Here is a 144,179-nt window from a genome sequence, read left to right as displayed (position 1 = left end):
AAAGATTAATCTTAAGATATGATTTTAAAAGTAATATTTTCTGCACATCTGCAGTTCTGTGGTAGATTATTCGACAAAAGTTTTATCCTGAGATATATGCTGCCTAGGAAGGTTATATTCAATGGTTTGTACACGTAATGGCAACACTGGCAGTAGGAAGGTGACTGTCATTTTGAGGTAGACAAGGTATCTTACATATATCAAGGGGTTTTACATGCATGAACAATTTTCTCTTCGGGGTTGTACATCATTCTCAGATTTGTCTTGTCTGATAACTAATATAGTTTACATGAATGTTTACGAAAGAAAAATATGTACAAGAGCCTTAACAATTTTTCAGAACTAACATTTCAAGCAGAAAAGAGATAAGCCACCTCACAGTTTAGACTTCTAAAGAGAATCCTATTATTTGCTCACCGGGGATGCTCAATGGGCAAGAAAATCTCAATAATGAGCTGCAGACGTTAGTGGTACAGAACATTTTACACAATGCATGATAGTTTATCATGCATGCAGCACGATGGTAAACTACATTTGGTGCACCGTATGATGAGTTTCTCTGAAATAAATCAATTTCTGTTTAAATTTTAAAGAGCACATGATAATGGCTGATTCACTACATAGTGTCCTCAGACTACTGGGTTTGGTCAGAGTATCAAACTGTGTGAAACGACCCGAAGTATCCAAGTTGCAACCATGATAACAGCTGATCAAATTCTCTAAATCTTTAAGAAAGGATTTTCAGTTCCTTTTTTATTATTTTCTTTAGCAGAGGAAATGCTTCAACATCTCTTATGAAAGCAACTAGAATAAATCCGTCTCTCAGTTCCTCGCAGCTGCAACTTTCAAAGCAATGCTGAGTTATTTTTATACAGCTATACTAACTGATGTTCATGTAAATAATTATGAGGAGAGCAGGGTGAGTGTGAGCAGTTTGTAACATCTTTCATTTATCTTAGATCAGCTGTTATAATGATTTCATTTTTGACATAATAAAATATTACACCAACATGATGTAATAATATAGTCATCCATGAAACGATCTGATAATCATATCCACATCACAGCTTGGTGGATTTATGGTTGGATTATCGTTGCACTCCTCTTATTTCCCTTCTTTCTTTCCAACACGTCATGTCATTTTGTAAAAAGGTAAAGGAAAATTGCTTTAGATCAGTTATTTGACTTTTTTTTTTTATCTGTTTTGGTGCAGCCTTTAGCATTTTGCAAGTACTGACCATGAAGCCTGCTGCTGTTTGAAATTTGTGGGGGCAGTGCTCAGCAGAATAGCTGATATGCAGCTGATATAAAGAAGAAGAGGATCAGGATGGTAACAAAAAAGCAGAAGAAGAATGAAGATGATAACAACTATAGAAACTGCGCGAGCTGTTGAAGAAAGACTATATAGGTAATCATGCTGGACCTAACCGGAGGGGACAAAAAATAAAAATAAATATAGGACAGTAAGTAAAAGGGAAAGTGGAAAAAAGGAAGAGAAGACAAAGATACAGTAGATAGAGGCAACGACCTTCAGTCCAACCTAACACCAGACAACCAACTAATGCACCTGTACAGAAACACAGAGAATTTCTTATAGTTAAACTGAGCTGTAACACAGTCTGTAACAATCATTAGAAGTTTAAAAACAACAACAACAAAAAAAAAACAAACAAAAAAAACAAACAAAAAAAAGACAACAACAAGATGTATCACAACAACAACCAAAGTACCAAAGACACACACATAAAAAGAAAAAAGAAAAAGAAAAATAGCTTGTGTATAAACCCACTGGACAACATAGTAACTGTGTCAGCTTGCATAGATCCGGTGTTAAGGCAGATTTATGCTCGCGCGGCATCTGCGTGTGGTCAGTTACGGCGTAGCTGACGCTTGTAAATTTGCTCTCGCACTCGAGCGAAGGGGGTACATGACGTTTTGATGTCGTGTTGCAGTTTTTCCTCCAAATCTGAAGGTGGCAGCAGGGGGGGTATCGGCCAGTTGGCATTCTTTTGATGGTTCACTTCAGTTCCAGTAAGTATTTTCGTTTTTTTTAAAAAAACAATGGCGTCCAGTTTGGTTCAGTGTCTTTATTAGCTTGTGGATTAAAAAAAAAAGGAAGAAATAATTTGATCAGCCTTTCATTAACTAGATCCATTGGGTGTTTTTTGAAAAAAATGGCCTTTACTACACAAATTCAGCGAGAAGATTCAGAAATCCAGAAACCCAAAATCCCAAACTGACCAATCACGAGAGAGTACTTCCTCATACACCATCATGGTGCACGTCAGGTCTGGAAGAGGTGTGTGTCGGGCCTCCGTGGAGCTATGTAGTGCCTACAGTGCTGACGCCGTGCAAGTATAAATCCGCCTTTACGCCGATAGCATCACGGTCATCACGAGAACGTGCACAGCTGAACAAGCTGAATCTATGTCATTCTAGGAACTCTGAGTTGTATTACGGCTTAAAAGGAAATAAAAAAATAATTTGTATACATCAACACATTATCTGAACTTTGAGAATATTCAGAGTGACTCCACTGAATGAAACAGTTTCATCAGGACATTTAACTTTGTTTTCTGTCCTGATTTTGTTTTTTTTTAATCACAGCATTTCTGGCTCTGAATCGGGGAAAACACTGTATTGTTATGGTATTTCAGAAATGCATGTAGATGCGTCAGATGAGATTATTACAGTAATCTGACCACTCCCAGAAAACTGATTTTGATTGTCACACAAATGGAGTCAGTGTTTTATAAAAACAGTTATCTAAGAATGTCTAATATTCAAGATAAATAGGTGGTATTACACAATTAGCTGCAAATCAATATCGAATTAGATTTAATCAACACTGAATTGAAATAGGCTGTTGTGAATTGAATCGATTCAGGAAATTAGTGACAATACCCAGCCCTAGAGAATAATTAGAGATATTTTAAAATAATCTCATGTACTGTACATGTGATATATAATTGTATCATTATATCCCCTTGCCTCTACAAGGATTGGAAATGTCATAGTGAGGTGCTGTAAATCAAAGCCATGTCACACTGTCACATGTAAGTAATGTCTTCTTGACAAATAGAAATGCAGCAGTATTGTCGTCCTGGAGATGACCCAAAGAGACAAGGGAACGCTGGCTTAGTGGTGATTAACAACACCCATTTGACCAAAGACAAAAGTGAACACTCCCTCCAAAGGGGCGCATGGTAGAAAAGGTTTGAGAGCCACTGCTCAAGTGAAAGTATAGGCGAATCTTTTGTGACGTCAGTGTTTACCTTTTGCCGCATTGCATCACGGTATTGGGTGGCAAGAAGCTGCATCTGTTAGCTGGATTTCTTTGCGTTTGGAGTTTGAGGGCGATCTACTACATGGTTCACTCGTGTTGTGTGATTGGCTGTACGGCTCGTTGGGGGCCCAACAAAAAGTTTTTCCGCATTCCCACCGAAAAAGACCCCGAAAAAAGAAGGAAATGGTTACGTGCTATGATACGTGCTTTGATACCTGCAAGCCTCACTGGTACACGCAGCTGTTGTGAGTCCTATCCTGACCGCTGTTTCTACTTTAAACATTAAAGCTGCTACATGACTGCATGTTTCTCCTAGACTGGATTTGAAAGAAAAATTTTGTAAGATGTTATTATCGTTTTTCACGATAGACCAAACGCCATTTAAATTATAGTTAACAGGACCAATAAAATTGAAAAACAGTCATTAGATTTAAAATGAAAAATTCAAAGGCACTGATAAATAAAGCCTTACCCGGCTTTGCAGTCGCAGTGACATGTGATTATTTCACCGTTTTCTTGGGCGATCACCCACGGAAGATGCGAATCACGCTGTGACTCTGCTTGGCCGGGTCTGACCTCCGCTTTGAGCACGACCACTGATTTTTGTTTCACCGAAAAGATTGGCCCAACCTTTCTTGAAACAAAATAGTTATAAGCTTCGAGGCTTTTAAAAGCTTTTAACCTCTCGTGGGTGAAGGGTCCAGGGCTTTCAACTAAATAAGAATAAATATCTCCCCAGCACATCTGTGGCCAAGATGCAGGTGAGTCAGACCAGTATTTTTCGTCATCCCAGACTTCATATGGGCTTTGTATTTGTTCGATTTTGTCTGCAACACAAATTTTTAGTTTCTCTCTAAACCTCCTCTGGTCTTCGGAGCTTAGCGTACTTATATAATTTGGATTTCGCCCGCTTACTTTCTTGTTTATGCTAGCAGGTTCCGCCATCTCAACAGGTCTTCTTGCCACCCAACCACACGCGCATGCGCAAAAAGATGTAAACAAAGATTCGCCTATTGGCTATGCACAAATTTTGTGGCTGATGGTGGGTTTCTTTTCCTGTACCATCCTTTTCATTCATAGTGCCAAGTATAAAATTCAAAGAGGGCGGAACTTTATAACATTGTCTAATTGTTAACATAACACTGGAATTAAAGCACAGCAATAAAAAACAGATTAAATTTCAGCTGAATCTGCATCTCCCAGATGTTGAGTTTTGAAAATAACCCCGCCCCTTTGACAGAAATGTTGAGTTTTCTTGGCTAATCATTATTATACAGCACAATGTAGAAAACTATTAGAAACACCTTATTTGTTTTATTAATGAGACACTGTTTATACAAAACATAAAATGATAATTAGTCACTACTAAAAAGTTTATGTTCAAACAAAATCTGAGCTAAGAGTGTGGAGTCACTGTGTCAAGTAAAACAAGCGCACCCTGAAGAAGGTGAGGACTATTTGCTTGAATTATCTCGTATTCTATTGGCTGGAGGAGGTTTGACAGACAGCTCTTTTAGCAACCCAAGAGAGAGGAAAAAATATCCAAGAGCAGAAGTTTTGAGAGAGCAGAGAATGTGTCTGAGTTTGAAGGAAAGAGACCAAGTCTGAGTGCAGAGTTTTAAAAGGAAGAGGGGACTTTCTGAGTGTAAGCTCAGAGTTTTGAGAGAGAGCAAGATTATATTTGAGCATGAAAACCAGAAAGAGCATAATTGTTTGCTTTGAGAGCAAACATTTACGCTCTTGATTAAAGACAGAAAAATACTCCCATACACGTCTGCTGTGGTGCTGCATGGAGTCTCTAGTCTCACCCTCTTCAGCAGCACCACAGACCCACCTGGAACACCCAGGAACTATAAAGAAACCTTTTTTAACTCTAAATAAACTGCTACCAATCTCACATGTATCTATATTTATTTTATACATTAAACAAAAGACTACATTACCGGCATCATTACTGTCATTTAGCAGACGCTTTTCTCCAAAATGATTTACTGTGGGCTGTAGCGTCTTGTCTAAGGTCCCAGCTGGAAGCTGATACTGTTCACCCCTTGTGGGATTCGAACTTCGATCTCCTGCATGGTAGACTGATGTGCTTAGTATATACTCATAATCTCATAATTTGCTTGGTATTTGCATTGTATTATCGTCCTGGATTGCCTTCATAGCTTCATGGTCATTTTTTCTTCTTTTTTTTTTTTTGTATTTTCTTGTTCTTAATATTTATTAATTTCTATGCAAGTTTTATGATATGGATTTTTTTTTTACACCTTTGGTGGTCTCTTACTTTTTTGTTTGCTTCATTCCCTGTTGTCCTGTGCTTGACACGTGCCTACTTATTAATTTAAATCAAAGTAAAGCTTTTTAAATCACCTCTTGCGTCCTGCAGTCCCTTCTTTAGATAGCTGCCTTGTCTTCTGTGTAAGAGTCACCTTCTTTAACCCTCTGGTGTTTTTGTGGGGGAAACAAGTCTTGAATGAAATAGCACAGAGTTAGAAATAAAAGTTACAAAAACATTGCCTCACTCACCAAGAAAATGACTCATTGTATAAGTGCAACCCAATTTCTGGCCATTTAAATCCTCACTATCAGTCAAATACAGCCTGCAGGCAAACAAAGTAAAAATAAGAATGTGTGTGTGTCTGTGTGCTTGTTTTAAAAGAATGTTTTGCTGGAGTTCAGAGGAAAAATACCTCAGCTTTTTATTCTCAGTGTTTGAGTTCATTATCAGAAATACCAGCTGTTGCATCTGTAAGTTTCCTGAGAGTGAGATGACAAATCAACAAATGCCATGAAATGCAGTACCACAGATGGCCACTAAAGACAGTTTCCCCACGAGTCAAATAGAAAGATACAGTAAAACCTTAAAGTCAAAATGATAGTTTCATTGGTTTCTTATCAGTGTGGTCCTTTTGAAAATGAAACAATATAATTTAAAATAATAATACAATAAACTGATATAAGGCCTAAATGACACACATTTCAATTATCATTATTATTATTTTAAGAAACCAATATGAATAACAATTTTGAATTTGATGAAAACCCATCAAAATATTACAAATATATAGGCATAAACAAATTAAAAAAATTATCATATTGATACAGATGTCAACATCATAGCATCTGATAACTTACAAATATAACTAAATCACTGTTAGCTCAGTGTGTTTTAGTTTTTTCCCCCTTAAAATAGATGGATATTGGATGATAATGGATAAGCAGGTAAGCAGTTACTTGCCTGGGTAAGGATGGTCTGGGTAATGTCTTCTTAATGATAATGAGAGGCTGTACGCGTTCTCAAATCATCCCTTTTTTTGCAAGGTAATGCAAAAGTATTGAATGCAAACACAAAAGAAAAAAAAATCTCTGTCCCCTGGGGGGCTCTGTAAACATGTCAAAAAAAAGAAAAAAGAAAAGAGGGTGTAGCTTTGCAGAAGATGCTCCAGTCAGTGTCTTCAGAAACTGTGTGTTGTGTTCAGTTTCATTGTGTAACAACTCACATATGTTGTTATATAATGACCACAATTTGTTTTATTGTTGTGTGTGGCTCATGTCTGGGTAACAAATACTGTGTGGCCTTGTGCTGGTCTGTCAGTCAGTGGTGGGAGATCCTGACAAAGAAGATGATTATGATATCTTAAAGTTATTTGCAATTTTATGTTGTTCTTAAACCCTTGAGCCATGCACCCCATTATAGTAATTTCTGAAAGACTCGGGCTTTCCAGAGTTCTTGTTTTAATACCCTTTATTCCATTTTTTTAACAGTGAACAACCTTTGCATGAAAAATCTGGCGAAATCACATGACAACATGCAAAGCAACACATGTTTTATGTTGCAAATGTCAAATCAGACCAAATAAATCAAAAAGAACTTTTCATCCATAATCTGAGTCAGGAGCTGCCAAACACATGCCACTGACCACACAATTCACTCTTTATATCTCATTATTATGATAAGTACTTTTGATTTTTGTAGAAAGACAAAACAGAAACAAAATGGCCTTTGAAACACAGAAGATATGTACAGTATTATTAATATTAACTGGACTAAAGAAGTGAAGGGAAGTTTGCATTGATGGAGAATTACAGTTTGATCATGTTGAAGGAAAAAGTGGCAAATAGTAAAATAAGCACATTATTAAGATTTATTTTGACGCACAGTTGCTCTGAAGTTGCTGCAGAGCTGAAGAGATTCCTAGCACCATGGGCTAAGACAGCACATCTTTTCTGTAAGCTCCCCTCCTAAGTTCAACCACTTGACACTGAAAACTTAGCTAGAATATTAAGCAGCAGTTTCCCTACTTTCACAGCCTCTGTACACAGAGAAAAAGTTAAAGTTAGAACACAAGAGATCTATTCTGATTGAAGTTAGGTGTCGCAGGGCTGCGATGATGCCTGAGCCTCGGCTGGCTGTGAAGTGACAAGGAATAAACCGAATAAACACATATGGATTCCCACTGTTTTCCTCACCTCACAAGAGTTTATTGGCAGGTTGCTTTATTTAGAAACAAACAGCAACATCTACCCTCCCGGAAACCACATCTTCCCACGTGAAGCACAGGAGTGCCATGCTAATGAGATCATGTGCTTCCGCCGGTTCTCTTAAAAAGTAGTTTTGCCCTAAAGTCTCTCTGAGCCATTTAAATTTTTCCATCTGTATAAGTCTTACCATTTTTTTTTTTACATTTGCAAACACTACTCTCTCATTTCTCATTCTCTTTTAAAATTATAACCACTTTGAACCCAATATTTACATTCACATTAGTCCGCTTTAACAGTATGCAAAATGCTACAAAGCTGTTATGTGAGCTTCAGTGAGCTGGGACATACAGAGATCCCACTGGTGCTGATCTGCAGCAGATACAACAAATATGAATCATTAAAACATAGGTTTGCTTTGATGTTCGGGAGCGACAGTCTGATGAGTCTCTGCACATTTCCCACGGGAATGGAGAACTTCTTCGTATGCTGATGCAGCTATAACCTGGAACAACCCTGACACCTGGAGCAAAAAATAAAGATGTCATCACGATTTGAGTCTTAGTCCCTGTGACAGTAGATATCTCATTTACAAAAAAATGATAGAAAGTATAATAAAACCATTTGTAAATGCAGAAATTTATCTTTAAATTGTTATTGTAAGAGAAATTTTGAACCAAGTAGCCTAGAAACACTAGCAGTATTGTTAGAACATACAACATTATTCCTCAGTTAATGTTACATATATTGCTTCAATGTCTTAAGAATGTACAAGGCTATAGATACATCTAGCTTTAAAAATAAGTAAAAAAAAAAACAAAACAAAACAAAACACAAAAAAAACAACAACTAGAAAGTAAGATGTGTTTATTTGTGAAATAAAAAAGAATATAGGTAAATTCTAACAATTAGAAATCATTTTATAAGAGGTGTATCTTTGGAGGTTTAAAGAAAGCATAAAAAGACTAACAACATAACAAAGTTACACAAATTCTAAAAGCTCTGAATGAATGAGTGAATGAATGAACGTTTTGATTTATTATGTTTATGTTTATGTTTATGACCATTACCAAAACTATAACCAAGTGCTTCTCTGTTTAGCTTCACCAGCTAATATTAAAACAATAAGAACAAGTAAAAAGATAAAATAAATTAAGTGAAAAGATAAAATAAAAACACACAGAGGACCAAACAACTCACGTGTGTGAAAAGCCAGAGAATACAAGTGGGTCTTTAGACGAGACTTAAGGCACTCCACTGTGGGGGCAGATCGGCGTTCCAGAGTCTGGCGCCACCATGTCTAGGCACTACGAGCTGGGACTGGCCCTTAGAGCGCACGCTGGATTGTAAATTTGGAGGCAATCGTAATGTATTGGGGGGCCAGTTAATTTAAAACTTTAAATACAAACAAAATATTAAAATCAATTCTGAAACATACAGGCAGCTAGTGCAAAGAAGCTAAAATAGGGGTGATATGTTGCATTTCCTGGCCCCAGTTAAAAGTTGTGTTGGAGTTGTGTTGGAGAGGGGAAATATCTAAAACCTGCAGGACCACAGCCTTGAAGGACCAGAGCTGCCCATCCCTGAGTTAAGATAAGAACATTACTTGGTTAGGATTAGAGCAAGAGCACTGATTTTTACCAGTGCATCTATCACCCTGGTGTGCACAGTTTTGCTCATTTCCATGGTTACATGTAAACACAACACAACGCCTGGACAGGCCACCACTTAATCTAAGGAGGGAAAACAACCATTCACGATCTCTCACTCCAAGGGAGAGCTTAGAAACAACAATTAAACACCAATTAATGCATTCATGTTGTATTGTAGGATGAAGCTAGGGAACCCACACATGCATGGACAAAACATGCAAAATCCACACAGAAAGGCCCCAACTAAGGTTCAAACCAGGAACTTTCTTGCTGTGAGGTGATGATGCTTTCCACATCACCTTGCAGATAATTCTGTCCATTTAAACCCAATTCATTAAAAAAAAAAAAAAAAAAAAAAATTGTGAAGAATCTTCTCTCTGATTCAGACACCCATCCTGATCATATCTTATCCCTTTAAGGCCTGACCCATTATCAAATTATAAGAAAAGTCCCATTTTTTTTAATATGAGGCCTTTATTTGGCCCTTGGTTTTCTGCTTCTGGGTATCTATTAGAGGATAGAAAAAGGTATCAGATTTTGTTCAATAGAAATTTGAGCAAAGGTTTTTTACCATAGAGTGATGCAAAATGTCTCAGAAACTGTAGAGTATGTATCGAATATGTCACGTCGGGCTCTTATGGGTTAAAAAAGCTTTGTTGTTAGTGTTAATTTTCTTAAATACAACTTTTGGGATGTTCTTTAGCATAGCTTTCACTAATCTTCTATTTAGTCATTCATCGTTTACAATTTTTATTTAGTGCAAAAAGTCATTTTAAAGGCAATGAACATCTTTTATTCAAACAAAATTAATTCGCACTGTTGACTTATATAAATGTTTTAAGATTGCTGCCTAATGGTTAACTTTGACTCCAAAAAAGGTGGTAGAGCTATTTTCCTCCACTGCATTCTTTATCCTGGAACTAAGCCTCTGAAGCCACAGCTAAATAAAGACAGTTAAATGCCATTTTGAAGGACTATTCTTTCAGCACCACTTGGCTGAAGTAAGCAAGCTACAATAGGCTTGTCTCACACACACCAATCCACACCCACACAGATGTGCATTTTCCTATGCTGTTGTATTTTCAAGTGGAATTAATCTGCATTTTTCTTTTGGTGCTAAAATAAAGGCATTGACCCATCGTTTTCCATTTCTGCTTTCACTGCACTTTCTCTAAGCTTCTTGTGGATGATACTGATGCATAGCAAGACTTGTCAGGTACAGTTTACAGTCAAGAAACAATGGTGGACATAAACTGCAAGTAGAAGTCAGTGCTGCTGACCCTATAAAAAGAGATCAATAATCCCCCGGGTAATATGATTGATAAATAAGAGGGCGCTGATCCAAACTAGAATTCTCTTTAAATCGTACGTACCCACACCTTGTGAATGTGGAGCCTTACAGGGGACTAAATGTTCAACAAATGAAATTATTTGTACTCTTTTTCAAAAAGAAAAAGAAAAATTACTACTGCATCACACCATAACTTCAATATATTGTCATGTAAGAAATCCCAATAAATACCTTAAGAAATGGAAATGATTATTCAACTAATCTCTAAATTAACAATGCAGATTTACTCTTTCCACCATCCTCCAGATAAACCATGGTTGTGGCATGGAAAAATGGCCATAATCACACCTGAACAATTGTTGCAAAGTGTCAACATTTCTGACATATTTAAATTTTTTAGCAATGTCTTGCACTGTGATGCAGGTTTTATATATGTCATCGATTGCGGAATATTTACACAGTGGAACAGATTCAAGTGATTTAACTTAGCATTGCCTAAGATTAAACTTTATATGGGTTAGGTTTCTGTTTCCAAACCAGATAAACTGCAAAAGCAATAATTTGTTGCATACAATTGTTTTATCATTAGATATACAGTACCAGTTTAATGTAATGGCACTGTACATTTCAGATGTTCCCTGATGGACTCCACACAAATATGTCATATTTTTATCTTTTTTTAAACTAATTTGTTACAGCTGAGTAACTCTTCAATATTGATCACTGTAAAAAAAAAAGATGGGTTCAATTGGAGTACATTTCTGTCCCATCAGATACAATCTGGACATATGTACCCACTACGACTCATAAGAGATCCTCAACGTAACCTGAGGCACTGTAATGTACATTTATGTTCTCAAGTAAACAGTTTAGGCTTTAGTGCTGTTTCTTCTATTTTAAGAGTACAATATTAGGAGAAGGGGCCATCCTAGTGACAAGCTTTTGTTCCCCCTAAAGGTACAATTACGCACATTTTTTTATGACATTGATTTCCAAAAGCCATTCATCAATGGAAAAGACATTTCCATTCTTTTTTCAGCTTTTTACTGAATGACTCAGATGCTGGTGGCAGCTTGGACCTTCATCCTGTTATGAGACACAGAGGTGTATCACTTCTCCTCAGTCACTGGCTTCCCATTTAAGAACAGTTTGCCAGAAAAATGTGGCAGCAGAGGGAGATGGAAGACTGTCAGAAAAGAAATGAATGAGGTTTATTGTGGCACTGTGACAGTTCAATCGGAGCACACTGTTGGAACAAGCCTCTGAAGGTCTGCGCAGACTCAGTGTTCAGCTGTCCCTTTGTAAATGTCACAGACAAAGCAGAAATGCCAGGCTTTTGTGTTTTTCTGGCCGTCTCATGTCCTGCAGCAGAACAGAGCGGAGACATTTACATAAACAGTGCAGATGGCCGTCTCACGTATGACTTGACAGCATCAAGCCTCATGCAGAGGAAAACAACTGCAGATTATACTTCTTAGCTAAAATCTCTGCTCAGTCAGTGGTTTCACTTGAAGTAGATTATTTTCTCTGATTTATGCAAAAGCCTAAATATGACACCAAGTTCTTAAATGTTATGCTCTCTTAGCTAGAAAGTCAAAAGTTCAAATGTTTAAGCGAAAGCCTTGATGCCTTTCATCTTCTTTGTCATTCAGCTTTGTCCTTGAAGTGTATATGGTGGACTATTTCTCTTAGAATGTCCAGAAGGAGGCCAGACTTGTGTCTTTGATGTGTTTTTTCTGTCTCATATCTGAGAGACTTCAAGTTCAGAGAAAATGGATGGAGAGTTAACAGGGCTTTTTGGTGTGTCTCAGCTGTCAAGAGTCCAGTCAATGGGATAAAACTGGATTTAAAAGATGAATTGAAACCTTGATAGAAATGTTATGACACACCTAGATAGCTTCGAGAAATTTAGCTGATTCAAGCCAGTTTAATAAGCAATTTAGACTAACAAATGCAGGCCTCCTGTTAGACATATTTTGACTTATACCGAAAGAAACTAATTTAGGTATTTTTGAAAAATGGTCTGCAGGTCTGAAAAACAAACATTACACAGCTTTCCATGGTGGAATTTTAGCTCACCACGACACTGACAAGCTTCTTGCTGCTTGGTAATTATGTAGAAATTGAGGTCTAAATGAAAATATACGAAAATTGATTGAAGTTATTTGAATTTAATTTAATCAGAAATAACTAGTTGGACTGAATTTGAATAGACTAAATTGTCCCAAGAGCATACAGAGCATACTGGTACTATTTTTTAAAAGAGGTTGTTGAGTCTGATCCTGATACAATATTATATAGATTCAGTGGATGATAAATCAATATTTGTTGATATCACACATTATACCACAATATAATTTCAAATCAATTCAATTCAGGAGTCAACAATTTCTATGAAATTTTATTAAATTTGGAAATTCTAGTTATACCAAATGTAAATAATTTGGCATGTTCTTTCTAAAGCACGTGATTCTAATGATGCTGTATCATTAACATGGTCGATATTTTAATTTTGGATTGATGCTATTAGATCATTGATTATTAAACTAGGTATTGATGTGAAACCACAATTCCAAAAAAGTTGGAACGTTGTGCAAAATGTACATAAAATCAGAATATAAGAATATAATGATTTGTCTATCTCATAAACACATATTTTATTCCCAATAGAACGTAAACAACATATGAGACTATGAAACTGAGACATTTTATCATTTCATGGAAAATATAGGCACACTTTGGCAGTAAAACATCCCCAAAAAACTTGGAACTAGCGCAACAAAAGGCTGGAAAAGTAAATGACACAATTAAAAAAACAACTGGAGGAGCATTTATAACAAATTGGGATAATTGCCATAGTGGCATGATTTGGTATAAAAGGAGCATTTTAGAGATGCAGAGCTGCTCAGAAAGAGCTCATGAAATCTGAAATTAAGGTCTTCAAAAATTACGCAACAATTTAGGAGAAGATGTTTTTCAGTGTTGCAATGTACTGGTGACCTGTCCAGGGTTTACCCTGCCTCTTTCCTGCTAATTGCTGAGATAAGCTCCAGCTCCTTCTACGACCTTGTATTGACATAAGCAGCACAAAAAAATAAATAAATGAATGAATGTTCTTCATTGTAAAATTGTGAAGACTATAAAGATACCACCATCTATAGTGTATAATATCATCAAAAGTTTCAGAGAATTAGGAGGAATCTTTGTGTGCATGTGACAAAGCCAAAGGTTAAAACACAAAATGCATTTTTAACTGTCACACACACCTCTGAAATCATGCATATATAATTAAAATACTCTCATATGCACACATGAGCGACATATCATATATATACTAGTGAAAATTCATGCTGGCACAGAACTGCAGCTTGTTGCCACCTTAGAGACTTTGTTGCTAAATTTATCGAGTTTTCAGACCCCTGTAGCAAATCTTGTGACTTTTTCTGGTGTTATTGGAGCCTTTTGGAGAATGACGTGAAAGAAAGTATAGTTTACTCTTCTCAATGAGCAGTGGATGCTCCCCAGGCCCCTTCCCCATCCAAAAGCACTCAGAAGAGGCTTGGTCCTCACCAAGCGGCAACCTCCGTCTGCAAAATGTTAAGCCTATGCGGAATCCGCTAGGGCCTGGCTCCAAAACAGAGCAAATCCCCATAGACTGCCATGTTAAAAAGGCCAACTTCACAGCAGATATAAACAGGTTTAAAGCCTGGTACAAAAATCCATTTTAGGATTAATAGATCAATTTTACCTTTATGACAACTGTGAGGGGGTTGAAATTTTTTCTAACTCATCAATTTGGATGTTATTTAATCTTGAAATTCAGCATAATTAGGGGCGTGTCTTTTTGACTGACAGTATCCAATATCCGCAGAAAGAAGGGAGAGTGCAGCACAACCATGGTTTTTAGCCGGCTAACAGCGCGCCTTAGCTTTAGCCCAGCTGCCTCCATTAGCTGGTTAGCTACCGTTGCTCAGAGTTAGCTCAGTTAGCTCTTAGCTGCAGGAAGATCGGAGTTTGATGGGTGTTTAGCATCCACCCCCACCTTCACAGTCCCCCCTCTCAGCTCCACTTTGCCCATTTTTGCATTGTCCAGGACTAACGACATGCATGACACTACCAAGATGGCGATGGTAGGTACCGCCGAATGAGCTTCACTTTAGCTCTTTAGAAAACTACGGGTGATGTCACAAAGGCTCCCTCCATCTTTTAAATACAGTCGATAGTCCTCACGCACTCAGCAGTCCCAGCTTCTGAGCAGGGATGCCCACAGAGATCTTTTTAGGGGTGGCCATATGGTGGCCAGAGAAAATAGCAGGGTGGCCAAAGGTTATTAAGTCAATGATGCATAACTACAAACATCCATGTAGTCTGTGGATAAAAACATGAATTGGGTCAGTTTGAGCTTATGGCACAGAAGAACTCCTGATCAGAAGTGTTCCTAGAAAAAAGACTAAATGAAATTATCTGCCATTATCTAGGGAAAGCTATATTTATGATTACAGCCTTGGTTGTGTGGGTGGGGTACCAAATTAAGCTAGGGCCCCCCCCCCCCCCCTCTCCAGAAAAAAAAAAAACGTAAACATTGTAGATTAAAATGCATTAATGTGGTGCATTCAAAGCAAAATCTCAATACTTTGCCCCTCATTCTACAAAACCAAAAACAGAAATGTAACTTAAGGGGTCTTAAAAATTGGATTGTTGGATTTAGACTAAGCCGTCCTGGATCGCAAAAATAATTCAAGTATTGTGGATATTGTTTGCTTCCAAAATAGACATGTTTCCAGCAAATATATTGGGAGGGACATTTTGGGCGTATCTGAACATTAAGTAGGACTTGTTCCTCTCAATGTATATGGCGACTACAGCGTTGAACTACTCAAACAACCATAATTGTTACGACCCAGGGTCAGGGGTATGAGGAGGGGCGCAACAAAAGAAACGTGGGCCCGGTATTAAAAGGAAAGCAGGTACGTTTATTGTTGAAAACGGAACAGGAAGAACAAAAGCAGCTGGTGGCAATTAACAAATGCTGGGGTTAACGAAGCTGCTCAAACAAATGAACAAAACAAAACCACTCTTAAATCAAAACCAGCCAGTTGAAAACAAAATCAAAGTTATCTATTACAGGTGAAAATAAACTGGCTTACTAAGCTAATAACCGTGAGGAGGCAGCTCCAATAAACTAAAAAGGAAATACGTGTAACGGGAGTATCTAGCCCAGCATACACTAGTTTTAACACTGACTAACTGAAACTCTTGCCTTAATCAAAATGTGGTGTAACAACAACAGAAAGCGAAGCCAAAAGGGCTTGAGGCTTATATACATATATCCAAGGGTATCACAACAGTCAAAACTCTTACTCAATCAAAATAAATAATCCAAGACAAACACAAGCCTACAGCCTAGCTATACAACACTAGCCACCAACTCAAAGACACAGATTCACTAGGACACCAACACCGTAATTCCGAAGGCCGGGAGCAGACTGCCTATGTCAACAGTTGCTCCTCGAATGAACTGGGACTTCAGGCTTTATTCCCTGGAGGGCGCCTTCAGGAGCTGTGATTGGTCCAACGGGTTCCAATAGGAACGGAGAAGGCGGCGGTGTGTCCCAATCCAACCAATCCCATGCAGGCACCAAGAGCGGAGGTTTGCACCAAGGATTGGAGTCAGGTGGCGGTTGGGATCCAGCTGTTCTGAGCCCTCTACTATAAAAGATGTTGATCATCATATGCAAATAAACAGAGCCTGCTGTTACTACAAGATGATTTAGTCTCTGAATGTTACTGCAGCCCCCAGATTACAACATCAGGATATAATTTTTAACTATTACTATTCATCCCCAGAGGAGAAATTCTTGTCAGCACAGCACTACACTCTCAACATAACAAGCTAAAGCTGGAGTAATAGACAAATAACAGTTATGGAAGAAGCACAAGGACAGCAATATTATACTCCAAGAAATGGTCTAGGATTCGATCAACTCTGTGATATTGCTCTGAGAAATAAATCTAGAACACTGACGTCCGTAGAAGTCAGGGAAACATTTTTGGTTGGCTTAAGTTGCCTTCAGGTGTAGCCACAATGTCATTCTCTGTCTCTGATTCTTTCTCTGGCTGCCTAGCATTTGCCCTGTGCTCCTATCCTGTAACTGTCTCTTAGAGAAGAAGAAGGCAATATCTTTGGAAGACCTTCTCTTCATTGTCTTCAAAATGACTTAACGTTAGCACACAGTGACTAATTAATTCATGATGCTATGATTGCACCTTCTGTATATTGTTAGCTGCCTGGGCAGTGGCATTCAGCCATCTAACGTTAACTGTCATTTAAGACAAGTTCACAAGGTTGTTAGAAATGTTCTCCATCTAATGTAGATAAGGTTAATAATGCTATTACCTAGCTAACCTGTACAAACGTTAACTGTACGCTAAAACGTTAAAATGGCTTGATTTTATGAACATTGGCTAACGTTAGCTTCGCAGCATTAGCACATGTAACGGGAACTATATTGCCATTCATTCCAGGTCATCTACATCCAGATGTTAGCACTAGCCATCATCCCTGTAATTAAATAAACCCCACCAACAGTTGGCAGAAAACCATGAAACTTAAGTACTTGTTGGTTTTATCATATACTTACTGACGAGCCTGTTGTAGAGCTGATTGTGTCCTTTCTATTACCAGTGGCAACATCGCTCTTTGATATCCCGCTTCAGTGGCCTCGCTCTAAGGCCCTTTCAGTAGGACCCTAGATGTGACCTGCTCTCTGTGTGACTGAATAAAATACTTTTTATTTATCTTTTTTTTATTAGCTTTTGAAATATTTTGAGTGTGCTGTGCCATGTTAATAGTAAAAAATAAAAATAAAAAATACAATAATTTCTGGGGTGGCCAGCTTTTTGTTCAGGGTGGCACTGGCCACCCCTGGCCACCACTTGGGGGTGTCCCTGCTTCTGAGCAGTGGATGATCACCTCCGCTCCAGGCTGAAATGATGCTGCTGACTGATTTTGCCCTGCCTTACCATCACTTAGTAATGTCTATTAATGAAGAGTGTGAAGAAAAAGCATTAAAGAAAGTGTTATAACATGTTGTAGACTCCGAATTAAAAACCAAACCACACTAAAGTGTCACCGGCAAAACGTGTTGCTGGCACACATGCTACTTCGATTGTGGCCTCGCCTCTTCTGTGACAAAATTACCTCTCACACGCACATACTACAAGTTCTCATTCAAACTAGTGTCAGCTCACACTTAAAAATCATGTATAACCTGTCATTTAAACTACTACAAGCTCACGCATACACATATATAACTTTCATTTGTAATACTTTGTGCTCACACATACACATATATAACCTCTCTCACAGAGTACTGATATCACTGATTCAAATGTTTATAGGGTCTTGTATATATGTGCCTGAGGTTTTAGAAGTATGTACGGTGTGTTGCTTGTGTGTGTGTATATGAGAGTTGATTTTATTGTGTATGTGCAAGTGGTTATTATGCATGATTTCAGTGGTATGTGTGAGAGTTAAAAATGCATTTTGTCCTATATGGCCCCTCATATTTTCAGACTCTTAGGCAGTACTGGATTGAAAACAGGGATGATTCTCTACTGGAAATTACTGCATAGGCTCAGGAACACTTCCAGAAATCACTGTCTGTGACCAATTAAAGCTCTGCCATGCAAAAGAGTAGCCATATGTGAACAAACATTAAAAACACTCTCTCTTAACCTAAGCTTATTTTAAAAAGTCTAAAAGTAAAAAAAAAAAAAGTGCAGTGTTGAGATAAATCAACATTTGAAATTCCTATTGGAAACCATAAACATCAACTTTTGAGACTTGGGATTATATATTAATGAATTGTTACACTCCTATCTATGAGTTCAGGCTATTACCAGCACCAGCATTTGGCAACACTGTGAAAGATGTTTAAAACTCATTTCAACCAAACTGTCCTATCTTTACAAAACATTCAATTTTATAGAGTTAGATAAACCCTGGCAATCTAACTTTTTTCCCTCCTGGATGCTAAGGTTGTCTGTGTGCTTTGTAAAATAAAATAAATAAATAAAAAAATTGTCTGACATTCTCTCTTTCTGGAGGACAATGTGTTTAGATCCATTATTTATGGTCACGCTTAGGACAAAGGTGAAAAAAACCACTGTATCCTCATCCTGGAGACATCATCAAGAAATCTCTTTTCTGAATCTTATTTAATGTTTCTAACCAGACTAACTGTTTAAACTTGCAGAACATAATATTAAGGGATTTTATATCTGCGTCTTTAAACATTCAATACAGTCCACATGTATGCAGCACTGCAAATCAAACCTCAAACTATCATCTTGGCATATCTGCAGATTCAACACTTAGCTGCTCACCTCCTTCCTCAGGGGCCACTTGGACATGTTCAGGGTGGGGAGGGGGTAAAACTCCCACAATGTGACAGTAGAAACACTTTATAATCCATACAATGTGATAAATAAATCAAACATACATATAAACACACTCACAAACTCACAATTTTTCACAAGTGCTGTTTTTCAGTGAATTCACGTCCAATCTACTATGCGTCTCCATCTACCTCCGTGCAGTCTCTGGAGAAATTTGCAGCTTTGCTGTCAATCCCTCAACTTAAAGCAGATTTATCCTCTGTGTGTGTGTTATTAAACTGGTTAGGAAATAAAGCAACATGTGCAAAACAAGTGTGTTAGGTTTATAGATGAAAGTATTTGTTTAGTGTGTAAAATGACATTATCCCCAGTCTGTCAGTGATAATGAGCTGTTTTGTTCTCAGTATTTCTGTCATCATTCATCCATCAGCCCTGTCTCTAACCTAATTATTCATATTGACAGTAGGGTTGTTTTCATCAAACAACAGCCAGTGGTGCCTGTTGACATGTAAGCATGCAATTAAATCACTATGTCTGGAAACGTAATATCAAACTCACTTTTCAGGAAGAGTCTTGATGGTTTTACTGGACTGGTTGTAACTAATATTTAACTCTCTTAAATCAGGCGTGCAAGATCAAGAGAAAATTTACTCTAAATTTCCCATAACTTATTGCTGCACAATAACGAAATCAGATTAAATTCTGAAAAATAAACCTAACCATTTTGACTCTGTAAGTCCATAATTTTGTGGTCGTTCCTTCAAATCAAAGCATTGTATTCGTGAAAACTGGCTGCTGTGAGCAGAAGCAGGCAGCCCTGCAGTGAAGAACACTCTGAGCGTGGAGGTGGCAGAAAAACGGTGCTGTTTGGCAAGAACATAACGTCTCTGGTCGAGATTCAATTTCCTCTGTTTCCTACAGCTTTTACATCACTGGAACAAATCAAAAGATTTTAGTTGAGATTTTTTTCGTCCAACAAATTGGATGCCAAAGGTTTGTTCTATATCACCATCCAACAACAAGTCAACTTAAATTAATGATAATGAATTGCAAAAAGGCATTATTGTAAAGGTCCATGTACCTCCTGAAAATATTTTTTGAATTGATATGTTGGGTGTAATGTGATTTCAAATAACATAGTACTCAGATTAGGGCTGGGTGATATGGTGAACAGTAATTGTATTATTTTATATTTTGGATTATGTGGATTTTTTTTCCAACATGTTTTTATTTTATTTTTTCATATTTTTTGACAGTAGTTAGAGACACATTTGGTTACAGAATTACATATCTCTCAACAATGTAAGCGAGGTAATCTATGCATTATTTCTATGTAAGCTTTTTATACAAAAAAAAAAAAAAAAAATGAAAGAGATAAATAGTCATATACAGGAAAACTACAGGAACACCCTTTCACTTTTATTAGGTTGTGTTTTTCTGGATACCAACCCATCTGAAAAAGCAGATGATTCAATGCATCCCGTTTTTTTTGATAATTTTTCCAATTGTTGCACCCACCTCCTACCAGAACAATTGGATCTTTTCGCATTGCCATAAACAATGAAATAATGTTCCTTTACTTTCCGTACATTTTATACATGTGTCTGCTATGTTTTTATTATATTTATTTAATTCCACTGGTGTAACATATATTCACATATATATATATATATATATATATATATATATATATTCACATAATATATTCACATTAACCATTTATATTGTATAAGACGAGTATTTATTGATTTGGTTTGGGAATTAACACAAATCATTTTCCAGTGTTCTTCCGAAACTTCTGTTTGTAGATCTTCTTTCCAGGCATTCAACTGTTTTGGTAAGTTTTCAGATGAATGATTGGTCAAAAAGTTACAGAACTCAGAGACGATCCCTTTTCTCAGACTGTCCTTTGTCAGGGTTTTTTCCAAAGCCGAGAGAGAGGGTCGAGTGATAGCAATGTTCTGATTTATTCTAAGGAAACTTCGAAGTTGAAGGTATTTGAAAAAGTTTTTTTTCAAATGTTTTCATTAAGATTATCTGGATCTTGATCACAATATAGTTTGCAATTGTTAATTTAAAAACTATTGCTGTCAATGGCTGCAAGCATCATCATGTGTTTTGCTATATTGCACTGCTGTTGTAATCTCTCTGCTTTGATTTAAATGCTTTTCATAAGGGGTGGCAGCCAGAGGTGATGAGATTACACTTCTCTGCTGGACACTTCCACTGCAAGGACTGGACTCTTATTGTCCTGCATTTTCACCCCATTTATTTGAAAATGTAATAGTTACGAAGGCATTGCAGTACATTTATCATTCCTGTTATTTTCTTGCAGAAGGGTGTTTATATTTGGCAGCACAAAAAATAATCCTACAATCTAATTTGTAATTTTTAAACCAGCAATATTGAAAATTAAAATTCACGATGCCCCAAAACTGAAACTAGCTGTGAATATCAAAAGAATTAAATATTGATATGTTTATCAAAAAGATTTATTGAATTGATTTCTTTTTTTCTTAACCCTTAGACATATGAGTGGGGTTAAAAATAACCCAGTCAGGTCATTTTCTTGTGTCTTTATAATGAGAAACTGACATAATTTCACTTTGCAGCTATTCCACAAAATCATGTTATTTGTCATGGTTTCTGGGTGTTGGTGTGTGTTATGTTCATGTTCTTGGTTTTCTGGTTATATTTAGTTAGTTTTTCCCAGATGTTCTGTGGTTTTCTGTTCCTGCCTTGTTAGTTCACCTGGTCTGATTAGTCATCCACTTCACCTGTGTCTTGTTATTCCCTCTGTGTATAAGTACTCCTGGTTTTCTGTTATTCCTTGTCAGATCCTTACATGTGGTTCATTCCCCTGTCGTGTGTGGTTCTGTGTCCTGAGAAATAAACCTTGTCACCAGCACAGTTCTGCCTCCTGCCTTGACTGCCTGCATTTGGGTCCTCACCTTCTCCGCCGCCCGCCATTCATGACAGTTATTAGTGTCATACCATTTCAAATGTTAGCTTATCTTTCATACATTTTACAAAATTGTAGACTTTAGCTTACTACCCCGAGCTTCTATAGTTGGGTCCAAAATGACCCATGTTCAATAGTTTCAAATTTCAAGTTGTTCATTTGTCAACATGGCAGTCAAATGCAGTTTTACATGCATCCATGGCTGTGCACACCCATTTACCCCTAATAAAAACTAAAAGAACAATGTTGAAATAAACTAATTATATATATATATATATATATATATATATATATATATATATATTAGTTAGTTTTTGTGTATGGTTTTGATGTTTTATCTACGCAAATGTGTATTTTTTTCATTTTTACTGGGTCCTAAAGTGAATCTAAAAGCAAACTATATTTAATTTCCATGTTTACAACCATACACATCTTTCCTGAAGCGATGATGCCATAGCCCCACTTCCTCCATCTGCAAACCCCGCTGACAGCTGTAATGATGGTAGATCACAGTGTTGGGTTTGTGCTGCAGAAACTAAAAGTCCTTTTGTAGAAATGAATCAGATAAATCTGAGAAGAGGCCATAAACACATTACAGTTCTGGTCTAAAATCCAAAGAGGGTAGAAACCCATGTAATTTTCTCTATAAATTTAATGTGATTAAAATTTAAGGCATTACCTCAACATTATAATTATAAATACAAATATAGAACTAAAGGCTATCACACTCACTAAATTAGGAACCTAACGGTGTGAATTAATTCAACAGCATTACAGGTTTTGAGATTAATGTGGTCTGTGTGTGTCAAGGCTTGGTTTTATCCTCTGAATCTTCTCAACTCTCTTTTCTTTCTTTTTTGTGATTTTTTTTCATTCACTGTTGCTTCATGAATATATTCTCACTAAAAGAAAAAAAAAAAAATCACTTTTATCTCTACCAAGCACAAGCAGCACACCCAACTCAGTACATTCTCTACTTTTAGTTAATCTTTCATTTTCAGCACAGTTAAAGGCTGTAGGACTTTCAAACAAGACATTCATACTCAGGAAGGAAAAGGAGCCTAATTAAACTCAAATATAACGTTTTTTCATCAGGAAAATAAAACAAGACTAAAGCTTGTTTTCTGTCTTTTTTTTAATCCTGCAAAATGGCTGACTTTCCTTTTGGTTATAAACAGTTGTTATAGAACAACTATGAAAAAAAAATTTAAGATTAAAAAAAAATTCTTTTCATCTGCTGTATTCAATGACCCAAATACTATGAACCCAAAAATGAAATAAAGTGGTGAATAGAGATGCTTTGCAGGTCTATTGAGGTTTGGCATGAACTTACAAACATACATTCATGCTCAAACACCAAGACACCATGCACAAGTGCTGCTAAATGGCCAGGGTATATCACAATAACATCATTTGACATGCCGGAGGGCTCGGTTGGTCGATGGAGGGTAATGGGTTCAGCAGCAGAAAGCGGAGGTACCATTGTTAATCCCACCGGGTATTGGAGCCATTATGGAGAGGTGGCCAGCAGTGCTATTGGCCAGTTCTGCAATGTGGTGAGTGACCTCTAAGTGCAGGCGAGGCAATTAACAGCGAATGAAAACCATGAAAAAGAGCTGATTGGATTATTTCGACTGCTTGTGCTCTATGTTTATTTTTTCCTGGTAGTGTGAAATGAGGAGGGATGCATGGCTTAGGGAGCTGTAGTGCGCATTAAGGGAAACCCATTTTTACCTCAATTACTGCTCTGTTGCTGTCTGTCTTTTGCAAAAACTCATGAGAGGGAGTGCACCATGATAAAGCTGACAGGGTTAGCACAGCTTCATTTTCCTGGCTTGGTTTGCTTTGGACAATGAAAACATCAAACCATCATTAGACTTCAAAGGTCTTTGTCTTCATCGGAGAAAATCCAGCCCCCAGGTGCGACAACCAAATAAAATTAACAAAAATTTTACACATACAGTATGTTCCACCATTTCTTCTGAGAAAAAAGCCCACCCCTGCAGCTGAGGTGAAACCAGCAGAGAAACCAGGGTCAACACCTACAGCTTTCTTCGTGTTTTCTCTGGCTAACATCTTCCCTTTACATAAGAGTTCACACATAAAATATGCATGTGTTTTCAGTCAGAAGGGCATCTTAGAAGGTTTAGTCAAAGTCATCATACTTCAATAATCCATTCTTCAATTCAACAAACCAGTTTGTATTGGTTTCTATGTATTTATATTATCTTAGATCTTTTATATAGAAACATGTTTGTATTACACTGGTTTGGAGGAGGGCTAAACTTAGCTGGAAGGTCAAATGTACAGGCAGTGAATAATTTAACACTTGAATGCTCATGCAAATGTGCCGTGTTTGTCTTTTCTCAATAAGATCAAACCCAAACACATCTGTTCAAATTTGCAGCAGCAGGATGACGTGCAGAGAGTTACACCAGGTACCTTGACTGTCACATTAAGTTAATTCTGAATTATGACCACCATGTTTAATGTCTGTGCTGGTGTCTGTGTATTGCTCTGTCATGTGTTAAATACATGTTTAGAATGGACTCAGCAAGTGCGTTTTAATTCACAGTAGTGGGGGAATATTTTTAAAACAAATGCCACAAGCAAATATTCAGTTTGAGAATGAACATCCAGAATATTTAACATTCAGTATTTACAGTAGCTGAGGAGCAGATGACTTACTGCAACTGTATACATCTTACCGGCTGCTCCAGCAATTCAAACAGGCCATTTTGTGTTACCCTCAGGGTGCAGCTGAAGTTTGAATCTATCACAAGTTTATTAGTGCCATAAAAATAACTGAGTCATCAGCAGCAGGTGATATAATTAAGAAGCACAGATTCATTCCAAAGGAGGAAAACTGTTGAAAAATACATATATTTTTTTTACTGTAACACACTAGCAACCAACTGTTTGCTAAGTAAAGACATAGAAGGGTAATGTTTAATTTACCAAAGAAGAGTCTGTGTCTATGTAAATGTCTCTCACATTTACTCCACTTTGCAGAGATTTTCCACTCAGCACTCAGGTTAACGCTCAGGAACTTTAGCTAATGAGATAACGTGCAAATGTAGCAGCAAACATTGCTGCATGTTTTCTGCTGCTGACTGCGAATCCTCACCACTGATGCTCCTTCGATACTCATCTCGATACGCTGCAAGCGATACGATACATTAAAAATACAGTAACGCTTACTGCTGACACGATGTGAAAGGCTTCACCCTGTTCATAATGTGATGTAATTCATTAATGATTTGTTAATTCATGGTTCAAACATTTATTTTGAATTTTTTGATTGATCACCTTGTTAAAGAACATTATGCTGTACAATAAAGACTTAAACTTTGAACAGCTGACACATTCATTCAAACGCTTGATGCATTTTGACATCATACGGAATATCCCTAACTTTTTGTGAGTAGTGTATATCATTATGTCTTAATCTTATTTAAAGATTAAAGAAATTTTTATGCACAGGATCGGGCTGAAATCTAAAGACTCTCAATCAGTGCTGATTGCAGTACAGAAATAATTTTGGAAATCATTGAATGGGCTCAGGATGACTACAGTGATTTTGAATCAAAATTTACCATTTACCATGTCTAAATGCAAGCTAAAACTTTACAGTAAACAAAACAAACAAAAAAACAACAAACCTTCTGACCACTGCACAGTTCAAAAGCCAACATCATCAGGGAAGTGGTGACCTAGTGGTTACAGAGGCATGCCAACAGAGGTGGACCACTGTGTGCCATTAAGCAAGGCCCTTAATCCCTCCCAATTGCTCCCTAGACACCGAAACATGGCAGTCCACTACTGTCTAGTTAGTATATCAAGAGATGGGTGAAATGTGCAGCTGAATTTACCAATTGGCATTAATAGAGTAAAAATTATTATTAATACTATTATATGTGATAGTAATGTATGTGTCATCGTCTAGCTGTTATGAAATAATATATATTAAATTTCTAAAGTGTCAGCAGAACTCTACAAAAAGGCTGTGCAAATGAAAAAAACAGGGGAATACATGGTTAAATTCTTGATAGCCGGGAATCCAATTTGAGATATTGTGATTTTTGTCTTGAGGAAAATGAACATTTATCTGTGTGTCCAATGCGTATACAGCACATCCCTAACCATCAGTCAGAGGGAGAGGTGACAGGCACCAGTTGCATATATGCATACCTTCCACAGTGGCTAGGGGAGAAAATGAGGAAGAAATATGCACAGAAAGTTGCACAAATAATGAGTCACCCCATTGGATTTAGCTAGTCTTGAAAGGCTGAACTTGTTAAGTCAAAGGAGGAGAGTTTAAGCACATGCATGAGGACTGTAATTATGTTTCTACAACCCATCAGCACTCTGCATATTACTTTGGGAAGTAGATGTGAGGAAGTGATGAAGGACAGTCTCCCCACAGTCACTTGTACACTGCATATATTTGCATATTGAACCTCAACGGTTCTTTCTAACTCTAATCTGTTTAGATTCAGGGTTTTATCTCTTAAAGTTATTACAATAGCGGCAGCAGATAATTGTCTATTATTTAAGAATCTGAATTTAGTACTTAAGGATCTCTTTCCAAACTAAAATACAAATAAATTCTTAACTCTTCTACTCAACAGAATGAGTTAGAAAGATTTGTCCAGCTCTTTGGCTCAACCAAGTACTGAAGAAGCTGTGTGCACTTATGCCCAAGATGATATTGTGTAATGAAATTGTGATGTTTGTATTAAAACAAATGACTTGCAAAAACTACAAAAAAACTTAAAAAAAAAAAAAAACTTAAAAAAAAAAAAAAAAATGATATGCACTGCCTCTAGCACTACATGACAGCACCTGGGTCCAACTGGACTCAAAGCAGTCTGACTATCACTTAATTATAATGTCCCATCTTGTTTGAATTCATTCTTGTGTTGTTACTCTCAAATGTAAGTCGCTTTGGATAAAAGCGTCTGCTAAATGACTGAAGAATAGACTGTGGAATAAAATCACCAGTGAGGCTGACTTAGTACTGAGGCTACAAGACAGGCATATAAGCTATCTTTATTAAGAGACATCAAGGTTTTATTAGGGATTCTGTAATTCTTGAGATCAGGGACAAAATTGGTAAACCCCCCCTGCTAAAAAAAAAAAAAAAAAAAAAAAGGTTTTGAAAAGGTAAACATGTTTGGGTACAGACTCCCAGTTGCAACATTGTTTTAAAAATTACACATTTGCAGATTAATCATACCACCTTTTAAAAGTTGGTTTAGTCTAGTTCAGTTTATATAGAATAGTCAATTTTGTATTTCATCAACACAATGAACAGGAATTTAGAAGTGAAAAAAATATATGCACTAAATTGGGAAATGCAACAGTTTTAAAGACAAATGATTCTCAAGAAACAAAACAAATATTATTAAAAACAAAAAAACAATATAAAGTCCATCTGACAGAGATGACCAAGCATGACGATGGTGACGCACAACTGACGTTGGTAACTTGTAAATAAAAGAAAATACTTCACTCAAAATGACAACTAAACTGACAAATACTGAAATGTTGTACACCATGCAGATGAGTAAATAACTATACTTTACTTGGAATTAGATATTAGGCAAGTCAAGGCAAGTTTATTTGTATAGCACATTTTATGTACAAGACTACGGTGGCTGACAGGTGCAAACGCGCTGCAAATACAGAACGCACTGCAAATACAGTCAAGCGCTCCATAAACGAAAACAACTGCAAGAAGAAAATGATGCAAATTCACTGACACAATGAAAGTGCTCTGGGTTTCTAGGGTCCGTGGTGCGTTTTCATCTGAGAGACAGACAACGGTGAGAAGAACAGAACTGGTGGAAAGTTTGAGCAGAGCACAGGGAGAGAAACTACATTACCAAAAATTTTCTGCTAAGCTTACGTCAGCAACTTAAAACAGCTGATCTTTTTCTAATATTGTACAAGATTAAGGCCAAATGTAATAATAAATAAATAGATAAAAATACGTACCTTGATGTAGCTATACCACCGTAAATCATGGGGGTGGAGCTGAGCAAAATAGCCAGTGAAAGAAACCAACCAGAGAAGAAGAGGAACAGGTAGGGAACAAAAAAGCAGAAGAAGAATGAAGATGAGGACAGCAACCCTAAAAATTGTGCAAGCTTTTGAAGGAAGACTATATGCGATTGTTTAGGGTGTGTTGGGCAGTTGGAAACAACTTCCACCACATTACCACTGCCAAACAGTGAAACTCATCACTGCCTACTAGTGGAAGAATTGACTTGACAACCATGACAACACAACTACTTGTGCGAACTGCTGATGATGGTTCCTTCAGCCTAACTAGAATATCTCAAAATGGCACAAAGCAGCTATCCTGACTTCCTTGTTTTCACTGGAAACAAACATTGGGTCCATGAGGATGAAAAAATTCAACTTGAACACCCTGATTCTTTAGGTCAGTTGTTGATGCTTTAGCCAGTCACCAGTTCTGGTCATACATGCAAACAAGCTGGTCTTCACATCACCAGGGCCTATCTCAGTTGTTGTTCTTTCAGGTCTACTCCTGGCCTCCTTCTCTATTTCTTTCATCTACATTTCCAGTGGCCTCTGTACTTCAGCAGTACTTGAACCTTAATGGACATCTGGGTTCTATGTTATGTCAACCAAAGAATAACTAGACTGAAACACTTGCAAAGCTGTGGCTCTGCAAGAACATGAAAGTGACATTATCAGAGGGAGAGTAAAAAGAAAGAGAGAAAGAGACAGAGCAAAAGATCAGACAGGAGTCAACATTAGACTGTCTTTTACTGTTTTGAGGGAGCTCACAGTACATGCAGGGTGAAAGATGGATGCTGAATTAACAGTCGATAGGGCGTGTTACTGAGAAATCTGCCAAGGTTTTGTGGTGGGTCTTTAAAATATGTTTCTGATAGCACAGTGAATTTATTAAGAACATTCCTTATGCCTTTTTTGCCCTGTAGCACCTAGACAGTACAACTGTACTTCACAACTTTTTTTTTTCAGGCTGCATGTTGCTTTATGCCACTGCCTCACACACCAGGTACTAGATATAAAAACACTGGCCGTTTATGAATACACACCGTTGCAGATTCAGTAAAGAAATGCAAGAGCGGATAATCAGATCAAAGGAGGGAAAGGAAAGAGAGAAAGTGACAGAGCAAGAGATAAAACAAGAGTCAACTTCAGAGTGACTTACTAGAGAGAGCTCAGAGTACAGGTAGGATGCAAGATGGATGTTGACGTGAGGGACCGCCTCTTTGAGAAAACTTCCAAAGTTCAGTACTGTGACTTTAGATGTAGTCTTGTTCAGATTAATACACAACTACAATAATTTATAATCTTTAAATCATTAGTGGAAATTTTGCTAATGAGCACATTACATTAAACTGCAAGTCTAAGAAGTCAGAGGAAGTCACGTAACTTTATTGGAATATATCAAATAGAAAAGTCAGTTTTATCCTGACTCCGACTGCACTCCATCAAACTGATTAAAGTGTTGTTTGCCAAGCTTCATGCTGGTTTACTAATGACAGAGATTAAAGTTATGTGATTTAGAGACCAGACTAATTAGTTACCAGCAAACATTCATCAGGAAGCTAGTTTAATACTACCATCCATCATACTGTAGGATAACTCACATCATAAACACATACAGACAATTAATTGTTTGCCTCAACTTATGATGTTATTTTATGATGTGAAATACCATCCTGACTGTAAATTAAATTTCGACAGCACATAATACAGACTGAACCCTTGTTACTGAATGACGTCTCCATATTAATCAGCTCCACTCTGCTGTGTGGCCTTGCCAGTGTTGTGCCAGCATATCCTCCTCTAGGCAACAACAAGAAATGTGTAAAACATTGTAAAAAGAAAAAAATAGGACAAGCTGCTGTTTCTCATTTCATGGTCTGTAGTTGACCCTCTTATGACCTGCTTGCTTCTTCAGGGTGGAAATTACTTCTGAAAGACACTGAGTGATATAAAGAAAAGCTAATTTCCATCATTGACTGTAATTTCTGTTTCATTCTTATGGTTGGATGAGAAGTGAAAGGCAGAGGTCCATGAATCAATCCACCGGGGACTGTGCCTCAAGACAATACTTTCATGGTGCACTGCAGTCACAGTGCTAAATTGGTTGGATAAGGACAAAAGCATGAGAGAGAACCAATACTTTTCACATTGCCTGGAGTCGTTTAACAATGACAATGACATTAGCTTGCACTGAATAAAACATCGTCATCGTCTCAGTGTTCAATAAGAGAACAGGCCTTCACAAAGCCATGCAGGCACCCAAACACGTAAAAGCAACAGCAGCTGATTGATGTGAAATTACAATTAGAACATTTGCATAATACCTGTAGAAAGAGACTAAAATTACCTTAAATCATATTTCAGACTGACACACCATGATGATGCGGTTGGTTTTTGAATTACTTTTGCATGTGGGGGTTCAGTGTAACTCAAACTGGTCTACGTGTTTTCTGCATGCTCCACAAATCTAATCACTGAGTTTTGACCCACAACAAACAAAAGAAGGACGGAGCCCCCGTGGCGTCACCCGTAGGTTTCTGAAGAGCTAAACTGAAGCTCACTGGGCGGTTCCCACCATCTTGACAGCGTCACCCATGTCGTCATTCCAGGAAAATCCAAAAATGGGAAAGACGTGGAGCTGAGAGGGGGACTGTGAAGGTGGGGGTGGATGATTGACATCCATCAAACCCAAGTTGCCTGTAGCTAAGAGCTAACTGAGCTTACCCGGAGCTAACGGTAGCTAACCAGCTAACGGAGGTAGGCGGGCTAAAGTTAAGATGAACTAAAAGACATGGTTGTGCTGCACTCCCCATTCTTGCCATGGATACTGGATACCTGTCAATCAAAATCTGTGGGGATTGACTCTGTTTTGGAGCTAGCCCCTAGTGGATGAGGGGTGAACTGAAATTTTTTGCGATTCCGCATAGACTTCTCATTTTACCGGTGGAGATTGCAGCTTGGTATGTACATATTTATATACTGCGTATACTCACCCTTTCAGACCATATACTGTACATATTATTATTTATTTGCGTGTGTTCTTGTTTGATATCACCTGTTTGCTTACTGTACCTGTACTGATGCAACTAAGCAATTCCCCCATTGAGGGACTGATAAAGGTTTTCTCATTCTTATTATTCTTATTCAAAATTATGACACTACCATTTTTTTTCCGACATTTCCAACAATTTCTGTTCAGAGATGGTATTCTGTTTTCTTGGTTGTAACTAGTGGCTATTTCAGTTCCTGTTGCCTTTCTGTAACTTCCAACCAGTCTGCCCATTCTGGTCTGATGTCTGACATCAACAAGGGATTTTGGTCCAGAGAACTGTTGCTCACTAGATATTTTCTCTTTTTCAGACCATTCTCTGTAAACCTTTGAGATGGTTGTGTGTGAAAATCCCAGTAAGTCAGCATTTTGGGAAATACTTAAATCAGCCGATCTGCCACCAACAACCATACCACATTCAAAGTCACTTAAATCACCTTTTCTACCTCATTCTGATTTCAGTTTGAGTTTCAGCAAGTCATGTTGACCATGCCTACATGACTAAATGCATTCAGTTGCTGCAATGTGATTTTCTGATTAGATATTTGTGTTGAGCAACTGAACAGGTGGACCAAATGAAATGGCTGGTTAGTGTATGTATATTATGTAAATATGTGTCTTTAGCTTTTGATGTATAGTTAAGTATTTGATATTTAGGGGGCTGCACGGTGGCGTGGTGGTTAGCACTGCAGCTTTGCTGCAAGGTCACTGGTTTGAGCCTTGGCTAGGGGGAGAGGTTCAAACAATGGCCTCTCTGTGCTGAATTTACATGTTCTCCTCCTGTATGTGTAGGTTCTTGCTGGGCTTCCTCCCACTGTCGAAAGACATGCATGTTAAAAGCTAAAAGCTGCCCTAAACAAAAGAGCAGGAAATGAAAAATAGCACCATAACTCACAATCTTTGAGGCTTGTATTGTGACAATACTGTGTTTATGTTGAGTAAACAACCATATCAGATATATGTTGTTAAGACTGGTCTGCAAATAATAGGAACAGTGCTAAAACAGCTAATTTAGCTTCTTCATATAATAGTAGTAGTTTCATCAATTTCTTAGTTGCACTTTTCAGTAAAAAAATGTCTCAGTGAAGCTGAATAGTTGTCCAGATCTTGATTTTGAGTTTTATATTTTGTATTTTGTACATCCAGAGATCACTAGAAAAATATTTTTGAGCTGTGCAAAGACAAACTAAAAGTCTCTGAAAGCCAAACTAAAACTGAAACATCTCTTCAAAAGCTGGTGGGTGATTGCAGGCTCTTTCATGTCGATCTTTTTCTACAGGCTGTGATTATATTCAAAAGATAAGTGTTGCATTAGCAAGAAAAGATGCCGGCTGTAAAAGCTATAGACCAGTGCAGTGTGCACTAGACCAAAAAATGTTTCTAGGCATGCCTAGTCATAAAAAGTTATGCGTTTCTTATCTTTGCAACTGTACCTGAGGGCAAAAGACTACAATTCCCATCTAAGTCCCAAGTTAGAAAGGTTGAGGAGCCTTTGCCTCAGGGTCCAAATCAGCTTGGTGTGCTTTAAGAGAAGCTGCTTCCCCAAAGCTCTGGCACAGCTAGTGGAAATGTGCTGCTGGACTGAACTTTCAGATGTCAGTGCAGCTGCTAACAGGACTGTTGTGCATTGTGCTCCCAAATGTGGCTTTATTAGTGATGCTGACTCATCCAATAAACTGTCCATATTCACTGTTTACAAAGATTTCAACAAGGGAAATAAGCAGATTGGTTTTCCTATATATCTATAAACATTTGGTTTGTCATCCTCCAGCTCACATTACTCCCAAAAGCACTTCTTTATAAAAGCCTTTATGAAAATGTGCTTTTCATTGACAGTAAGCAGTAAGCTGCCATCATTGCTGTTGGTAAGAGAACCAATGCAACAGATCAGTTATTCCGTGTCATAGAGCACAGGAGCCAGTGTGCCTTGTTGAGGTAAAATAATTTCAGACAGCAATATGCCTTTTTTTAAAGGCTGTATTAAATAAACACTGAAGCATTTACAGATTGACTTTAGCAATGACTGATCCGCTTAATTTAACACAGATTGTAAAAATGTGCAGAAGCAATAGTGTTATTAAACAGTTTTCTATTCAACTTATGTAACTTTGTTCCCAAAGTAACTTGAGGTTTATGAAAGAATTTGGAAGAATTTGTGGCTGACCGATCAGGCAAATCTCAACATTTTAGTTTAAACCCAAAGCAGCTAATTCTGATTTTTATAACTCATTGCCTTTTTTTTCCCATTTTGTTTTGGTTTCTTTGTTTAGTCATTTGTGTTTTTTTAGGGCAAAGTGTTTCTTTTCCCTACCTTTTCACATTTGTTTTTTAAGCAAGACAAACATATTGATGCAAAGTCCAGCTTATCCTGCAGGCTATGTCACGGATTCAAGAGGCTGTCAAAAGTTTCTCTGATATCTTAGGAGGTGACGCCCTCCGATTTTAGCAGTTTTACAACAGAGATGCCCCCTGAAGACGTGTGTTCACATTACCCATGAAGCTCAGATTTCAAGATGTGCAGTATACAGTATGATCCAAAGCATGTTTCTACAGATAACTGTAAAGTTAAATTATAAAGGTCAAATTTTAGGATTGTCTCTTGAAGTTCTAGCTGTACAGATGTTGCATAATTAATTAGGTATCTTAAAGGTACTGAAAGGACTATGTAAACTGAAGGCTAAATATGCATAATTAGAACTGGAAGAAGAACTGCAGGAGAGCAGTCTCCACATGAGTACCTCCCTGGTATATTTATTAACCTTTATCACATCATCAGATGATGAACATGAACTTCTTGGGTGATCTTTCAGTGTCATTTGTTAGCTATGCAGGAGGACGTTGGGGGCTAAAGAGTATACCAACAGCTTAGAGAAAATAAAGTAAGAAGGTCAAGAGATGAATGTCAGAAAGTTAGTGTTTATATCTGCCTGGTTGTGAGGTGTGGAGAATAGCATTTCAAATATCTTTTTGCACATCATCCCATCAGTTTAGTGCATGACTGAAATAGATGAGCTTCTGTTAGTTCCACTGTGTGCAGGGAGGGAGGGTAAGATTAATACGCTGCTGTCCAACAGGTATCACTGCCTCACACAGCTGAATGATAATCCTGCCCAACAAAAGCAGAACTGGACCCGAGAGCAGCTGCATGTGTTTTTACTTTTTTTTTTTTTTTTTTTTTTTAAAATAAGCACTGGGGCTCTCTTGCTAAGTCTTTGATGCCTGAACAGCTTCTCTGCCAGTCTGATGAAACACAGCTCAGTGAACGGAAATTCCCTCTATGCTACTAAGAGGGCATCTTTTAGTGATCCGAAGGAAGGTATTCTTTTTAAAATGGCATTAAACTTGATGTGATGCATGTATATAGAATGCCTCCGTAGTATTTTTTAGAACTAGCAAACAATAAAGTATATGAGCAGCAGGATTTAGATTGCAGAAACACAATACCAGCAACCTGTTGGGAAAATCCACTGAGAACTTTCCCTTTTACAGCAGCTGTCAGGATTCAGTGCCAGGGCTAAGACATCACTGATCACAACAACTCGTCACAAAGACTTGGATATAATACCAGGACTGAAGGTACTGATGTCTGATGGTTTGAGTCTTATTTACTAGTAAACTCTACATTGAATATGTAACTAATGTGCCCTCCACATATACCAAAATTGGTTATTTTGTTCAAGAGGACTGTGGACTGGGACCAGTTGTGTCTACCTAATAAAAGCTATCTTTGGACAACTTCATTGAACATGTATTTCTATTGTTATCCTAATGACACTGATCTTTGTTTGTCTCTGAAGATTAAAGAACTAATCATTTACTGAAATCATAGGCTTGTTTGGGAGACATTAAGACTTGAGTAACCTGTTATTTTTTGCCTTTTAATTCAGGCAAAACTGGAGTTATTATCTTTGTAGCAAAAAACTGTAGAAGAATCACAATGCACTTTTTACTCTGGGTGGAATTGCCTTGGCCTTCAGTTCTGATGTGAAAGAACTAAGTCAGAGACCCTTTTAATTCACACATTTAACAAGTTGCCTGTTTAGTCAGCTGTGAAACATTAATAAAATAAGAAACACCTTATTCCAAATTGATGTTATAAAATCTCTACCATATGTTTATTATCTCCGGGCTGCACGGCACCAAAGGTCTTAATAGCCAAGCTTCACATTATAAAGCAACAGCAACTCTTTGTTCTCACAGTGCATGCTTGCTTAGGTTTTGCTAATAGAGGAATGGACAAAAATTCTCTAATTATTATTTCTGAAGACTGATAGTATTTCCAAATTAAAATAAAGTAATATCTGATTCAGGTTTTAGGATTTAGAGATTATTTTGTAATGGAAATGTATCAGACAAAATAGAATATTCCTGCACTTGTAACTTCCATACAGTTGTTTTGGTAATGTCATTATTTAGAGTTTTCATGCTTCAAACCCTTTCTGATCTCATACGATTCACGACTTGCTGCAGCAGTGCACAGATAAGTCCTATCATCTTATCACTGCATCAGTTTTGACATTTTTGAAGTACAAATGGCACTGATTCTCTGGAGCATGAGCTTCAATTTTCAATGTGAGTAGTAAAGAAGGTGTTATGTTTAATAATCTGCAACGTTATTACTGTTAATTTAAGGTGTCATCTTCAATGTTGGGATGTCAATAAACACTAAGCCAGTGTATAATTTTAACCATCTTATTTGGGACGCCTGAAGCCCATGAATGATGGTTTTACTCTATCTCTTATCTTGTTTGTTTGAGGGTCACTTTCATATAAAAAAAACAGGCAAAATATCACACAACAGCTTCAGGGACCTTGCACAATGAAACAATATTTTAAGAGGACTGTTACATTAATGTCATGTTTTTCTCTCAATCATATCTCTGTCTGTGTTTGGAGTGAGCGTGCTCCATGGGGAATCGATTAAATTATGCAGGGGAACAAACTGATACTCTGAGCTAAAGGTGGTCCTTATCATTAATTTCTCTCCTCTTCATTAGCTTGTAATGATTTAAATGAATAATTGAAGATTCAGTATCTTTCATGTTTTAGTGTTGTGGGATCTTATAGGTGAAACAGGCTGAACAGAATGAGGGGTTTTGAGGTGTAGATATGCAGTTTTATTTGTATCATAAGCAATAATTCAGTGTTTTTTCAGTAAATACCATGGCCATTAAGAGTGTTGTAGAGATGCTGATTCAGTGATAAAATCTTGATTAAAAACATGTTCCAGTGATTTTATCTTTCTGTTGTTTCCCCCTTTATCCTACTATAATGAATAAAGTGCTTCCATAATGTAATGAATGAAAGGGCATTGCATTTAATATTCTGTTTGATTGATGGGAACAATAATATTTAATTAATTTTTTAAGCATAATTAACACCGTTAAACAATGTGTGATTAGTAAAGTACTTTAAAGGTCATGCCTTCACCAAAATGGAAAACAAAAACAAAGCAGGACTGCAAAACAGCAGCATGAAGTTGGACTTGAATGCAAGCAACATGTTTATGGGATTCAAGTGTCTTAGAGTTAGGGTCTTCATACAGCTGGTATTACTTAATCATAAATCAACACTTTGATGTTTTTCCCTTGCATTTTACTATAGACCCAGGAAGTGGTGACTTGAAGGGGCAATAAGTGGAAATTCATTTCTGGATTGGAGGAATTAAAAAATGGCTATGTGAAGAACTAGAGGTGTAATTTCATCTGGAGTATAGCATGACGTCACACACAGTCTCCGTGTTGATCTCCAGCCCTGTGTTTACCAGCTGTGTTCATGCACGTTCATGTGATTCGTCCTATAAAAAGCTTCAGCCAGCGAGCAATGGCAGGGCATATTTTCGAAAGTGGCAAGTGGCAAGCGGAACAAAACATTGACCAGAAGACGACCAGGAACCAACATTACCTTGAAAAAATAAAAAATAAAACAAAATCAACAGTTGTTAGTGAAGCAGTTCTTGGGTAGAGAAAGGGACCAACCCGAACTAACGCTGGCCTTGTATTTTCAAAGAGGAAAGCACTGCGAGAGCTAAAGAAGCTACAATTTGACTGGAAGCTAGCTCTTCGCCTGGACAGTAAATAACAACATAAATGTCATAAGTTATTTTGCCATGTTTCACATAATGATGATATTGTTTTCCTCAGTGTGTTTGCTCTTTTGGCTAGAGGGGGGAAGAGGTAGAGGGAGGTGTGGCTCATTACACACTTTGTTTTGGTCCACAGGCAGTGCACAACAGCAAACCTTGTGGTGAAACGATTTAGCTAATTGCCCTTTTAAATTTGAAGAATGATGCAGTTCTTGACATGAGGAGGACCAAAAACTGCGTATCTGTGCCTATGCATGACTTCTAGATTTGAGGTCACAGGTGTCAAACTCAAGTCCTTGAGAGCTTCTGTCCTGCAGGTTTTTGTTGTTTCCCTGCTCCAACACACCGGACTGAAATGAACGGGTCACTGTAAAGAAATTGATGAGAAGCTGTTGGGTTCATTAGATTTGAAGAGTTTGAGTTTGACACCACTGGTCTAGGGGATTTAGATGATGAAGATGAAGGTTTTTTATGTTGCTGGCAATGTAGAGCACTCTGTACTGCAATTTTATTTTGTATGAAAATTGATTGATTCATTGATTGATTGATTGATTGATTGATTGACTTATTGATTGATTGATTGATTTCTTTGGGTTTCTCATATTTTCTGTTGCTCTGTTAGGTGAAGCCATCAGATCTACTTGGTTAGGGTTTGCTGACGTAGGTTTGGGTACTACAACCATTGATGGTCAGAAAAAGATCTTGATGTCTCTAAAGACAGAGTTCATGTCACCTAATAAAATATTAGAAGTTGCTTTGGTGGTTCATCAGATGATCTCATGCGCCCTTCCTCATGTGACCAGTGGATATCACAAGAAAGGGTTTCAACATTGATCTTTATAGGCAGTTAATAAACCTGGCACAGTGTTAATTATATTAGTAAGGATAATATTCTGCTTCATGTTCATCCTTACTGCTGCATTATCTATTATTTCTGTTCCTACCAATGTTCATCTTTCTTTCTTCTATGCATCCTAAAATGCATCAAACATTTTGAAGCAGCATAGTTACAAGTCTATATAGTGTTTATTATCTTTTTCAGAACAGAACAGAAGTGTTAAGCTGCGATCTGGAAGATTTTGTGATTTAGAAAGTATTTATTTATTCCCACTTTAAATCCTAAATATTATCGCCTGCAAAAGAAATACATCTTGATCAAATCAAGTAGTGAGAGAGAGCATTGTGAAGCGAAGGCTTACAGGCTGCTGAAAGGAGCCAATCGATGCGAGAGGAGCAGTGGGCGTTGGTCAGGCAGGGAATTACAAGCTATGCACAACACCAATCCATCATTTTGGGTTTCCAAATCTTTCCCACACCCACGACTTATCGACACACTGGATGATACATGATCATGGACATGCTGGATGTTTGATTTTAGAGCAATGTGTATAGATTTTACTTTCACAGAAAGCAACACACATGTTCTTTGAAACACTCCAGTGGTCTGGTAAATAATTTATTTAGCATCTCCCTTGCATGAGCTCAAGTATATGTAGGCCAACATGTCTGCCAACATCATGAACGCGCTCCTGATTGCCTGCTGTGATGCTGTGCATTAAGCTTCATAGAAAGAGGAAATAACCATCTTGCTCTTAATTCAGACAGTCGATGCTTTGATATGAAGTTTTTGATCTCAGAAAACAGGGCCCTTAAAAGGTAGCAAACCACCTTTTAAGGGCCTTTTATGATGATCCATAAAAAATATTCTCATCACAAGAAAGAAGGCACTTTGTCACATAACAGCCACTTCACTACATTTCTGTGCTCTTGTAGTTTGAATAGAAATTGTTTTCTTACAGTTATTGATCAAAAACCATCATATTCTTCATTTGTGAAACATATAGTCTGCTTTTTTCCCAAAAATGTGTGGGCTTTTTTCATTAAGAGTAATATGAGGATTATACTAATGCTGTTAAATGTTTAGCACCCACTAATACCATTATGCTCGTTCTGCCCTCATGATCATATTTTAGAAATATCCAGAAGGGTGTGTAGTAAAATTACAAATCCACTAATCAACATAACAATCTTTCCAGTGATGCATTTAAAAGGAGCCGGATTAATCTGTTCAAACAAGTTGTCTACAAGGCGATCAGGTATTATTCTGAATGTGTTTTCTGGCTAAATAAAGCATCACGTTAATTAACAACATCCAAGGTTGTTGGGATGAAACCCAGCTGTACTGCCACTAAGCTCATAATAGAGACATTCAGTCTCTGTCCAATTTGTGGTTCAGGCAACATAAAAAGAAGACTGGTAATGATAACATTTTAATTAAGTTACTGTGTTTGAAAGTAATATTATATATTCATTTATATAACACTTGTCAAAATCAATTTCCAATGTACTTGACTTCCAAAACTTGTAAAAAGTGATATTAGTGGGGAAATGTGAGCAAATACATGTGGGCCCCTCCCCTTTCCTCTCTGCTGTGCTTTAGTTTTACCCCCAAACCCCTCCCTCTTAAAGGGTTTTTAAAAACTAGACAAATAAGATGTCAACAAAGACTGCATCCTCCTGAAGGCAGCTACTGATATGATCAAATATAGGCAAGCGCTAGATGGGAAATGGGAAGGACTCCAATGATGTATCCAAACCAGCCTTATAGATACTGGTTAGTGAAGTCATTAGTACCTCTAAGCTGGTCTCTCTGAAGCTCTGAATTAGTCTGCCTATGCAAGTTATGCTAAAGACCACAATGCCCAAAAAGTGCACAAGAAACATGCACTCCTAATTGAAATGATCAATCTAAAACCCACTTTTCTACTGCTGGTAGCAGTAACACATCATATGTGACTCCAGTCTGTAAAAGAATTACAAAAGAGTAAGCCAGTTTCTTGGGAAAGTCTTTCCAAAAATATCACATGACAGCAATAATCCCTTGTTATTAGAAGTGTTAATAATGAAGCCACATGGAGGAAGAGCTGTCTTCTACCAACTGGAAAGTCGGTGGATCAAGATCCTCCAAGCTGAAGTGTCCTTGGGCTTGACACTAAACCCCATGTTGCCTCCTGATGAATTAATGAATGAGTGGTATGAATGAGTGTGATAAGTTAAAAGCACTTAGTATTACAGAGAATAGAAGTGCTGTATGAGTGTGTGTGTGTGTGTGTGTGAGAGAGACGTGGTGTAAAAGTGCTTTGAATGATCAATATATGACTAGAAAAGTGCTATATAAGTACAGTCCATTTCACAATGTTGTCTGATTATGTCATTCTATCTTTACAGTTTAAAAAACTAAACATATTATGAGATTATTAAGTATAAGAATAGATTATAAGACTAGTCTTATAATCTATGCCAGTTTAAGAATTTATATATTATAGCCTTGAGATTCCATGTTATTCTATGTAGATGTAGCATTTATTTATTATTGAATAAAGGGAAAAGGTATGAGGAACAAAGCTGTGACAAATGTTAAGCTATAAAATTTGATTTTCATATCCTTCAATAGAAATCAGCCAATGAAATGTCTTTCAAAGTTAAAAGATCTAAAAATCTATTCTGTGGACAAGGTTAATGGCAAATGAAAGCCAACTTCTGAATAAAATTAACTTGCGGTGAAGTGATGATCAGTCATCTAACAAAACCAAAGACTGACTGTTATCTGTGCAGATTTAGTTAGTTTTCACCAAACTTGGATCATACCAAACAGGACCAAAGAGTACATCTGCTTTCCTGTTAGGATCAATGTCCCAGTCTCCTCTTTGTCACACATTGATTATTTTTCTATCTGTGTGTGACAAGATAAAAACACACTTGGCAGCTGTCACACATCATCAGGGACAGAGAACGAGATATCTTATGGGTGCATGATAGAAAATTAATGAGATCTCCCCAGTATGCCGTCACAGTTTTGTTACAGCTGGAATTGGAGTGGTTCAGTGCCCTCACTGGAGATCCGTCAGTATGAATCTTGTTATTTGTGCATTTATAGATAACTATGACACACCATGTGTCTACAGTTTGCCATATGCTTTAGTTAGGTGAGATAAATTCAAGCAGAATCTTTGTGAAACAGTGCTCTGAAAGATGAGCTGCTGCTTTAATTTTTATTCCAGATTGTCCTCCTCTGCTAACTGGAAATGCTGTCAGTGCATTGCTAAATATAAGATATGACTTGTTCAGCATCGTGTGGGGAATTCTGCCAAATGTGCTTGCTGGAGGTGCCTCCAGTGGTAGCTTGGGGACAAGAACATGTGTGTGCTCTACATCAATGTTTCAGGATCTGTTCACTCCACTAGTCAACAGAGACAAGTGCACTTAGCTACCGGCCCCCACCACGTGACTCCAAACAGTCCCTGCTCCACTTACTGTATTTTCTCTTAAACTCCTTTCTAAAGCAAAAGATTAAATTCAAAACTGACCTCTTAAAAGATTCTCATTTGTAAATTAACATGAAAAATTCAACAATGTATCAACAGAATTGCTAAAAGCAATGCCATGTGATGCAGTGTCTAGTTTGCTTATAGGTGCAAACAAAAGAAGAGGAAGCAGTAGTCACAAGAACAGAACCCCCCTACACACACACCATAATACCAATGATTATTTATTTTTTTATTTCAGATAAGGCGATCTGTAAAAGCTGCACTACTGAACTTTTGGCATATTTTCTCAATGAGGTGCCCACTAACGGTGGCTGATTCAGCATCCATCTTGCATCCTACATTTACTCTGAGCTCTGTCCAGGCAGTAGAAGTCAGTCTAAAGTTGACTCTTGCCTTATCTCTTGCTCTATCAATTCTCTCTTTATTTTCCTCCCTTCCATCAATTGTCTCATGCAACAATAACTGCTGGAATATAAATAATTGATCTCTGTGCCATTAAAAGGTCGGAAAGCTACATAGTGCTACTTTAAAGTACTTGGGTCGAGACGTATTAGCCAGTCCAGCTTACCCAAATCAGAGATCTGTCTGGATAGCATTACTTTGTAAAGCCAATAGCTCAGTGGTTCCCAAACTTTTTCTGCAGGGCCCTCTTTTCATCGACGACAATAATGTCAAGCCATTACCTGGCCAAGCCTAGGAGAAGATTTGTCTCATCATATTTTCCTGTCTTTTTTATGGAAATCTCTGTTGCTGATTCATCATTGTTTGCCCACCTATTGGTACTTTCACAAATTTGTCTATGATTTTGCTAGCAGTGCAAAAACTATAAGTTTTATTTAGCCTTGCTGCCCTAAATGTTAATGTTTTTATTATCTTATATTAGTGTCAAGTGGTATGTAAAAGGATCAATCCCACAGCCATAGACTGGGTGAAGCCAGAGGGGTGGTCGAGGGGGCATGGGTCACTCCTAAAATCTTACTGACCCCCTTCGGTGCTACCCCAAAAATTGACAATCAAATTCTAACAAATATTTAATGTAAACTGACCTTTACTTGGGTGAACATCAGATGTCTAAATCCAAGGAAATACAGCATTTACTTCTAGAGTAATGTTATAAACACTGCCATGTTCTTGATCATAATGCAATGCAATGCTCCTAAAACATCATCTTTCCAACTGCCTATGTACATAGGATCTGTCTGTCCAAACAATGTATGAAGATGATATATAAGTTATTAAAGCACCGGATGTGAGTATAAACCTGCAATTAAATTGCAGTGATTAAAGCCATATAATACTGGTTCATCCTAAGTAAAACATTGTTGATGAGTAATATCATTGGCTGTTCGCTATGACAGATTTTGCTTTACTTTTAACATTAGATGACCTCTTTAAATAAAATAATGACTTCATTTTTTCCAAAATTCTAAAACTTCCATAAAAGGGAGCTGCAGAATACTTGAAATCATTTATTTAAAACTAAGTGAAAACACAAATTGAACTTTTACAGCTACAAACACTTTTTAGCCTCAACAAATACAAATAAAAATACCAGACACTCTGCACACCTCCACAAGCTACTGCAATAAAAAAGAATGAAATTTATTACCCCGTATCACTTGATTACATTTCAAATTTTAAATCACTGATTATACTCGAGATAATTATGAGGAAACTGAATATTTATAAGACCAATAAGAGCTCATAGAAAGATAATGGAATTAAGCAAGCACCAAATGAAATGGAAATGAGAAGGCTAATTATATACAAGGACCTTCTTTATAGGGAAACAGAGTGCTTTAAGAACTCACACTTACTTCTCTATGTATCATGCTCTACTACTAAACTAAACTAAACTAAACTAAACTAATTTAGTCTACATGAAGTGTTTGTTTTTTGCATTAACTTTTGGGAGCATGCTCAGTGCATGATGACGCACATTTATATCCAGATCTTGGGACAAATCCCCTGTGACTCCACAACATTTCTGGTTTGTTTAACAAGAGTCGATCAAAAGCAAGTCAAGACATGATGAATAGCAGCTCCCAGAGACAGGATGTGATCTAATAAGCCTCTCAGAGAAGCGGGTTAAAGCTGGATGTCAGAGCAGAACCAGAGGCTGAGGCCCCCTGGAGGTTAATCTGAACTTTCAAAGAAATCCAATTAAAATGCCAACACTAAAGGGACAAACAAGAAACAAGCATCTTTGTTGTAACACTGCTTCAGTACAATAAAAATAAAGGTATTTTCTCACTATGGCACCCAGGGAAATAAGAGCCAGTTGCCTCTGCTATTATCAAAGTCAGGGTTCTCTATTGTGCACTGGAAATGTGGAGTTGGTACCGACACAAAGACTCTTTGTTTATCTGCTCGGTTTGTTTCCCTGGGTCATATTGCCGTTTTGAGGCAGGAGAGAAAAGGTAAGACCAGAGTGGTATCTCCAATTATGGTGTAACACAACAGGAGAGGCTCTGTAGTCACAGCATTCCAGTTTTTACCGCCTCTTATTTTAACGGAGGACATTTCCAACCCTCAATGTTTCCTTTTACAACTTGAAATGTGGGTAATCATTGTGTGCCCGTTGAGCCGTGTCATTACAAAATGACACTAAAACGTGTTGAAAATAGCAGCCTTGTTTTACGGTCACATTTTTCAGCACTTCAAGAGAAACAACACATGCACATGGATGTTAGTGTTAATATTAGTGTTATTACAGAGTTGTACCCATTTTCTGTTCTTTACCACAGAGATATTATCGGCATCAATAGTTTTGATTTAAAATTATAAGTTGCTTCCTGAGGGAACACGCTCTCCTAACCAGCTCCTCGTAATTATAGTTTAAATAATAAAACATAAATTAGCAGCATTAATATACTCACAGGCTCTGCTGAGACACACTGAAGGGTATTTTCTCATCTACATTTGCATTTGCATACTTTGCAATACTCTTTGTCCCCTAAACCAATTTAAACATGGTATTTTTCAACTATTCACTGCAGGTGGTACTGCACAGATTAAATAAAAATGTAAATGATGTTATACTTGATATGATGCAAACTTTTTATCTTTTTTTAATTTTCAACAATTCAACAATACACTTTTTAAAATTTATATACTCAACCCTTACAAGGAATTTCTTTTTGTAGCTTCATCCGGTCTCAGATTGCGCCAGTGGCTCAAAGCGCTGAGTGAACCATTTCCTTTACTTATAAGGGTTAGGCTTAAGTGCTGCAGTCACAGATACCAAATTCAATAAATAAATAAAATGACTTAATACAGCTCAAACATAAAATTCAACTGATTCATATTCAAGCTGCTTTCTCATCTCTTCCTGACAAACTTAACTGGGTCTTAACTGTAAATAGTCACTGTTTTAGAGTGTATCCCGTGCTATCACCACTTGATCTGTTATGTGATTTCTAGGTCAGATAATCCACCCCCACTTAAAAAATTCCCCATAATGGTCCAGATTATCAGAGCTAAATATCCATATGGTGTAATAGATAAAAAAAATCCTCTTGTCCTATTTTCATTTTCAGCTGGATCAAGTAAAGTGTTTGCTAATTATAAGTGAACTGTCACAGTTTATAATTAGGTATAAAGTAGCACATTATTAAACTCAAATAAAATGAAGCTTTAGGTTATAATAAAACTTCTCTATGTCTAAACTTTTAATGATCAGCACATAGGGAACCCTCTTACAAGTACAAACATGGAATGACCATTTTTTTAAAGATCTGTTTGAATGTTTAAATTAGTTTGAGTTAAAGGCAGACCTACAACATGGCATGAAGTGCAGTATATATGTTTACTTGGGAGTAGTTTAACACAAAGCTCAGAGATTATATACCTCTGTTTATTTCCCCAGTGGTTCTCCTGGCACAGGATTCTGGCATTTCAATTTCAAAGCAACCCATTTGACTCATTTGCATAAATCTTGGTCGAGCTCTTGATGATGGAACAATGGATGTCTTAAGTTGAATTTTAGACAATTAGGCCACCTGCTTTATGTAATTAGTTTTCGATGGATCAAACAGTCGTAGCTGAGGTCTGGATAAGAGAAGGTGTGGGCGTACTCAGAGGTGCAACAACAGAGATTGGGCTGAGGAGTCCCAGATGCTTTATCAACAGGTTCATAATAAGAACCGGTGCAATCTTTATCAGACTCTTTGCATTTCTTCCCTCTCTCCTCTCTCTTCTTTGCTTCATGGTCAACCCCTTGATAGGGTGATTTACTCTGCACCACTCACTGCTGCAGCCACTCCAGAGTTAAAATTCAGATGTTAAGCTCAGAGTATTACCGTCTGTTATCAAATTTCTATAAAAGACTGGCAGTTCAATTTTGCAGCTCAGCAGAGCTTAATCCAAAAGAACACTTTTGGGGGAGTAAGGTTTCAGATTGAGCTGAGCAAAATGTGCATCATGTCTGAAAGTATACATAGGGTGCATCAAGCCTGTAATACCATGTTTATGTTATGAGGTGAGTCATGATTATTTAGTTTGACCTTCATCTGTATTCGTGGAGGTGTTCAAGTAATGAAGCGATTTACTAAATTTTGGTTAAAAACTGACAGGTACTATGTTTGTCATGTTTGAATGTATATCTACTAGAAAAAAAAATCAAAACAGTGTTAAGCTGCTAAGGATGCCTACAAATAAACAAAAACAACAGGTGTCCACAGTACAGGTTAGTTTTCTTGCTTTCCTCCTAATGTACTTTATGTTTTAGATGTATTTATGTCTTGCTTTTATCATATTAGGCTTAAATTCTGAAAAAGAGAAAGTGTATGCTTCAAGTACACACTGGTGGTTGACTGCAAATAATTTCTATCTGAGTAGTAGGTGTGTAAAAATATGTCAATATACATTGATTAAATGGTCAATAATCCAATAGGATCAATTCAAACTGAAAACATCAAACGACACAGTAATCAATTTATAAGACACACTTAATAAGGAACCTGTGGAACTGTTTCTATTTGATTTGTTCCAACAACCAAAATGTTTTATTTATTTTAAAGTAAATGTGGATATCCAAAGCCATGAAAATGTCAGATACCTACCTTGGTTATTAAATGTTGTTTAGTCTGTATAAAACAGGTCTCTCTTTTAAATAAGACTGTGTCTCAATAGGATTGCCTGTATAAATAAAGGTTAAAAAAAAATTAATAATAATAAAAGTTCTGTTATTTGGTTTGTTAGTCAAAACAGTCATGATGTGCACAATATCCTTCTTTACAAATATAAATGTATTCTTTCAGTTTTTATATATAATGTGGTTATTTTTCATTAAAATGTATGAACTCAGTAAGATAATTTTATGTTGGTATTTTAGTTTATTTATGCGGATTGTTATAAATGGACGTAATTGTGTTAAATTCATCAATATTATCTCATATCAATTGCTGGATCCTTCATGAAAGATTTAGTGAAATTTGCAATCTTGGACTTGTTATGCATTGAACCCCTGCTGTTTCATGATCAAAGCTGTGATATACACTCCTACCAAATAGCAGTCTGTATACTGGACATTGCATGCTTATTGTATGTGTGTATCTCAGAGACATACTGGCTTTAAAAAAAACAGCATTTGTCTCCCATAGTGCTTTTAGACAGACGCTACTCTGGCTCTGGCGCCATCTCTGTTCTAGAGTCTCATGACCTTGGCGCTTTATGGTGAACTGGAGCATGTTTGCAACAGAACCACAGTAGGAGGGCTACTCAGTGGAAGTAAACATAAACACCTTGGAAAATTGGTCCTGAAAGCTGATGGCTAAGTAATCAGGCTATTTTATAACTTATGGTTTCCCAAAATAAACAATATAATCAGACCATGCAAATCGATCCCACCGGAACTTAAACTAGTTGACAGGCAACATTCAGATCCTTCACCAAATAAAATATTCCAACAATCGATAGAACTAAGTTAGCCTATCTGAACTTTATTTTCAATGAGTGGTATGTAGTCATCCTACCATCTTTATTTGTGGAAGACCCAGGGGTTAAAGGAGGTACTCAGCTGGTTTCTTCTTCTGTGGTGGGTGAGTTCTATGCCCTTGTTACCTGGTTTGCTGGTCGATGACCCATCATCCAGTCCAACAGCTTGAAACATTACTTCTAGCTCCACTTTTGCCCGAGTTGTTTTTATTATCACAGTATTACTTCCACACTTTATGCCCTTTCAGGATTTATTTAAGAGCTTGTTTTTTAATTTAAATTTTTATTCTTTTCTTTTTATTTTAAATTAAAACATAGTGTGTAACACAGCACTTTGTTGGCCAGCTCATTGATCTGGTGAATCCAGCTTTTACCCAATGATAATGTCACAGTTTGCGAAGAAGAATCACTATTTTGTGGGGGTTCCTGTTGAGAACCCACTTTTCAGGTTCCAACACAATTTTTTTTCCATTTGAACATCCTGGCTAGTTAAAAATTAGGTGTAAGAGCCAGCACTGGCACAGAACCATGCCAGTGTGAAAGGGCTACCTGCGATGATAGTCTTGTTTGTATCTCCGTCTCCTGATGTTCCCTGAATTATGATGGCTGACGGTGATGTTGATGTTGCAAGTACCATCTCTCTTGTAGCGTGTGTTTATCGTGAAGGTGAGAAGGAGGAATCTAGCTCTTCATGGTTCATACCAGTGCATATTTACCCCAAAGTATCTCAAACACGGTAGCTGACAGGTGGTAGAAAGGATTTATACTTCAGCTATGCAGGGGTGTGTCTACAAAAGTTTAGATGGTGGGCCAGGCAGAAACACTGGGCAGGAAAAGGCGGGACACAACTGAGACCTTTGTGTTTTAAGCCAGATCATCATTTTTATCAGAGTTTCTTCATCAATATCAGGCGTTTAACTTCATTTGTCAACATCTGGTGGTTTTATAACAGATATTAACACCATGTGATAATGTGTAGATGGTTAATGAGATGATGCTGAATGAATTCAGCATTATGATCTAGAACATGGCAGAGATGATGCAGAACAACATATAGACGTACATTACATGCTGCATTTCCTGACCCTTGGACATCTAATGTTTACCCAAGGGTATCGGCTTGCAGTAAAATCGGGCCAGTTTCAGTTATAGTCTCTAATGGTGATTCATCGCAATTGAGGAATCTGTAGGCTGTGATTAATCTGATTAAAAATTGTAATTTGATAACCCTAAAATATACAGTATCTCACAGAAGTAAATACACCCCTTGCATTTTTGCAAATATTTCATTTTATCTGTTCATGGGACAACACTATAGAAATTAAACTTTGATATACAGGACACCAAACTATTAAAACTAAACTTTGATATTCTGTATGTCAAAGTTTAATTTCTATAGTGTTGTCCCAGTAAAAGATATAATGAAATATTAGCAAAATGTGAAGTGTGTACTCACTTCTGTGAGGTACTGTGTATATATATATATGCAAGGCTCAGCAGCAGGAAGGTGCGGATGAGTGGCATATTACTTAGCAATATCATAAACCAGCTCACACATCAGGCCCAGAGGAGACATGTTCACTAATTGAGGTCAGAAGTGCCCCTTACCAGACTTTTTAAATCCTTTTTTTGCTCTTTTTAACACAATGAAATGAAGGATTGTCCCCTTGGTGTGCCATTCTTAAATTAAACGTCTTATAATACGTCAGACCTCTTGTCACCAAGGTGCAAATGGAAAGTCTCTGGACTGCTTTATTCATTAAATAGACCAATAACAGCTTCATCTGTACAGCTGTGGCTGCAGAGATCTCAAGTCAATAGACATGTCAATCAGTGTCCCCTGGATGTGGTGGTTGTTATCAGGTCCCCTGAATTTAGGACTGACTGGTGGAGAAACAGGCTTTCTGTGTGTGATGTCAGTTAAGAAGCAGTGTGAGCTGAAATAATTCACATTTACCTCATCAAAGGTAAAATGAATATACTATTGGTCTAATTTTTCAGTACAAATACTTAAGAAATTTTAGTATTTCCCACCAATAAATAAATAAACAAATAAATAAATAAATATAGCTGTAATGATATCTGCTTTTAATACATGGTCATTGTATTCAAAAGCATTAACGGTCATAATATAAACACTTTATTTAGTACAACCATTTTATTAATATTTGTTTATTCTTCTGTCTCTGCCTTTTTTGGCACTTTTATTGCACACAAGATAAGAGGTAAGTAACTTCAAAATTCAGTGATGCTGGAGTTGAGACTGAGTCATAGTCATCATATTATATCCTGTCAACTGTGGACACAAGGCCCTTAACCTCCAAATACCTGACTTCTTCCTGGGAGCCTAAACCTAGAAACCCAGAGATCTTTAGTAAATCTAGAGATGGGTCAAATGCAGAGGATCATTTCTCAATTGAGATTTATAAAGCACATAATAATAATAATAATAATAATAATAATAATAATAATAATAATAATAATAATAGTTTAATCATAGCATCTATGCAACAGGTCACATTTACACAGTTAGAAAGCAGAGCAATTTACTTCAGGTCAGTCGTTCACTTTGTCTTAAAGTTAAAGCTAACATTACTGATTATTTCAAATGAAATAAAAACAGCTATTTGTCTATTGTTTATTGCACATTTTGTACCTTTTGCATTGTAATGCAATGTTTAATAGAGTTGCTCTGAATATGCTCGGTAATGTTGTTTTCACTGATTTCACAATATTTTCTTAAAGGTAGACAAAAACCATGTTGGCTATTTGAGACTGACTTTATAAAACATGTGTGTACACAAAAAGCAAAATTTGTCAGTAGCAAAGATTGTTTATGCTTGGAGTAAAAAAAAAAAAAAGAAAACCTAATTTGTCCTATATAATAATAAAAAAAAAATCTAATTCATTTCCTTTTTTTTGGTCTGTATTATGGCGTGTGGGTTTTGTTTATTGTTTCTTTTTTTTTCCATGTTAAGCTTGTTTATGGATTCACATGCTGCACAATCTACATTCTTTCTGTTTTATTACCTTCTGTATCTTAAATAACTTTACGCCTGGTTTTACAGAGCTAACTACTTTTTTGCGTTCTGTTCAGTTCTGCTTCCTGGTTTTGTTCCAAATACAACACCAGGTTATCACACATCTATCATACCATTAAATAACCCAACGGCATTTCCAGGTATTAAACATGTTTTTGTATTTTCATGTTTCTCACAGTCCCCTAGGAAGAATACAGTAGTCATTACTGTTTGTAATTTAATGTTGAGTCTATGTGTAAACATGCTGGCAATAGGAAAGAAATGAACTGGCTTACATTAGTGGATGCACCATCCTTTAAAAACATGTATCTATATGCTAATTCTGGTCTAATGATGGTGTGTGAGATACATTTCCTGTTTTATTTGAAAGTATTTCAACAACCATCCTTGCTAACTCAGTTTCAAGAGGACACTGGAAATAAAAGGGAATGGGTGGCATTTAAAAATGGGACAGGGTCTTAATGTGGCATCAGATCAATTAAAGGAATGTCTAATTAACACTACAGTCAGTATGTCAGCAAGAATCTTGTTATGTGCCTTAATGATCATTTATTACATATGTGAGTTATTAAGATTCACACTGACAGTGGCTCTGTCAGTGTTCCCATGACAGCTGTCATCTTTTTCTGCACTTAGATAAATTGATAAATGAAGTTAAAAAGGAAAATAAAGATCAGGAACCAAACTGTCAATAATGGCTGATGTACAGAATCGAGAGCCAGTGCCCAGTAGAGTATTTAATTGACAGTGACTGTAGCGTGCCTGCAGTGGAGCTACGACTCTCCTGCAGTCTGTGTGCTGTTCAGAGAGCACAAAGGCAGCTTGGTTTGAAAAGGCTTCCTCAGCCCATGAATACTAATGGAATTGATTAATACCTCCATTTCCTGCTGGGAGACTTGAGGAGCCAAGAGTGTTGTGTGTGCTCAATAGCCTGAAGTGGTGAAAAAGCTGCGGCACAGTGAAGCCGTCAGAGATTATTGCAGGCCTGCCGCAAAAAGAGCAGCCAGATCTGGAGCTGTTGATGACGTCCACAGACAACATGGCTGTGTGATTATAATGGTGCACATAAAAGCTCTGGACATATATCAGTGTGGGCATATATCAGTAAATACATGAGTCAAGGATGACAAGCTTTTCACCATTCCACATGTCAGGAATGTGGAAGTAGTAAAATTATTCAAGTAGTCCTTAAAGTGTGCAACTATCCCAATCCTCTGTGTTTTTAACTGAAAGTAACACACTTTATATAATTTCCATGTTTTTCTTTTTTTTTTTTTTTTTTACATTTTTTCTTATAAATAGTAAATTTGGCCCAAAAAATATCAATATCTTATTTTCTTGAAAAGCTGTTGTTTCAGACCAACTGCTGTCATACAGGAAGAATATCAAACATTTTCTTAATCAGAATCAATGACTAGAAGACTGATTATGAATAATATCTAGTATTTCGTTTGTAATCCTATTTTATCTCAATATTAGTGGCCCTTACTTGAATACAGATATTTTTATGGCATTATGTTTATGATAAACTTTGCTGAATATAAGCAGAACGTGTTGTTGCTGCCTAAAATGGTCTATGAAGCACAGTCATTGGCTTTAGCAATTACAATGCTTCATCATCCCATTTATAATGCACAGTAATTTTAAATGTATAACTGTCACAATAAATTAAATCCAAACATAACTGACTTTGCTGTAGTTGGGTTGAATACATTATATGGCACAGGAAGTAATAAGTACAGTAATAATAGATTATTATAATATATTATACATGTGAGCTGAAAAAAATCTACAATATATTTACATTCCTTAAGGGGCCTTAAGATCCAGAAAAACACAAATAAGATTAAATGAAGTTATAAATAATTGTAAAGCAGGCCTGAAAATGTGTAGAGCTGTGTTGGCCTCAAACTGCTTGCTTCTCTTTCTGTTTGAATTTTTTTTGGTGAAAAATGTCTTGGATGTGCATCAGGTTGGCTGACTTAGATGTGATGCAGCCAAGTCTACCTTCACCCAAGTTGCAGTGAGAGGCTGCTCTGATTCAGTGAACACCCTGCAACCAGTAATTAATGAATATGCAGCAAGACCATGGCAGACATTGTTGGTGTGGTATTAGGGTTTGGGCTTGTCTGTGTCTATGTGAGGTAGAAGTTGTCTCGCAGCATGAGTACCCACTTTAATCATCAGGTGTATTCTTCATGCATGCATAAGTATCCTCCAAAAACATTAATTCTAGATTATTTTATCATTCTAAAATGACTCTGAATATTTGTGTGATCACCCTGTGATGGACTGGTGACCTATCCATGGTGTATGCTGCCCCTAGTCCAGTGTTAGCCATCAAAGGCTTCACCCTGAGCACTGACACAGAATGAATATGTACAATTTAGGTTTTACTTGTAAAAAGAAAGCTGGGAATCAGTGAGCTCAGTTGACCAAAGAGTGAATTCGTAGAAGAATCCAACAGTCATTTAGAAACTACTTATCAAGTTGTTATCTTCTAGGTAAATGGTGTTCAGAGAACACACAGGTCAACCCCATCCCAGGAAAGAACATTATGGTATAAGCTTGTTTGTGCATAAACCTAAAAACAGGAGGAAGATATGTCAAATGTTCATATCTGTGATCTTTTAATTAAAAATGGAAAAAATGGAAAAAAAAAGACACAGCTACTCATAAAAAGTATACAGCATCAGTTGAAATTTTAGATTTTCGTACTAAAGTCCAGTTTACTAAACTGTTGACTCTTCTTGTGGTTTTTGTGCTACTCCGTTCCAACATGGACTAGACAATATGCAGCTTATCAGTCTATGTAAAGCCAAGACTTTTTTCCCAGATTACAACTGTGGTGCACGTAGTACAGGTTTGTCTGAGTCACTGGTGAAATAAAACTAAATTGTGTCCATATCCACACATATAATGGGTATTTGGTTGGACATTTAAGGATGTAACTGGCCTCCAGATGCACAGATTTTGATAATTTTTTATTGATGTCTAAAAATTTTTCCTCACAGTTATTTAAATATATGGACAAGAAATTAGGGGTGGTGAACAACTTCAATGCGTTTGACACATTCGATTGTTGGAAAAGGTTACTTCATGTTTCACAAATTCTGTATTAAGAAATAACCCTTTTGGCCTTCATCCCTTAATCATACCTCAATCACACATCCAATGCATATTTCTGGAGTGAATTATAACTTTAAGAAATGCTGCCTTCAAATGTGTGTGTGTGTGTTGTCAATTTTAGTAAGACAAAATTCCCATGAGTTTATTCGTGGACTGTTGTGGATACCTTGTGTAGATTAATTTGTTTTGCATTTCCACAAATCTTGGAAACTATATTCAATTTCAGTACTGGTGTTGATGACTTCTTATGTATTTATAACAACCTGCCTGTTCATGGGCACATTTGTGAAGAGGAATTTGCAGAGCTAAAATCACAGCATGTTGTGAACAGACAGATGGATTTTGTACACCCAGTCCTCAGCAAACCACATGTGCTTTTTGAAGTCCAACAGCATGCCGCCAAGCTCTTTGATGCATCAGGTGAGTGAAAATAATTATATATTTGGAATAAAATGAGATACTAATGGATTGATAAACCAAGTTTACACCATTCTTTAAAACAAAATGTGTAATTTTGCAATAGGACAGCTGCACTGCAGAAAATGACATTGCAGCTCACCTTCATAAGTGAAATTTAGAGTTGTCTAAGAAGGAGATAAATACTGTACAAGTTGTTGCATGTTGTATGGGGAAAATAAGGCTCTCAACCTTCTGGAGGAGCCTCATTTAAAATCCAAACTTAACCTTTAATATGCTTTAAAATGGAAAATGTCACAGCATGATAATTGATTAATTTCATATCAATGTCAGCCCCTTTTCTGTGCTACAGTTAAACCAAATTCAGAAGTTGCTGCCATCCCTAATCCTTGCTTGGCGCTTCTCCGTGATCTACTCAGTGGATTTGTTAAATGTAAAATGTTTGCAGATACCCATATCACAGACCCACTTATGACAAACACACTTCTATGAAGAGAGATGCTATTTGCATCGCTTTGATGTCTTTGCACTCACTGTGACATGATTACAAGTCAGGTCGCCCTCCAATCATGATTTGAACAACACAGTGCATTCTGTTTACAGCCCTTTTTGTTTTTATTGAAGAGATGTTGATGCGCTTTTTGAGAAAAAAAAATTTATGTGGCAAAAATGCACAACAGTCATGTTAGGATGAAAACAGGATTGACTAACAAAAAACAGTAACATGTAATACACATTAAAGGTCTTTGCACATAGTCTGTCATGCAACGGGGTGATCCATAAGTGCAGGTTCATGTCTCAGTCTAACAAATTAGGGGAGATTCTTCCTGCTGAAGCAGATATACATGCCTCTACCACTGCTCCCATATTTTTACATAGAGGTAGCAGAAGCCAAAGTACTGCTTCAGAACTGTTTAAATGCAGAAACACAAGACAATGAAAAAATTATAGGAAATCACTTTATTCTCAGTGTGCGGTGATTCCATTTTTGCAGGAAAGTTACAGACTGAAATATTTGTCTAAAATGGCATGCAGTGAGGCTAACAGGTGGAGCTTTGAAACACAGAGAGGACACAAAACGATTATATCAACAACCTTGCCTACATCGCACACCATAAGCATGCATACATTTTTGTCAACAGTTACGGAGATTTAGAGAGAGAGGGGGGAGGGAGAAGGGTGAGATTTTGCAGTACAAAATAATGCACCAAATGAACATGTTTAATTTTTTTTCCCTCAAAATATCAACCACCAAAGGACAGAAACAGGACCAACTACAGACAAGAAGGAAAAAATAGTGCACCAGAGTAAGTATCTTCTCAACACATACAGAACAAAGACAGATGCAAGAGGAGATAAACGTCAGACAGTTACATTCAAGTCACAGAAAAGGATTATTTTTCTACAAGCCACATTTCTCAGGCAGTTTTTAAAATCTTATTAATGGCTCTATGAATGGCACAAATGAGCGACTTCAGACTCTAATGGGTTTCTGACACAGCGTTTACAGGACTACAAAATATTGATCACGCATGACTTGGGCAGTTTGTTTGGGCAGTGGTCTAAAAGCCATTAGGAGCACAATCAGCTGGCATTTACATAATGTTGTTGAATGAGCTTATATTTGTTGGTAAATGTTCTGATTTCAGAGCACATCAGTTTGTAAAAGACTCGTTGATAGTCTGAACACACTAGTGATGTTTGCTAAGGTGTTGTTTCTTGGAATCCTTTACAGGGGCAGTACTTGTAGCTGTCTAGAAATATTCTTGGGCCAAACAAAAGATAATGCATTTAGAAATAACTCTAGGCTCATTATAGCTAGGTAGCTAGCAATAAAACTTAATTCTTTAGCGATGATGCTAAGTCCCTACTATCAAAAACAAAAAGTTATAATACCTGAGAATTTGAAAATAAATTATAAAATGCAGATTATTGAGAATGGAAACTAATGTTTGTCTACTTCTACAAGCACTATTCTTTGGTTTAATTTACTATTTGCTCTGATAATGGAGGTGTTATGCATGGTGCCATAACTGATCGTTTGCTAACTATCTGCTAACACATTGTTGAAGCAGAAGCTGTTCAAGGCAGTTTACAAATAGGCTATGTTATCACAAGAAGTTCAATAAATGTGCTCTACATGTGGCCTAATCACATTCTGACTTTTGGTGCTTTTTTCATACACTCAGCATGATTACAGAGCTCACAAAGCACAGAGAAAAGCTAACTTTTTTTTTATCAATGGCACAAAAATACACAGGTTTAGAATTAGTATTATTTAAGGTTTCGCTAGCCTAATCAGAACAGTAACATGTGGCAGAATTGTTGATTTTAAAACCTCCCTTGCAACTACTGAATAACAAATTTTTTATCCAAACATAATGTATCACAGTCGTTAACTTATCACTGTTAGCAACACAATAATGATCTTGTACTTCATGTGGGACTTCTGTATGGCAGGGAAAATCACGCTCTGCAACATACCCACTCTAGTCTTCAGTCTCACTGTATATTAAGCATATGATTTATTTTTGTTTGTTATAATAGCTTAAAAAATTTAAGTATTTCACTGTGAGACAAGAAGATATTGATTGAGGTTTGTAATCTTCTGTAATTAAGTCAGTGTGATACCAGCTCAAGTCTGGTGGAATGTCTGAAATATCTGGAATGTTCAACAAGACACTGGAATGAAAGAGAAATAAAAAACAAGGCATATGGAGATTAATCTGATTTTGACCTTATCTTTAAGTGTGTGCCTTTGCAGTTATGTACCTGCTAACCCATCCAGACCCTGTGGAGATAGAAATGTTTTGAAAGGTCATGGAACTTGAATGAAAGGTTGTTAAAAAGACTATTTCACCCTATTCCTTAGCACGATTTGTTAATATCAGTCTATGAAAACCTGCAGTTTAATTAGCCTCTTTAATTTACAGTATTAAACACAAACTGTGGTTTTGCTCATCATATGAATAAACATTTTTACGACATGAAACAAATTATCCTACCTTCCTTCTTTTTTCAGTCAATTTAATATGTCTGACCTGCACAGGTCTCCATATACAGTAATCTATGTAGACACGTCTGTGTCTTTAACCTCAACTACCACATTAAGGAGTAACTTAACACACAACAATGAAGATTGTCTGTTATTGCTGATTTGGGACTTCACTCCCATCAGTAAAACCAACGGACACAGGACAACTTCATTTTGAACAATATATTGCACTATTGTCACTGTCTGTTCACAAAGTGTGTACACAACAAAGCTGTGTTTGTGAAGTTTCTTTTTTTTTCTTTTAGATGAAAAAAAAATGAAAATGTTCAATATTAACTGGCCAGGTCAACCTTTACATGTACTAATACAAAAACAGCAACACCTGCCACAGGACGGTAACTGAATTTTAAAACCGCAAACATGTATAGCCAGTGGATTTATAGAATAAATAATTTCATTTTACTGCTTTAAGGGCAACATGTATGTATGTATGTTTGTATGGAGAAAGTGGACAGGTTTCTCCATGGAAGAACATTTTAGACACAAAGTCAATTATCGCTTTCTGTACATGTTGGATGAAACCTCAGTCAAATAAAATGGAGAAACAATTATTGCCTCATATCAATGTATTCTGCTTCATCATAACAAATAAAATGTTATCCATATAAGCACATCACTTCACAGCCATTAACTGCATGCTTAAAAAAAACAAAAAGTAAACCAAAAAAATACATTTTAAATGAACTCCTCTACTTTCAGGTTTACAGAGGACTTGAATGTAGAACTCATTCACTGTAAATCAATGAAATTGAGACGGGCAGTTTCGTGAATCCTCACAACGGTCAACCAATAGAAATGCAAGTATTTATATACAGTATATGTATCAAATATCATCATAAACATAAAAGGAAATTTTAATCAAATTTTGATATGACTTGGATAATTTCTTAAAAGTTAAAAATATGGCTTATACTCATTTTCATCTTGTTATATTTCTATGTCATATTTCAGTCATATAGTACTTTTTTCTTCTATATATATGTATATATATGTATATATATATATATAACTGAAGCTATTTACAAATAAAAGGGTGGATGATGGTAATATCTGGTCTTATTCTGAATTTTGGATATTTTGACAACATGGAATCACGTTATACGAGTACAGATTATCAGGGCAGATACTCTGTTCAAGAAGTTAAAAGGTATTAATCACTGTCTGAGATCAGATGGTTTAGCTTAAACACAAAATCATGGCACTCAGTTTAATTTCAGGACACTTAGAAGTTGGGTTGGATTGCGAAGAGAGGTGTGACTGCAGGTTTGGGTGGGGCAGGCTGGTACAGTGTTAATTAGAAGTACAATGTAAGAAGTTAACCATATTTCATTCAAAACAATGTTACTTTTTATTGAACATATCCATGAGAGGTGTCGGGATAAATTTCATGACCGTATCCACGATGCTCTCTTCTTCCTCCTCGTCACCACAGCCGGTGGGAACAGCCTTTTTCGGGCGGGTAAGGCTGCCCTCTGAGGCCTGCTCCATAGCAGCTGCTGCCTCAGCTTCCTTTTCCTCCTTCTTCTTGATGCCATACTGCAAGAAAATTACAACACTGCATCATAGCTTTTTGTGAAACTTACTAAACAAGATTTAAAAGCTGAAAACATTTGGTCCTGGTTGCTTGGAGGTGCCGAAACTGTCATGTAGCTGTTTGTGCTCTTGAATACAAGTTGTGAATCAACAGCATTTTCCAAAACATCTTCTTCTGATTGGGTTTAGACAAACGTCACCAGTAGAATTAGAACACAGTGATTTGTCACCATCCTTGGTGCCATTTTACTAGATTTAAGTATGACAAAAGTTTATTTTCTGGCTGAATTTGAACTGTAGCTTCACTTAGTCAGAGATATAAATACAAACTATTTTGCAAGAGTTAAAAATGGATCTTGGATGATGCTAAAATTGTTATTTTTACAAGAAAATAATGTACATGGAAACCTTTTTCAACCGTCACCTGAAGTGGCCCTAACAACTAATACTGGTCACATGCACGCACATGTTAGTTCATTCATAACTATCAGCCATGAAATAATGGGTTTGTTTGTTTGCTTTTTTTTTTTTTTTTTGCCAAAAAGCCTGATTGGCTCAACATAAATGGTTTGTTTTTATCCACCTGCCTTTAGTGGTTGTGTGGTATTGATCCATTTCATCCGAATGTAATAACAAAGCAATGTTTGAGAGACAGAAAATCGGAGGTTGCTGTGAGTCGACAGAGCACTGGATTTCAGCACGCCCAGTTCCAGCAATCTCTTGTATTAACATTATAATCCACAAAGGGTTTATTCATACCTGAATAGTCTGCTAAACTCGGTCTGTTTGGGGACTCTGTTGAGTTGGGGGGTGTAATAGTCTTCTGGACTGAGACTGTGTTCATGCTGCACTACTCAAATTAATTGGACCTTTTAAATAACATGTTTCATTCTCTGGGTTTGTAGACAGGTTGAGTCTGCTTCTTTGATTCAAATCTGAATTTGTTTGCGCATTGGCTATTCCCCAAAATGAAGCAGACTTTCCGAGCAAATGGACTAGGATTCAAATAAAAAAGGGTGGTGGGAAGACACCCAAATTCCCCTTTCACAGCATTTCTAAATAGACTGAGTAGTTTTTTAATAGGGCATTTTGTAATCTAAGCCATGATCTGTTTCCAATCCAAATAAAAGACTTTTCGTTTGGATTTGTTTGTGGTGTCCACCTTCATTGTACCATGGTAAATATATCAAAGGAGTGTAGTACAGTGTGGTGTTTGACATTATTGTTGTGAAAATGGGTTGTGCTTAAGGTTAAATAAAACTTTTCCTTTCCCTGAGAGAAATAGATCTAGCTGCTCCAAAGGCTCCATGTTTCATAATGTTCCCTGCTTAACAAAGGAAGCTATATGTCATTTCCTTTACCCTGTCTTGATTATTGTAACCAAGATGTTGAAGGTCTTCTTAAGGTTTTTTTTAAAAGCACATTTAAAGTGTTTTCTTATTTATTAGAAATGTGTAAAACAAGTCATGTTAAGAAATAATGAGTATTCTTCAAGAAACATTGCAGATTTCTTTAGTTACATGGAGACAGCTTTAGGCAGCATCCACCTACACGTAAAGCTGAGCACGCTGCATAATGTAGCCTTTTGACATTAGCATGAACAGCAGCTGCATCCAGTTTCTATAATTAGATGCAGATCTGAAGCTTGAAATAAAACTTGAATTATTGACTGTTTATGTGTGTTTGTGGATTATATGGAAGCTTTAACTGCAGGTGCCTCTAAACGGACTTCACTGGATATTTTATATTCCGGACATAATTATCTCACAAACCCAGGTCCACAGCAGATTTCTAACACAAGGGGTGTTTTGAAACGTTAAAGATGTCAAAATTAGGTTTTTAATAGTATTTTCATGCAAATTCTATATAGTAAATGAATTATACACAAATTAAGTTAATAACAATCCAATAAGAGAGAGGAATGTGCTCTCAAATTATTATGTCAGCACCACAGCTGTAAGTCCACAAAAAGGCAAAAATCTTCCAATGCATAAAAGTAATTTTTGTATTAAAGTTGACAACAGTGTGAAACAAACATGTTTGGACAGTCTGAAATATAATTACACACATTAGTTTAAACATGACATCCAAAAATGGAAGCTGACGGTTTTATTAATTTGTCATTAATTCTTCTGTTTGTTTTTGCTGTTACCAGAAGTATTTATTTATTTATTTACAATTTTGGCTTTTGGATTAAAGTTAAATGAGTCCAGCTGACCTGCAGTGAAAAGGGTTACAGAGCAGAGGAAGGCTGGCCGGCTGAGTGATGGCTGGTCATGAGGCAGAGTAGTGGAAAATTATCCAGACTCCTCCATGACCTCTTTGCTGCTTTGCCAGGCACACGTTAATGGGATTCTGAAGCAATAAATATTTTAAAAGAGGGCTACCATAGTCTATTTTTGCTACATAGGGGGCTGTGGGAGCATCTATGTGTCTGGACGTGAAGCAGATAGGGTGTGCAGCGAGACAACTAAGCCAGAGGGTAAGTTGCCTCTCACTGAAGCCTACATACAGCTTCATTATTTTGAGCTACAATTCCTAAACCATCCTTTAGTCAAGTGATGCTTCGAAAAGTGCCTTGAAGGAAAAGTTGATTTTTATATTTGATAGTTTATTTTTATAACACACATCTTATATTAATTTCAAATGTGCCACAAAACACTAATGAAACATCACTTGTTTTACATTTTTCTTTATTTTTGTAGTATGTTTTGGTCTTTATTTTTCATTCATATGGAAAAATAAATAGATTTTAGTTATTTTATAATTTTTGTCAACTGAAATCAAATCTAGATATTATTTCTATAGAATTAATATTAATATTTAGATATCTGGCATACTGCAGCACTTCTATTTTAAAAGTTAATGACAGACTTTGCTCTTCGATACAGATCAGAAAGTTTCAAAGGATTTAATTAACACAAGTCACACAAGAAAAATTTTTACTTGGAACAACAAAAACTGTTGTTTTATTTGAAGCAGGATGCTTTTAAGAAAAGTATTTAAATGGATATGAAATTAGATTAAAAAGATCAACACATACAGAAAATATTTTGGATACTGGTATAAAGGAAACATACATCTAACATAATGCTATCACAAACAGCCTGATATTGTGTAGGTCCTCCTGATGGTTTTAGGTGACTGGATAGGCAGTATCTAATATTCGTCCCCTGGGAGAATCACATGGAAGGCGGATGTTCTGCCAACTGAGCTATCAAGCTGCAAACATCATGGTAAATGGTCTGTACTTAGCACTCTCATCCAAAGAGCTTTACATGTACGTTACATTCACCCATTTACACACTGATAGCAGAAGCTGCCATGCAAGGCGCTCAACCACAACCCATCAGGAGCAATTTGGTTTGGTGTCTTGCTCAGGGACACCTCGACATGAGCTCTCCAGGCCGGGATCGAACCAGCAACTGTTGGGCTACAGGACAACCACTGAGCCATGCTGCCCCTAACATTGTATTATCTTATCTTTTTGCTTATCTACATAGCTTGAATAATGGCAAATTTCCAGAAACAAAGGGACTGAATAAGTCATCAGTGTCCAAACTGATTGCCGTGAGTGTGGATGTTCCTCATATTTTGCTTAGTTAAACATCATGGACTGGTCACCAAACCTTCCAGACACCAAGAAATAGCATTTATCTGCAGCTATATCATGTCTTAGAAGTTATATTAAATTTGTTTTTATTAGTACATTAACTACTACCCAGCTTCAGCAGATGGATAGTAAAATAAAGCATATGCATTGGTGTAATGGAAAGTTTTGAGATGTGGAATCAGCAGTCTGATTTAAAAGCCTGTGACATGTTTTTGCTGACTCTTTTTTGCTAAAGTAAAAATCATTGAGGTGATTGGTTGTGCATTTCCTCCCTGGACCTCCCTTCATGTTCATTGTTTGTTCTCTGTTTCATGCCACTTTGTCTCGCTCTACTGCTGGCTGTCTCTGGCTTGCGTCAGTTCAGTTTGACTGTTACGCTTAGTCAGCCCTGCTCCACTTTCTATAATCAAACACTTTCCATAGAAATGCTGTCATATTGCACTTTCCCCCCCTCTTTCTTCCTCTATTGTTGCTCCAACTTCTGAATTCAGCTCTGATTTCCAAAGTTTAAAGTTAATCTCACAAGGGCTACACATGGAAAACTTTCAAGCTCATCCTGGAAGCCCTCAAACAGTATTCATGTCAAATATTAAGTTGTTAGCAGTGACAAGGGTAATGTTTCACATGGAGACATTTTGACAACTTACATTTCATTAAAGTTTAATTAAATATTAATCATGACTTTATCAAATAGAATATACTGTTGGCTAAATGTAAAAGAGAAGAAAAAACACCATATGAAGCATTAAAATTGTGACTTTAGTACAGAAGTTACAGTATTTTTTAGCCATCTTGATCCAGAGTTATTGTCTTTGAATGTGATCAGACTGCAATGGTTTAAATCCAACTGAGAAAAAAAGTAAAACCATTGTAAAGTACTTCAGGTGTGCTACAGATGTCGCCTGTATTGGAACCTCCTTCTGTTGGCTGACTAGTTTTGGGTGGAGCTGCTTGGATTTCAATAAAGTAATTTATTTCTGCTATGCGGAACAAGCTTTAATGTGCCATCTCTAATGTTTTTGAAATGTAGCCAACATTTTATATTTAAAATAATAACAACATGGACTAAAAGTTACAAACATTTAGGTATTTTTACCTTATCCCTTATGCCCTGTCGGATGTTTTCTCTTTCCGCTTCCATCTTTGCATATTTGGCCTTCCTCTCCTCTTCTTGTTGCCTCAGAGCTTCTTGCCTCTCCTCCTCTTTTTTCTGAGCATCAGGATCCTTCTCCTCCTCTCCACCAAGCATCTTGCCCATGTCTTTGGTGGCCCCTGATGATTATGGTTACAAAGAAAGAGATGGATATTGTGTTTAATAGAAAAGAAAAGTGGCAATTCACATATAATTGCTCTTAACTGCTCAGTTCTGGCTGTTGCTCAGCATTTGATGTGCACACTGGCACATCTAAGATATGGATTATTCAATAGATATTGCTTTGTATTTTAATCCTCCTTCAGGCCAGTGAAAGAGCAGCACAATCTGCCCTTGACTGCACCAGACACAAAAGTGTGCGACAACAGAGGGAACAAGAGGTGAGCAGCATGAACAAAAGCTCGAGATAAAAAAGACTGCAATTAATTATTATCAATTGTCTTGATTGCCTTTTTGATGTTCACTTTGGCTTTGTTATCTCCAAAAGGAATTTACATCCTCTTGCAAAGTGTCCACTTGGACCATGGGTCAAGACCTGAGAACAAAAGAACTATAATGTTGTTGAAAGGACCGTAATAAATTGAGACCGGGGCTCGTTCTGCTGTTGATCCCATCCCTTGCCTTTACTTGTTAGATATGCTAAACAAGAAATCAGAGCCATACACTGCAAATATGTTCTGTGCCTCTTGTCTTCCTCATCTGTTCATTTATAATTCTTATTTTCTTCTGAATCAAATATTCTATCACTTCACCACATTCGATTTTAATATCAAGTTCTTTGTTGATGATGCCCTTGTGTCATTCACAAATCTTAGATTCTGAATTGTTTTGGAAGTGGTTAAAATAGGTGCCAAAATATCATTTTGAATAACTTATTACTAAACGAGGTTTGACTCATAAAAGGTTTGTAACCACTGGCTTCTTACTCTGTATCCTCTCCAAGCCTGTGCCTGTGTAGAGCATCTGCTCTGTGCTGCAGGCATCAATTGTCATTCTTCATATGTCACTACTTAGCTGATGTGTTTTGTATTATCCCACAACTCTTGGGAGTTCTGTTCATATTGGATGACTCTGCAATTTATATCAAATTGTGTGACCTCTTGAAAAATGCACAGAATCAAGGACTGGAGCAACTATGAACAGATGTTATAGAAAGAACATAAAAAAATAAAGGAAAATGTTTTCTTGTTTGTGCACAATTAAATCCCTGTCTGAGCTGTCAAAACCTAGATAAAGCCATATGTGGTGCTTCAGCATTCATTCTTAGAATTTGTCACTTTATTCAGGAAAGCACATCAAAAGAAAGATTACCTTACTTTAAGTGCTGATGTTCTATTTAAATAATGACATCACACCAACAATTTAAAAGTCTAAATGATGAAGGTGGAAAATTAATGCTGAAGGTCAACCAGTATTTTCATTGTCTGCCTTTACATTGCTCTGCCTGTGTGTTCTCATTCCTAAGGCATTGGATCTTCTTTCCAGCTCAATGGCTGGAAATGAGCCAGTGCTTTAACAGTGGTCCAATGAATCCTGAACCCTTGACTCTATGTTCACTTCTGACTGGCAAAAAAAAAATAGATTATAATGAGAAGTGGACCTCGCAGACCACAACGGGCAAATTTAAAATGTGCCTTGCTCTCTCCCTGCCCTCTGTCCAGCACACTCCCTGTCTCTATTAGGGCTTTTGTCTTCGTCTTGGTCCGTGCTTGGCTGCAGCGCTGAGCCTCAAAGGCTCTCTGGAGAGAAAACTCAAAGACAGAACCATTTGCTTTTGCAGGGAAATGGATGAGACAGTTGTGACCTTGAGGTTTCTTGGAGTAATCTGAGCTTGCAGTGTTGATGTACCAAGAAAAACCCTGGGAATAAATAGAAACAAGTCCTACATTTATTAACAAGGGAAAACCCTACAAGATGTGTGTCTAAGTCAAACACAAGTTGTAAAAGGAATATCTGAAAAAATGTTTTGCTTTGATTAGGCTTGATGTGCTTACTGTCAGAAACCTTAACTGCATAGAAATCCCCTACACTTCTTTCTTTTCCTCTTTGATAATAGAAGATATTTAGACCTCTATTTGTGGCTCTGCAAAGGCTTCATGATTAAAAAATGCAACTTGTGAAAATTAAATGGTCATTGTGGGAGATATGTGATGCCCTGCTGGTCTCCTATAACAACAATCTATGAAAATGGCCAAGTTTAAATTTTTAGATTGTTTTGCGGACATCAATTTTGCAGGAATCAAACTGACAATGTCTAAATTGTTGATAGTTTTTGTGTGAAGAAAATATTTCTCCTGAGTATTATATTTAACTCTCCATATAAACAATAAGGTCATAAAGGCATGAGCCTGGGATAACCATTACAAAGTAAAAGCACATGTAAACATGTAAATTTATGGGGTTGAACAGCTCGATCAGATTATATTTGCATGTTTGATTTCAGTGTAACATCTTCCTCTGAAGTAAAAGAAGTACCACACACTAAGATCTAATTAGATTTTCAGTGTTATTGCAAGACTTTTTGATTTTCATATTTTAAAGAACCATTTTTTCCTCATAGTCAATCTTTTAGTGTATGGTAAAGTTGTTTGGGACAATTATGTATTTTGGGATTTTTCAGACCCTTTTTTTATCAGCTCTATTTTGATTCCGCCAAGTCTTCCACTATATGTTCTATTCTATTCTATTCTATTCTATTCTATTCTACAGTCATTTATCAGACGCTTTTATCCAAAGTGACTTATATGTAACTTATGTAACTGTATTCAAGAAACTTCTTTGGGAAAACAAACAACGCAATACAAGTCATAATGTAAAATGTGGGATTGCGTTACGTTGACGAATGACTGACAAAACAAGCATGGACAATAAGAATAATTAAGGACCAACATCGGGAATGTGGGTTTTGATGTGAGCTGATTGATTAGCAGCATAACCCACCTTTCTTGATTGGAATATAGTCGTAATCCAAACAAGTGTAATCACATCAGGTCTATAAATGTCTGTTGACACCAAGAACATACACACAAGCCTTGTTTCTTTGGAACAAATCTTCGTTTACTTTGGGCATGTTTCTTTAGTTGGGTATATTTCCTGAAAATATGACCAGAGGTTAACAGATTAATGTGTAAAACATCTGGTTTTCTTTTAAACAACCAGTACAATAATGTATTGCATCAAGATATCCTGTTTCCTGGACTGACTATCTTTATTCTCAACTTAACACAGAAAACACAAACCAGATAACCACATCATTATCATACTTTGAAATTTGTGCTGATTTAAACACAGATTTTGTTTTGATCAGCGTGCACACTGTGTTTTGTCTATACTTTTGCAATGTTTGGGACAAATCAGTTGATCTGTTCCTCTTTACAAGCCAAAGTCTACAATATATCTATCTGCCTTATTTATGAACATTAACAAATGAAGAATCAGCTGTACCTGATTAGCTACTGAAAACATCTTAATATCAACTATGTTTGGATCTTCCTCAGTAATAATGTTGACTTCAGCTGAAGTTGTTGCCTCAGCTTGACCTTGCCTAACACACATTATCAGCTGACAGGAGAATATAAGGTGATATAGTGAAGTTGTAAATTCAATGTTTTGTTAAAAACACAACAGTGGCCATCGAGGAATAAGTTGCTGTCTCAGTTTTTCTCATGCTACTGTGATCTCATTACTCTCCAGGCAATCACATCCTCTCCACGCGGGCACGAAGGCACACCAAGGTTTCATTATTAATGTTTCTATGCACTCTCGCTGTAATGCTCATAAGAAGTCTTAAACATCCTGCTTCTCTGTGCTTTGCTGGAGGATAAAATAGAACTGCTGATTGGGACTCTAAACTTTCTCTGACTTTGTTGCTGGCAGCTTGAGGAGATTTTGAAAAGCTTGTGTGAGCGTAGCATTCTTCAGTGGAGAAAACTCCAAGGAAGAATATCCTTCATCACCTCAGGGATAATATTTTCTTCTTTGGTCTGGCAGAACAGAGAAACTTTTGAAATTAAAACTTGTCAAGTCTGAACCTACAAATTAAAATATAGCATGACACACATTGTTCCCTTGTTAGAGCTCATACTTTCACACATATCCTCCTACATTCCTGTCATCATGAGCTATTTTCAACTTCTCATTCCTGCAGCAAAAGATAGTGAATTATTAATAAATGCTGTCTATAAAATTTGATTGCACTGTGGTATTATAAAATATCTTTACTTTTTAATATAGAGAGGAGTGAAGAATGCTGTATTGAATTGTTTTGCATAGATTTATTTACACTCTGAACACCAGAGTGCTTTTATTAAAAATGTTTTCACTAAAACTCATATTCAGTTTTGCTTTACTTGAATGTTGAAAACAGTCCGATGTTATTTTTCCTCTACATGCTCCCCCTTTGTTCTATCCAAGCGGCAACCTCTGGCGGTGAAATGTGAAGCCTATGCGGTAGTGCAAAAAATTGCAGTTCATCCCACATCCGCTAGGGGCTGGCTCCAAAACAGAGCAAATCCCCATAGACTCTCATGTTAAAAAGACCAACTTCACAGCAGAAATAAGCATGTTTAAAACCTGGCTCAAAAATCCATTTTAGGATTATTAGGTCAAGTTTACCTTCATGACAACTGTGAAAGGGGTGAATTTTTTTCTAATTTATCTGTTTGGATGTTATTTAATCTTAAACTTCGGCTTAATTAGGGGTATCTCCTTGTGATTGACAGGTATCCAGTACAGATTGAAGCACAAGGTGCACTGTAAGCCGGTTTTTAGCCAGTTAACAGCATGCCTTAGCTTTAGCCCACCTACCTTCATTAAACAGTTAACTCACAGTAGATCTGAGTTGGCTCAGTTAGCTCTTAGCTACAGGCAGCTCGGAGTTTGATAGATGTCAATCATCCACCCCCACGCTCACAGCCCCCCTTATCAGCTCCGCCACTTTGCCAATTTTGTATTTTCCGGGAGCCACAATAGGCGTGACGCTGCCAAGATGGCGATGGTAGGAACCGCCAAACAAACTTCACTTTTCCTCTTCAGAAACCTACGGGTGACGTCACAGAGGCTCTGTCCATCTTTCATATACAGTCTATGGTTCTATCCTTAAGAAATGTGGTATTTTAATGAATAGTTATGTTGACAACACTTTGGTTTACCTGCCTCTACAACATGGCTGTTTTATTTAATTAAAACCACTGTTAAAGTGTCTCTCACTGATAAAAACTTGGAAGACCCTGAACCTTTTGAAAGATAAAATGAGGATGGAACTTAGTGATATTTGGACCTAGTGGTACTTGTAGTGTTTTATATTTGGATCTGTGTGGTATTTGAGAAACAGATTAACTCAGTAGTCAAAAACTGATGCAATTCCTTTTGTTGCACAGAATCCTTTTCATGGCTGCAGATGCATCTTATAACATGAACATATAAGAACAAGCACACAACGTTTTAGGATTTATTTAAAGATTTTTATTTATTTATAAAGCATTTAATGGGCTAGCCTCTTTGTAAGTCTTGTGCCTCTTGTGACAAAGCATGGTAAAGTTATTCATATAGCACATTTCAAACCCAGCAACCCGATCAGTTGTACATAATAACAAGAATGTTTCCATGATCCGAGCTAAAGGAAGAATGTAGAAGCCGAACGATAGGGGGCCTAAAATGAAGCCTTGGGGAACTCTGTATCTCACCTTTGTTCTAAGAGGTCTATAGTTACCAACTGGTGCAAACGTGTACCTGTTTTTCCACAATGATTCAAACTAATTCAGAACTGGACCAGAGATCCCCAACAGAATTTTCCTGGTCTTTTCCTGGTCTAATAGGTTGACTGTGTCAAAAGTGCCGCAGAGATCCAGCATAACAAAAAACACACTTCTTCCATTTGTATTTCATGGATGCCATTGAAGATTTTTTAAAAGGCAGTTTCAGTTTTGTGTTCGAAATCCTGACTGAAAGACAGCAAAGCAATTGTTAAGTGCCAAGAATTTGAAAAGCTGTTGAAGAACAACCTTTTAGTTAATTTACATATGAATGGGAGGTTTAAAATAGTCCTGTAGTACGACCATACATGCCCTCTGAGGCACATATTGAGGCAGTTACATTGAAGAAACCAGGTCTTTGCTGTTGTTGACCCAGAATTATGGAACCAACTGCCTCTGAATGTTTGGCTGGCCTCACTTCTTGTTTTTAGGTCTCATCTTAAAAAGACACATGTATCTGTTGACTTTTAATCCTTATGATAGGTCATTCTTTTCTTTTAGTTTTACTTATTTCATTGTTTGTATTTGTCTATTTATTTAGTTGAAGTGTCATTTATGTCAACATCTGTGATACCCAAAATGCTTTTAAATGTACTTTCTAAATAAACTTAATAAACTATGTGCAAACCATGTCCCTGCCCTAAAATCTTTTTTTAATAAATCAAGTAGTTTAAACTCAGTATTAATGTTTCAGCACTGTTTTATCTCTGTGTCATTGATCCTCTCTATCTTCCCATGATCCTTGCTGTCATTCCCATATGTTGCTGTTTATCTTTGTTTGCTTCTCCCAAACCTCCTCATGACTGATCTCCATGCTCAAGGCTAATTAGCTCGTCTGATTGTGACAAAGTTGCTGTGCAGAAGTCTGTGACAGTTGTCGTTCCCAAAAGCCGTGGTATCATCTAAAGCTCCTGCTGTGGAGTCATGAAGCTGTGCAACAAGAAGGCTCCAGAGGAAGAGATCAGAGCAAAAAATAGATAAATAAAAAGAAGAAAACACAAGAACTGCGTTTAAAGTACCTAATTAGAAGACACTGAATAACTTATTCCTCACCAAAGTTTAAGTGTTTAATAGATATAATTTTTTGCTTGTTTGCTTTAAATGGTAGGAAGCAACCAGAAACATTACTTGTAATTAATTTAATTTTATTAATCCCACATGCAGCTGTAATCTGTGATGTTGGGTGAAACTCACATAAATATTGCTGTATATTTATTCTCTAGTACTAAAATCTAACAAAGAGTAACATTAGAGTTTTATATATATATATATATATATATATATATATATATATATATATATATATATATATTTGTATATATATATATATTTGTATGTATATATACTAGTGGGAAACAATAAACCATACAAAAAATTATACTGATGGAGAGAAGATGTGAACTTTATTTTGTTCAATAAAAAACTAAATATAGATTAAAGAAACTGCTTTTATCAATGAGCCTTCATTTTGCTTGCAGGTCTAACATTGTGTTTTTTTTAAATTGCAATAATCCATGCAGCCAGCCATTTTCTATATCCATTTTATTCAGTTCAGAGTTGCAGGGTGGCTGAAGTCTATCTCAGCTGTCATTGAGCAAAAGGCTTTAATGTGATTGTCCTTTATTATAACAACAATATTTCCTCAAGAGCAAAAGTGGAAGTCAAAGAACATGATCCTCATTTAATTAGAAATCTTGCCTTCATTTCTGTTCTTTCCCCAAAACTAGTGTACCATAAAATCCCCTTTTCTGCCTAATGAAATGTTTTAATGTGTTTGACCACAGAAAAAGTCTGCGGTCGTCCCTGCAGCAGTGAAAAAGACCAACCAAAGCATTGTGTAAACTGAAAAGCTAACTCAACGGTCATTTTTCCCTTATGTCTAAAATATGAAAGTGTCACAATACATAGAGATTAGGAAACCGCAGTGACTTACTTTATGAACCATTTACTATGTTTCATATCTAAACCAATGGCTTCTGTGTTTTTATCCCAGTCCTTCACAAAATGTGGCCAAAAGCAAAGCTGTCCTTGAACAATACTGGGGTAAAGCTTGGTTCTATGCCATGGTCATATATGGTGTTATTTTACCTTCCACCCCTTTATAATCTAATTATAATCTAATTATAATAATTATATTAATCTAAAATATTGTTGTAGTTGTGCAATAAGACTTTCACATGAAACAAAACATAAAGATGTCATGATTTAGCAAAGAAGATGTGACTTGAATAAGAGGGTAGTTTGAGAAAATGGCATCAATTTCTCAGCATTGTGCATTTATTCAATTGAATTTCCAAACATATTTCCATACTCTTTGAGACAGTTTTTCTGCTGTGATGTTTTTTAATTTGTTAATTAGCCTACCATATTTAACACTGGTGTATGATGATCCGAGTTTGTATCTAAACTAAGACGCAGGGGTTAGTTCGGTTTCAGTGAGACTCACTGCATGAGCTGTTGTTTCAGCACCAAGGACAGCAGAATATTTTGTTTGTGCTGTAAGCTGCTCGACTGCTGACCACTTGATCTGCTTCAGCCATTAAAATAACTTTCCACTCCATACTTAATTTTCAATTTTTGCTGCATTCCACTGGTAAAATGAAATATCAGGAAAATTAAGGGACAAAGACATCAAACAGCAAAAGGACAGTGATAAATAGAGAAGGTGCAGACCGCTGCTTTATTTGACTGCATGGTTTATAAAAGTTATTAATTATTCAGCTTTATTATTTAAGTGATTTTTTTTTTTTTTTTAAAGAGCTATATATGATAAGGCAGAAAATGTAGGACTATGTGCGTATATAGCAGCTGCCAGTTACCACCAGGACCAGGCTCAGAACCTACAGCAGCAGCACCCAGCCTCCACCAAGCCAGGCTCAAGACCTGCAGGAGAAGCAGCCAGCTACTAACAAGCCCAGGCTCCTCCAGCAGCCAGCAGGACTAGCCATCAGATTTCCTGACTAGCCACCCAGCTAGTCCCACCCACTCCCCAGTCTCTCTGCTACTGGTGAGCTTGAATTTGTTTGCAAGATGCATTGACAACAGAATGCTGTCAATGATGCGGAAATGGAATAAATAAAAAAGTCACTTAACTTAATGTCTGAAGAAATAACTATTTCTAAACAACAAAGAATAATTATGGATCTAATGGGACAGATTAAAGACTTCAGAAGGCAAAATGAGGAAAAGGATAAGAGAATTGCTCACTTGGAATGTCGGGTGTTTGAACTGGAGCAATACTCTTTACTAAGTGATGTCATAGTCAGCGGGCTGGAACCTCCATTCATGTGCAAGGCTTACAGCCAGAGAAACAAGAACTACTCTCCTTAGAGCAACAAGTAACCGCCTTCTTTTACAGCAGAGGTATAAATGGGGGGAGTTAGCGCATCCCAACCTATGAAATAAAAGAGCTGTGGTGCATTAGGGAATGCATACATGCAGTTTTGTTTGGACTTTCTGAAATGTAGTCATTGTGTGAGTTGTAATCAAATGTGACGGTTTCATTTCATTCCTAATTTAGACATGTTACGATTTTTAGAAAAGCAGATCTAGGCATGCAACATTGGAGGCCAGGAACTTTAATCCTTTTACAGTTTTTGGGGTTTACATTGTGAAACTGGCACATCTTGGGATGTGGACCAGCCAATCACAAATAATGAGTAGCTGCATTCTAATTTCTGATAAAAGGTCAATGCCTCACTAACTCTGCACATGCTAAAGCCTACTTGTGTTAAATTACATGCTAATTTATGCATTGGAGAAGATATATTTTACTCAAATGTGAACCTTCTGGAAACACTGCAGAGGGATCATCCAGGGCATCATCTTCCTCACTCATATCTACAAGTTCAAAGCGATCTATTCAATGCTTGTCAAATAATAATAAAAAAAATAATGACTAATATTTTATAAACATTTTTTAAAATATTTTTACAGTCTCAAAAAAAGCTTGGTGACACCACTAAAGTAAAAATTCAGAGCCACAAATGCCAAATAAAGGGATTTTTAGGTCAGCTGAGGCCTGGTGGCTAATTTTAAAGTCTGAAAAGGCTTAGTGGGAAAAAGAGTGGAAATTGAAAAGGGATTAGGGAGAAGTTTTGGAAGTTTTAGATGACTGGGTCAAGAGGTGGATTTGATTCTGAGCAGTTACATAAGGTCGGGTATTAAATTTAGAGAGCGTTTGAAAACATGAGAAAAGAGCATGGAAGTATCAGCGATGCCCTGTGTGTGTGTGTGTGTGTGTGTGCAGAATGAGAACAAAATGTAAGGCTTCCAATTCCTTGTGTGGGGTGTTTGAACAGATCAATCCTTGTTCCTGTGTGCTATTAAAGTTAGATCAGGTGCATTTGGGCTCTAAGAGCATTTTCACCATGTGTAGGAATTATGATGGCATGTTTTGGGTTGAAGCCACACAGAAGAGCCCCCTGTGGAGCGACAAGGCATCTGGAGAAAGACAGTAGGAAAACATGAAAAATTATAAATAAAATGAAAACAGAAAAAATAATAAGAAAAGACAGGTAGGAATACATACAAGACCACAAATGAAAGAGAATAGGAGAGTCTATATATGAAGGAAAGAAAAAAATCAAAATAATGGCAACACCGATAAAAGAAATCGAGAGTGGCAATTGACTGATAAATTGAAAAAACTATACCAGGAAAAAAGATAAGAGGAACATTCAGAGAGGAAAATTAAGATATCTTTCTCAAGAAAAAATGAGAGAAAGAGGGTTAGGAACCTGATTCTAAGGAGGGAATAGAAAGGAAAACAAAATAAAAAGGCATAAAATGACTGTTGGAGCAAGAAAATGGGCTACAGCTCAGAAAAACAAGTGATAGTGTAAAAGAGGGGAAACAGCGGGACCAGCTCAAGGACTGTGTGTTCCTGCTCCTCCATCTGTCACCAGTCCTCAACAGTCCCACGGCTGCAGAGCGGCAGGTCCTTGCCTCAACCCCTGTGGCCCACACCAGCCGTCCAGACCATCTTCATCAACCTGCTGCCCTGAGTTGAGCAAGAACGTGGTACCAAAACCCAGTGGAAGTAACACCAAGGGGACCTTATGAGAAGTATTGCTCAGTCCAGAGGGCATGTTGAAAACATTGGCTGTGTTCTCTCTGTAAGTTCCCTCCACCACTTAACAGTCACATCTTTTTAGTTGTATGTCTGGTGCAAATGAGTATGCTCATAGAATAAATAAATATGATGTGTTATGAAATTAATTTGCAGTGTGAAATCGATAAGAGTGACGAGTGTTCTCAGAAGAAGTCCTGATTATGATTATCTCCCAAATAAAATAGATTTTCAGCTCCAAATCAATTTATTAACTACGGTCATATAATGAAAAATTTTGGTTCCTATCATCTTTTACCAAAGCTCCTTTCCTTGATCTCTTTGCAAAACACAGTGAGATTAAGGAAATTTGTAAAAACTTAGGACAAAATGACCAAACAGCAGTAAGAGTCTGTCCACACTTAGATTAAACTGCAGCTATTTGTTCTGCTATAAACGGACCTTGGTCCACTTCCACGGATAGTACGATTCGTTTGGCACAGTGTGAACACCAACCGTACTCTGATGCTGGGGGGATGTCGGGGGTCTTGGTTCACTTGCAAACGGACTATCCAGTGGACCAAAAGAAAAAAGTGACATACGGTAACCACGATAAAACATCAAGAAGAAAAAGGAGGAACAACAAAGCCCACAGCATGTGTTCAGAAAGCACTTATGTTCTGCACACCAGAGTAAAATAAGAAACCCCAAGACCAGAGTCCTACACAGGTCCAATTTTACCAACCCGCACCCGCCCGAACCTGTCAGCATGACCAAACCCGACAAGCACAACTTGGTCTTAACCTTTTTTTTATTACTTGCACTAAATAAATATCTGCCTGTGATCTATGTAAGCTTTACCCACAAAACAGTATTTTTGCGGGAACCCTGACCTGTTGCAGAATTCTGCCTAAAACTGCATCGTCTGGTTCCATTGTTTACTTGCGGTTAAGGAGTCGGTGGAAGCAAAAGGATTTCCTTTTTCATTTCCGGCCAGTCAAGGAACCCGGTTTTCTTCTTCTTCCTGCTTCTTCATTATTAATCTGTGGTTGCTTTGAGGAGTATTGCCCCCTAGCAAGCAATTGTTTTAACTATGTTATCCAGATGGTTTGGTCTGCTTCGGTTAAGTGCAGTTTGAGCAGAAACCAAACCAATGGAAGGTGTGAAAATTTTCAGAAATCCACACCCAATTGAACCGAGTCCCTCGGACTATCCTGGTGTGAATGCCCGTTAAGCCACACAGTACTGAAACTACAAATATTTGATAAATATTTACAAGAAAGGGCTTAGGATGGTTTGTTTAATGAAATCTAATCATGTTTTACACAGAGGGCATATCATATATGTCTCGTATTAACACATGTTACTACAAAAAGTGTTACTTTGGTAATTAAAGAAAGGAAACAAAAAGGCACAAAGGGGAAATTTCCCCCCACAGGCTGCTCAGACTTACACTCCTGTTGTTATATTTTTCAAGACAAATCCCAGTTGGTATGAATGAACAAATATAATCATGTGTTGGTTGAAATGTTGCAGCTGGAAGGGATTGTGAGATGACTTTATTGAATGTTAAAAGAGACAATAAAGAAAACAATGGTGTACAATTCGTTCTTATTTCCAAGAAGTCAAGCAGCTCTTAATAATGGCTGCTACGCTGATACTTCCAAGTAATTTCTCCCTATTCAGAGAAAAAGACCATTTGAGTGGAACCATGCAAAAGGCCCAGAAGTAGGGAAAAAAATTGAGAATAATGTTCTCTGCCATGTCTAAACCCTAAAAATCTGATTTTGCTCTTGCTGCTGTTGGTTCAACAGTTTAGATTTGGAAATGAATCATATTAAAGGTTAAGACTACATATTTGGTTGGAGGATTTGGTGTATTTTCATCAATTTATCCACATAATCTGTGAGCATATCATCTTTGTGACAAAGAAATAATAAGATAATTGCATTATTAATCACACTAGCTTTTGAACAGGAAGGCTCGGGTAAAGTAACCACACTAAACCTCTTCAAAGCGTAGGCAACAGTGAAATGACAAAAAAATATCTTTCCAACTTCTCTAAGTTCACACAGAAGTTATGGATGCATTGTGATGCTCTCAAAGATGTGTGGCACAAGTTAAACAGATCTTTTGTTGAAGCAGCAGTGAGTCACTTTTCGCACTGAGCTGTCCGTGCTCATCCTCACTATTTACTGGTCTGGCTTTTTGGAACACAGCTGTCCTTGGAGAGCTCAAGCAACACGTTGGGTGAGAAAAATGTCCATGTTTTGCACTGAATATTGCCTTCCTACTGCTGAGTGCTACAGGCTGACTGGGGAAATATTATTTTATAGCTGAATGGTGCCAAATGAGATCTCCTACATGTCCTTGGCTTTTTCCTTTTTTTTTTTTTTTTATCCCTCATGGACAAGAATGCCACTTAAGTAAAGCCTAGCATGCAACTGTTAAAGTACAAAAAGTGTATATATTTTTTTATTTTATTAGTCATTTCTATTTATCATAGAAGAGTTAAAATGAGTGAAAATCTGGTGGGGGAGTAAACAAAAAAAAAAAAAAAAAAAAAAAACAAAACAAAAAAAAAAAAAAACAATTGAAAGATGCTGTTTGATGTTTAAGAGCAAAGGCTTTTATATGACTGACCCACACAAAATAGTGGATACATCCACCACCAGTTAAAAGTTTGGACACATCCACTGGATTTAATGGGAATCCAATTTGACAGTACCAGTTAAATATAACCCTTGACTGGAACTGTATTCACCCACTTTGCTTTGATGCTACCAATTACCTTCAGAAATATGAAAGCAGTCATGGTAAGAGCCGTTTTATTTCACATGCTGAGGAAAGGCGCTCCAATGCCTCCTTTAAAATCTCCTTTTTCTCAGGAAAAAGTGGAACATTCTTAAAGAAAGAGGGAAATGAGTCCCTCTCATAATTTATTGCAGCTGCAACTTTTGAATCAAAGTTGGCTGATGTTCATCTACTTCCATTAACTGTAATTTGTATGTACACATAGGAAGACATAAAACTGAGTAAAGTACAACCTTGAAGCCATCCATTGGTTAGTACCAAGAAATACCAGATGCATTTCTTTTTATTATGTATGAATACATTCTTTGGTCATTTAAATATTCTAAGAGTGATCCCAAATTTTAATTTGCCATTATTATAGTAGTGATATATTTGCCACTATAATTAGAACAATCTTCACAAACATTATAGGAATTGCTCTTTTTTATGGATGGTCTTTTACTATTTGACTTTAAGATAAGAGTCAGATTTTATTATTAATCTAGCAGATATTATTTTTTTGTGAAATTATTGCAAAAAAAAAAACCAAAAACATTTAATTCTGTTTTAAAATCAATTATAATTCATTTGAAGAAGAAAGTTGATAAAAAAGTGAATAAAGCTGTACTGAGATAAAGACACAAACAGCCCTCTGTGGATATTCATGCACATCAGTTAAAATGAACCTTGGCAGCAGAGGCAGTGAAAGTAAATGACCGTGTCAGTGGTTGAAAGATTCAGAAAACCAGGCAGAAACATGGAATTAGTTTTCATGCCCTCAAAGCAAAATGAAGAGGACACACTTATGAGATGTGAGGTTTACAGTATCTCTCCCTCCCCCCACCTAGAAAATATCTCTGTAAATCTCTGATGAGGAAAGGTGGCTTGGGGTGCATCGTTTGTGTGCTTTATCACGTGTTCACAACCATTATCAATGGAAGACAGCTTCACGGAGTCTGCAGAGGCAGGCCGCATTTATCACCTCTGATGTTAGCACCAAGGACAAAGCAAACCATTCATTTACACACACACACAAACACGCTTGACATGCAGGTTCAAATAACATAGATGCAGGCGGGGGGAGGGGAGGGTCTGTTGGACGTTTAAGAGGAAAATCGAGTTTAACAGACAACCTACTAAATGTTGAGGATGTGCTCATAGTCGGCGATACAGAGTAGATTACAGAGAACTCATGCAACATGTCAAAACATTTTTACCATTGAATTTACTCCCTTTATAAACCAAGGTTCATATTCAACATTCTTCCCCTTTACTGCATGCCTTCATTGCTAACCACTTTCAAGCTACAGGCTTTTGAATTCAAAATGAAAATTTTCCTCTTGCTTCCTGGCAACAACTTTCCTGAACTCCAACATAAAAAGATCTCTGATTTATCAGCAATTCAAAATACTTAAACCATAAACTAATGTTATCTTGAGAAAACAATCTTTGTTTTCAGATGAAGAGATAGGTATTCTGAAAGTAATCTGCACTATGCTTATGGAAGCCCAGAGTGGTCATGCCTGTATCATTTATTTGAAATCACAAGTTAATTATTCCATTTCTGCTGAGATAATGAAGCTGATTTTCACTTTAAAATTGAATGTTTGCCATTATCTCTAGAAAGGGGATTTATCTCAAGATAACACTAACTTTAAGTGCTTGTCACCAAAACAATGAGTTTTCTTTTCATTAAGTCGTGAGGTGATCAAGGTGAGTTAGAAAATAAGCAAATAGCACCTCATTTAATTAGTAATTCTTGCAATCAATCAGAATCTATGTTCATAGTTTTAAGAAATAATTAAACATTTGTCTCTCAAGATTATGAGATAGTTAACTCGTTGCTGTTGTATTGATGTGGAAAATTTGCAAACATGGCCGCTCTGAGCTTCCGTACATGCTGCCTGGATTTTATGGTGATAGGAAAAATCACTCAATCCTTAAACACACTCACCAAATGTAAGTCATCTCAACAATAATTTACTTTATAATTTCTTTAATTTCTTTAAAACTTCACAAAAAGACTATAAAAATAAAAAAAAAAACTAAATCAAAACAATAAGTATGAAAATAAACTCAGTGTTCAACAGAAAACCTATAAAGATTTAATAGATTTAAAAAAAAGTTTGAAGAAACATCTTAAATTATCAAATCACATTAATAAAGATAAACTAACTTAAAATGTATTATGATTGCTTTTGAATAAAATCTGGCTGGCTGGCTTTGTGTGGAATTTAGGTCTTATAACTTCATCTGTGTCTTCAAACAAACACCACCCTTAACGGTGTGTGTTCAAACATCCCGACAGCTTGGGGTGGCCTTTTTGGTTGGGTGCCAGAGATCATGTAATAACAGATCTGCATTTGCAATTAATCTAAAATCACTGCAGTAATGAGTTATGGAGGCAGCATTGCGACGAGCTAATATTCCACCAGTGGCACCAAAGACCTCCACAGAGTCCAGGGAAGAATTAGGACAGAGAATATTATGAATTATTTACCGTATATGGTCTCTTTCATCAGAACAGCCCAGATTAAAGTTTTAATGTGTTAAATTTTAGGCAATCCATTGGCAGATAAAACATTTTTTTATATTTTCATGTTATGTAGAAGTATTAAAATTACAATAGTTGTGCTTTTGTTAACATGAAATTGATCATTTTAAAAAAATACCCATATGGTCCCACAATTACATTGCAATTTTCTCTGGGATTACAATAGTATTTTTTAATGTCTTTTCATTGAAAATAATTTAATTTATATGGATAAAGCTGTGAGTCATCCTCCTCTTCCTTCGTCTATGTTGAACCATCATGTTGGTAAAAAAATCTGTTTAATCAAACACTTGCTTTACAGAAGAGCTTTTTCTTTTTTCTTTATTTGTTTTTGCATCCACTGAATGTGTTGCTATGTGCCACAAAATCCTACACACATCACCTTTAAGTTGTATGTTATTACACTAAACTTAACAAATATTTCCCACTCAGGGCACAGTGTGAGGAAGAAACTGTAAGTGGGCCGACTATGTAAATTTTAGACATTAAAACTCCATGTTTCTGACGTGTTTGATGGCACAGTGACATCTTTATGTACATTTCTGGAACAGTCGCTGTCTCCGAAGCTGAGAAACCGCACTTTGCAGTTTTTGCTGCCTGGATGCAGCATAACGTTGCAGCTGAGTTATGCACTGCGTGTAACTAGCAAGCAGATATAAACACACTATTTTGAACATGTGTAAAGAAACATATGGGGACATTATCAGAGAAATCAAGGAAAAGAAAGAAGGCATAGTAGAGCAAAAGATAAGACAAGAGTCCACAAAAGACCGACTTTTACTGTCTGGAGAGAGCTCAGAGTGCAGCTAGGATGCAAGATAGATGCTAAAAACAAAACAATGCAACATGCAGGTCTTTGGACTGCAGGAGGAGGCCTGAGTACCCAGAGAAAACCTACGCATACACGAGGAGAACATACAAAGTCGAAATAGTCAGAGCAGCTAAAAATCCATGTTTTTATTTTTCTTTTTATAAAAAAAAATATACATATAATTATTAATTTTAGGTTTTCAGGCTTGTTTTTACGAACAAACCTCACATAACCTCTTCTTATCGACTTTTATAGAAGTTTATAGAAGCTTTGGTCTTACATCAGTATGTTGTAAAAATCAGCCTCCGAACATCAAATGACTGACAGTTAATTTAACATTTTATCGAGAAACTGAAAACACTGATTTTGCCTCGTTATGTGATTATCTCATATGTATTCAGACTTATAAATAATCAGTGAAAAGAGTATTAGTTTAGTTAGTTAACATTTAAGATTTATTTGTTAATGAGCATATAAGCTCATGAAAATACATAAATATGGTAAAAAAAATTTAATCTAACTTCAAGTGCTCTGTAAAACATAGATGGTGGTATGTTGTTCTTTGAATGAAAATCAAAAAGTTATCAGTTGGTTCTGAAGGATTTTTTTTTTTTTCAGGTTTTCTGGCTTTATAGCTGTTGTATGTGTGTCTATATATATATATATATATATATATATATATATATATATATATATATAACAAAAAAAGAAATAAAATTGTTGTCATGTAAATACAAATTCAAAACATTATATAGGAATCAAATGTGCATAAGTTTTGAATATATTACAGAGATAGTCTTCTGGTCATAATTCATAAAAGAAAATAAATAAATAAATAAAAATATGTGGTTGTGACCTGGCATTTGAGAGTTTAAACCATGTCTGTCTGGAAAGTTCAACTGAACTGCATCATGCTAGTGATCCCTGAAGGTGAACATAAAAGTGTTCCTCCATCCGGTTATATCCTCTATTCTTGGCCATTTCAGCTTGAGTTTAACTAGTTTAACTCTTGCATTTTGTCACCTTCACATTTTTTTTGTGTGTCATCATTAGCATCTTATTAGTTTGTAACTTAATGTTACACATTGATGCTCTTTCAAGACTTTGAGTAGTCTGTCATTAACTGATTGTGAGGTGTTTCCAAAAATAGCTCCAGTTTGAGCTTTTCCACAAGCAACACAAACAGCAGCTGCCAGCAGTCATGGTCGAGCAACACCTGGAATACCGTGTATATAGCGCTGCACATCAATCATCAGGCCTCTCTGTTAAACCTTGTTTACAGAATAATGTGATTTACTCATCCATTATTTAAATGTTTGAGGCTCTGTAGCTATTAAAAATGGCCCAACTCTGTATCTCACTTCTTGCACTTGTGCTAACCAGGATAATATTTTGTAGAGAAGCATAACATGACAAGATAAAAATAAGTATTTAGCTCCAGAGAGAACCAGAACAGCTCCATCTTTGATTGAAGCTGTCACCATTTTACAACACAACCCTAGTATCTAAGAAAACAGTCTTCATATTGGAGAAAGTTTATTCCTTTTAAGCTTTGCTAAAACGTTGCCTGTCAGACAGTCTAATCAGCAAGGTTATGGTGGTTCATTCTCTCTCTAATTAGGCCCATTCAACACCTAATTATACCTGGTTTGTTTTGCACTGCTGCTATTTGCTTTGTTCTGTCAGGTAGGAGTCTTGAAAGCAATTATGTTTCTGTCAGATGTGATGAAAAATAATTTAACTCTTTATGGAAATGATTACCTGCTTCTGATAACGAGGATCAAAGACTAACTAATTGAGCAAAAGTATAGGTCATTGAATGTTTATTTAAATATTTAAATACACAAGTCCCAAACTCGACATGACATCTTAGAGCAAAGCATTTTTTTTAAAGCAAGAAAGGATTTAAATTTAATTTAGTTAATTTATTCTCTCTATCACAGTCCCTGAACATGTTCACTTTATTTTCATGTCCTATTTATAGTTTTCACATATTTAAGATGTGACTTCTAACACATCTGAGTGTATACCAGAGCCAATTAACAGGTTAACTAATTAACAGATACATTCATCTGCCTGTTTGCATGCAGATGAGCTCAAAGTTTAAACCTTCTTTAACCTTCTGCTTCCGCATTAAAGTTATATTTTCTCTTTATATTTGCAGGATATATGCAAAATGTACACTCTTTCTTTATTATTTATTATATTTTTTAGTCCACATAGAATGGAAAAAAACAAATAAGAAACACTTAATCTTCCAGCCAGAAGCAATGTTTAATAGAATTCATCAATCTGACATTTGCATTCTCCATAAGAGTTTCCCCACATGGTTAAGGATGCTAATGCAGCTCCCTCCTCTGGTATGCAATGAAATTCCCCACTAGCAATTCAACAGACAGGCTCTTTGATGTTGGAGGCAAAAACATGTTCTCACTCGCCTTTATTTCACACCATTTTCAGTTGTATCATTTGAAAAGCAACAGTCTGATCACAGCCAGGATGCCATCCCTTTCTGCTTAAAGAATTGCTTTTTAAGGTTAAAAACAAATATGTAAGATGTCATAATCATTTAAAAATGCATGGAAATTCAAACAGAGGAAGTCAAGAACCAAGTAAGGAAAGAAGAAGAGTATAAGAGGTTTAATTAGTTGACAGTTCTTCAAGTAGGTCAGCTGCTATTTCATATGTATATATATATGTAAATATATATATATATATATATATATATATATACATATATACATATATATATATATTAAAAACTAGGATACCACAAAAGCAAATATTTTGTTCAAAGGATTTTTACAAACAGCTGACTGTAAATTAGCTGGTTGGATGATATAAAATTCAATCTAAACTCATATGCCAATGCAAACAGTTTAAATTGAACCTCAAATTGTGGAATGACCTTCAAGGAAAGTCATCTTTTCAAAGCCTTGAACTCTTCAGAGAGCATCACGAGGTTTCTGTCACCTCCTGAAATAGGCATTTCCATGAAAACCGTATGAAACTAAGCTTGCTGAGATTCTCCTTGGGTATGCATAGACATCATTATGCACACACATTGATCCCCAAGACCCAGGCTCTGCTTCCCTCTCACCCCACAGTTACGCTTTGAGCTCCAATTTCACCTTCTGCTTCTATGCTAATATCAGGAACTATGATTCAATCCTCTTTGCCTCCTGATGGCTTTACAGAGCCTCAGCGTGCAAATTAGCTTGACGGATTCATGGCTTCCCACAGCGCATAATCACTCTCGTCTCATCCTGCCACTCTCTCATCGATCACATGGGGGAAAATTTGATATCAATGATAACTAACACCATCACTCAAACATGAGATCACACCGACCGCTATGCTGTCACCCGTGGCTTGGATTTGAGTAGCTTTGGAAGATTTTTCTGAGCATGTGAAATATGAAAATGTGATTCATACCAATCCCTCTCAGGCATGAGTGGTCATGCAGGAGCAAAGTCAGTATGTGCATGCAAAGTAATGCCAAACTTTGCATCAAACTTTGCATGAGTCTGATGACTCTGCAATTTATTAAAGCATATAAAAGGTTGAAAATGCAGGTAAAACCAGTTTAATAGTGAAAATCAGAAGTGGTGAAGGGAAGGCATGGTGTGCAGTGAAAACTGTGATGTTTGCAAAACTGTAGAGGAATGAATTTGCATAAAACCTCAATTTTTCAAATATATGATTATTGTCACAAAGCAGACTGCAAACTTTCATGTGACTTTCTACTTAACTTATTTGCGATCATCCCATCTGGAAGTAGAATGACAGTTGGTAATAAAATACAGCTGAACTGATTCACACTGAATCACAGCCTCTGAATAATTGCACGCTCTCTCACTTTTTTCAGCTCCATAAAACATTAAAATGATCTGATACCCTGTCCTTTCATAAAGAAGAGGCATATTTATTCTCATTCAGTCTGCAGGATGCTTTCAGCGATACAGTAGTTTTGTTGCCATTTTGCTTTTAAATTTTTCAAAATCATGAATGGCTGCTTTATCAGTTGATTTTGCCATTTAGGGGCCAGATTCTTTTATTGGAAGCCCGATCCATTTACTCTGGACATGCAGCTTTCGGGGCACGATCATCCTCTGTACAAATATTAATTGGACAGACAAGCAACCGACTGTAATTTGCCATTTATCAGGTGCCAGGAATCAGTTGTGTTGCAGCAGGGAAACTTCTAAAACCTGCAGAGCAGCAGCCTTAAAGGACCAGGATTGAGGATCCCTGCTGTAAGTGGTGCGGTGCAGATTCAAAACAGAAATCCCCTGCTGTAGCATTGATGGCTAATTTTGTTCAAAATATGTGTCATAAACACATGTAAAACACAAAAAAAAAAAAAAAAAAAAAAGAAAATGTCTCCTACTCCGTCCTATACACCATCTTAAGTCTCCTTCAGCTGTTATCTTCTAAAGAAACCTTTCACTCATCACTAAACTCATATTTTTGTGGCATAATCCTTGTTCGTGAATCATTCTTTAATATCAGTAGTTTTTTTCCATAGTTAAATAGTGGTAATGAATTTAAAATTATGCAAAAAAATGTTTATGAATTGCATCAGCTTTTTCAAAACAAATCAACCTTTTGACTCACATTTTTCTCTTTAAACTCCTACTTATCCCCCCCTGTCAGTGATAAGTAGGAGTAGTTAAGAGGAAACTAACCAAAAAAGCACAACCACAGACTTCCCACATGGCTCAGTTTGTGATTTCAGCTTTCAAGACCACACTGCATTATTCATCCTGAAAATACCTGAAAATTAGAAATCAAAGGTCTATGAGTGTCTTAGATGTTTCCCATGAAATGACCTTGTTTCTCTTCTTAAGGCTCTTTGACCTCCAGCTTCACAAGTCTCGCTGTGTTGGATCCTTCTCATGTGTGAAAAAGTGGGACTGACTGCAGAGGAAAAATCCCATCATGCCTTTCCCTTGACTGATTTTTAGTCATGCCACATGCTCTGGCATACTTCCAGGCTGGGTTAAGTATTCCTGCATGCTCTGTGATGTTCTGCAGGCGACCAGTCCCCTGACTTTCCTGCAGCTCTTTGAAGTTCCTCTTGTGCAAAAAGAGCAAAGAAAGTGTAAGAAGCAAGATGGGAATCGAGGTCAGTGTTAGATTTTGAGCAAGTTTTCAGTGGCAGGGAGGCCTTCCCACAGCTGCAATTTCTTTCTGAAATTCAAGAATTTTAATATCCATGTGAGAAGAAAGAGTGAAACAGAAGGGAAAGTCAGAGAGGGTGAAAATCAAAGCGAGACAGCAATTGAAGCATAGAAAGTGAAAGAAGGAGAAAAAGCTGGAAAAATAAAGAAGCTCAAAACTAAGGGCTGCCCAGGAAGAAAAACAAGTGGAGTGGGACTATTAGCTTCGGATGCTGACTCATCCATGTCACTGACCTTGACTGGCAGAGGAAGGAGAAGATGTAAAGAATACAAATGAGGGGAGAGCTGGGCCACACTTGACATGTCCTTAACAAAGATTGAGAAATCCAGCCTCTAAGTCTCCAGCTTAGAGGCTGTTTCCTAACCAAATGTAACAATAAAAGGTGGCATTTAATAAGTCAGCATTGATGGTGAAAATATAAATGAACAGCTAATGTGGTCAGCTAACTGATCCCAGAAAAGTTGACGAATCCATGGCCAACTATTTGTCTGGTACAGTCTGAAGTTGTGGAAGTAAAAATGATTGTGAACGCCTGCTTAAACCTTACTTAGACTCTTAACTTGGTTCTTTGTCGGGCTGTGAGAAATGAGTCATTACAAGTATTTACAAGTAATTTGTGATTGGTGAAATTACTTGTTTCTACAAAAAAGTGATCCAGTAATGTGGAACTTTAGCAACAAATTGTCTTCCACATTTGTAAATAATGTAATGTATTGTAAAAAATAAGTATAGCTAAAGTCATACATTCATTTAGCAGAAAAAAGACAAGCAGAGTAGATGCTTAACGGTGCACCACGGCTGAATTACTTGCATGTGTACTAATTACACCTTTGACAACAAATATAGCCCCTCTCTGAAAAGGTAGATTCTATTATTTTCCAATGAATAGATCAAATTATTGACCCTGTGATGCTGACCTGTCCTGGGTGTACCCTGCCTCTCACCAGCTAAAAGCTACCCCACAACCCTGAATTGGATTGAGTGGTATAAAAAATGGATGGATGGTTATTAGCATGCTACTGCTGCTAACTAGCATGCTAATGCTAGGACTCCAAGGAACAGATGGCAGATATTTATTCAGATGGCATAATTGGATCAAAGTCAACTTGTCAAAACTTGTTTTTGAAAATAATAATTATAGAATATATCAGGTAGATAATGTTTCTTTTGATAAAACACATTTCTATTAAATACTATTAATACTTAGTCTTAGTTAGCTTAACAGAACTATTTTGGGTTTGGATTTAAATAAATTCTCATAGGTGCCCATTAGATGATAAGATTAGATGATGATAAGAAAGTCATTGACTGACATAAATAAATTTTATATTGGTGATGCAACTTTTTTTGATGAATGTATGGAGAATGTGAAAGTGTGTCACATCTCCAATGATGAAGGTGTTCCAATAGATGAAGGTACTCTAGTGATAAAGATATTCCAATCCTATGATCCATGCTGCATGCTGTGATTGCTGAACCATCTCAGTCTATACAAAACACAGCCTCAGATCAAGCATGAAAACAACATGGCATCTAAATATTTAGACATGTCATAAACTAAAAACTTATGCTGTTCATAATATGTAGAATTTATATAGTTTTTGTAAGTACATATATAGAGATTGTTGTATAATAATGCAATTTAAAAGACATTCTCAACTTTTAAAACAATATTTACAATTGAAATAATGTTAATGTTAAATATATTTTGCAAATGAGCAGCAGAAATAATATTTTATCAGTGAACTATAAATAAGCTTGATACAAAAACAAAACAAAATAATAATAATATAATAATAATAATAATAATAATAATAATAATAATAATAATAATAATAATAATAATAATAAATCAGCCAGTACAGGACAATCGAAGCTATCTCCTCTTTTCAGCCACTAACCAAAACGGTTTTCCAATGTCTAATTTTTAAAAGAGGAAGAGAAAAAATGAAGCTGTAAAAAAACATAATCCACAGCTCCTTGACTACAAAAGGCTTGCTGATTTATCATGGGAGGCTGACAAGGTAAGGTCAGTGAGGATGCTGAGGGGAATTATCAGACTCAGAGCAAAGATGGATGTTCTTTACTGGAACTCAGCTCCTCTAAGGGACAGTCATTAGCCCTGATTTAAATGTCTTCATGAACCTTGATGAAACTAAAGTAAAGTGTAAGAAGTGGTGATTATTTCACTGTATAACAGCAAACCTGCATAATCCCAGAGGGAGAATATGGACGGCAAGCAGATCATCTTCTTTGCAGATACAGATATATAATGTTCCACAATTAAATTATCACAAGGAATAGCAAGAAAAAAAAACATACTGTATCTAATTCAAGGGCTGCAGTGTAACACATCGTATAATTAGCCTCAAAAGTCATGCAAATCAACATCCAACTTCCAACAGGTCCTACTGGTGAGGGGAAAAAAACACAGTTAATTTCACTGACACCAGTTTGGATCCAAGAACTGAATGGCTGTTTCCCTTTTTACATGTGCACAATAAAATTGGCTAAATTAAAGTGGCACAAATTTTTCTGTTCGGGAAGAAAATTTGCTAGAAACACAGATTTCTTTGTCTGAATGCAATCTGTCTGGATGACCTCGTTATCATCAGTTGTCCGTGATTTACTCTCATGGTACTCTCGTTCAGTAATTGCTCCAGTCCTTGCTAATCAAAAGCGCTTCCTTTCCATAACATACCTATTTTCAGCTTTTTTCCCTTCTTTAAATGCATAGATATAAAACTAAAATGAGGGCATTGCAACTGTATTTAACCAATAAATCAACTGTTGTCATGAAAAGACATATTATTGTAAAGCTTGTTGTTTTATTATTATAATGCATTAATTTTGTATTATTTTGTACTGCATTTCAAGCTATTTACTGTGAGATTATAACACGCAACTCTCTACTTTTGCCACGATTCTTTAACCCTAATTATTGCAACCAAACCATGCAAATAAATGTGCCCCAAAAGGAAAGCCACATAGATATGATAATGTTAAAATGTTTTTAAGTCTGTCATGACTTTACTTTAACAGTTTGGTATTAAAATCGTATAACATTTTCAGTTTAATAAAAATGTGAAATATTTATATAATTAGCAAATAACTTGTTTTGTTGTGTTAAAAAATGTGTTTTTAAGTGGGCACTTCAACATCAAATTTCAATATCTATGTGAATAATTGTGCTTAATAAAATGTATTCTTATATATTAACATATGTATTTACCCAAATGGGATGGATATAAAGTCATAGTGATGATTTACTTTGATTCTTAATAATGCAAATAATGCTTAGTGAGACAGTTCTTGGGTCTCAAAAGTACACAAACAAACTTTTAAGTGGAGCCAAAGACACACAGTTCAATGCTGTAACATGAACACACACAACTCCTTTAAACACTCATATCTGCACGTTTTTCTGGTCTATTTTTCTTGGCTCTCTGAGTCCGAGCTGGTGAGCAGCACCCGTTAAGCCCGAGCTCAGTGAAACCTTCTGACAGGCTCGATGTCTAAGACTCCAACTGAGTCACGCATGAGCCAAGGGCTGATATACTCACTGCCTCGAGTTGTGTGCATACCAGCACACAGCTGCTGCACTGTTTATGAATCAGTACGTTCATGCATGCGACAGGAGCTGCTCACTTGGAAAATTAACCTTTATTCCTCAGGGTTGAACGACAAGGGCCAGTCAGTGGCAAAACTATGTTATGCCCAGGAGGAGAAGCTTGTGGTTGCAAGGTTTAGGAGGCTAAGTGGACCTGGAAGGTGCAAGATGGAGAGTAAACTGTTGTCAGAAAGGCTCAGGTTGCTCTTCTGGCTGACAAAACAAGCCTAGAAAGAAACTCTATCCTAGACACCACTGACAAACTAAGAAGAGGCCTGCTCACAGCAGCAGTCAAGATGCTGAAAATCACTATTTGTTTTCAATGTACTTTCTGTATGTGAGATTACTTTTCTAGAAACACGTTTGATTATTTGGACATGGGTAACTGCAGCTCCAGTCTGCTGTTTAACTGCTGATAACTACTACAGATGGTTGGTTAATGTAAATATAACTCCCCTCTGGACCCACAATACATGCAGAAAGAATTTATGTTTGAAAGATTTGGTACCTCTAGTGGCTGTTACAGCAGCTGCATATATAGAGTAAAAATGGTAACTATGGCAATGACTGCAGTTTGTAAAAATAATATATTTTAGGTAAAGATTTATAACTTTTATGTCTACACATGACGATGGAAACCAATAAAACCATGATAGGAATTAATACATTATAAAATTGTAAACAAAAAAAAAAAAATGTAGCCTAGTTTAGATCAAACCATACATATTATTTTTTTTTTAATAATGTGAAATAAGCGGCAGAAGTTTTCATTTCGAGGTCTTTGTTGATCAAAAGCTACACCTTTTCCCTCAGGCAGTATGCCAATGCAAATGTCTACACACCCAAGTATCTGGTCACACGTTGTAAAACTATGTGACATCACACAATGCAGGTTGTAATACAGAACAGCAGGAATTCAGCATACATATTCAAATGAGCCAGGATTTAGAAAGAAAGCTCTTGGTAAGCAGTTAAAAATGTGCTTCTAATGATATACGAACATTATTTTAGATTGCTAAGGAATTGGTGGTCCCCTCGGTTTTTTATGCATAAAAAAAAAAAAAAAAAAAAAAAAACTCTTATAGGCCGCCTAGATTTTTAAGGTTAAAATGCTAAGCAGTGGTATTGAGTGCTTTTTTATGTTGTCTTCTTTTATATCACTATAAGTTTAAAACCTTTATTTTAATGGGAGTACATCTGCATGAGAGGCAGGTGGAGTCATTTCTGATTATTTCCTTAAAAGATAAGAAGCAAGGCCTTACAATGTCATTTAGATATAGATGTTTCTTCAAATTGCTTTAGATGATGTTAAATTCATGTTTAACTTGAAAACATAAAGACCTTTTCCTGCAGACACGAAATAATGAGGCTCCTACTGTTTGTCATACACCACTTTTGGTTTGAACAAAGCAAAAATGTCCTTAAAATATCAGAAGTTTATGTCTGTGCTGCCACACTGGAACTTGTCCCTTTGCACCACTGCCTCATGAGCGAATGAAAGCAACTAATCAAGACTTCTTGTGTCAAACTGAAATCATTTCCATTTTCACTTGAGCTGGAACCATCAGTAATTAGCAACTTCACTGTTTGCATAAGATCGGTGCTGCATGGTAAATTGGCCTCTCATGTGTATGCTCCTCAACATGTCTTCACACTCTCATTAGGTGTTTCTTTGATTTTGAGTCGAGATTGACAGACATAACAACACACAACAGTTTTCAACTGTAAACCCGATCTGGCCACACAGAAATGTGTGAACTGACCACAACTTCTTTAGAAACCTCTTCAGAATACGTGGTGGGATCTTTTGTTGTTTTTAAGCATGACAAAGACAAATGTTGATGGAAAGCCAGTTTTCAGCGATGTCACTGTGGACTCCCAAATATTCAGGTGCTGGTGGATGCATGCACTTTGTTGCTGAGGTAAATCTGCATAAAAATTCACACTTAAAAGAAAAAATGATATTTAAACAAATAACTAAAGCCTGATTATTATTATTAAGATTTTTTAAAATGCATTTTAAAAAATGCATTTATTTTGAAAGTCGTGTGGTTAAATTAGTGGTCATTTGCCACTGTGTACATAGAATTGCATGGGTTATTTTTTCCCACCAAAAAGATGACTCTCAGAGCATGTACTTTACTGATAGAGACAAAAAAGTGCATAGCTTTAAGATGAAATGTTTTGTAACTGAATCAAAGGATTGCAAGTTGATATGTGCATTCAAGTAGCTAATAACAAGAAAGTAAAAACAAACTTAATTTTTATCAAAAGTTTACTTTTAAAAATGAATTAAAAGTTGGTAAATATTAAGTTTTAAGAAAAAGACACATAATTAGCAGATCTTTCATTATTTCTACCCTTTTCTTCTCACTTGTCATTATTAGGGAAAACATTTTCTGACATGAATTTGTTTCAATACCTCATTTGTTCTAAACTGCAAATATCGACACCTTCTTGCAATCTGCAAAAACACATTAAGAAAGATAAGAAGTGAAAATTTCTTCACAGCAACCTGCTCCTATAAAAGTTGGGGTAATAAAACAGACGCATTTAATTCTTTTTTAATTAGATTATGCAATTTCTAGAAGACTTAATGAAATGTTTGTGACTTTATGTGGTAAAAATACCACATCAATGCAGTAAATCAGCTCCCCTTTTATACCATATCTTTACAGCTCTGTGCATTTAAAAGAGGGACAGCAGGTGTGAGATCATTTACAGAACTTGGATAAAATATGAGAGCATATATTTAGATCTAGATTAAAGCAAACAGCAAACTGTACCTAACCTAAAAGCTAGCAATAACACACATAGCAGTCCAAGCTCCCACTACCACACCCTAAACGTAAAGGAACACTAGATTGGAAGTTTTCTTTCAGATAGATTTTACAAATTAATCTTTTAGACACACTCATGTCTCAAGTCATATTCAAATTAGATAACAAAATAGCAGAACAGCAGATAATAAACAGGTTAAAATCAACATCATTATTTCCTCCATCGCATTCTGTATCAGCTCAGTAGATCCTGGTCTCCCCTCGCCCCCTATTGTAAAATGTTGATAACTCCTCTTTAATCTTCTCAAGCACAGAAATAAGTTAATCTTTTAGTGACAAAGTGTTTTCATATAGTACTTTGCTACCACTGTGATGCATTACATCTTTAGTATACAGGCTTTGAAATACTATGAGTTAAAGATATTTTGCTAATCATTTTCAGTGCTTTCATCTCCATTGATAGTTCTCTATATGCTCCCTCAGCTTTTTTTAAGATGCTCCTTGGCCTTTGGAACAAGCCTCTTTTGATATGGACTGAGCAGATATCTCTTTCATTGTTTTGGGGGACAAAAAGTTTCACAGATGTCTAGACTGCATCGCTCTGATAACACAGCTGCCAATGTCCTCTCATAATCACTCTGGCAATAGAAAAAGCAATTCTCCTCCAACAGCATGATACTTAGGCTGCTATTGATTCTGTCATGTTTCTTTTCTTTTTCTCTCGGGACTCAGAAAGGTGACATGATTTCAGCAAAGTCACGCTAACAGTCGATGTTATTGTGCGTGGAGTGTTAGCACTGAATCGGTGATAGCCTGTGTGCCGATGGAAGGACTGACCTTTACTAACCTGAAGGTGATGTGCTTCTATCAAATGTCTGGCAGGAGGCCATTTTCCTTGCCCTTAGATCTGACCCTCTCACCATTATGGGAATAAATTACCCAACTTGAATCTGTGAAGGAGTCTTACCACACGAAGCTGCAACAAGACAGGTGAGATCCAGAAAAGCTGCTTTTAACTGCAAGTGAAAAAGGTATGTTTGTCCAAATATGCTCGACATGTGATGTAGTCATATGTTAAGACAGAAATTGTAAGGAGATGTTTATACTTGGTTACTTTGCTTGTTATTCACACAACACAATACTAACCTATAACAAGGTATTTATGAATATTTAAGCAAACTATCTGAGATAAAAATGTTATTATTTTTTTTTTTTTATGGTGTTTTCAGCTACTTCCAGTATAGTGTGGTATAAGCGCAACAAGTTAACAAAATACCAATTTCATCAGCACAGGGATGTGTATCTGATTGGAGGGAATGAATTACCAACATATATTAAGTGTAAATTAACCTTCACTAAACTGGACTGCAGTATGTTATGGACTTCTATGTTGTTCTACGTCAACATTGGGAAATGTCACGGGCTGTTTGTTTTAACACATTTAACATTTGATGACCACTTAAGTTGTAATCAGCAGCTAATTAATTACTAAAATCTAGACTTTAAAATAAATAATTCTCATTAGTGCCACCCTTTTCCTGCTCAACGCCCCTGCCTGGCCCCCCTCATCAAAACTTTTCTAGACACGCCCCTGCATATCTAAGTATAATTCCTTTCTATTACCTGTCAGCCACTTGGTTAGAGAAGGGTTTGTCTCTAATTTGTATTTCAGAACCTGTTCAGAAATACAACCTGTCATTCATGGCTCCTAAAAGATAAACTTGCTTATCCAACATCTGCACAGCACCAACAATTTAGAGAAGACATCCCCCTGTTTAACCTTGACACTCCCTAGATATCTGAACCTGATGCAATGCCTATGTGTGGAAGAACACTGTAAAAGTTCTGATAGAGATATGGTCAACCCCAAACCACTGGTATTGATGCAGCTCTGTATTTTGCTCTGATGTGGTGGAAACAGAAGTTGTTCTGCATTAACCAATAGAAGAAGGAGTTTTCTTCTTTGCTGTTTGTCACAACAAATATATATAAAAAATCATGTTACATGTTTCCACTCAAAGTAGTAGTAGTGAAGTTGTCACACACCTCCAGGTTTTTATCAGATGGTGTTCTGATTCCTTTAATCAGCTTAGTGGGACACGAGTTAAGTGGCCTAATTTCATACCCCTCTCCCTCATACTGACATATTTCACCATCCTCGATTATGAGGCACCAAGCCATCCAATTCCCATCTGCAAACTAATTAGAAAGTCTATTGTGGCAGTCGGAGTCATTTTCATGTCTATTTTATTTGTAGCTGCTTTCTTTTCGGTGGCTTGGGATCTTAAAAAGGACATATTTAGTCTTCTCTGTAAACAGGCCTTCAGTGATTCACTATGCCTATTTTTTATAGCCTTGAACACAGCCTTCATGCCATGTTTACTGGAAAAATGCTCCAAGCATCCAGATACTTCAAACTGTGGATACATACTGTGAAGTTAGCTCGCATTCTCCCTTTGCAGGTTTCAATAGAATTGTTGAATTCTTTTCATGTTGGTTAAAATAGAACAAGAGAAAAATACCTGAAGCTCTGTAAGAGTTATAAAGTCGGAGTTGGGGTAACTGCGATGGCCTGTTCCAGCAACAATGGCTCAACCTGGGTACTGAGATGCCTGCTGTTGTTTAGGTTGAATGCTTCAGGAAGCTTAATAAAACTTTGTAGCAGTCTGCAGAAGTTCACACTCCCACTCACGCCGGCCTTTTCTTAACACCTACACCTCCTGTACCTTCACAAAAGTTCACAATGAGCAGAGTCACTTCAGCTTGAAGCAGCTCAGAAACCTCTACTTTCAAAGTTGTGTTCTTCTATTCATGTTTGATAGAAGAAGAAAAAAACAATCTGGTGTTTTGAAGACCTACAAAGAGAGGCCAAACAGCTATGATCTATTACAAGGTTTCTTTCTAAATTGCTTGTTGTGCGAAAACCCTTCTGGCTGTCACACAATCACCATTTAAAGTATTGATCTGTCGCACTTCTGTGATAAATTGGAAAGCTTTCACAGCGCAGTGTCAGCTCAGCAAATGTTCTGGTTTATTTCTCTTTTCTCTAGAGTTTCTTGTAACATTCTGCATAGTCTGTGATGACGGATTTTCTTTTTATTGTTTATTTGTTAAATGTTTTAAAAAGTAGCAAATAGTTGCTATTTTTGTCTAGTTTGCATCTTTCAGGTTTTTTCATTTGCTGCCATCTGGATTTGATGAATAGCCCGTAAGGCTTGGAATTAGCACGAGAAGCAACACAAGTCTGGAATAATGGCTTCGGTTTAAAACATATTTTCATGCTACACATACTCGAAGCAAACATTAGGTGTTTGTGAGTGGGTGGTCACAATAAAAAAACACACTCCACACACACAGTGGAGATGTATAAAAACCCAGACTGGAGCCTGCTGTGGACAGCACATCCAGCCAGAAAGCTTAGAATCAGCATCTGGATTGGTGAGTTGATTCCCTGGAGTCATCACCTGAGCTCCGGATTTCGCTGGGAGACACATTAATCATGCTATGACTCAGTGCTGGAGGGATCTGCTGTAAAATCTCCAGCAACCATGATCCCAAAACAAAACACACAAAACAACATACAGTCCCTGGAGATTCCACAAACTGAAAACACTTTGGTGTGCAAAACTACAGACCCCTGCTGGCTCACGCATCAGCATGACGTTACAAAAAAAGCTAAATAATTTATCAGCTATAAATTAAATCCACAGTTTTACTATAAATGACTGTAATATTGAGAAAATTAGCATATTGCTGCATTAAAAATACTGTTCTTGTCAGATTTTTGGTTTAAATAAAGTTTTTATGAGATTAGAACACCTAAAATAGAGGAATACCAAATAGATTGCAGTTATCTGATAAATGTCTTTTAATGGCAGAACAACCACATCTTGTCATGATAAATTGGCATTTTCTTGAGATAACGGCCTACTGGTTATCACAAAATAATGTGTTTGTTTCCTAGAGATCAAGGTGAGCTTGGGAATGAGTGGTCAGCACCTAATCTAAATGGAAATGGTTGTGTTTGGTGAGAATCTGTAACTGTACAGGGGAATTTATACTTGCACGGAGTCTGTGTTACCGTCATAGGCGCTGCATAGCTCCATGGAGGCCCAAATGAACCTTTATAATTGGTTCATTTGGGATTACGAGTTTCCGGATTTCTGGATCTTCTTGCTGAATTTGTGTAGTAAAAACGACACCCAATGGATCAAGTTGAAGAGAGGCTGATTGAATTATTTCTTTGTTTTCTTCCATAAGCTAATAAAGACACTGAACCATACTGGATGCCATTGTTGTTTTAAAACAGAAAATACTTAGTGGAACTGAAGTGAACCATCAAAAGAACTCCGACCTGGTGAGTTTACCGGCTGAAACCACTCCTGCTGCCACCTTCAGATTAGGAGGAGAAACTGCAACACAACACCACTGGATTCACACTGGCGCTGTTTGGTCTGTAACAGACATGTGATTGCCATGGACAACAGGGCTATGGTCACAAACAAGCCTGAACACCATCTCCAAACAAACAAACAAAAAAAAAAAAACATACTTTTTTATTTTACTGTGTGAACAGACGAAGAAGTAGGTAATTTCACTGAGAAAAACCACAAAGGTGATTACAAGAGCTAGCTACCAAGCTCCAAGCTCCAAGCTAGCTAGCTTCAGTAATACTACATGCCTCCAAAGCTATCATTGCCATTAAAGAATTGCTAAAGTTCCTGACTAAGATAGCATGCTTGCTAGATTCAAGGATACAGACAATGAAAGCCTTGTTAGGTCTCAGCAGGCCCCCATTTTACACTGAGAGAACATAAATAAAATGACTATATTGTCATTGCTGTATTAAGCTGAAGAGGGTCACTTCTTAGCATTTTTGTTTGGTTGTGTGCCACGGGATTCTTTTTAATGTAAAATATGTGCCATGCCTCAAAAGAGGCTGATAAAAACTGGTGAAGATTTACCAAGACTAGTCATTCTAATTTCACGTCTGTCCCTCACACTTATCCTCCCACACTCTCACTCCCTGTTTGCTTTTCAGTCATTTTATGTCCTGCTTTTATTCCAGAGCAATGGAGGAGGAATTTCCCTGAGACAGATGGTGGATGACGTGTTTATGATTTTATCAGCGGAGTAAAGTCAGAGTTGTGTGCTCACCATCCTCACCTCAACCATCCTATCCTCTTTCACATGTCCCTCTCTTCCACTACAACCGGGCCAACTACCACAAGCTATTAATCCACAGAACCAAACAATATCGTGAGTGCATACATTTTCTGCATGGCTTGTCCCAACGGGAATAAAACCACAGAAACCTTGGCAGTATTTGGAACTAAGGGTTTTTGAGGACACTCGGCATATGACAACCAGCAGGATGTAAAGCTTGTCCTGTACAGACTGCAGAAAGGGATGTTTGTAATGGACCATGTAGGGACACATGTAACTGAAATGAGGATAAGACTTGGAATGAGAACAAAAAGAAACAAGGCAGTGAATTATTATATTAATTAAAGCCTAACTTGCTGATTTTATTTCGTTTGACCTACAACTTCACAGCAATGTAGATTTCCTCACTCCTTTGGTTTCAGAGCCCTGCTGGCTTTTGTTCTTGCCAGCTAATCAGGAAATGGCCCAGGAAGCTTTGTTAATGCTTTTAACACCAATTAATTAAGGTGGAAGACCATCACTAGCTTATGTGTACAATACAAAAAGAGGATCAAAGAGATCAAATGAACATTGAGCTTATTGTTAATGTATTTTGTTTGTACTGGATGAAAGCCATTTTCAGAAAAGACTAAATATATTCATTAAAAAAAGCCTTTAAAGTTTGTGCATGATGGCGCTTAGATGAACTCAACTCTGTTATGTCTCAGATAATTTTATTGTATTCAATGAGTAAATTGTACATTTAAGTTCTCAAAAAATGGCTGATTATATTATGTCAGGACCTATTTTCTTTAAAATATTCATTATAACAATATTTAGTAATTTAAAGAAATAGAAAACAAAAACTACTACAAGTTTATACTGTATTTACCCCTTCAGGGATTGATTAAGTATGTTTCATTGCATTTCATCATCATAACAGCACTGTTTGAATTCCTGTGTACCTGGACAACTTACAGTTTTGCCATTTAATCAAACAATTGTTCTTGTACAAGCATGTGAGGAAAATTGATTTAACAACTTAAGCATGGCCATCTCCTCCACAGTGGCGACTTTCATCTTAGTCACATTGGATTTTTGATCACAGACCAAAACAACAGACAATTTAGCCAGCAGTAAATGGGGTGCCATGTTGAGTTTATTTCAGTATATTTACATGCCATTTTGCCATGTTGCTTGGGTTGTTTTTGACATCTTTGTCTTCTGTTTACTTGTTTTTATTTTAGAACTCAGCCCAGTACTGTGGTCCGAATGGGTGTAAATGAACGTATACATGCAAGTATATTTGATTTTCAGGGTGTGCCAGACTTAGAGCAACTGTAACTTTGTTAAAACAAGTTTATCTGCATTTCAAAAGTCTGGTTTTGATCAGAGCAATACTCTTTTCTTTGTAGCATAAACATTGTTTGTACATGTACATGTAGTTTTGGTTAATATGACTAAGATTTTCTGAGGCTTCAGAGTGCACATCGGGTATTGAAACTTGTTTTAAAGACGAATGCTGTGACATCTGAAACTTAACAGCAAAAAAATCCCTATAAAAGGAATTAACATGAGTCCTACGTCTGTTGAAAAAATTGTTATTTATGAACAAAAATAATTTAAGTGTTTCCTCAAGTTATTTCCTCATCCCACAGTTTATTTCCTACTTTCCATTGCAACCACTGAAATTTAAAAAGAATAATTATGGTTTTAAGCTCAGAAAAATGTTAATTAATGTAGGTGCAATATGGATAGACTAACCACTAACCTCAATGTAATTAATTGACTAACGGCATAGTGCAGTAAATGAAGCCTCAAGAGACTTTGTTCATAAGTGAATCAATCTGATGAAAATCTTCAGTGCTTCATGAAGTGTCATCTCACCAGCAGTTGATTTGGTACAAAAAAAGTCCAAAAAAATGAAAGAATAAAGCAAATTATATATCATTTCCACATTTGATTAAAGTGATTAAAGAAAACAAAATATCAGCTTGGGTTGGAATGGCACATAAAAACTTAATCTGGCCCCACTCACTGAAAAACAAATAATTATACAACAGATTAAAATGCCTGATAAGAAAGGTTCTAGTTTCATTGACAAATACAAATAATCTAGGACTTAATAAAGGATTAGCATTACTCATTAACCATTTTATCAGACCATTTTTTAAACGCAACCTTAATTTTCTCTGTAAAACACCTGTAAAAACTATATGACTGTAGTATTCACAGATAAAATCTGTCTACAGGCACCAACAACTTATATTTTCCTTTGCAATGACATTTTCTTTCCGATACTCAATACCAAGGCTGTCTTTTTTTATTCAGGATCTAAAATCAACTTCTTCCTTTTTTTACTTAAAATCTTTCCAGTGACATATTGTGAACTCAAGGGCCATTAGGTCAAATTTGTCTATAAAATAAGACAATGTTTTGAATCTCAAGATACCATGGCTGCTGCCTACTGACTTTAAAATGAAGTTGTCATTTCACACTTGATGGTTTTCTCTTGACATTAACTGTTTGTTCCACCAGCAGAGTCGAGATAAGCAGCATCATAACAGCACTGCTTTCAAGTTTAAAAGTCCGACCACAGCTTTTATTGACAGGGAGGATAAAAGCACCAGCCTTGATGTAACCTTGACTGAAACCTCAGTGGGTGTTCTGCTGCGTGTCTTTTATCCATAGGCTTTCAGTTCAACCTTGCACTGTATATCAGGCAGTCACCACTGTGAAGCCTCCAGACCCACATCAGCACTACTAAACGCCCCCTGGATGAATTCCCATGTGCACGATGCAGATACACACAACTGCAGACAGGTGCTGTGATTAATGATCCAACAAGACAAACAGGAGCAGTACGGTTTAATGGATCTACAGCAGCTCACCCTGCAGTAGAGATAAATGATAGACTTGTTTGTTTTTCAAAGAAAGTGTGTCCTTATATTTAGTCTATGTCATTGCATGCCTGTGGATGCACAGCTAAAGTTGAAGGGAATCACTATTAATCTCCCATGTGTTTGTTATATAGTGTTGTAGCTAAAGCCAAAGAGTGGATTGTAATCATATGCCAACAAAACATATTGAAGAGGGCGGCCATTTTGGACCTTCTTCAAGAGGGTGCGGTGAAGGTTTAGCTGTTGCTTTTTGCCGTAGCCAAAGAACTACACGTTGTTTTCATTGGGCAGAGCAGCACAGCATGTTGCAGCAGAGAGCCAAGTGGAAAATTAGTGATTATCTAAGAGAGGACGTCACAGTGGGTATTTTAAGCAACAGTGGTTCCTTTACATAATCAGCTGCAGCATTTGCAGGAAATTGGTGTCAATAAAGATTGTTGCTGTGCAGCAGTCATCTTAATTTTCTAATATGTGGTTAGGTTAATTAAAATACTGACAGAGGCATTGGTAGTGCAAATTATAATGTTCAGTCATTAATAGACTGGTGAATAATACTGGAGTAGGAAATTATCTCACCCTTCTGAAATGAGTTTTGTTTATGATTTATGCACAGTTTATTTAATTAAGACAGATGTTTCAAATTCAGTGTGATCTCACTAGCATATTGCTATCCTGATACATATTAGGAATACACTGATTTATTTGTCTACACTATCAGCTGATATCAGCCCATCAACAATTCTTGTCAGAAATCAAAACATCTGCTTTCTATATTGTGCTTATTAGTTATGTTTGCTTAGACATTGCAACTGCAGAAGTCTGGAGTGGGAGTAGGAACAGCTGCAGAAGTAAAAAAATATCATTTTCTGTATAGATAATGCTTTGAAACTGGGATTTGGAGCACTTCCAAGGCTTGAGTGGGCTCATAACTCCCCCAGTTGAACCAAGAGTGTAAAGGACAAGTATGTTAGAAAATATATTTTCTTCTCTCTGTCTTTGAAAAGAACGTCCCATAACTTTGGTTCCTCATCAGTGGTTTTGTATTTGTTGCCAACTTATTTTTTTTTATTATTATTTACTTATTTTTCTTTGAGATGATTCAGTGTAAACGTTAGAAATTTTTCTCATTTGTACATTTTTGTTTTTGTTTTGTCTTAGAGTCCTGGCACTGACTCAGAGCATGAACGAATCACTCAGGTGCTCACAGTATGCAGCCTGGCGCTGACTTACATTATTTACACGTCATTCAGCCCATAAACCTCATCACGGGAACCCACAGAGTTTAATAGAAACTACCTGGCATTATATACATTTCTGAGGTTCCGTAACTGAGTTCATTAGTTTGTATTGTTAATTTCACCTCAACTGTTCTTTTATGGGTGCCAGTGCTGAATGCTTTAAGGCACACATACTACACATACTACCACCGGGTGTGTGTGCACCATGTTACGGCTGCGCCGTAGTTTTGTTCCGACCTCCGTGGCATGTCGATCCACACTGGGAGCGTGTCAGATGTGGAGCACCCGCGAGTGCTGTCCACCTAGCTGGATTCGCAAGGTCACGAAGTCACAGGAGAATTGGAGAATCTTGTGATTCTCCACTTCCAGGAAAAACATCTCGTCGTCTATGAAAAAAACAAACAAACAAACAAAAAAAAAAGCAACTCTAAGACACCCTGACGATTCATGGTATAAGGTTGACATGGTTCAGTGAGCACAAATCTGCACTGGGGCTTTTATTTTGAAAATTACTGGAAGCTTGTCTGATTTCCTGCCTGCCCCTATATGAACTGCTGAGTTTGACACGCTCTGGATGCGTGTTCCATCAAAAAAAGACTCTGCATGTATATTTAGCGGAGAGCCGTGACATGGCGCTTCTGGGACATTTCTGACACGCACAGCGGTGCGCCCAGTATGAACCAAACCATTGACTTAAATGGCTGCAAATAGCTGCAGAAGCCGCGGCTAGCTGTAACGCAGCACACACACACTCGGTGGAAATTGGAGGTAACTCTGCCCGCAGCTTCGACTCAACCCCCACAAAAGTTATATCAAAACGTGCATCTGATCATGTGCTATAACTTTTTCCTCTACAAAAGTCTTATGGTGTTTACGTTATTTGCAAAAAACCCTGCGATATTTGGTCGTGTTAAAATAAACGGACTTGACCGAAATGAACCAAAAACCCAGGCCATTATGCTCAGACATACTTTCATATAAAAACATCATTCCAAGTTTAAACAAGTCACAAAAGATAAAACTTTTACTGACTAAAGGACGTTTTCCTCTCTTTTACATTTTTGACACAATCGAATGTTACGTTTTAGGAAAAAATCCGAAAAGCACCCCAAATCCCTCTCCAATCTAGCGAAACATGATGTACTCTAAATCTGGCCCAAAAAATTGTTCTGAAAATTTATCTCCCACCCAGCATCTTCCAAGTGCATACACAAAATATTTATCAAAACAGAAGAATTTAAGTTGACTTTAAATGAACCTCGGCTGTGAATAAGCTGAGACTTACAGATTTTGAGCTACGTTGCTCCAAGCATCAGAAAGTTTACTTTTTCCTCCCATTAATTGAACAGAAACCTGGATTCTTAGACCTGAAAGCAATTCTCGTGTGTTTTAAACCTGCCAACTTTTAAATTTTGTTTACATTAGGATATAATAAATTACATCAATGTGTTCCTACAAACTTTCAGCCTACAGACTTCTTTTTTTTTTTTTTTTTTTTTTTTTTGATACGACTTTTCTTTTACAAACATTGCTTGGTTGTTTGAGGAGTTCTTTCAGGCCTCATACATCTATGAGCTCTGAGTCTGTGAGTGTATCATTACGTGAGTGCACTGGAATGCAGTGCATTATGCAGTGCACTTTCTTCTGTAGTGCACACTATCGTGGGTAAGTGCTGACCCAAATGGAAAACTGACTGAACATTTGATGGTGATTTTTCTGCCCACCTTAATTTACAAAATGAATTAGATGCTTTTTAAGGGCCTTATGTGTGTAACAAAGTACCGCGTTAATCTACCTCAGTTGATAACAGAAAGCACCATCAGCACACATATTCATGTGTCTTTGCATGTCTCCCCATACCTAATAGTATAAAGTGCAATTCAAAACACTTGTAAAACAACTTTTAAATATACAAAGATGTCTTCACTGAATTATTGTACTTTGCGGTATCTGTTTTCATTGGTGTTTACACTGAAACAGTGTACATTTGGCAACAGGAATCCAATTAAACTTAGAAATCATAGTTAAAATAAGCAGTGAAGTAAGGAAGATGTTAAAACCAGTGTTGTTTTCGTCAACGACGACGATGAGGAATTTATTTGGTTGACAAACCTTTATTTCATGATGATAATGAGACAGTGACGAGCTAAATAAAACACGATGAGACGTTTGTGAGATTTTGTTGACGAGATAAGACTAAACAAAAATGTTCAGGGGCTGATTATCCAACATTAAAAATACACAACATTTCTACCTATTGTGATCGCAATCTGTCAGTCAGCAATGCTGACTTACATCTTACATACTTACATCTGTACAAAATAGCCTCCACCTGCACCAATACCATTAATCAGCTCTTCCGCTACGTCAGCAAAATGGCGTCCGTTTAGTGTGCGTAGTCTTCATCATTTAACACTGGATTTTTGGTTGATTTTAGGGCAGTATCCAGGTACTTTCAGTGCACTGAATTTTTGCTTAAATTTCTGTGTGAACGCACTATGCACTTAAACATCGTGTTCGAAATAGGGTAAGTGTGCTGATTGAGACGCACCCTGTATCAGTTTTACAGTGAGACAGCAGAATGTCCCCGTTGTCTTAGCAACGTTAACGAGCAGTCCAGGAGCAGTTATGTGTTTAAGATTGGAATCACACACACACCTCCCTGATACAGAAACGTGCAAATATTCAGAGGACAGGATGCATTTTATGAAAAACGTCATTGTGTCTATATAGAGACAAATTTTCTTCAGAAATTTTGTAGTTTTTCCTCTTATTGTTGGTCGGATGTGTGGACTGCAGTCAGTTTACCTGAATTCATTTCAGGTAAGTGTAGCCATTAGGTAGCAGTAGCTGCCTGGCAGTGTGGGTGACTGCCATTGTAATCGTGCTTAGAGGAAATATGCTCAGACGCAAGAATAACGTGAGGAGGTGGGAAACACTTGATAAATGGCAGGATAATATCCCATAGAGGAGATCATGATAAGGCACATTCTCAAAAAGGCACATGAAAAGAGGCAACCGGTAGATGGCAAAATCAAATGCATTGTGGCTTCTTCTTCCTTGTTTGTTTTTTGCATTTGCAGCCGAGTTATTTAAGTAAACACCGCCCCTGTGGAGGTACTGCTCCATTTGCCATGTCAGACAACTAAACTCTGAAAATGGACCAAAATACATAAAGGAGACAGAAGATGGACAAAAAGGCTCTGTTCCATGCTTATTTAGTGAAGAGCATAGATTGGTCTTAATAAAGTGGAAGTTACATGAAACCCAGCCATATACTAGCTTATCCTCTGTGGCCTCTGACTCTATCCACTGATGTCCAAGTCAATCAATCATTTCTGATTACTAAGGATGTCTGCCGACAAAAAGAGGCTGATCTGACCAAACATTATGATCCGATAATCCATTAAAAGAATCCTGCTGAGAACAGCAGCTTCTAATTGGGTAAAGTAGCAAATCTCAGTGGCTAAATTGGTTTAACTTTCCAGTATAACTTTTTAAATGTTTTCATTTGGCAGTGAAGTTGGCAAAACAGCATTTATATTGTATCTCCTCAACTGTTCTGACCCAAACCAAACAGTGCTGTTTGATGTTAAATCGCCAATAAATGAACCGTGGAAGTCAGCACAGTGATCTTGCATAATGTAGGTGCAAACATTCGGGCCAAACAGATGACTCATTTCCTCACATCACAGTTACTGCAGAGGAGGAGAGGGAGCCCATCTGTGGTGTGCATTTGTGGCACTAATGTGCCGTTGTCTGTCTCTGCACACGGGTGTGTTTTTGGACTAATGTCTGCTCTTTCTTTTGCATTGTTTTGTTAACATCCTCACATGATTTTCTTGTCTTTTTCTTAAAAACATTTATGTTTGTTCATTTTGGGCCTGCATTATGTTTTTAACAGTTTTAACAAACTGCCCCATTTTTACATCTGCAAGAGTTGTAAAACTCATCTCTGACTCCCTTCTTGGCTGTACGCTTGGAAAGAAAAAGACCACTTGACCAAACTTGTTTTAGAGAAAAGAAGCTTTGCAGCTTCCAGCGCTCCAGCCGTGTCCATTGATAACTTCTCACCCTGTCGCGTGTGCATGTGTCACAGTGGAAGGTGTCGTCTCTTTGCATCAGGATCCTCCCGGAGGCTCAGCGGGCTGTACCAAGTCCCTCTGACTTTAGTTCAGACAGCACTGACCCTGCCAGTATGTGTGTGCGTGTGTGTGTGTCTGCGTGTGTGAGTGTTTGCCAACTGCACAGCTGCTGACCCCATCATAAAGTTCTGGATGCTGCTGGGCTCCCTGACAGGATGTCCTGGCCAATACTCCTCTCTGCCTTCCATCTGTGTACAAAGTCAGTTAATTTGCTGAAAAGGCAAAGAACATGAATTACTACATTTTGTACAGCTTGAAGAAATATATTTTCTTCCATTTTGAGCAAATTAATTCATGCAACCAAAGTTGATGTGGTTATCTTGGTAACTGGCATTTGCTGTGCCAGGCTGGTGTGATAGAAATGCAGCAAATAAGTACAACTTCTGTACATGTAAAGTGGAATTAAAGTGGTAAGATTTTCTTCCACATGTTGTGAAGATGAGATGCTCATTTCAGCTTCTGTCTGTCAGACCAGCCTGTTTGGTTTACAGGGTGACAAGGGAATGTTGTCACACCTTATTGTAATCCGGTTGTGATAGCCCTCTAATAGTGTTTTTTTTTTCTTTCTTTCTTTTTTTGTTTGAGTCTTTATACTTTCTCATTTAACATCTTGTGAGCACCATGACTTTTTGTTTTTTTTTATTCTACTTTAAAGCCAGTTATTTATTTTCTACTTTAGCCTGCGTGAGTTTTGCCATCTGATTGATGGTGAGCTTTAATGGCTGCATGAGGATGCCACATTATATTGGGCATCATCCATTATTTCTCTGAGATGGTGACTCATGTCACTTGAATGCAACAAGCAGGATGGCCACAATATCCATTAGCGTCTCTTGTGCATTTCCTGATATTGTCACAGCATCGCTAATTGTAGTGGGTACATGCTTTAATATCTCATGAAATATCTAAGGCATCAGAACAGCTTTATTGGGTTGTGCAGAGATCTGTTCTTCTCCTGTTACACAATTTCATTTTCATTCAGTTAATGTAATTGAAAAGAAAAAGTTTAATATATATTATATTTTACTATATGTGTTCAAGATCTGTAAGATCTGCTCTGCCTTTCCATTTTCAAGTTTATGACTACTACTTGATTTAATCCCACCCACCCAGCCGCCTGAAAGAGGCTGGCCAGAAGCCATCCAGTGTTCTTCACATTGATCCATAAAATAACATTTCAGATCAATTTGACCCTGAAATCATGCAAGTAAGCAGATCAATGAGCCAACAACAAACGTTGATAACAAATGACAAATGTGAAAATAACATTCCAACCAAATAATGCAAGTACGCAACACAATCAAGAGGGTGCTCCATAACCACAGTGTATGTATCCAGTCATCTCTTTGATCACAGCATATAGTGAAGTGTCGTGCCGAAACAGCCCAGGCTATTAACCACTTTATAGGTCGAAGTGTGAATCGGTAGTAAGCAGCAGCTGCTCTCATGCAGAACAGTGTCTCAGCTCGTTGGTGAGGCAGGTAGAGTGTTTTGATTCCCTGAACTCCCCATCATGAGAAGAGGGTCAGAACTATATTTTGAGAAACAATTAGCTCTGAGAAGCAAAGAACTAAGGTCTTTGTAAGTTTAAGTTCAGGGAGGCTCATTTGTCTTCAGGGATGGGTGAGTGGGACCGCCACGTGGTGCTTGTGCATTTACATAAGCTTGCATTGGTTTCTTTGCTTTGTCATGCCACCGTCAGGCTTAGTAAAGCCATTTGTGTTTTTTTGTTTCTTTTGTTGTTGTTTTTTTAATATGGTTTCTTTCATTTTCCCAATTAATTAACATTGGCAAGAAATTGCTCACTGGCTCATGCAAGATAAAAAGGAGCTATTGTTAAAAAGCAGGAGGGGGGATGGAAGTAAACATAATAGATGAAAAGATCACTCATGCAGCTTTCTTCACATTTCTTCACCTCAGCTGTGACATGTAAGAACATTACTGGTTACAGAGGAGGTTTAGACTTGCAGCCAGTTACAAACCTGGCTGCATATTCCATTTACACACACACACGTTCCTCTTTGCAGACTACATGAAAAACATGATGAAAACAAACACACCAATCAATAGATGAGATTGAGATTTTCTTACAGTTTTACAAACTGCGGTTGATCATGTAACTTTCATTCAGTTATGTGAAAACAAAAAAATCTGAAAAAGTTTGCTTCTGACGGTCCCACTTTTGAGCTGAGCTGCACTCTTAAATATTTACACATGTTCCAATTAAATACATATATTTTATAGTATACAGCCTTTTTTTTAGTCTCACTGCATCATAAATCAAACATTAGTAGCTGTGCAACCCCTGAAAAACACTAGAAGACAACCTGGTGAAGGTTAAAAGGCAGTATATTCTGTAAGCTATTATAAGGCTATAAGACTATTATGACGCATTTTTGGAATTATTCTGTTCCCTGAAGCAAACTGATAAACTCCAAACTGAACTGTCATTCAGAAAATCTGAGCTTTTTTGTGTCTAGAGCAGGTGTGTTTTCAGCTTTTTTAAGGCCATATTTGCACATTTCTTTCATGTCAGTTGAAACTGTTTCCGCACAGTGGACACCTCAGGGACTTTTCATGTTGAAAATGAAAAGGCTTGATTGGCAGGCATGTTGGCCACATGGGGATTCCCTTCATGGATGACAGACTGTCCGCCCCCAGCAGGCTGTTGCAGGGCAAAAACCCCCCACAGACTGGAAAATGTCAATCTATTGTCATTACAACACATAGCAAGTCAAAGCGGTCTAAAAATTTGAAAGCACCAATAATGTTTCTAAATCAGGAATCTGGATCTAAAAAATGTGAATTATTATTATCATTAGCTTTTTCAGGGACGTTTCTGGTAAAAATCCTAAATTTTAGGTTTTTACAGTGGAAAACTGTCGGTGTAAAATGTGTCATGTATGTCAATCAGTCACTGAAAAAAAAGAAAACATATGACATGAAAATGTACGAATCCGTCCTTTAATGAACGGGTAGCAAAAGTCCAAGTGTTAAGCTTCAGGCTGCCTTTGAACATGGCAGTTTCTGCAACCAGTAACTTATTCTGTAACTTGAGTTTAAAAGGAATCCCTCCGGGTGGTCTCTGTTACTTGCTATGTCATGATGCACAGATGACAGTGTGACATGAGGACCTTCAGGGCTGAGTTGCTGGACCATGATGACAAGTAAAATATAAATACATCAATCATCTTCATACTGATGTGAAGACAGAGAGGGGTTATGGAAAAAAAAATATGTTTTTAAGATCCTCTCAGAGCAATGAGGTAAACAACCATTTAGTTCTGAGGCAAGATTGTAAAACATAACTGTTTGTATTGTCTCAGTTATGCATTTCGTTATTTAAGAGCAAACAACTGAGGGGACAAAGATATTTTGTTATTTTCTGGTCTGACTTAGGTAAGAGTGGCTTCATGGAGGAGTTCAGTTTAAAAGAAATTTTTGAAATTTTTCAATAGTCTAATCTTAAACTCGTGTTATGTTCACTGAGCTTAAAAAAAATCTTAAAAATATTGTTCTTATGGAAGAATTAGTAATTGGTTTAGTAAAACAATGCAAATTGTAATTTAATAAATAAATAAATGGTTGTATTTAGTTTAAAGTTCAGTTAAAAACTTAAATTAAAGGTCCCATATTATGCAAAATTCACTTTTTAATGGTTTTGGAACAGTCATACTGGTCCCCCCGCATGTGTAGGAGACCCGTAAGTGTGAAACTCTTTCAGGCGCTCTCTCTCCCCCCTGCTCCACCTCTAGGGAAGTAAGCGCTGAAATGAGCTTGTTTGAAAGCGTGTACGTTATGACGTCATAAGGGACAATAACCACTCCCCACAGAGCGATGGACCCGTCTACCGGCTCTCAAAGCCCGCCCTCTAAAAATCACCTTGCGCCCAGTGTTTTTCCCTCTTCGGCAACCCTCGTTAGCGGACATGGCTAAGCGACAGAAGCACTGTTCTGTTTGTGGCTGCATAAATGAACACGAAAACGTTTTTTTACTTCCATCCACTGAACCCACGAGGACTGAGTGGATTAATTTTATTTTTGGAGGAAATGTACCCGGAAAACTTCCAAAGGTTTTGCATGTCTGTGGCCAGCATTTCAAAGAGGACTGTTTCCACAACATGGGGGCATGGAAAGCAGGCTTCGCCAACCGTTTGAAGCTGAAGCCAGGTTCAATACCAACTGTCCGTGACACAGCTGGAGAGGTAAGAGCTGGCAGTTATTTTATCGTTTCGGCCTTATTAGTCTGATAGCTTGAAAATATATTAACCTGTCAATCACCTCATGACGGGCGATGCGATGGGCGGAGCCAACAGCTGAGCTGCTCCACCAGGGTTCCGCCCACCATAAACGGCACATTTCTGAAGCTGCTAAAAAGAGGGAGGTGAAGAGAAGCCGCTGCACTCAAACTGAGGGTCGATTTGTCCATACCATGGCGGAAATATTTCATTTAGATATTAATGAATGGTCTCAGATTGGGAATAAAGTGTATAATATGGGACCTTTAACAAAATATTTAATTTCTCCTCTATTTGAAATGTCAGACTTTGCAGGGTTAAGTTGTCTGGACTTGTGCGTTTATTTCAGGCTGGTGACACCATCAAGCTCAGTCTTGTAAATAGTGTTCAGTTTGTGTACCTGCCTGTCTGCAGCAGTGTCAAGTAACAGTGTTGCTGCAGGTGCACATCTAATCAGATTATTAAATCTACAGAGTGCAAGGATCGGATTTTGTAACTTGTGATCAGGTAAGTGAAGGAACATGGTGTTTGAGCGCCTCACTCCTTGTCTCTTATCAGTACATTCATTCATATTTTCAAATTTTTCCTCTTTCTGGTTCAGTACAGACAAAATGCATGTTTGGATCAAAGATAAGAACCTTAAGAGCAAACTGAATCATCATCTTCCTGAACTGATAAAAAAAAAAAAACACTTAGCATGTGATAAAAGATTTTTGTTTCTGTGTAATTCACAAATGTTCCTCTGTCCTTGGGGAGCACTAATTGGTGGAAAGTTTTGCAGTCTGGCTCATTCAGTCGTATTTATTTCATTTCAGCTCTCAAGTTTAATTAGGAGCAGGATGTTTTGTTTTTTTTTTTTTTTTTCAACAAATACTTGGTAGAAGATTAAAAGAATCTTGAGGTTTTTATTTTGTGTTTTATATTAACAAATTAACAACTTGGTCAGAGAACTTACACATTTTCCTGTTGGGCATAATAATAAACCCTGTCTCAACCCATATCAAATAAATCTTTTAGATATTTATCTAATTCTTCACTTGGCTGAAAAAGAGTTTAACATGACTTTGCACCATGAATAATAACACTATCATTGTGCAGACTGGGGCAGATATTATTAGTGCATCAGTTTATCAGGATTGCATCGCTTCCCTTCTTAGCTCATTTCTTTGAACTGGGTGGAACTGGCCAGAAATCCAGCATGAAACATTATTTTTACATGTCAAGTCAGCTGAAAGCCAGTTAAGTGTGAAGAAACTCATCTGAGCTGCTCCCAGGCTGCCCAGCCAAGCGCAAAGGTTTTATATGAAATCCAGCAGGAAGCGTGTGTTATGGTGAAATTACATGTCATGTTATCTAAACCTCTGGTTAAATGGTGACATCTTGTACGGTTTGCTGCATGCTAGTGGTCTGTTAGGAGTGAAGGTGGGGCTGCAAACAGGTTTTTGCAGAAAGTATGAAAAGGATAATATCTGAAAACTTCAGGGCTTTAATAATATGCTGCATTGTCACAATGGTGTGAATAAATCCTGTTTTAGTGTGTTATGCAATGTTATCATCAAATAAAACAAAGCTCAACAGAAAAAGTCAAGTTTCTCTTTACATTTTTTTCACTCATCTCCCTAAGTTTTTTGCATCCTCTTTGTAAAAATAGTAAAGTCTATATGTATCTTATTAGCACAATCTGGATGAAGCCAGGTGAAAAACACAGAAGGAGCATGTCGAAGAAGGCATGCGAAAGCCTTAAACCAACTAAATGTTATTTCTCTTGATTTGCATAACAGCAAATAATTTGAAAACAATTCCACATCAGATTTGCCACACAGAAACTCTTTTTTCCCCTTGAACAAGTAAAAACTGCATTAACTGGGGATGTCAGGTCACACATTTCTTATGTCCTATAGGGCTAATCCTAATTAATCCTTCAGGATAATAATATGTTATCTACTACATGACCACACAACCAAAGCACAGGGAACTGTCTCATGTGACATACTGTACTGATTTTTCACGGTTAAACCATTAATATTAGTCACAACACTTTACAATTAATGCCTGTATCTGACATGACAGTCTCACACATGACCCACTACACCCGCATTACTTTAGCAAATGCCCTGCATGTGTGTATTTGTGTGACTAAATGTGCATGCAGCTGCTGTAACTGCTTACAGCCATAGTTCCTGGCCTTTTATGCCTGACAGGCTCTGCAGTTGCTGTCAGATGAGCTTATTTACTGCTTCTCTGAAAACACCCGTCATGTTTGTGTGTTTAGTGGCTAAACTGTAAGGTTTTTTTTAACTAATCACAAACACATTCTGATAGAACAATAGGGGTTTGCTTTTTCCCCCCCTCCTACTCTGTAAATCTAGATGTCTTTTTCTTCAGTGTGATCACTTTCCACTGAAATATTTATTTATATAAACCAGTAATGAACTGAACCATTTTAGACAGGTGAAAAGCAATTAGCTGCAAATTTGCTCAAGCTGTTGCAAATCAAGGTTCATAAATGTGTCCATGAAAGGTAAAAATGTTCTCACATTTGTCAAAAAAAATCCAATTGCTTCTAGTTCGCTTACAGCTAATGTCTGGAAAGTTGTTGTGACCCAGTGTGGACCACTTTACATGAATAACAGCTTTTCTTTCTGTCGGATCCCGACTAAAGACACACTAGGAAGCCACTTACTGAAACATAGAAGACTCTTACAGAGTGAATACCTACAATTATTACCATTATAATCATTAAACCTGATTTTGTGCCTTTAAAATGCTGCCCATCCTTTTTCTTTTTATTAGATTGTTATAGCTTGCTATGATCCAGACACCATGTCTTGGACCAACAGACTGGGCAAAGTTCTGTTTGTTCTCCTTTTCATTTAATTAAAATACATTCAGAGGCCAGTTGTGGCCTCAAGATTTAAGATTTAGTTCATTTCTTTTACTGTTTTGTTGCTCATACAGTAAGCCTCCAGTTCAGGTAGTGAAACTAAAACATATTAATGGAAATTACATGTGCAACGCTGAGCAATATGAATATCAAACTTAAAGTTTTATTTAGAAATTGCATCACAAAACATCCAATAAAAAACAGTGATGCTACTGTACCTGAGCTCTGTGTTTGATGGGTTTCTTTTTTACAGTAGGTTGCACTGTGAAGTCAATTTCAGCAATAAAACAGCTGAGATTGTCAAATGCAAGTAATTGTGGTACTTTAATAAATGATTTAGTGGGTCTGGTTACCTTTGTTGAGTAGTTGGTGACATGCAGCAAATGGCTGACCCTAGATCAGCTGAGCTGAGAACCTCTGTGTATATAGTACCTGCTCTACCAGGTGAGCTGAACACGGCCCTGTGATAGTGGTACATGGGTAACATGTGGAGACACTGACTGAATCTCGATAAGAAGTACCAATTTTAAGCAGTTCCCAAAACCTTTGTTCTTTGTGTGTTTAGGAACATCTAAAATAAGAAATACACCAGAAGGTCCATTTCTGTTGTTGCCAGGGTTAGTTTGAGACACTGATACACTGAATATAAAGGACTGAGTGCAAACATACTTGACTGAACAGCAGCATTCAGCAGGGCTCAAACCAATCTAGATCCGTTTGCCCTCTTGCATACCGGTATATTAAAGCTATCTTTCTTTGTATTTTTGTTTATTTTTCATTTTTTTACTCTTGTGTTTGGATGTGTTTGGAGGGAAATTGTAACATGTACATTTTCATTACACACAACTGCATGCTCTAAAAATGTTAAATAACTTGTTTAAATAACTTGTTTTTATTTGGAAAATTGTAACAAGCTTATGACATGAAACTGTAGCAAAAGTGGTGTTCTATAAATATAAGGTGTTGAGAAATGCTGATGAGGATGTAGGAGGTGGTAGGAGGTGAGAGAGAACTGAACATAAGACACATCTGATTATATTTCTTAAAGACTCTTTGCTGCTGTTCTATGCTGGTGGTCCCCATTGGGCTGAAACTGGGCTGCAAATTAGAGGTTGTTGTTTTCTTAAATATGACCTATTTTTTTTTTTTTTTCATCCAGTTCAAAACAACCTATGATTACATTTAAAGCATAAATGACCTCTAGTGGTTGTATGAGCAACTGTATACTTAAAAAAGAAAAAAGAAAAAAAAAAGAAAAGAAAGGAAAATGGCTCCCATGAACACAATGATTGTCTTAAAATACAAATATATTTTGTTAATGCTTGGCCAAGTCTAAAGTCTTGAGGACGATATGTTCTCCAAAAGAAACACTTTTTTTTCCCTCCCATCACTCAGCATGACACCATTTTGGGTCATGTTAAAGGGTATGAATGAACAACTTATGAGACCGTTACGATTGGAAGACTTGTTGGGAAATTACGCCAGTCACAGATAAGACGTCAAAGGTTAAAATACATTTAAAGCAGTGTGGACTTCTTTTGTTTGTTTCGCTTCAATAACGCTTTTGGAGTTTGTGTTTCTGCAAAAACAGTCCTGAATAACTGTAGTGTGTATATATGATACCACCAAATGATTTGGTGGGATTATCTGTTGACACACTGAAGTTTGTCGTCTCAGAGAGTGTTTATATGTTTGCCCACTGGATGTGTGAAAATGGCTCAGGCTGCTATATCTGTACCTTTATGGCGCTGTTCTGCCTCCTGTGGTTTTCAGCTGGGCAGGCGGTCTGTCGCATCCCACTGATTACGACTCCTAACGTGTGTGTGTATGTGTATTCTGAGGTTTGTCAGTAAGTTTGAATGTGATGTTGTTGTACTCTGTGTATTTCTGTGCCCACACATTTGTGTACGGCTTGCCAATTTTGTATGTGTCTTTGTTTGCATAAGCATCATCTCTTTCTCTCATACTTGGAAACTCACAAACACAGACAACACATACACACACTCACTTACACTCTATCATCTTATGCCAGCTAAAGCTTACAACTAATGTCCTCCCCGGACTCTGCGCCTGTCACACACAACTCTCTAACTCCCTGTTCATCTTTTACACACAAATAGACACTGAAACACACCCTCATGCACTTGCACACACACACACACACACACACACACACACACACACACACACACACACACACACACACACACACACACACACACACACACACACAGCCACAGTCTCCACTGTGTCTGCCTGATTGAGGTTTCCTTGCCTCGCCCTTTAGATTTACTGTTATCGTGGAGAGAGTGAGGCAGGATAGAAAGTTAAATTGAAAGATGGAAGAGCAAAGTGAGAATGGAGTGAAAAGAGAGAGCATTAAGGAAGTGTGTTTAGAGGGATGAAAGGTGGCTGTACAGAGGGAGAGAAAACAGCAGAGATGAGTAGATTAGGAGGGCTAAAATGAGGTAAAAGCGATGTAGGGCGAAAGTGTTCAAGAGAAGAAAGAGTAGAAGCAGAGATTAATGAGTAGAAGCAGAGAAGAATGAGTAGAAGCAGAGAAGAAGAGACACTCAAGGCCGTCGAGGACAGAAAACATCTCCCATTAAAACAAGATTACAGCTTCTGCCAGTCCAGAGTGCAGCGCCACTTTACAACCTCTGCCGTTGGCCGCTGATGATATAACACCCCCTTTAAAAGATCAATTTGTCACTTTTCATCTCCTCCTACACCTATTTCTCCTCCTCATTCCACTCCAGGCAAGAGAAGATCGGAGCAGGAGAGGAGGAGAGAAGAAGGGAGGAGCTGAAGTTCCAGCTTGATGGAAAGAAAGCTTCGAGACTGAGATTGCTGCCTTCAATTTACGAGCATTTTTGATGATGTCATCTGTAATAAATCCTCCCCTCTACTCCGGCGTGGTTTCCTGTTCTTGTAATAAGAGCTTTTATGTGCACACACACACACACACATAGCTTTAACTATCTTGATGATAAATGCCTCTATGGCCTTGGCAAAATTATTTCAGCCAGAAATATATTTTTAATGATTCTGCAGTCATATTTAAGGTGAACTAAAAAATTATGAATTTTTCAGTGATTCACGATTTGTTAAATCCAAACGGATTAATAAAAGCTAACACAAAATTGTTTTGATATCCTTCAAGAACAAATATTCACAACTTTGCTAGTTCAGCCTTAAAATGAACTACATAAACAGAAAAACAGCTACTGTTTTCCAATGCAGTAAATGCAGATTATTCAATTCAGTGTGTGGTTGACAGTTAAGGTGACATTTCAGCACTCTCAGTGCATGCGTCTTAAAATGTTGCTAGACGTGTGGGATAAACTAACCTGTTATAGTGAGCTAGCATTCCAGGCAGTCTTGTAAACATTTGCTGTGCCTATAGTGTCATTTTTAGATATTTTTGTGATGGTCAAAGTATCTTCAATGTTCCAAATATTTACAACAATCAAGGCTCTGACAGCACACAGATTATAAATAATGTAAGGTACATATATTAATCAAATAATGACACAATGCATGCTTAATGCCAAATAAAAATAAGCTGCTGATAATGCTAGAGCATTAACATTGTATTCTGTTCTGTCGATGCATCCTCCTTCTGACAATTATTTGGTGTTACCTCATTAAGTTGGTATGTAATGTACACACAAAATAATTTGAAAATAGCTCACATTGTTTCTTTGCAGAGTTTTTTGCAAGAAGGCCAAAGTGAAAGCAGGCCATGCGTCACAGAAATTTTTCTGTAGTCGCTTATAGTTCGCTTATGCTATATGTGCCACTAGTTGGCAGCAGTAGCATGATGATTCGCTTAGATTTATCTCTTCAGATACAACATATGTTGTCTTTCACATGTCCCTGACATAATAAATTCACAAAACTTATGGTACTGAAGGAGGTAGGGGTCATAGTGGCAGATGAGTGCTCCCTTGGTGTGTAGCGAAAAGACCTTGCTTGTCACTGTGTAAAACAGACAGAATATAAACCAGAGCTCAATTTGGAGCAGATGGAGTGTATGTTTCTCCTCAGAGTGCAAAGAGAAGGAGTGAGATAATAGCCTACAACTAATCCACTGCATAGCGAAAAACCCATTACCCTTTAAAGAAGGAAATAAAAACTTCTTTCCCAAGATGGAAAGAGATACTCTGCTAAAGGTGAAGACCTGGCAGAAGGTGCCTGGTTTTTCTCGCGTGTGAAATTTCTTTTATGCACACTTCAGCAGCTTGATTTGTCTTTATTGACAGGAAGACTTGTAGCAGTTGACAGTGGGCACCTGCAGCTCCTAGGACACCCCCTAACATTACCACCACTTGTTCAAGCAAATGTGGCACACATACAGCAGAGAGACAGACAGCCTTAACACAAGTGTGTCTGCAAGCATTAGTTTATAAGGAAATCTGCCATATTTTAACTTTAATTCATCTCAGCTAAGCTTCTGTCATGCAGCACCATTCATTAAACATGCAACTCAAAATGGTTCATAGTCTGAAAAGCACAAAAAAAAAATCAATAATACAACAATAAGACATTATGAAATATTAAATATTAAATGGGGGGGGGGGGGGGGGGGGGGGTTGCAACTTTCTTCCAGTGCAAGTTTGCTTTTACACTTTCCCTACTAAAAAAAAAAAAAAGAAGACAGACCTTTTAAATAACATATTCCTCTCCTTGCCAGAGGCAGCACTACTTAAAGAATTACTGAAGGAGAAGATCTGTCTGCACAATAGATGAGTATTAGCTAGTTTTCACTTTCAAAAATATCATTGTAAGAGTTCAACAATTTGAAATGCAAGTGGATTTTTAAACTTTTCGGTCAATGCATTCATTCAGTAAACCCTCACTGGATATGCAGGTGAGCAGACAGCCCAAGTATGTTCTGTGAAAATGAAGACATATGAAATTAAACAGCACCATTGCAGCAATATTGTCATATCACTGAGCCACTGAGAAAAACACCTGCACACCTGACGATGTGACAAGCTTTTCACTCAACATTGCAAACGTCACCCAAAATGCTTCATCAAGCTTCCAAACAAAACATCTGAGTCTTATATCTGAGTATAAATCTGTGAACAGCAGGTAGATTTAGGTGGTGAGTCACATCCAGCAGCTCTGTAGTAAAATAACATTTTGTCATGGGATGGAGAGCACATAGTCAAGAACGTGTGTGTCTTTTTGCAAACATGCAATGAGAGTAAACTGTTGTTGAAAGTTATCTCAGTTTAATTCAGAGGACCACAACTTCCTCCTAATATCTTTCCTCCACGGTGTTGCTACAAAGAAAAACATCAACTGATAACGATCTTCAGTTATTCCTGTTTCTACTTCAGGTTTTTGTCAATGAAGGTGGTGCATTTATTCCAACCCTTGTTGTGCATTGGAAACAAACTAAACCTGAAGATTATCCTTTCAGTATTAGACTCAAAGTAATGTATTGTTTATTTATATAATAACATAAACTGTTCTCTTCAAAATACAACCCCAAGTTGTTTATTCTTTTTTATTCAAGCAAAGACTTATGAATAATAATTACTAAAGAAAATGCACCCTCTAGTGGTTGTGACTGAAACTACATTTAAAGAGTCAAACTGGAGTTGGTATAGCCAAAATGGTGACAGTGGCGTCATCCAAAAAATCATTTTAGTCCCAAATCTCAATTTAATGTTTTTTGTTTGTTTTTTAAACCTCACATAAAGCTAATTATGCTACTGCTTCAAACTAAGCAGGAAAAGGGCAAAGGTCATCACAACATGTGTGTGTGTGTCACAAAAGCATTTGAAGGGAAAATTTTGATTTGGTTTTATTTTTTTGTATGTGTAAAGTGGGATTTTAAAAAGTCCTTATGAGTACTAGTTCATCAAAAGGGCCAATTTTATCAGAAGAGACAGTGCGTCTTATTCAGTTACTTGGACTGGACAGATGTGTTACATGAATTCATACAAAGAGATCCCATCCAGTGTTAGACCAACATCATCCTAACGGTTATATTGGGTTTCAGATTAAACATACAGTTTTTATAAGATTATGGTTTATTCTTGTCTTGTTTTCCTGTATTGAATAATGCTGATCCTCTAGCTTACTTCTTTTCCTTTGTGTTGGTGTGTTGCCCAAAATAACATGTGCAAACAACTATTTATTGGCTTGGCAACTGTCACATGTGCAAACATGTTGACACAGAATCTCTGCACCTGTTGTTGTAGCTGCTTTCTGTATTGGTGCAAGGACACAGAATTTACATGCTTTGCTAAATTAACAGGATTTCATAACTCTCAGCTGCAGTTGACAACTTGAGTGCTCCAGGTTCAGCACTCTAAGAAAAGTCCCAAAAAAATGGGTAAAATTTCACCATAAAAATGTGAAGACATTTTTCTGTTGTATTTTTCTACAGTACCCATGTTTTTAATTTGTGCATTGCATCTCGGGAACAAGAACCTCAGACGAGTGCAAACACTGTGGAAGACAGATGTCATCATGAGGGGAAACATCACTGGAAACACAAATTTTGTTTGAATATAAACTTTTTTGTAGTGATTAATCATTGTTTCATGTTTTCTATAGACAATGTCTCATTATTAAACTAAATATGTTGTTCATAAAACTTTTAAACATTGTGCAGTGTAATAATAAGGTTAGCAAAGATAAATGACATGATATGGTTCTGTTAGAGGGGTGGGGCTATTTTCAAAACTCAGTGTATCTGGAGTCCTGTGTTCTGGAGTCATCTGAGATTTGTTTTCTACTCTTCAAGTTCAACAATAAAGTTTGACATAGCTTTAGTATCCTAATAACACACACTTTTCTCTAGATTCAAATAATTTAATTTGATTAAATTATTTTCTTTATTTCAGTGTGGTATCATTCCATGAAAGCAACAGGGCATATACTGTACGGTGAAAGTACAGAATGTTCCATTATCAGATTAACAGGAGTATCTGCGCACGTGAAAATGTTGTGCTAATCTTCTGCCAGGACATTATACATTTTTCTACGGGCATTTTTCATGGTGTGAGAGAATCATACATTTTCCTGGAGGATAGCTTAAGGCTAGGGCCACACATAAAGATTATCTGGCTGCATTTGTCCCAATTTTGCCCTTCCCGGCCAATGAAGGTAAACACCCGATTGTCTTATGTCTTATAAGATTTACCTACAAAGTTACCATTGGGTCTAAGGTGTGTTATGGGCGAATTCATCCCAACAATCGGATTCTAAACGGGTCATGGCCGACAATTGGAAGTATTGAATATGTTCAATATTTACGACCAAAAATCTTCACGTGTGGGGAAAGCCGACGACTCCTAAGTTGCGACCGTGTGGATTATGATTTGAAATGTAGCCAATCAGAGAGAAGGCTGACTGGGGAGCAAGGAAGGATATAAAGTCCATGTTCACGCTGTCTCCAGTCTGTTATCTTGGTTTTTATTTCTGGATTTTTGGGTTAGCAACAGTCGCAAGACCACCATTTTTTATTATTTTTTTATTTTTGGGGGTCTTCTAAAGAAGAGTTTAGGTCATCTATTGGAAAATCATCAGATTCTCCAAACAGAGAGCAATCTGAGCACTGCCTATTAAAGGAAAAATGCTAATTACTCATAAGTATTACACATAGACCCAATTTAGAAATCGTTTATTTTGATTAGTTAGTCAAATATTATCCTAAATAAACTAGATAAAAGGGGAAGAGTGCTGGGCAATGCAATGACAGCAGTGTAGCTTCACAATTCACATTTTTATTTACACTGAGTGAACCAGTGGTTTGGACTGATGCTCCATTTAAACTGAATCATATGATAATTGGTCCACATAGTTGTTCATTGAGCACATTCACAACAGGAGTTTGTCCATTATCTTGTTAAATACAAATTGTATTTTTATCCTCATGTTGTTCTCAAAGCTCAAGAGGAAGTAAAGGTTTTTGTAAGGCTTTAAAGCCAACAGGGTCCCCCAAGTTTCCATGATGCTCCTGTAAAAGTGACGTCAACCCGTGGCTGAAAACAGAAGCGCCCTCCTACCCCCACCCCCACCCTACCCCACCCTTTTTTTTTTTTTTTTAAGCAACACTTGCGTGAAACAGTGACCAAATGTCTTGTAAGAGTGGGTAACGGCATCTCGTACATGTTTTTGAACTAACAATGACAGTTTTGGTTATTTTTTTGGTTTTAATTCTAAAAATGTTTAACTTGAAAAATGTGACGTCACATTTTTTATTAATCTGTTTTGATGTAAAAAAACGTGGTGGGAATGATTGCATATCACATAGGGGTCTTTTTAAGTAAAGGTGAAAGATTTAAAATCAGCCTTTCAGTGATTGTCAACCTTAAACAGAGCAGAGAATAAAGATATTTCAAAGCGCTTTGTTTTCAGTGCAGAAGCTGGTTAGAGACAATCCATTTGGTGGCCCGCCGCGGACAAATTACCAAGCGTCACTCTTTTGTGAAAACCACTTAATTCATTTCACCTTCCACTGCACCATCCGCAGAGTCATGCATGATAACCAGTTCATTTTCCTTCAAAATGCATTAATCTGTGATGATAATCTCATGTCCGGGGAGTCCGCAAAAGCAATTAGAAAATCATCCACATGTCTGAAAGCTGGAAAGAAATTACTGAAGATTAGATTTTGTTTTGATTATCTTTTTCCCGACTTCAGGTGGAAAATATGCACTCAGCATGTTGAGATAAAAGTCACTGCGGCGTCCAGTCAAGAGGCATCACCGTCTGACTATCGTAAGACTGAACAACGGTGAAGACCTCTTTTAAATGGTTAGTAGGTTGCATTCACTGAAACGTGAAATGGGCTTTTGGTCACAATAGTTTAGCGTTACAAATTACTACTTCAGTGAGCTGCACTCTGTGAGCCCCCGGGGCCAACTGCGCCATTTGTCCAGCGATCCAGCTCCAAATGTGGGGGAAAAAACGCACAATGCACAAAAAAGCGCACATCAGAAGACAAAAAGAAACAAGTAAACCACTTGATTTAACTCCAACTGAACCAAAAAGAAAGGTAAAGTTGCAGGTGTAAGTATCAAAAAGTAATACGTTTGAAGAAAAACAAAACCTCCAGACAATGGCATCCTCACCACTTCTCCGATAAATATATTAAAAGCTTGAACTTACCTCCCAAAGCTTGTTTCATAACGAAATTCATGATGATGGCTTTTTATTCCCTGCCTTCCTTATCCGAGCGATGTTACATTCAATAGTTGAGGAAAAGTAGAATCCTTCGTTGACAGATCTGGAAGATGTCATAAACAACCAAAACGGACATCACTATGCGTTCTCTTTGTTGGACACTTTGAACCCCTTAAAAAGATATGTCAAGCAGACAAACCACGTTACACATAACTTCGCTGAAATAATAATAATAATAATAATAATAATAATTCACATATGACATATAAAGGCAGTACTCGAGTGTAATGTACAGGGTTCTTCAATGCGCCAACTGAAGGACACCAAGGTCAGCTGTTCAAACACAATAACAAACACAGCCCTGTGGATTTAACAAACTACTGACCGAATCAGCAACTACTTCGCTGTTTCCTTGCGAAAGCTGCGCTTTTCTGATATTTCCGCACAGGGGAGGATTTATCAGGGAGTGACTGGAGTACGTGTCACGACAGTAGCCTAAGTAGCGTAATAACCTCCGAGCTTTTGCCTGCAGTTGAGCGAGTTTTTAAAAAGTGCTCAGTGGAAGTCCTCAGCTTGGCAGGACAGTGTGTTGTCATGCAAGAGGACTTAACCACTCCTGTGTATTTTTCCTGATCATGTGGTAAAACTTTCCATCCTCCATTGGAGGGACACAGGACACAGCCATCCCACTCCGGCATAAAAAGCTGCTCTCACGGCACGAGATATGCCGACTGATGCATGCATGTGCACAGCTGCATATGCATCGAATGTGCACCAAATATGGTTTGAGAATCAACATTTGGTTTTATGCATGCAAAGGGGCACGCATTGTGGAAATGCAGACACGCGGGCACTTCCTTATACGAGAGCGGAGGCTGATTTCAGCACCACCGCGACTGGATAGCTCCACAAACCGCTCAGTTGCACTGAAGTAGCGGCATCAAGAATCGATTTACCTCCGTCCGGCGACTGGATGAAATCCTCCTCACACACTCACACACCAAAACAAGGGTCACAGAGAACCAGCTTCAGCTGCAGCACCTTCCGAAATGAAGTTATCCTGCAGCAGGCAGCAGCAGCACAGGCTAATAACTGCTCGTCCCTTGCATCTCCGGCTCCAGGGGCTCAAAAAAAGGACGTCCTTGGCGCTTCCTCCTGTTTGCCGCTTCGTCTTCCCCCACACACACTCACTCACACACGAAGAGAGAGAGGAGAAGGAGGAGGAAGAGGAGTGAAGGGGGTGGTGGTTTGCGGACGGTGATGCAGCTGCCGTTAACACTGTGATGGGAAGGGGCGACCGAATCACAGAGGGATGGAGAGAGAAACGTCCCACGAACGTCCTCCTAACCGATACAGAGATAAATTATTCAGTCATTACGCTGCCTGGTTGCCCACCCCCTTTTCTCTGCAATGAAAAGCAAAATTCAGCTTGTGAGCTACCTTTAAACGGTAGAGCACAATATTGGCTTCAAAAATCTGATGGAGAACGTGTTGTAGCTTGGCGCCTCCTGGTTCGCCTGTGTTGTTGGAAGTGCCACACTTTCCTTTCGCATCCAGGTGGTGCCATTTGTAAAATTAAACAACCTTCCAAATAGGTGTGTTTAATGTAGCAACATGGACTTCTACCATGTGGTATTCTAAAGCTCAAATGTCATTGTGTTATATTCCTGTAAACGACAAGACATATCTGTGTGCACAGCCTCATGGGGGCCTCTTCTATGCTTTCCTGGATCACATCAGCGAGACAGTCAAATATCTAAAGACCTCTGACACCAAACTGAACAAGGAGGAATCCTCTTAACCCAAATAGGTACCGCTGGATCTATAGTGTTCCATTTACAAACACAGTGGAGACAAAGCATATCACATTTAACCCTCAATTATTTAAGGTGGATCTTTATTGTGGTGGTATGTAGAAATATAATCAAATAATATATTGGTTCATTAATCCCCCCAAATGGTATTATATTATTAAAGTCTATAAACAATAAAAAACAAAACAAAAAACAAACAAACAAACAAAAAAAAAAAAAAACATAGGTAAATTAAATTAACAAGGACAAAAAATTACACTCATTGACTACTTTATTAGGTTCACCCTGTGGATAAAGGGTTGGACTCCCCCTTTGCCTTAATAATTACCTTAATTCTTCGCTCCAGCACTGGCTCAAGCAGTAGAGCATGTCTTACAATAACTGGAAGGTTGACAGTTTGAATCCTGCTTTATCCTAACCCATCTACCATTGCTTCCAGCAAAGCTGGTGTATTAATGTTAAGTGGTGGTTGCAGAACTGGTTGGCGTGGATTAGCTGCCATGTTTCCGTCAGTCTGCCCTAGGGCAGCTGTGGATAAATATAGGCTAGGTTACCATCAACAAGTGTTGTGAATGAAAAATGAGTTCATTGGAAGCATGTTGAGTGCCCTAAATAACATGGTGCATTATGCTGCTGGAAGGAAGATGCTACACTGTGGTCATAAAGGGATGGACATGGTCAGCAAGAATACTCAGGTAGGCTGTGATGTTTAAATAATGCAGAATTGTTACTAAGAAAACAATATCAGTACTTTGAAGGGGCCAATGCAAAGTTCAGACCCAAACCTAATCAAGCGTTAATAGAATCAAGGACTTGGTGAGGTCAACGTCAAAAAGCTTTAACTAAAATTAAAGGTGTTTTTTCCTTTGATGCCCAAAGCAAGAACATTAACAGCTAAAACATGTCAATTATGACACAATTAATTAGAGAACTGCATTAAAGCTTTTTTAGAAAAATATCTAGATAGAGTGTACCCTACACCTTCGTCACTTATTTTATATCCAGCCAAAATAAACCTATTGATTCAAAAGAAAACTAGTAAACTTGCAGCAAAAGATGATTCTATTGATAACTTTACTGTAGAAATGGGGACTGACACTGAACATTATGTATTCAGCCAGTATGCAGGGGATTTGAGAAATTCATATGGGGGGGGGGGGGGGTTCATTATGAAACATACAGAATTCAGCTGTCTTCCAGTGCAGCAGAATTGTCAATGCAGTGCACTTGTAATCCCTGTATTACATCGAAATAGAAAGCTTTGTTATTCTGTTGTATAAGTCAACACATATCTCAGATTCCCAGTCAGGAAATCTAAGATATGCCAGACCCCAGAAAATCTGTTTTCTTTTGCATGGTTATGTCAGGCCCTATTTTGTAGTACTCACTTTGTTTTATTTTTTCCAGACTCACTTCATTCCTGCTGCTTCTGCCTCGCTTACCTTTACTCAATTCACTTGTGTCTGTTTACCTCAACTGTAACTGAATGAGTTTGGTGGCAGTAATGCACCAAATTCTTGTTTCCCCAACTACGCAATAAGAAGAAGAAGGAAGAAGAGATGAGTTTAGAGGCAGAGCCAGATTAACTTAGCCATGCTGGTGAGCCCATAGTTTATTCCCAGTGCATCTTTTTTGTGTTTTGCTGATGCATGTAAAATTGTTTCCACCCTCTGCTAAACCCCTGTCTTTGTTGAGATGGATAAAGATTTACCAGAGAGCAGTGGGTTGTTCAGAATCCATGCTAACTAAGATGATAGTATGCTACACTGATGTTAGTTTGGCTAGCTTAAAGTGGAATTCAATAGCTTTTAGTCCTAAGACTGCAGCAAAAGCATCAGATATCTCAGATGATTGGGTCACAAGGATTATTCATGGCTGCAGCTTGTGTCTGAATTCCTTTTTATTGGGCCTCTTGGACTGCCCCTTATATTGGTAGTTTTGTTTAGGCTCAATGTACCAATCGCTATTTTTCAATGAAACAAAGAATTGGATTTGGCCCAGTTTGCATATTTTATGCATTTGAGTTCTAAACAGATTTTGTTACAGTATGAAACCAGCGATGTCACAATAAAAAATACCTCATGTTTGGTATGCTGTGCTATTTCTGAGGAAATCCTGAGACATGTATGGAGAATGAGAACATACGTCATGCATGCTTTGATGGTGTTCCCATCTTGCAAAGAATTTTCTCCCTTGTATCTCTAGCTTTGTTTGGGTATAAATAATCCGATGTAGTAGAGAAAGAAAGAAATGGATAAAGAAAAAAGTACACCTTACTGTAAATGCTAATGAAATGCTAGGTCTGCTGATAAGCCAGTATGATGATTGTGATTGTAATATGTGATTACCCCCCCAAAAAACATTTTTTTTGTTGTTGCATGTTTTAAATTAATAAAATGTTAAATAAATTTAACAATATACACATTTTATGCAGTCATATGTATTTTATAAGTGACTATACAGCTGCTAGACATTTGGTCTAAGAAGTCATCAAGGAAGGGTTTCATTTGTGATTTCTGAAAAATGTTTTTAAAACTTAATCTTATTGTGAATGTGTCTGTTCGATGTTCTTGTTCTTTTTAACATGCACTTGTCTGACAAGTTGTCATTTGGCTATGAGGATTAGAAATGAACTTTATACAAATATTTGACCTCATGAAAACCAACAGACATCCATGTTTATTGTATGTTTTTCTGTAAAAATACTGACCTGGAACAATATGTCTCTTAAAAATTAGGCTTAATGTTATTTAATCGTTTTCTTCTGCTTTTTTAAAGCAGTTTGAAAGTGTGGTTCATGAATTTTAGTGGTGAACTTTGTGTGAGCTTTATAAACCAGAGGTATTATCCATTAGCTGTCTTTAATTCCCCCCTGTAGTTCAATTGTTGCCCATTTTTAATATCAGCCTCATTTCTGTTTCTCTACCCCGCCTTGTTCAGTGTAGTGGTGAAATACTCTCATGGTGCTTATTAGGTTTTCTTTCAACCCACTATTTAGTCCCCAGAATATTATATGTTGCTTGGCATGCATTTTCTCTTCTCTTGCCATTTCTCACCTGCCATAAAGTTTGCTCTTCTGTTTGGGTTCATAACTATTCCAGACTAAACCTTTATTTATGCTTGCATAATAAGGGTGAATAACGACGAAGGCTGCATCATTTTAAATGGATCTTTTTAGATTTACAAATCTGAAAGTCACTGTTTAAAAGTGCCATTTCAATGCTATACATTTTTTACACTTTATTTTACTTATTTGCCAAACTTCTTTGAATTAGTGTTACAAAAGAGACAAGAACTCAAAGTTTATTCTCAAGAAAATTGTAGAAAATGGGCTTATACTACCAGCTCTTCAGCTTTCACCATGTGTTTGTGGATAATTCTGCCTTCACTTTTGCCTTCAGAGGCTGAAACAGAGCCTGATTATGCTGACATCAGGTGATGGATGCAGCCATTGCAATACATTCCACTTCTTAACTTTTAACAACCCCTGGGTTGCTTACACAGTATGTACTGTTCTGTGATGTGCTAACAGCTTCGATCTATGTGGCTGAATTAAAGAGACACTATACATTCACCAGACATTTTATTAGGTACACCTTGTTAGTACCGTGTTGGATCCCATTTGCCTTCAGAGCTGCCTTAATGAGAAGCTCCCATTCCACCACATCCCAATGGTGCTCTATTGGATTGAGATCTGGTGACTGTGGAGGCTGCTGGAGTTCAATGAACTCTTTGTCATGTTGGAGATGATCTGAGCTTTGTGACATGGTGCATTTTCCTGCTGGAAGTGGACATCAGTAGATGGTACACTGTGATCATTGAGGGACGGACATGGTCAGCAACAATATTCCGTTAGGCTGTGGTGTTTAAAGGATGCTCAATTACCACACTCTGGCTTCCTTAGTGACAAGCAAAATAACTCCCACACCATTACACAACAGCCAGCCCGAACCTTTGATACATGTTGTTTTCACCAATTTATGACCCTACCAGCAGTAATTTTCAGTTGTTTATTTTCTAATTTTCTGTAAGGCTGTGTGAGTTGTAGCTTCACGTAACTGAGCAGGTATAACTAATAAAAAGGCCAGTGAGAGTATATCTCAGCTTGCTGCATAGTTCCCCCAGTTTCTTGTGTTTTCTGTAACATTGTCAGTAAATAACAGCGACTCAGTGGAAGCCATGTAAGCCCATGTCATCAAACTGCCTCCATGTGTTTAAAAGACCATGTTGTAGTGCCACCATACTTCTTTTCTACCCATCATTCTGGTGTAAGATCATTGTACTTCTGAGATTTTAAATTCAACTTTTGACAAATTCTGCTTTAGCCTCTTTATTCTTGAAGCCAAATATAATATTTCCCACTTTTTTTTTTTTTGGTCTCATTTGCTCTCACAGTCATTTCTTTAATGTGAACAGTTAGGTTTTGAAAGGTTTTCCTTTTAAATGAAAAGGTTGATGTTATTCGAACATATCTGTCCTCTATGAATGTCCAAGCCTTTTTTTTATGTTGCAGAACTCATTGCATTTTCCCCTCACATTTTAAGAAATTGTTTGATTTGATCATTTTAATGTTGCTGTCACACCATATTTTGTGCAGGCAGCCAACTGGCATGTTTAATTTGCATTAGGAGCTCAACGTTTGTATGTTGTGACTTCATAGTAACAACTTCCAAATGCAAACAAAGCCTGTAAAATCAACTTCACACCTGTTTAATTGTTAAAAAAAAAGACCACGCCTGTTAATTAAATAGAATTAGTTATCCAATTAAAAATAAATTCCTGAAAGACAGGGTTCTACATATCAAATGTGGTGCAAATGTGATGTAACTTACCATCAATGAGAATCTGCACATTAAGTGCAGAGTATTTTTCATACCTGCAATTTGAATAAACTTTGAAAAAAAATTCTATATGCTGTATAACAAATGCACCTACCGGTAATAGACATTTTGTGTCTGATATGACTTATTTAAAGCATTATGAATGGGATTTTTTTTTTCCTTATGAAATAGTTCATTTACAGAGCATGTCACAGGGTGTACTGCACATATCTGGCACTGAACTCCAGTCAACACAACATTATTTGTATTGAACAATGGTGCAACAAAAATCCATTTTTGTTTTCAGTTCATGGGATTTTCACACATCAGGATCTTGCTTTCAGGAAAGTTGGTACCGCTTGAGCTGATCTGCTCGGTGACACCAAATTTATTACAGTATTAAACATTCATCCCAGTAGAATATGTGTTCTGTAAATTTATGCAAAGCTGGGAGCTAAAATTTCACAACCTGCACCCTTTCAGCTTTTGCTTATTCAGCATTCACAGATGTTCTTTGGTTTATATGATTTGTTCATGCCAACTTAAGGCCCTTCACGGTTTGTTGTACAGCAGGGACTTGACATGTTCCCTGGAATTAGGCTTAATGTTGAGGATTCTAATCCTCGCTTTTGTTTTTATCTCATTTGCTCACTTTATTTGAGGAATCTTAGAAAGAAAGGTTGAGCGAGCTGGCAGGCTTGGGTAATTAGGCTTCCTCACTTTTCCTTACAGGGTATTTTTCCAAAATACTGGGACTCAGATGGTGATAAAAGTCAAATAAGGTTTTACATCACGTGTGAAGCTTGACTTTTGAGAATCTAAGCTGAGTTCACATAAACACCTGTGGGCCCCGTTATACAAGGAATGTGTCTTATTTTTATAGGACTAATGAGTGCAAGATGTCTATTTGATAAAGTGGAAACCATTTTATTCTGACAAGAAAGTGATAGTTAAGCAGAGAGATGAGAGTAGGTTTGGGTTTTAGGTTCTGTGCTGTATATGAGGAGCAAGTCATCAGCCAACGTTAAGCAATTTAATTTAAATTTCCACTTATGTGCTCAGGAACAGAGTTACAATTTGAATAATAAAGGTCAGAAATAATTTGAACTAAGATGGTCATTGGATAGTTTTTTTTTTTTTTCTTTGTGTTTCTGGCACAAACAAATGTGACTGACAGGATGCATTCTTTTATCAATCACACATCAATCCAGCTGCAAAGGCTGATAAGCAAGATTAAAGGTAGATTCTGCATGTCTCTGATGTCACCTTACCAGACCGATGAAAGTCCTTCAACTTCAAAGTGACCTTTTTTGAATTTGTACAAGCCTTGCTGAGGAGACATTAATGGACTTGTCATTGTTTGTGTCAGGTTCTCCTTTCTTTCTCCTTTTCATTTGTGTACCATTTTAGAAAATGCAAATATGAGCAACAGATTGTGCAGTCCGGTCATTTTTATCACCAAAAGTTGCTCTCAAGTTACATAGAGTAAGGCTGGTCCTGAAGAGTCAGCTTAATGTGAAGATTGAAGTCCAAGCTATCAACTCATATGCCCTGATGACCATCAGATATCCTGCAGGTATAATAGCCTGGCCAAAGGAAGAGATAGAAGCCACTGATATCTAGACAAGAAGGCGCTTCATAACGCAAGGAGGGTTTCATCCCAAGTTCAGCACATGGAAGAATAAACCCTTACAAGCATGTGGCAAACAGACTGAGGAAGCAGCTGACATCAAGACATCCTATCAGTGGCTAGAGAAGACTGGTCTGAAATACAGCACACAGGCAGTGGGCCTGCACCATTTACAGCCCAGACAACAAAGCAGCTGGTCAGAGAGGTGGAGTTTTCACTCTGTTCAAAAGGACAGTCAGCTTGGGCATCAGCTGGATGACCTGCTCAAACTGATGGCGTATTTGGTGAGAATGGCCCTTCAAATCACATAACTGTAACAAACAAATCAGTAGATGAGTAGCTGTTCAGTTCAACCTGACCTCATCAAGCCTTATATCAAATACTATACCAAGGATCTGAGTATTTCAGACTCTCATCAGGTTATCGCACCAAAAATAAGGCACATTAATGTATGCTAAGTTTTAGGCAATGAAATATAAAAATATAGCCTAACAATCCTGATCCACCTCAAAAGAGATTGTCCTTATTTGTCAAGAGACTTCCAGTGGACACTGTTGCACTTTGCAAATGGTCGTTAACTGAAAGTGTTAGCTGACCCCCAAATATTTCACAAACTAAAACAGCCTTGAATAAATGAGAACACAGTTATGACTTTATTATCAACATTGCTCTGAAAGATTCAGGCCTCTTTGGTTTTGGTAATGTCTCTTTTTTTCTCTTACCAGCAAACATATTTCCTCCATTTAAGCTGCAAACTCCTCCTCCCCCACTTGTAATCACTTCCCCTCAGGTCATCACACCAATGAACCAAAAGGAATGGAGCCCCTGATCTGCAGTGTTGGGCACATTACTTTAAAAAAATAATTAGTTATAACTACTTCCCCCCAAAACTAACTGACTTAGTAACAGAGTTACAGCATTATCAAAATAACTAGTTATGCAGGAAAGGAATTATTCCATCACCTAATGTTAAATATGCACTCTTTAGCATAACTTTAAATTTAACTGCATGTTCAATCATTCATAATAAAACTAAATATCAAATCAGATTAATTAATCAAATGGAAACTTCCCAGAATGAATTACTAATAATATAATATCAGGCTGCTTGTGTGTCGTGGCTTCCTCTCCTCAGAAGAAGTGCTTCATGGGAAAACAGCCAACATGAAGAAACACTTTGTTTTTCGTCATAATGAACATTTTACATAACGTTTTGTCTTGTAACTCAGTAAAGGAAAAGTAATGTCTTTGATTCCAGTTTAAAAAAAAAACAAAAAAAAAAACTCTTCCTTAGTTTTCTTTGGACACACTGTTGCTAAATGTTTGTGTGTGTGTGTGTGTGTGTGTGTGTGGCTAAATCAGTCAGTCATTACTCTGCTAACTTCCTGGTTACAAGAAGACAGCTTCAGTGTGCAGAGTTATTGTAATGCACTGTATTTTATTATCAGTGACAGTAACAGTGTTGTAACGGTGGAAAGAGTAGTTCATTAACCCTTCCCTGAAAAAGTAACACTGTTATCTCCATCACTGTAGATCTGCACCCCACAAGAGTGAAAGAGGCCAGGGTCTACCACACAGAAAGGACCCCAGCTTTAAAGGGATAGTGCAACGAAAAATGTATCACTTAAACTGAAAACACAGCTGTAAGCTGTAAACAACACAATATTAATTAAATGCAAGAAAATCTACATATACTGTTGATAAAATTTATATTTTTTAAATTTATTTTAAAAACAGGATTTTGTGGTTAAAAAATGGCTCATAATGCCCTTTAAAACCAGGTTATGTTTTTCGTGACATAGAGAGGTTATCTACGTCAGGAGAAATTTAAAAGAAAACCCACAGCCCCTCCCTCCAGATGCAGATAGGCGGGTCCTCGCCTTGCAGGCATAAAAAACCACGCCCACCAACGCATATGGAGGGATGTGAACTTATATGGTGTAGATTTGCTAGTTTCAGACTTCTATTCTTTCATAGAGTTTCTGATTAAATATTCCTGCAACATATTTGTGCTTTTGAGGGGTGTAAAAGTAACACCGGACTTTATTCTCTATCTGCTGATCCTCATCTGGCGAAAGACAGCAGCTCAAGGTGAGGCTTACAACTTACAGTGGTACTTCCTGCAGCTGCTACAACCTGCCACGAGTCTCTACAGCTTTCTAGAGCTGCTGGAGCTGCTAACAGGCCAGTGTAACAGTGCAAACGGCTCAGACTAATACGGTTCAGGACCACCTTGTTCATGTGTAGCTGCGGAGATTCAGGACAGGAAAAGTGTTCCAGCTCAGACCGCTCTGTGGCGTAGGTACGTTGTGAATCTCGCTTTGTATCTTGCCAGTGAGCTGAGCTGCTGTCTGTCAATAATTTCTGCCTCTGTGTCCCGACCCGCCCCCTCTCTGCTCCACAATCCTTGCAGTTTTAGGCATTTTTCAAATTCGGCAGTGGGTGGAGTTATGCAAAAAGTAGGGTGTGTAGTTACACTTTAAGCTGAGACAGTCTATGTGCAGCAGGGTGTAAGGACACAATCACACTTGTATTGTTTGGTTCACTTTAAACCAACCCTGGTCTGCTTCCATGGATAGTATGGTTTGTTTGGAGTAGTGTGAACACACCCCAAGACTTCATAATCTTGGGATCGTCCCATTGTTTACTTGTGGTGAATTAGCCATTTTTGGGCCTGCCTGATCAATCAGCTGAGGTCTTAATAGAAAATATCTAGCAAGCAGATCTTCTAACTGCATTATGTATAGTTTGGTCCACTTTATTTATTTATTTTATTTTATTTTATTTTTCAATATTGCTGTCCAGCATCATAGCAAGCAGAACGGTGGTCTGGGTGTGTGTGCTCTACCTACCTAGAGAAGCTTTATGGATATGAAGTTCCACTTGATACTTAAGTATTATTCTGTAACACGGGGGATGTGGCCCAGATCATGACTGGGGACGGGACCACAAGAACCCACTGGTAGACCAACCCAACATCAAAAATTGGTCTAGGGTTCCCTATTACATAATGCAGATTAGATCTGGCTAAAAAAAGATAGTGCAAAAATATCTATATTTTATTTAACAATAATATGTAAAAAAAAACAGACTAAAATCAATAAATTGTAACACCAAATCAAACAGAAATAAATCCTAAGTTACCAAACCCTTCAAGTGTGTTGTGCATACAGTTAAAATGAAACTAATGGGAGCATTGAGGGCATAGTAGGCAGCAGAACCAATCTCTTTTACAAAAAGAACCCACGGTTAGCCAAATTACATGCTAGCCATTAGAACCAAACTATTAGCTGCTACAGAATTGTTTGTACCTCTTCCTGAGCAATGCAGCTTGACTTGGACATCACACAGCAGACACAGCAGTACAATCTAGTTTGGGGAAACATACATTAGCCTGATACATCGCGGACATGCGACCTACAATTGCACGCTAGCATTTACCTTCACAGAAGAAGGGCTTGGGGCACAGCCTCGACACGGACAGGAAATCCAAAACCAGGGCCGGTGAACTTGTCTCGCAGAGTGGAGCTTATCAACAGGAGCAATTGAGTATACGACACCACCAGGACTAGGAGCCCTCATGACCTGATACACAGTGGAGCCCCATGCATGGGGCCAACATCACACAGGCACACCCACTGCCTGACCTCAAGTGGCTCGCACCGGGCCTTCTCATCATGCCTGTCTTTCCTCTTCTGAGCTGCGGACTCCATTCTGCCGCTTGCAACATCCATGGCCACATCAATGGCCTCCCCTGCCACCCTGTCACACATTCTTGCGGCTGTGGGCTCTGGGAGATGGCCAACCATTAAGTCCACAGGTAAGTTTGGCTCCTGTCCAAACATCAGGAAATGGGGCAACTCACCAGTTCACTGATGGGCAGTGGAGTTATAGTGGAAGACAAGCTGTGGGTGGTACTTCGTTTTTCATCCGGAGGAAGAGAGTGTAGTAGGTTGTACATAGTTTGATAAAAGTGTTCACATTGTCCATTTCCCTGCGGGTGGTAGGATGTGGTGCGGCTTTTCTGGGCTCCATACAATTCACATAGTTGTTGCACCAAGACACCCTCAAAGTTCCTCCCCGGGTCAGAGTGGTTTTGGGTCGGCACTCCAAAACAATAGAACCACTCATGGACCAGGAGGTTACCTGCAGGTTAGCGTCCCATGAGGACCAGAGTTTTGCACCCCTGACCTACAGCATCTGCAAGAAAACCAAAGCCTGCAGATTAGGGAGTGCAACACCCAGAAGGACCACATGTGAGTACTCTGTAAATCATGTTGAAATATCACAAAAGAAGACATTATTCAAGTCACAATTAAACGTTTTTCCAATACTGTTCAATATTTTATTACTGTGTACAGGGGAATAAATCTATTTAACTGATTATGCATCTCTAATGTAAATCCTAACGTTAGTTTGCTGTCAACATAACTGTGTTAAAGCCTTGGCAACTGATGTTATTAAAGCAGCAACCTAAGGAAAACTTAACAATTTTCTTGATAAACAGCTATTATATCAGCCAAATGTAAGAGCTAAAGTGCACGCTCAGGCGCACAGACATCTTTATATATTTCCCTGTCTTACACACATACTCCCTTGGCATCTTGTTAATCCAACTCCGACCTGCACTTAGGCACCATATTCATCTTTCTTTCACAGACTCGAATATAAAAAAAGTGTACATTATACTTTGATGTAAGAGGAACACTAATGCAGTTCTGACTCACTGTAAGCACTTGCCACTCTTCGGTCAAAGCTGAGCAGTGGGTTAATGCTACTACACTGCCCATAAATCAACATGAGAAGTCATCAAGACACCACGAATGCACTACAACTGTCCCTGCCAGAGGATACTGATCTGTACTTGGCACACAGTGCTTAGTTTCCCCAGAGGATGCTGTGTGCGACCTGGAGGTTTTAGTATCTGGGCAAAAATTTCTGTTTGGTGTGATTATCTTTGCCAAATGTGTAATTAAGTGTGAAAACAAAGCAATTTTTCTCCACCATAAATATAGCCTTGCTTGTTTCTGTTTTGACTTTATGTCAAAATTAGCCTCCCACTTTCCCATTACAAAGTGCACTTATATACAGTGAAATCGTCATGCACTTACACAGTACGCATTAAGGCAATGTTGTTTTTAAAGCAATGATCTGACCAAGATCATAAGATCACAGGGAACATGTATCTGAATGTGTGAATCATGCATGTATCAGGAGTGAAAGACAGGGGGTTAAGTGTGTGTTTTCAGTTATAAATGTAACAATTAACTGTCAGATAGTGTATGTGGGAGGAGAGCTGAGTATGACCCACTGCAGACACTAATAAGAGATAAAACATAAGAGAAAAAGCAAAATGTAGAATATGGCAGAATGCTGGATTGTTTAATGACTCACAACATTATTTGTTTGTACAGCGTCCTTGGGTGCCCTGAAAGGCGCTTTAAATAAAATGTATTATTATTATTATTATTATTATTACAACTTCAGAAAAGACATTTTGTCAAATGTCTTTTCTAAAATGGTAGCAAAGAATGACAAGAAAAAAAAAACTTTTAATATGCTTAAGTGATTAAATAGTGCTGAATAATGTAGATTTTAATATATTTGCAAATCACTGCACTGCATTTTCATTATGTTTAATTCAATGCTCAAACTTAACAGGGCTGTGAAGAAGTTTGCACATAAGTGCAACATTAAAGAGAAGTCTTTGGCCAAAATCTTGAGTCCTTTGTTCCTTCATTAATCTAACCTGATGCATCACATGGCTTGACTGAAGAACCATCTCAGAAAGTCCTCCAGTAGAATCTGCTTAGATTATTGCCCTAGGTTGAGGCCTGCTTGGTTCATTTTGTTGTTACAGATCAGTGGTGTGTTGTGGATGAAATTTCTAAGAAAGCTTGTTGCATTTGAGTTTGGTTTTCCTTGGCTTCTGAGAGAAAAACGCCACTGTTACAGATAAGGGATTTTTCTGCTTACTTGGTTATGTTAAGGAAATTTAAACCAAACAAAAACATTTTATTTAGGTTAAGAGTTTAAAAATCTAGTCCTGGTTAAAGAAAGCAACATGTTGCAGTAAATGCATAGCATCCATATTGCTCACACATCATCACATTGTTGCAGAGAATCTGAACTCTTTGGGCTGAAAAACGCATATGTTTCAGAATTGTGGTTTCCAGAAAGGTAAAATGCAAACTATTGTCTCTGCGTCTGGGATTTATTAAATACAGTCTGTCCCATTTTAAGCAGATCGTCCCAGCTGAGTTGACAGATTCTCCAACCGTTTCTAAAAACAGGCCTTTTTCAAAGCCATTTTCCACTTTTGCACCTGTGCATATATTTTATTTTCTAGCACATAATAAAAAATAAACTTTTCATGCAATGAAAAGCAGCATTAAAAGCACAGGTGCTTGTCCTATTTCAGGTCAAAATGCCTGCCGTGCAAGGGGTCTGCAGTACAGTTTATGGTCATAAAAAGTCATCTGAATGTCTTCTGAAGTCCTCACATCATCTGTCAGGATAGCTGTGCAAGATTAAGTTCCTTTCTTTTTATAATTCCTAATTAAATGCTAATGTCTATTAAATGCACTCACATTGCCATAGAGTAACCTACAGACTGCAGCTGTCAGAAACCTGTAGACAGATATATACTGTATGTGGGATGAGCTCAGTCATGTCTGTTTGCTATTTTTCTTTTTGTTTTTTGTTTTCATTATCATCTCATTTTCTATATTCAGCACCAGTGCTACAGTCTTAATGACGAGGAAATGAATCATGGGTAATAATGTTCCGTGGAAGGAAATGAGCTGCTGAAAGGAACTGTGGTTATGTTGTTTAATGGCTTCAGTGTTTGGAGACTGTCTGTGTAATTGACGGGTGAATGTATAACAGATGTGGCAATACATGATAACAGAGGGGAAGAGTTTCAGCTGAAATGCAATAACAATGCATTTTAATATTAGGGTCTGACTTTGAAAAGTTCTGTCTAAAAATTCATTCTAAATAAAGAAGAATTTAGCTGATATGAGGTAGTCTTGCAAAGCCAGACTCCTCATCTGCAGAGAATTGCGGTTGTCCAGCTTGTCCATCCTCCAGAACTGCTTTAATGCCCTGTTTGGAAGCAGAAGAGGAACAATCATGTGTTGCTTGTACCTCCTGAGCTTTCTTGCAATTGAATTTAAATTCTGATCTTTCACTTGGAAAGTTAAGCCTCAAAGTTTCTAATATTTCCAAATAAAGAACGGTTAATATATAAATATACTCACTCAGTACAAATGCACAATTAATAAAAAGCTATATTTGCAGGTCAAATAACAATAATAATTATTAGGATAGTGATGAAATAATTTTTAGAACCCCAAGCAGCTGCTAATCATATATGGTCCAGCTAAAGATTGGTATTTTCTTCTGGTCCCTGACATCTGGAAACACCTTATGCTCATCTGACAGCTGAGTGGCTGATCTTCAAACCTCCAGGGCAATCGCAACAGCATACAAGCCGCAGCATAAACCAGCTGTTATCTTGCTGTTCAGCTGACTGTAGCTTGTGTGGACAGTTCACCTTGTTACTTGTGTGTGTTAAATAATGACCTTCCTATTGCATTTATTTGTGATGTCTAGTTTTTGGTCATTAAGAAATATCTGGTGTTGTTATTATCTGCTGTACACTCCAGTCTTTGAGGGCTACTGTTCTACAGGTTTTTAGATGCTTCCCTACTCCAAAACACTGACTCAAATCAGGTGTGTTGGACCATGGATGCAACTAAAACCTGCAGGACAGTTACCTTCAAAGACCAGAGTTTGAGTTGGCTGGATTAGGCAGTAGGGTAAAAACACACACTTGGTCATTAACAGTAAAAGCAGAAATGAGAAGACAAGGGTAAGGGGCTGTGATAAACTGGAGCAAAAGAGTAAATGCTTGTAGATCAGCAGATGACGCCTTGTGAAGCTTTTGAGACTTCTTCCTGATTAAGATTTGACATCTCAAATCCTCAAAGACAGACCCTACCAGTGATATAGTAGTCAGCTGCAATTACAGCAGCTATAAATGTTCAAATGGTAAAATGGTAAATGGTCTGTATTTAGATAGCGCTTTATTGTACCCGGAATGATACCCAAAGCACTTTACATTATACATGACATTCACACACTGATGGCTGAAGCTGCCATGCCAGGCGCTAACCATGACCCATCAGGAGCAATTTGGGGTTTGGTGTCTGCCCAGGGAGGATCAAACCAGAAACCCTCAGGATACAAGACCACCACTCTACCCACTGAGCCACGCTGCCAGTGGGTTGCGCAGTTTTGTTCAAGTTCAGACACAAGCACAAGTCTTAAGCAACTGTGTTTCATTCTGAGAGAAACTATAGTAATTATGCAAATGCCACATGTTAAAATATCATTTTACTAATAAAACATGTAAATGTGTTGTTCGGTGATGACTTAAAACATTATTTTGATTGGCAGGTTTGTGCTGGGAAGTGAAATGACAGGTGTTTTAACCCATTGTGTAACATTTTCTGTTGTTTACTAGCCAAAATCGATGTCTGCATGTATATATGTGTCATCATTAGTGTATTATGACTTCCGCTATTGACCTGACTCATTCTCGTTAGCAAAGAATTTAGATTAGTTTATATAAGGCAGCCCCATGACGGTCTTCCATCTTGAAACTACAGCCACCGGCAAAGGACTGTCACAGCTGTTGGAGCTGTCACACAAAGTGGGACCCAAAAGCAGATGGACATGGAAGACTGAGGGATGAAGGAACAGTTTATTGCTGAAGTGACGATTTAAGGAGATTAATAGTGCAGTCCAGGGAGTTTACTCTAGGGGGAGAAGAACCTTATTGTGGATTCAAAAAAGGATAAACTGACAGAGGATGTTAATTTGGCTGTATGTGGCTTACTATGATCCAGGGGGAGTCCAGTAGAGGAGGGTCTAGGTCCAAGAACGAGTCTCCAGCTGTGGTGAGGAATGTCCAGGAAGTTAGCAGGGTGAACAGGCAGGTAACTCAGAGCAAGTAGCGGAAGTAGTGATGATGTTGAGCATGTGACATGGAAGTGTCTCAAGAAATGTTCAGATACGTTGATTCAGCATGACAAAAGTCATGTGAATACACCAACCGAGGCCTCGTTATGACATCTATGCATGTGGAGCTGCTCCCAGGGATTTCAAAGGGACTGGAGCTGTTAATCAGACAAATGGATTTAATCGCATTGTAAACCAAAGGTTTTTAAGAGGAGATTTTGCTAGTAACTATTCATCTTTTCGGATTGAAGGAAAGCCTCACATTAGGATGATATTAGCTTTTGGGAATCAAACATCTGCGCAAGATGCAGTTGCCAAGGTAACTGCTGAACAAGCTTGGATAGTATGAGAGTGTAAGAATAAAGCGAACAATGCCTTCAACATCACTGGCAGGCTATATTTTCTTTTTCTTTATATTGTTGTTTTTTTTAATAGCCTTGCAAAAAGCAGACTTTAAAGTTAACCACATAAACTTCATCCAGAAGCATCAGAGGAAATGTCTCGGTCTGGAGCTGCAGAGGAGCACCACAAATTGTGGGACCTTAGACAGCCGAGCTGGTTTCTAATCAGTATCAGCATAGATTTTTAATGATTTTATAGTTGATTAATTGCAATTTATTTCTTGTGTTTCTTTGAGGCGCAACCTTTCTAAAGCTGGAGAGGTAGTGTGCCAGAAGAAGAGCAGACTGAAGCCCAACATTATTGAAAAAAACTTAAAAAAAAAAAAAAAAAAAAAACTCTGACACTTCACCAATTTGCACAAGCATTTGTCTCATAATTTATTTTATTACTGTATGAAATCAGTAACACAATCAACATCTACATTGCTTAAGCATGACAGCATACAAAAGAGGCTTGTTGGAAAATCTGTAAAATTTTTGTTCACAAAAATGTAGGATCATGCATATGCAGCAGCACCAAAGTCGTTTTACAATCACTAAGAAAGTGAAAAAGGGCACTTAAAAGGCAGCGTGACCAGACGATACAAAAAAGGAAGGTCAACATCGTGTAGCCTTCCCTAGGTGGAGAGAGCCAAAGGAAAAAGATTTTAAAAGGGATGCTGAAGTTGCCAGCTTTCTTCTCGACAAGTCAATGGTCCTGCATAAATAAGCCTAAAGCTAACTTTTTCATTTGCTTTTGTTACAGTGTTGCTTGTTACCATGGACAGCATAACAGTAGTTTCTGCTAAAATACACGAGCCTCGTTGGTACAGAAGTGTATGTTTATGTGGTTTCGCTTTCATAATCACGGTAAACACCGGCTTTTATTTTAAGTTAAGTCGGACTAAAAGCCAATGGGAAGGCTTCATAAGCTGGCTTTTATTGTGACAAGAAGCCACTGCTGTGTCATTTCCATCCATCAAGGCCAGTTTCCCCGTTGAGATCTGTTCCCTCTGTGAGAACCATTCTTCCTTCTAAACACAGAGGAATGATATCTCGTAGTTTGATGGGATGTAGTTTGCAATATATATGAAATCACAAGCCTCTTCATCTTAGTAAACACTCCACGAACTATCAGATGACATGATTTCATCTGTGTTGTCAAGGATTTTTGATGGTTACTGTTGTTGTAATAAGTGTTTGAGAAAGTGTGACTCTAGAATGCACTATGCATCAGAATGCAATACACAATTCCAACAATAGATGGAAATTATTCTTACACAAGCTGTGTCCCAATTCAGGATCTGCACACTTCGAAGTGCAGATTTGTCAGCAACATACGTCATCGTGGGGCGCCAAGTACTGTCCCATTTCAAAGGCGCCTCGGAATCCACCCTACAAATCTGCACTTTGTTTTGCTTGAAACGAAGGCTGCTGCCAATGCATTCTTCACGGCCTCTTTTCTCCCAAACTTTATTCCGCACAAGATGGCGATGAATGAGCAGCAGTCGAGTGCCAAAAAATACGTTTTAAGTGTAAGTATTTTGTTTACCTTACTTTAGTAGAAATGTGACAAAACCAAATATATACATAAATAAAAATCTTGAATTTTGTTATTAAAAAGTTGTAATATTTATATTTGTGGATTTTTTAAGGGGTTAATGAAATGTCTATTGCCTACAAAGGAACAGATAACAGGTAAATTTAAAAATGAGACTGAATGATGTGACATGAGCGGTCAAACAAGATGAAAGTGAGAGATTTTGCCACAGAAAATCACTCCCTTTTTTTTGTAAGATTTATTTACATAAATAATGTGTATGAAAAAAGTAAAAAAAGAAAAAGATGGTGACTGTAATTTTACAAACTATTCAAAACAATCCAGCAGGGAGGTTCTGACAGTGCTGGTTAAGTTGAATGGGATGCCACAATCAACATCCTGACTTTAAGGTGGTCTCCAAAGAGTTTTCCATATCCACTGCATCATCCACTGATTGGGTTTGCAGGGCTGGCAAAGTCAACAGCTGCTATGACACTTTTGTCATAAAGAATAAGGCTAGGTTCATACTGCAGGCTGAAGTGACCCAAATCCGATTTTTCTGCCCCTATGCGACCTGTATTGGATCTTTTCATAACAGTCTGAATGACCCCGATCCTATTTTTTCAAATGTGACCCAGGCCACTTGGAATAGTGGTCGAAATCCAATACGTATCTGATCTTTTGCCATGCAACTTCAGTCTGAACGGCCAGGTCGCGTTAATCCGACCTACATGTCATACCATTGTTTGTAAACTCCTTATTTGTAAAGGCACTCATTTCACTCTCTCACCACTCCTGGCTGCGACTCCATACCAACACATTTCTCTGTACAGACGTTGTTGCCACTGCACCATGAAATGCCATGGCCAAAAATCTGACTCTCCTGTTTAGTAATTTCCTCCTTAAAACGATGTCATTGAAAATGTGCTGGCAACAATTGGACAATAACTTTAAAACTGCAACATACGCTGTTACCACTGTTACCGTCCATGTTTACTTCTGCAAACACGAGGATGTCACACGCACACTCACTGTCACGTCATCATGTCTTCTACGCATGCGGGACACTTTCGGTCACATTCAAGTCGCATTTAATTGGAAATGTGAACTGGCTCTCAAAAAAAAACAAACACACAAGCAAACAAACAAAAAAAAATACAAACGGATTTGCATGTGTATTATGCCCTGCATTGTGAACCTACCCTTAGAAATAAGTAGCAGGAATCATCATTAATTCTTTGCAACTCCAGCTATTTACCTGTTCTTTAACTTACCTCTTACTCGTGGTCAGGGGGCACTTCCTCCAGGGCAGACACCTCGGTGGACCACATGCTGCCACCAACTCCCCCTCATCCTCTGGGCCATCCTCCACATGCTCTTCCTCTGGGTCCACAATGTCCCCCACCCTGAGGTAGATTTTGTAAAGGGTAAAAAAATAATTATAAATCACTTAATAGTTTAGTTGATGTAAAAATAAATGATCAAGTTTTATCATCACTCATGCATGGTGCAAATGTGTGGTGCACTCCCAGCGCTTGCAGGAAGATGGCATGAAACCTGCTCTTCATCATCCCAAAAACACACTCTATTTTTGAGCGTGCCCGGGAGTGATGGTAATTGAGGCACTTGCAGTACCTTGCAGTAGTCTTTTGTGGGAAGTGATGAGGGGAAATGGCTGCTGAAGGCAAAGATAGTACGTGCAGCTTTAAAAAAAAGCTTGGTGTCTTGACAGTTCTGCAAACCTTTAAGACCGCTTCAGATTTGCTCCAGCTGTTGGGAGGCAGAAGACCCCCTGTGGTGGAACAGAGCATTCCAAGAACTTCCAAAAAGCATTCCTTGTATGATGCCCCAGAGGCCAACCAAAACAGAAAAACAAGGGTCTCGATTGTGGCACCCCATTTATTTGAAACTCAACTTCACACAGAGGAATTTTTAGCTAACTGTATAATTTTTTTAAGAATCCTGAAATGCAGTAGGATGGCAACATCTATTTTTATCACAAGTCTTTGGGTAATTAATTTGAGGTAAAATAGGTTTTAATAATAAATAAAGTTCAATGACGTTTGTCACCATAGGTAGAGAAGCTGGGACGGATATAGTATTAGATTGTGACCTTCTTCATTATAACAAATTCATTTAATTACACAGGTCTCACTAGTATTATTTTTCATTGAAGTTAACGTTACCTGGACGGGGTGCGCTCTCAGCCCAAGGAGAGCTCGTGTGGGTCGCCTCATATTTTCAATTTCAAAAAACAGATAAATGAAAAGAGAAAATTCAAATTTCCAGCTCCATTTTGTTTTTATAAATGTATATATTAAGAGGAATTAGTGGGAAGAATTTGAATGCTTTAATTGTATAGCTGTCACATATGCAGTTGCTAGGCAACAGGGGACTGGAGCACTATGGGAAATTCTCATAGGCTAGGTTGGCTGTCTAATTGCACAAACATTAAGCGGACTTCAAAGTGTGCAGACTACTAGGACACTATGTAGCCTACATAGTCAGCACACTTCAAAGTGTGCAGACTACTAGGACACTATGTAGCCTACATAGTCAGCACACTTCAAAGTGTGCTGACCCTGAATTGGGACAAAGCTACAATGTACAAACATCAGTGTTTTGGGAGAAGTTTTTATGTCATTCAAAGGAAACTACTCAGGGCCGGCCCAAGTCTCCATGGGGCCCTAAGCAAAACTTGAGTTTTGGGGCCCTTTATTACTATAATAATTAATGATTATTCACATGCCTACCACAAACTTATTTAATTTATGTTTTCACTTATAAAACTAGATGTGAGAACTTTTTGTTGTTAGATTGTAATCAGCAGTGATAATGGCTGTGGAAGAAGACAACAGATTTCCAAACTTAAAATCTTACAATTAATATTCAGCAACACATTTTACCTGCAGAGTGTGGAACGTAGAGTGGAGACGTAGTAGAATCACCTTACCAGCAGCTATGTGTTTACATAATGTTGTGTTTTTAATAACGTATTTTTTTTTATATCTTATCAAATGCATGTTTGAATTATCACACACACAGGTAAAAAAACAAAATTAAGAAAAAAATATAAATAAATAAAAGAATTGTTTAAAAACCCAACTGTTCTTCGGGACCCTCTAGTGGTGCCTTAGCAGGCACTCACTTTTAGCTATAATAATCAAAGAACCATTTCTGGATGTGGATCATATATCTTTTCCTGGCTTCCATTAGTAGAACATGATGTAATGAAACACATGATCTAAAATTATTCAAAATAAACCCTGT

At 37.4% G+C, this 144,179-nt stretch overlaps 1 protein-coding gene across 3 annotated transcripts; it reads right to left on the bottom strand.

Moving 5' to 3' along the window:
* Positions 1 to 55,052: 55,052 nt before the first annotated feature.
* On the bottom strand, positions 55,053 to 122,960 carry LOC121643502 (complexin-2-like). Of its 3 annotated transcripts, none has more exons than XM_041990950.1 (4): positions 122,613 to 122,960; positions 121,684 to 121,801; positions 63,405 to 63,580; positions 55,053 to 58,698 (listed from the first exon to the last, which is right to left on the bottom strand). In XM_041990950.1, the coding sequence occupies exons 2-4, from the start codon at positions 121,712 to 121,714 to the stop codon at positions 58,504 to 58,506; spliced, it is 402 nt and encodes a 133-aa protein (XP_041846884.1). In that variant the 5' UTR covers positions 121,715 to 121,801; positions 122,613 to 122,960; the 3' UTR covers positions 55,053 to 58,503. The 3 variants fall into 3 exon arrangements, with proteins under 3 accessions (XP_041846884.1, XP_041846883.1, XP_041846885.1); XM_041990949.1 differs by having other exon boundaries at positions 122,655 to 122,960; XM_041990951.1 differs by lacking the exon at positions 122,613 to 122,960 and adding an exon at positions 122,084 to 122,256.
* Between the last annotated feature and the right edge of the window lie 21,219 nt (positions 122,961 to 144,179).

This window comes from Melanotaenia boesemani, chromosome 7 (genome assembly GCF_017639745.1).
Source record: "Melanotaenia boesemani isolate fMelBoe1 chromosome 7, fMelBoe1.pri, whole genome shotgun sequence".
Classification (NCBI taxonomy): domain Eukaryota; kingdom Metazoa; phylum Chordata; class Actinopteri; order Atheriniformes; family Melanotaeniidae; genus Melanotaenia; species Melanotaenia boesemani.
The sequence above is the reverse complement of the archived record's forward strand: the minus strand, read 5'-3'. Positions and strand labels throughout refer to the sequence as shown.

Excerpts from the sequence above, each read along its gene's own strand:
- LOC121643502 (XM_041990950.1), bottom strand. The coding sequence starts at position 121,714 with ATGAATTTCGTTATGAAACAAGCTTTGGGAG. Across the intron at positions 63,581-121,683 it reads TATGAAACAAGCTTTGGGAG|GGGCCACCAAAGACATGGGC; the intron begins GTAAGTTCAAGC and ends CATAATCATCAG. Across the intron at positions 58,699-63,404 it reads GACAGGGCATAAGGGATAAG|TATGGCATCAAGAAGAAGGA; the intron begins GTAAAAATACCT and ends ATTTTCTTGCAG.